Raw genomic sequence first — 121,144 nt, forward strand, 5'->3', positions numbered from 1 at the left:
TGAGAAGCTGCCTCAAAAAAAAAAAAAAAAATTAACCTCTTATTGCCACCATAAAAACGCAAATACAGATAAATAAATTAATAAATTTACCAGAAAATATGTATAAGTAGTTAGAAGAAAACTAGAATGTAAGATAAATGGTAACACTAAATAAGCCCTGCTTTTATAATTTCTCCTCCAATTGCTTAAAAATTACTAACATTAAATTTGCCTTTATTCATTTTATACAATGTCCAGTTCCTTACTTTCTAATCTAAGAAATATATTTATTATAGTCCATTTGATGATTTGGTTTGGTTAAAACTATCTCTGCCTAAGAATCCCCAAATCTTCATAAATTGGTGATTACAGTCACCTCATTCCAAGAAGCTTTAGTGTCATAGCTAGATCTTTCTGTCTTGACTAATTTAAAGTTTTAAATTCATTTATGACTATTTGGGATTAGGAAGTCATTACAGCCTATAAGGTTTTACTAGGGGGATCCCAGCTTTACCACTTCCTATGGCCTTGCCTCATTAAACATCATGTGTTTGACTAAGGCCACCTCCTAACATACCTACATGCCCCTCATCTGTGAGGCCCCATCCATGATCAGCAATCTGAAGACTGTAAGCCAGCCTAGGGAATCTTATATCTTGGCCATTACAAATTCTCAACTTGTGTGTTTACATGGTCATATTTATGAACAGTTATAGTCTAATCCTAGTAAGAATTCTAAAATCATAGGTCATTGCTCTCCCTACTTGGTTATCTTAGCACATCAAACCAGGAGGAATCCCACATGTGGATATACATCTTGCACATCACATGTCAGCTAAGTATCACATTAACATCACAATGTTATCATTGATTCAGTATTTTCTAATTTAGTTTAAATAAAACACACATAAGTGAACTAAATTTACATTTTTATAATCCAATAGATATTTCTGAAAACTATACAGATAATTGACACTCATAAACTATAAATAACTAAAAACACTATCTAGACTTAGTACAAAAAATTCAATGAATTTAAAAACAAGGCTAAATTTGACTATCATATATCACTTTATGAAATGCTTACATACCATTTTGCTTCCGTCATTTTCCCATTGCAAATGAAAGCTCTAACTCAGCTGCTTGGAGGCCAAACTATACCACACTCTGTATAATGAAAATCATAATTGTATATTCCTCTAGATGAAGAAAATATAGAGTATACAAAGAACAAAAAGAACAGAAGCAGTAAATGGCCTAATGAGACAGTAACTTCTGCTTCTAAGCAACAAACTATGAATGATCTACATGGATCTAGAGATTCCACATGCTGAGAAGCCAGACTGAGAAAGGATGTTAGGATTTGGTCGTGTGTGCGTGTGTGTGTGTGTGTGTGTGTGTGTGTGTGTGTGTAAGATTGTATATATATGAGATAGACTTACATTCATTGTACACACATATAGATCAAATCCAAAGCCCTCTGGACTTACAGAATGGAACCATTTCTTTCCACCAGGGACAAAAAAAAAAAGATGTTCACAGGGTCTTTTTCAAGAAAGGAGGAGGAAGAGGAGAAGAAGCAGCCTAGGACATAATAGTAAAGGTTAGCAATGGATTTTCTAGGCACAAAGTGCTATAAACATAGGCAGATGCTGCTTTCCATTCATAAAGCAAAATGGCCAGGCCAATACCTGGTTGCACTGGACCAGAAATTTCTAGCTATAAACACTACATGTGTTTTTAGTTATCATTTTACATATTATTTTTATTTGTGCATGCTCTTCAAAGGCTACAGAGCAGTGCGTGAGCACGGAGAGAGGACTGGACCATCTTTGTATGCTCGGTATCCATCGTGTCATGTGGTACATGTTGTATCCCATGGGTTTTCGGAGTTCCTTGCTCACATTCAACCTGATGGTACAGAAAGTGGAGGAGTCACGTGTCGTACTGCAGCTTAGAGCTTACAACCATAACTTTAAAATGCGATTTAAGTCAGTGACGTTCCCACTTTGCTTCCATTTCCCCCTAATTTTAACACAATCTACTCTCATAATTTCAATATGAGATATGAACGTAATCCCAATAAGTATGTCATTTTATATCATTTATCCTTCCCATCAGAGCTGTCTTCTTTAACAACTCTGTTTCCTTCTGGTTACCTAAAAGTTGCTTCAGCATGAGTAATTCTGTATAGTGCTATAGAGGATACTTAATTCATCATAAACTTCCAATTCTAAGTAGGAATAAAGAGGCTTGCAGCAGTCCAATCTTCTAGGTTTTTCAGTTCTTTGGTCATCCTGACTTCCCCATGATTGTTGCAGTTCTAATACTGAAAGTCCTATATTCCAAGAAATCCCTCAGTCCCAAGAAAACTTGGACAGTTGATCACTCCATGATAACAAGAAAACCCAGATAAAATATGTCTTTTTTAAAAAAAAAAAAAAAAGCAATAATCATGGGAGCAAGAAAGACCAAAGGAACTCAATTTCTGAAGTAAGCTAAGGATTTTCAGCTGCATTTTCCCAGAGAGGTCACAGGCTAAGAATTTTGGCTTGGTCCAAGCATGTAGCTGCAGCTGTGGCTCAGCACCCTGGCAGAGACTTTGGAGCTTTCGCATGGCTAGAGTGACAAACGTGGAGACAGAAAGAATCAAATGCATGGCTGGTTTACCCTTCAACTTGTTTGTCAGACGCTGAAGCTATGCAGAGGAAGGGACTAAAGAGCTAAGCAGAAAACCTCAGAGGAACAAAGTATAATTTAATGCAGACTCCAACAAGGAAGGAAGACAAGACCTGCCAGGGGTGGAAGCCCTGGAACTGACTGGAGGTGGAGCTGGAAGCTGGGAAGAGATGGTCATGCTCTGCAGTCACTCTTCTGAGAAAGCACTCTCCTGTGCTATCCTATCCCAGGCAATTTCCAGCTGTAAGCCTCTGTACCATCAAACAGAAGTTATGTACATGCAACATACAATAGCACTGAAGACACCTTTCATCCCATTCCAAAAAGGAAAAGAAATAGGAAAACAGCACAGAAGGATTAGCCCAAAGAAAGACCAAACGCGACCAACAAGGCAGACACTAACCATATAGCTCCAGGTCTCACAGTGGGGACAAATTGTGATGATATCATCTTGGCACCAAAGGACTTGGGCATCCCTACCCGTCAGCTTTGCTAGTTGAGCCCACAGGCTCCTCTCCAGGGCTGGCTCTGCTCATGGCTTGCAGCTTTTCTACCATGCCCTTCTTGTCAGTAACTTTCAAAATGTTCCTTTTCTGGCCAAATTGCTTGATTTTGAAAACTTTTTGTTCTGATTTGTATTTCTAATTCTCATTGTAAAGCTGACTACAAGCTGCCCACAAACCCTGATTGCTAGGATGTCTTGAAATTTCCTCTAGTAAAGCAGTCCATTACTTTTTAAATTTAGCCTCAAGATCTCAAGACATGGACAACATGTAGATAAATTCATTTCCAGAATATAAACTGAGGGGCCTCTATTCTGATTCCAAACAGAACATTTGTCCCCATCTGAAGACTCATGGGTGGAATCGTTACTGTCTGCATTTCTATCAGCTTCCACCAGAATCACCCATCAAGCTATGTTACAGCCACCTTGACTTTGTGTAGCCTGCTTCCCAGCTCCCTCCCCACTGAACTATTTTTTTTTTTTTCAGGGAGTAGAAATGACCCCACTTCTTAGGTAACAATTTTCTGTGTTAGCTACACTTTGGTAGTGCTGTGACAAAACTCCTGGCATAACCTAAAGGAGAAAAGGTGTTTTGATTAATTTATTTATTTGAGAGTGACAGACAAAGAAAGAGGCAGAGAAAAAGAATGGGTACACCATGGCCTCCAGCCACTGCAGATGAACTCCAGATGAGTGTGCTACCTTGTGCATCTGGCTAAGGTGGGTCCTGGGGAATTGAGCCTTGAACTGAGGTCCTTAGACTTCACAGGTAAGTGCTTAACTGCTAAGCCATCTCTCCGGCCTGAGAAAAGGTTTATTTTGGCTCACAGTTTCAGGGGGCTTAATCTAGGATAACTTGGTTCTGCACTCTGAGACAGAATATATGGTGGTTGGAAAGTATGGCAGAAGAAAGCTGTTCACTTCAGGTTGAATAGGAAGAAGAGAGAGACAGGAAGCAGCCAGGATTCATCCCTCTGTGACCTAGTTCCTCCAGCTAGAACTCACCCCCTAGATATCCCAGAACGTCACAAAATGAATGACTACATAAGCAGGAAACCAAATCTTGGGTTTTTTGTTTGTTTGTTTTTTGGTTTTTCAAAGTAGGGTTTCATTCTAGCCCCAGGATGACCTGGAATTCACTATGTAGTCTCAGGGTGGCCTTGAACTCACCATGATCCTCTTACCTCTGCCTCCAGAGTGCTGGGATTAAAGGCATGCGCCACCATGCCTGGCCAAAACTAAAACTTTTTTAACAGAAACCTATGGAGGATGTTTCACATTGAAACAAAGATTTTAAAGAAAAATTATTAAACTTCAGCAGTGATGAAAGTGAGGTCAATCCATTAAAAAAAAAAAATACCAAAATTCTACAAATGGCCTCCAATAACACAACCCAGCCACTGTGAGAGTTTCCACTCAAGGAGCAGAGCAAGTCCAGAGGATGGGCCACCCAGGGCCCTGAGACAGGAAGCTATAGCAGGAGCTGATGACTTTGATGTCGGCAGCAAAGGAACCTCTGCCTTTCCCAGATCGAGTAGCCTTTTCTAATGCGTAGGGGGCCATCTCTGGAGCAGCAGGCACAGTGCTCGAGATCTCAGGTCTAACGTCTCCCTCGAGCTCCCCAGTGGGTACCCTTTCCATACACGCACAGTGAAGTTCCTCACGCCCTGCTACTGCCCCAGCGTGGTCACCGGGATCACATCTGCCTGGACATCCCGAAGGATAAACTGTCTGCCCTGTGTGATGTCAGGACCATCTTTCTGTCTATCCAGAGCCTGCTAGGAGGACCAATCATTGAAAGTTCTTTGAACATACATGCTCCCAAGCTCTGGGAAAAAAAAAAACAAACAAACATACAATTAAGTACCTGCAAGATAACCTACTCAAAGCAGGTCTTCAGCCAAGAAGACCTCAGCTGTCCAAGCAATCATTGTGTTTTCATTCTGTTCTTCTTATACTGTTGATCTTCGCCTTGATTTTTGTATAAGGATCTGTGTCTTCAGCTGTGATGCTTTCTTTGTTGTTGTTGTTTGTTAGTTTGATTTCTGTTTTTCACATTAATTCTACTTGAGCTCTTCTACTGTATATTAAATAAATACATGTCAATAGTTTTTTAATTAAAAAATTACAATTCTAAATCTGTAGGCATTGACTAGAATAAATCAAAAATTTATGTACTATATTCACAATAGCCAGGAAATGGAACCGGCCTAGATGTCCCTCAACTGATGAATGGATAAGGAAGATGCGGCACTTTTATACAATGGAGTTCTACTCAGTGGTAAAGAAAAATGAAGTTATGGAAATTTGTAGGAAAATGGATGGATCTGGAAAGGATTAGACTAAGTGAGGTAACCCAGGCCCAGAAAACCAAATGTCACATGTTCTCTCTCATATGTGGATCATAGCTACAAATGACAGGACTCAACAGTGGACACTGCAAGCCTTATATTTGGCCAACCAGGCCAAATGAGCCAATGGGTGCAATAGTGGCATGTGTGTTATGGCTTTGAATGGAAGCTCATTCTGTGGGAGGGAATACATCCCTGATACTGAAAACCTACAACAGGGGTAGTCATGAGCCCTCGGGTTATAAAGTCTGCTGCTGTCTGGCAAATGTATATACTATGCTCACCAAACCTTCCAGTAAGCACTTCTCAATGTTCATACCCATATATTAATGCTGCTCTCACTTCTGGTTACAGAAACTTCTCTTTTCAGATGGCAGCAACCTTGGGATGACTCAGAAGGTACCATGGTGATGAGAAGATATGAAAGAGGAGTGCTCAGTACTGAAATATCTCTATAACAACTTCCAAGGCTCAGGGTTCATTGTGGAGGAGGTGGCAGAAAGAATGTAAGAGCCAAAGGAAGGGTAGGACTCCTTACAATGTGCTCCTCCAGACACAAAATGGCCTGGATATATATGACCTCACAGTGCCTGACACTACCTACCAAGACTGACATAATATGAGGAAAAGATGATGACATCAAAATAAAAGACAGACTGATTGAGAGGGGGAGGCAATATGATGGAGGGTGGAGTTTCAAAGGGGAAGGTGGGGGGAAGGAGTGAACTACCATGGGTATTGTTTATAATTATGGAAGTTGTCAATACAAAAAAATATTTTTAAAAATAAGAAAAACAGACATAGAGGGCTGGAGAGATGGCTTAGCAGTTAAAGTGCTTCCCTGCAAAGCCTAAGGACCCATGTTTGACTCTCCAGATTCAATATAAGCCAGACACACAAAGGTGAGGCAAGCACAAGGTTGCATATGCTCACTAGGTGACACAAGTGTATGGAGTTATATTGCAGTGGCTGAGGCCCTAGCATGCCAATTCTCTATCTCTCTTCTCTCTAACACACGCTCTCTCTCTAAAATAAAATAAAACATAAAAAATGTACATAGAAGCTGGGCATGTTGGCACACTCCTTTAATCTCAGCACTTGGGAGGCAGAGGTAGGAGGATTTCCAAGAGTTCAAGTCCACCCTGAAACTACATAGTGAATTCCAGGTCAGCCTGAGCTGCAGTGAGACCCTACCTCAAAAAAAAAAAAAAAAATAAGGATATAGAATAGCCCAAACATAGTGGAAGTGTTTTATACCTTTACTATTCAGAAATCCACTACTGAGAGAAGAGCTTAAAATTGCTCTCCCACCTTACTCTACCACCTCTACAAAAACAGAAAACTGAATCTGGTTGTCATGGGTAGGAAGAAGGTGAACACTGAGAAACACCCATCTGTGAGACACAAGCTAAAGACTGGAGCTGACGAGACTGTCACTTCCCTTATCACAAGTCTAGCACTGACTAGCAAACAAAAGTCTACAGCAAAAGAAAAAAATATACAAAAACAAAGCAAAAACATATACATATATATATGTGTGTGTATATATATATATACATATATATATATATGTATACACACACACACACACACACACACACACACACATACTGGGCGTGGTAGTGCACACATTAATCCCAGCACCCAGGAGGCAGAGGTAGGAGGATCGCCATGAGTTCGAGGCCATCCTGAGACTACATAGTGAATTCCAGGTCAGTACAGCAAGACTTTACCTGGAAATCTTCCCCCGCCCCCTCAAAAAAAGAAAGTCTACAGCTGAGGGATGGAGAGGAGAAGAGGAGAATTGAGAAGACAATATCCCTATAGGGCAAGTGTGCAAGAAAGAACGAAAGAAAAGCAGAGCAGGAAACATAGGCAAACACAACAGCTATATTTTCTGAAATTAATGAAAGACCCAAACCCCCATAAGTCTCAGAAAGCTTCTAATATGATGAGAAGGAAAAACCTTGATATAATTAGTAAAACTGCTGAAAACTAATACTATATGAGAATAATGTTCAAAGTATGATGGAAAGAAAACTATATTAGAAAACCCATCCATAGAGGGACCGAGACAGGATTTACATGATAATTCTTGTAGAAGCCACAAAATCCAGGAGAAAAAAAATCCTCTTAAGCCATGACTTTATGATAAATGACAATATCTGAAAAGAAAGACTAATTCATTTTCCAGAGAAAGAAAAACAGAATATCATTCCAGCTTACATGTAAGAACTACTAAAGAAAAATTTTCAGGGATAAAGAACATGAAACCAAATGGAAATATAGATCTAAAATTAGAACTAGAATGCTAGGAATTGCAGCGATGAGACAATTATGAACTTTTAATTTTTAGTCACTTTGAAAGGTAAAAGTCAACACAATAGTCCATAATGTATTTGAGATTTACAGTATGCATAGGAAAATGCTATGACAAGAATAAAATGGACGAGAGGGAAGTGAGGAAATCGCACTATTCTGAGATATTATGGGAAGTAGTATAAATCAATTTTCAGTGAATACTTTCTTGAACTTGTCGATAGTTAGTATTTAGAGTATGTAAGAATGGTATCAAATGGCACAAAAAAAAAAAAACAAACCAGGGCTCTTGAAACACAGAATTAGTCATGTCATTTGTGAGAACAATTTGCGACTTGGGCATTTATCCTAAAGGAATTATTAAGTGCTGGCAGGACCCACTTCTGTCACAGCCCTCCACAGCTTAGCCAAGGCTTGGCAACTAGTAAGAACAATTAAATGCTGTCATCAAGCATTCAAATCAGTTTTGATGTGATCAAGTCATAATTTCTCAATTTGCGTTTTAACTCTTAACTGGGATGCAAATATACTTTGAATGCTACAAAGAATTCTGACATCATAAATCTCAATATTTTGTTCACCAATACTTTTTAAATAATGTCAGAAGCTTTTCATTTCTGAAAAATATTTAGTAGATAGTAGTTCAGGTGGTACCCAAAGCTAATGTTTATTCCTCAATACATCTATTTATTAGGTTATCCACATGTATTAAATTCTTTTAAGTAGCAAAATAAGGAAGTGGAGTCAGAATAAAAATTAAATTCTACATGATCTTCTAAAAAACATTATATATATATATATATATATATATATATATATATGCTTATTTTTCACTTCTTGTGTGGTGCTGGGAATTAAATCCAGTATGCAAGCATACTAAAACTGGCTTCAAACTCATTAGCCTCCTGCCTCAGCCTCTCAAGGTCTGAGAACGCAGGAGGGTTCCACCACATCCATCTGGGCCCTTAGCAGCTTTGGTGTCCCATTAAGAAATCTTTGCCCACTCCAAGTGTTGCAGTCTGGTTCGCATTGCTGGTAGAAATCACCCAACCAAGAGCAGCTTCTGGGAAAAAGAGATTTATTTTGGCTTTCAGGCTCGAGGGGAAGCTCTACGATGGCAGGGGCCAGGGTGGACATCACCCCCTGGCCAACATAAGGTGGACCACAGCAACAGGAGGGTGTGCCAAACACTGGCAAGGGGAAACTGGCTATAAAGCCCATAAGCCTGCCCCCAACAATACACTCCATCCAGGAGGCATTAATTCCCAAATATCCATCAGCTGGGAACCTAGCATTCAGAACACCTAAGTTTATGGGGGACACCTGAATCAAAACACCACACCAAGCTATTAAAAAATACTCTCATGGTGGCATACACCTTTAATCCCAGCACTTGGGAGGCAGAGGTAGAAGGATCACCGTGAGTTCAAGGCCACCTTGAGACTCCATAGTGAATTCCAGGTCAGCCTGAGCTAGGGTGAGACCCTATCTTGAAAACAAGAGAAAACAAACATACTCTCCCACATTTTCTTCGGTAGCTTTCTTTCTTTTTTTTTTCTTTTCATATTATAGTCTGCAATTCATCATGCATAGATTGTGGGTGGTTTGAACTAGGAGGTAAAGTTTGTCTGTTAGTACATCTAACAAACCTGGCATGGTCTCCTAGAAATGCAGCTTTCTCATTGTAGTAGTACCATCTTTGTCACATGACAAATAAATGCGACGGTAAAACAGGTGAATAAAATTTGTTTCTTTCAGTTCCATTGTTCTACTTGCCCAACTACACTAACAGTACTTTATATCTTTATCACCATAGCTTTACATCTTGATATCTTGTAAGCTATGCTCTCTTTAAAACTGCTCTAGCTATTCTTGGCTCTTTTTTACTTAAATGTAAATTTTAGAATTAGGTTTGTAATGTCCACCTGAAAAATAAAATTGTTGGCTTTAAAAGTTTTTACTTTATTTATTTGCAATAGAGAGAGAGAGAGAGAATAGTCAAGAGAGGAAATGGGCATGCCAGGACCTCCAGCCAGTGCACAAAAACACCAGATGTATTCACCTCCTTGTGCATCTGGCTTATGTGGATACTGGGGAATTGAACCTTGGTCCTTAGGCTTTGCAGGCAAGCACCTTAGCCACTAAGCCATCTCACCATCCCAAATTGTTGGCTTTTAATCAAGCCTGTGTAGAATTTATATATCTGTAGTTTAATTTGGGAGAGTTGATTAACATCTTTACAGTCCAGGAATATAGTTTACCTTTCTATTTACTGAGATTAGAAATTTTCTCAACATTGTCTTCCACATACATTGCTAGTCCTAAGTGTTTAATATGATGCTAGCAGAAGGTGGACTGTTCAATTTTTTTGACACTAGTATCAAACAGAATTTATTTTACTTTTATACATCTGTGCCTGTGATAGAGTGAACGTTTTTGGATACTGACTGTATTATTTTCCTTATTCTATAACCTCATACGAAGCAATTTAAGGGAGACTTTAGTGTGGCTTAAGGTTTGAGAGAACACAGTCCATCACGGTGGGGAAGGCATGGTGGCAGGAAAATGACTGTCCTTGAGTAAGGAAGTAAACAATGGACAGGAAGTGGGACTTGGCTATAAAACCTCAAGGCCAGCTCCAAGTGACACACTTCCTCCAGCAAGGCTCCACCTCCTAAAGGTTCCACAGCCTTCTAGAACACCACACCAATTGAGGACCAAGTGTTCAAACAGATGCTGAACCTATACGGGACACTGCATATTCAAACCACATCACTGACCTATAGATAAAATGATAAATTTTCCCAATCCTAAGAGTGTACAAATGATTTTGGATTTTCTACATTAAACATGTCACTTGTAGATAATGACATTTACATCTCCTCTCCAATTCTTAAGACTTTGTGGCTTTCTTCCTCATTGTACTGAATAGGAGTTTCCATAAATTTTCTTAGACTGCTTCCTCATACTTCTTTCCCTAAATGTGAAACATTATGGTATTTATAATATCAGAGGAAGCTTTTAATAACTCACTATTGATGAGCTGGAGAAATGGCCCAGCAGCTGTGCAAGTGTAGGTAACTGAGTTTGGATCCCCACAACCCATGTAAAGCTAGATATCAAACTGAGTGCATCTGTAATTCCAGTGAACCTGTAGTGAGAAGGAAGCCAGAGACAGATGGACGGATCTCCCAAAAGCTTGCAGATCAGCTAGTGTGGCAGGGAAGAAATAGAGACCTGGACACCCAAAGTTGACTGTGCCGAAATAGCCATGGCAATTCTTCTGTAAATTATTTCCTCTTACACCTTGATTTTTGGATTTGTTTTTTTTTTTGAGGGGGGGGAGGTAGGATCTCTCTCTAACTGAGGCTGGCCTGTAATTCACTATATACTCTCAGCTGGCCTAGAATTCATAGTGATCCATATACCTCTGCCTCCTGAGTGTTGAGATTAAAGGCATGTGCTACCACACCTGGCTTATACCTTGATCTTTTTATCTGTTAGAAATTCCTGTTTAGGGTTGGAGAGATGGCTCAGCAGTTAAGACACCTGCCTGCTGCAAAGCCTAAGGATTCAGGTTCAATTCCCAAGTACTCACGGAAAGCCAGATGCATAAAGTGGTGCATGCATCTGCAGTCTGTTTGCAGCAGCTGGAGGCCCTGGCACACACACTTTCTCAGATAAGTAATTTTTAATTAAAAATATTAAATAAATGTATTTTTTAATTCCTATTTAATTAATTTCTAAGAGATCTTTGTGTGCAGGGTTAGAAAAAGGAAGCATATGTCTTTAAGTGTTTTATACACTGTCAGTATTAAGCTTGATGTCTGGTGATTTGAATCCTCTGGGCAGACTATGCAAGTCAGCTCATTTGAAATTACAATGTTTGTTTCTTGAAATGTGTCAACTACCAAAGGAACATTTTCAGAAAGACTGAAATAAAACTCTGCAAATGAGACAAATTCATAATAAAACTAAATTATAACTCTAGCCAAGAAATGCAAATTGATGGACCTATAAGCTCTTAATTTTTTTTTTTTATTTGAGAGCGACAGACACAGAGAGAAAGACAGATAGAGGGAGAGAGAGAGAATGGGCGCGCCAGGGCTTCCAGCCTCTGCAAACGAACTCCAGATGCGTGCGCCCCCTTGTGCATCTGGCTAACGTGGGACCTGGGGAACCGAACCTCAAACCACGGTCCTTAGGCTTCACAGGCAAGCGCTTAACCACTAAGCCATCTCTCCAGCCCAAGGTCTTAATTTTTAAAGTCATAAGCAAATCTTAAGTTTAATTTTAAGAGAAAATTCCTCAAAAAAATCAAAATAAGTAGCCTTTGTGACTCAAGCATCTTTTCCAATTCAGTAGTATTAAAACAAAAGCCTATGACACATAGGACTTTTATTCTTAGAACAGAAAAAAAAGAGGAAGAGAGGGAGAAGATGTAGGAATGAAGGAGGAAGAGGAAAAGAAAGAAAGAGAAGACAAGGGGGAGGAAGAAAAGGAAGAAGAGAGGAGGAAGAAAAAAAGGAAGGGGAGAGAGGGAAGATTTTTCTTCAGCTATTGGAAGCAAACCACTGAGAGAAAACTGATCCCATATTTCTCCTTCCCACCGTCAAGCCCAGTACATTTATACAGGAAGTCCCCTGAACCCTGAATTTGTACCAATGCCTGAAAGGCAACCCCAACACCTTCAAGAGGTAAAGCTAATCATTCTGCCACATGCTGTATATTTTTCCCACTTTTCTTAGGCAAATCCCATCTCTACTTTGAAGTTCAGAACAATGGTATCCATGTGCCTATTCATCCATCCTATATAGATGCATTTAGTGTATGCTGTGTGCCAAACACTGTGTTGGACCAAGGCTATAAATACTCCTACAGGTCAAAACCTAGTAAGAGAAGCAAATGACCACAAAAATCGGTAACTGCTGCTCTTGAAGGAGAAGAAAAGAAAGCTACTGAGAGAATGATCAGGATTTAATCAAGTCAAAAATGGGGGAAAGGGCTGCAGAGATGGCTTAGCAGTTAAGACGCTTGCCTGTGAAGCCTAAAGACCCATGTTCTACTCTCCAGATCCCGCATTAGCCAGATGCACAAAGGTGAGGCAAGCACAAGGTCGCACATGCCCACTAGATGGTGAAAGCGTCTGGAGTTAGATTGCAGAGGCTGAGGTCCTGGTGTGCCAATTCTGTCTCTCCTTCTGTTTCTGTCTCGCTCTCCCCCCCCCCCCCCCGCTCTCTCTCTTAAAAAAAAAATGGTGATAGATTCCAAAATGAGAATAGGAAGGGAGGGAGGGAAAGAGGGAAGAAGGAAGAGAGAGAGGAAGAGAGCGAGGGAGGAGCTTGGTTCTTACAAGGAAACTAAATTAAATGCAAGTGGGTGTACTGGATAGGGAGAAACAAAACAATAGGATGGAGGGCAGGTCCAGAGCACAGAGGTCTTGAGGACCATGCTGAGGACAGACACCTGGATACAATTTTAAAACTTCACTCCCTATCATGGTCATCCACTGTCTGAACACGCTCAACCTAGACACTTCTTCCACTTTAGCCCAAATCCTGGCATATCCAGGACAGCTCTACCTTCCAAGACTTTTGGACTCACCATGCTGGACTCCAGTGACCTTCCTCTTCACCTCAAGAAGGCTTCACTTCGCCTTGTTCTTGTCCCATATTACTTCACCTCTGAAAATCGTCCTGCACCCTCTCATTTTTGGATCATAAATTCTCATCAACCCCACGATCCCATTTTCTAACCTCTACCATATCTATCCTCTGAATTAAAAAGTGACCACAAAGTAACAAGTAAGACAAAATAAGGTCACATACAGGAAAAGTTATGTCTATTTTCTCACCACTCCCAAGATGTATAGGTTTCTGCACTTTTATGTAGACATTTAAACATCTGTGAACTCATACACAAATAGAAATAATTACAAAAATGAATCATACTGAACACATAATTTTTTTATTTTAACCTAAAAAATATGAATAAATCACAAGCCAATGGATAGATCAAACCCATTCTTTAAGTTGCTACACTGACCAAGCTTGTGGCTCAGCTCCAGAGAAACTTGCTGCTTGCCACCAGACCTGCTGACCCTAGAAAACCTTGAGAAGGGGCTTTTCAGGGAAGTGCTCCCAATTTTTGTAGTTGAGAAAGGCTGATTATAAATGAAAAAAAAGTCTGGGGGCAAAGAATTCCTCACCAAGCTCAGCAGATGCTAGCATGTCTCGGAGGCCTGAGAACGGAGGACCTCACACCACTCACCACTTGGCCCGCCACTGCGCAACAGATGGGTACAACAGGCTGCTAGCAGGCGTTGACGAAACCACAGCCATGAGCAGACCAGGAAAACTGAAACTCACTGATGAGGCTTGGAAAGAAGATGGCCGGCAGACAGAAATGAGATGCCTACCGCAGTAGAACCAATGGAAGAGACAGAAGAGAATTTTAATGAAAACATAATGGAATTACGTAACTAAAAAAAAAAGAGAAAGGGAAAGAAAGAAAGAGAGAGAGGGAGAGAGGGAGAGAGGGAGGGAGGGAGGGAAAGAAAGAAAGAAAGAAAGAAAGAAAGAAAGAAAGAAAGAAAGAAAGAAAGAAAGAAAGAAAGAAAGAAAGGAAGAAAGAAAGAAAGGGAAAGAAACTTTCAGGAACTAAATAAACACATCATGAGTTTTTAATTTAAAATCCAACATTTCAACAGAAAGACAAATTAGTACCCTTAAAAACTACATACTAGTGGTGGTCAGAAAAATCAGGTGGGGAAAAAACCCTGATAAGAAACCCAATGACAGATTTCCCCCTGATGAAAAAAGGCCAAATTATGTAGAGGTCAGATCCAGGAGACCAAATCAAGGCAGAAGAAAGTAACACAGGAAGGAATAATGGGGAAGAGGATGAAAACTTTTACAACTTAGTAAGGTGTTGAGGTGCTGAGTACTGTTGACCGAGAGGAGGGAAAATCCAGCCAACCTGTTAGAACCATGGGGAGACAGGCTTGCTGAGATGGAGGTGGGGACAGAAACAGTCCTGAGGGCCCCGGGGCACTGACTCTGGGGACTCGTGGGTGCTGATGCTCAGTGCTTCACAGGAGAACACTAAGCAGAGATTATTCTACGTTCCTCCAGGACCGGGCAAAGCCCTTGCTGTAGTGTATTACTGGGACATTGTGGCTTGTCTTTTCCTTCCACACTCTGTCTAGAGCCCCGCAAATGCCACTGTTTGAATGGCAAAGACGCAAATTGCTTTGATGAACATACAAAGTTAAAAGTGGGCAGGAGGGAAGCCATTCATAGGTGAGCGTAACCACTGCTGAAAGGAACCATTTGCTTGCTTATGGGCTGGATGTGAACAAAGAATGATCACAGATCCTAGGTATGGGGCTGCATGTCTCACACTTCCTGTGTGACTAGGGACAAGTCACTTCACCTCTAAATTCCTGTTTTCCTGGGAAGTGAGCGAGTCCACGCTCACACCTACAACAGGACAGTAGCAAACTGCTGCTGTCCAGCTGCAGCGACTGGAAACTGCGCTTCATATGGAGCGCTCATTTTCAGTCAGGAGACTTGAGTTCAGGTGCCAACTACGAACGAACCTGAGATCCCTCTGTGGCGCTGTGCTTCCCTGTCTAAACCAAGACCATGAGTATCTAGCTCCTTCGGCACCCGTCCCATCTACCATGACATCAACTGAGCACCCAGACCAAGGGCACTGCATAGGAACCGAGATACAAATAGGATGAAGTCAGGTTGGTCCTTGATCTGTATGCAGCTCACAGTGTAATGAAAAACTCCTTGGAGGCACTTCCTGAGACTTCCTCTGCCTTTGGAGAATGAAGAAAGCACCTCAAAAATCAAGTCTGTTTCTTAGTACAAGGATCAAGATGAAAACAAAAGGGTAGCACTGCATCTGGCAGCAATTGTTAAGCAAAAATAATAATAATACAGTTCCTGACATTCCATATTTTCTTGCTGAAAAAAAAAACACATGGCTGAGAAGCTGTCTCAGTGGTTAAAGAGTGCTTGCTTATATAAGCTGCCAGCCCAAGTGCAATTCCTCAGCACACACATAAAGCCAGATGCAAAGAGTGGCATGTGCCTGGCATTCGCAGCAGCAAGAGACCCTGGCATGTGCGTGTGCACAAGCGCACACACACACTCAAATAAACAAATATTCAAATGAGAGAAACATCACTGGATTTGGTGGTATACACTATTACTGCAGCATAAGGGAGATTGACTGAGGAGTATCAGAAGTTCAAGGTCACCCCAGGCTGCATAGCAAGACCTTGTCTCAAAAACAAATAGGGATATAAATGCATATAGGACAGGAGATATTTCTCAGGGATATAGTACTTATCCAGCACTTACAAGAGTCTATGTTTAAGCCCATTTTCCATCCTCATAAGAAAAACAGAAAGAAAAATACTATGAAGTAAGAACTGGGTATGGTGGTTCATGTACACCTGGAATTCCAGCAATGGCTGAGGCAGGAAGGTCATGAGTATAATGTTATCCTTGAAACAAAACAAAACAAAACAAAATATGAAGCTGATGGGTCAGGAGGAAGTGTGCCCCTGGAGGTGGGTGAGTAAGCAGTGAGTGCACAGCAGACTCCTATTTCTAATCAGAATACAGTCAAAGCACCCTGGAGAGACAGTCCTGTCTATAGGCTACGCTAGGTCTGGGCAGTATGCAACCTGCCTCGGTCTCGGTCAGTGATATGACTGTAATTGCTGCTATTATTATCTGTGGTATGAGGATTAAGCCTGAGACCTTATACATATTCAATCTAGGGCTCATCTATTATATCCAGCCCTTTTTTTCCCCCCTTTATTTTGAGAAAGGGTCTAAATTGACCAGGCTGGCCTTGAGCTCATTCTGCAGAGCAGGCAGATGTTTAACTTGGGATCCTACTGCCTCTGAATAGCTGGGATTATAACGCTTGTGCCACCACACACAGCTTAAGTGGCCTTTTAAGACTGAGTGCTCTTTTGAATGACTAGTTCCCGCATCACTATCAGGAGAAGCCACTTGACCCCTGTGGGCCTCCGTCCTCTTTCCAGTGATCCTAGCATGACACATAAGTGGAAGGCTACAGGCAACAGACACTTGGTCTCCCTTCTACTTCATCCCAACAATAAGAAACTTATCTGAAAGCCTTTTGTTGTGAGTCCTCATTTTATTCATCCTGTGCGAGTTGGCCAAAGGAAGGGTAGGACAAGAGTTTTCTTTTAATCCTTCAGGTAACTGAAGCTTCAGGATGCCTGTAGTAATAATACCAAATAATACCTAACACCAATGAACAAAGTGGATATGAATTCACAAAGAAACAATGCACGGCAACATGTTTCCATCTGTTACCATCAGCTATCACTTACTAGCTGCTGTGACTTAGTTTTTTAAGTTTAAAAATCTCATAGAGATGATAACAGCAACTCAGCATACCCCTGAAGCAATGTCAAGCATATAGAGACATTTGGTATCTTTAGAAAGTATATTATTATATGATTAAAATTAAATTTTGATACTTTTTATTTATACAGATCCATACTATACAAAAACTAAATACATTATTAAAAATCACGTACTTGGCCTATAACTGCCCTAAAATTATTACAAATTTACTTAGATGGTTTACAAAGAATGATTCTGACTTCTGTGTGTATCAAAGAAAAATATCCTAAAAACTACTTTACAAAGAAATTAAGCTAGAATTAAATTATTATCCAGCAAAAAAGGAATTCCAACATTCATCATATCTTAAAGTTATAAACAATAAATTATGTTTCAAACGCTTCACATGGAAATTTTAACACTATTACTTATAAATCATGAGGTACAGCAACAATCATCAATAAATAAAATCAATTCAATCATTTATCCAAACATTGTTACATAAGAAGTTTGAAGGAATTGTAAATAGTTCTTAATACTCTCATTTTGGTTCTCCGACTTCTCAAGATTATGTTGTATTTCTTTCAAACACATTTCTTGATGCTGTGCTTTCTAAATAAAGAGAAAGAAACAGATTACCAACAATGGTACTCCCATGAAAGACTCGGAATTGTACAATGTACATATACAACAATCAAATATATTATCTCTTCAAAGAGCTTTTAAATTTCTTTGAAGTTTTTAAAGGACTCCTCACATCTGATGTGTCCATTATTCACTTGTTTTACAGCTCTCCTTTCTTTATAAGTAGTAAACAAATGGATAGTTTATTATACTACACATTCACTTAGCCCTGAATTATCATATGTTACATGATTAACATGATAATCTTATGTAAAACTGTCATAATGAATTTCCATTACACTTGAAACCTGTTCATAACTAGTGTTGGCCATTTTTTTTTTTCCTGCCTAAAAATTCATGTTTTATCTCCTAAGACCTGTGCTCTTTAAAAAACTGACACAATTCTAGCTTTGGCAGTGAGAACACTTTTTTGTTTGAATCTTTTAAACAGAAAAAGAACTCTTACTTAACTAGGTATTATTTAAGGAAGAAGTGTAAAATGCCACACACTGATTTCCACCTCTCGGTTGCATATAAATTCTTAGGCAGACTGCGTTAGTATACCATCAGTGTCCAGCTAGAACCCAAGCACCCAAAGAACAGCGGGCTCCTCTGTGGCCCCCAGAGCAGGTGCTGGGTGAGAGAGAACCCCGGAGCCTGAGCTGCGCCCCCACCACACAGGAGGCAACGTGCAGTCACACAGTGCACACAGCGGGTCTCTGATGAGCACCAGTTCCACTCGACAGCTTGGAGAGAGAACACCATCATGCTCAGATTAGAGGGCAGAATGTCAAGTGTGAATGGACTTCACAGCAATAGAGATGAAACACTGTCATGGTTAGGCTGCTGAAGCCAGGCACCCACGCCACCCCCACTAGAGCACATGGGCCCAGAGCATGACCGGGCTGGAGGGAGGGCAGCTCCCTGTGGATGAAGTCAAAGTCAGTGAGGTTGGGCTCTGCATGTTTACAACTGAGTTGGGCTGAAGCATGTATACAAAATAAGTACTTAATTGCCTTCTGAACCATCTGTCCTCTGGAAGGCATCGAACACAGAAACTCATCCAGCTACTTCTGTTTATCTTAGAGCTAGATTTTTATTGGAGCAACGATTATCAATCTTAGCATCTGATCTTCCACCATTCATTTCCGCGGCTTTGGTGACATGCTAAGTGCACCACAGCAGCATGCAGCTGTCTTAGCTGTCTTTCTTGAAGGAGCCTCAAGTGCACAGAGCTGCCCACGTTTTACTACATCAGAAACTGAGTGAGCTTTCAAGCAGTTTACACAGCCAGACAACTGTGTTAATTTAAAAGTGATAAATCTTTCATTCTGATTAAATTCTCACGAAACTTTTGAAAGCAATAAAATAAAATCTTATGTCAAAATAATTAAACTTTTTAGTCATTTAGATTTTGAACTTTTAGACACTTGGGAATGAACAAAGTAGTTTTTATGATGTCCACCTCCTGGAAAAGTGAAGTGCCATTATTCTCTGTCATTGGCAAGTGCAGAGTTATTAAGTAATTTAATCACGACTAATGCTAGCTTCAAGAGTATCTTATGCCAACCGACGGCTTCATGAATATTCATGAAAAAGCATCAGAGGGCTAATTAAACACAACCAATTTGGTATTCTTATTTCCTGGCTTAGAGGCTCAAAGCATCTATCTCATATGCAAATTGACAGTGGTGAATTCTAACACCAAATTTAATCTTTCTAAACTAAAATATTCGTTATTTAAGACAGATTAAAAAGTCTGACTCATAAAGATTGTGTAAACTGCGTTTATCTTTAAAGGTTGAAAAATTCAAGTAAATAGAACTGAAAGATAATATGCTGATGCTGTCTGTAACTTTCATTAAGGAGCTATCACGTACGGGTACTATGCAGGGAAACGCCCAGGGAGGTTTGCAGGCAATGAGATGGTGCTACCTGAAAGGTAGGAGAGTGGCGCTTTGCATGATAACGACACTGCATTTTAGATTGTTCGTTATTTTTAGTAAGAGCAGTACAATAGCCTTGATTCACCTCAGTCTGTACTTTATTTAACTAAACTACATAGCATGAATGTTAAATGCTGATTTATGATTATACATGAAGCCACACTAATACTTACACTGTTCATTTTGCAAACAAGTTGGTTTTGTTCTTCATTTTTCTTTCTAAGCTCAGTTTCCAGATCTAATATTTTAATTTGCAAAGCCCTCTCTCTAGATGATATTTTCTCTATTTCTTCAGAAACCTGTAATTTTTATTAAGAGAATAAAATAACTAAATGTGCTTTCCTTAACATAAAATTTTAAGCCTTGATATACTACACTTCTTTTTTTCCACATAGATTGAAACAATTTAATTAGAAAATGATTAAAAGTATTCTATCTTGGGATGGGAATAAAGTTCAGTCATAAAGCACTAATCTAAAATGTGTGAGGCCCTAGCTTCAAACCCCAGTACCCCAAAGAGGAAAATGATATTCCTCTTGGCAGAAGCACATACAATATGAATGAGTATACGTATCTTTTCAGTAGACTCTCCAGTATTAACTTGAGATGGAGAAGGTGTGCACATTTTTACTGCTTTATGACTTGTGTGGATATTTTCCTAATAGCATATTTTTAAAGTTATTAAGTTCAATTGGTATTTTTGCCTATGTGTATGGCATTCATTTATATGTGTATCCATGTTTATATGTGTGTGGGCACATGTGCATGTGTGTGGTGTTATCTTTAGGAAGACTGTCATCTATTTGTGAGACAACATCTCCCATTGGCCAGTAGCTTACCAATTACGCTAGACTGGTTATCTGCTGAGGCCCAGGGATCCTCCTGTCTTTGCCTCCTCAGAGCTGGGATTATAAGTACATAATACCACCATGCCTGACATCTTCACACAGCTACTAGAGATCAAACATGGAACTTCATGCTTGTGAGGCAAATACTTTACCAACTAGGCAATCTCCCCAGCCACCCAACTGTCATGTTTAGCAGGTTTTATATTCACCACAGTATCAGGAGGAGTGGTAGAACACAGTAAGTTGGCAAGTTCTCACTAAATACCCGTGATATACTGGGATAGACAGAAGGCAGAACTGAGGCACATGCTGTGATGCAGCTAGACATGAACCCAAGAAGAGCTTGCATTCATTTGTTCACTTCCAATGCAACCTGAATGTGAACTTTCAGATTTCTCTGCTTGCTTAGTTTAGTAAGTCTAGTCTAGCTATTGTTCATCAAAGATGTGGAGATGTGGAAGTCCACTGGTGAGAATGTTGGGATGGAGCCACAGAAATGAAAGTGGGGGCTGACGTTATCCCAGGAGAAAGAATCTAGTGGGAAGGACTGACCTGTAGCCTACCACTAAGGACTTAGTTCTCTGTCATTCTAAAGAAACACTCTCTTCTGCATAAATACCAAAAGAAACTATGAGAGAGGGATGCTAGCAGGATAGAAGGCTGGAAGGGGAAATGGGAGGAGCCCTATGGACAAACATCCATGCACTTGACACTGCCCCTCAGTGTGGGTGAGCAAGGCAAAGACGGCTCTTGCTTACAGGCAGAATTACAGATGACCCTATATTCCACTGCAAGCACACATGCCTCTTGGGCCTCTGACCACTTTGGGGAAGAAACCTGATGGCATATGGCACTTTCACAGTCCACTTAGGCTGAACCCAAGTAAACCTGCCTCACATTCTATTCCCAAAAGTCCCTGTGGCTGAGGAATCTGTACATTTCTCCAATTGGCAACATATTATGTTAGCTTGCATTCCATGCTATGTCTCCTACAATCCATTTAAACTGGTTTCTCAGGCTGGAGAGATGGCTAAGCGCTTAAGCACTTGCCTGTGAAGCCTAAGGACCCCGGTTCAGGGCTCAATTCCCCAGGACCCACGTTAGCCAGATGCACAAGTGGGCGCACGCGTCTGGAGTTCGTTTGCAGTGGCTGGAAGCCCTGGTGCCCTGGTGCACCCATTCTCTCTCTCTCTCTCTCTCTCTCTCTCTCTGTCTGTCTCTTTCTCTGTCACTCTCAAATAAATAAATAAATAAAAATAAACAAAAAATTTAAAAAGAAAAAAAACTGTTTTCTCAGTGTTTAAGAATATCAAAAATCCATGTGTGACACTTGTGACCTAAGAGTCACATTTCAAAGATATCAGATTGTAACTTTTATGGAACTGACAATAATGAATTTGAAGAAGACAATGAGTAGAAGAAAAGTAAGAAGGAAAGATTAGAATTTAGTTTAAGACATGTTAATGTGACATGTCTACGTAAGTGGAGATGCCAACAACAAGCAGAATGCACAGGTCTGGATTTTAGGAGGAAGCGGCGTCCTCGGAGTAGAGACAATCATTTTCTAGCCTTACTCATCCTATGGAGGCTCGTTACCTTCATTTTACTGATTAAGAGTATCAATAAAGAAGCAGCTGGCTCCGTGATGTGTCAGCATTCAGATCTAGTTCCTGTTACTCCCCAAATCCCACCTTACATTTTGTCAAGATTAGGTTTTCAGACTCTCTCCTCAGATCTCCCTGGATCATTACTCCTCAAGATAAAGATAATCACCTCTTCTGCGGTCATCGAGCCCACCCTTGACCTATGACCACAGCTCCCTGTGGGAGACATCACTGCTACACTGAGGGTCCTGCTGAGGCCAGGCCTTTGCACCTTCACCTCCCAAGCAAAGCGCCGGGACAGAGAGGCATTAGGGTGGCTGGACGGTGACCTACCACAATGAACTAGAACTTCATCCTTGCACATATTCACATAAGGTAACAAATATTTGTCAAAAAGGAGTTGGACTCTACAGCTCACTGGATCCTATTCAGAACCACAATTTTTAATTATCTGCATATTCAACTGTTTTATAAGAGGGGTACATGTGTACAGGGGCTACACCTTCAAAGTGCTTACCGTCTTTGCCTTTTTCCTGCCACATCAACATTTATCTGGCTCTGTGTTTTGCTCCAGAGGAGAATTAGGTAAAGAATGAAAACGGAACGGCTCCCTCTACCCGGTCATCAGGAAACAAACAATAACTGTAGGCCTGGCAACATGAGACGACTTTCTGGCAAACTAGAAAGTTTCTAAATAGAGGCCCTCTGTACCTTGTGTCTTCCCTCTTCTAAGGCAGCTTCCAGTTGTCTGGCCAGCGCTGTGTACTCCGAAGACTTCTCCTTAAGCTTCAGGTTGCTCTGCCTCAGGCACTCCTCCTGCTCCGCCAGCTTCCTTTCAAGTTCCTTGTTCTCAGCGTCCATCTGGTCTAATTTTCTTTTACGCAGAGTGTATGTGTTATAAAGTTATAGGGTGGAGGGGGAAATGCAGTACCAATTTTTAGTCCATTTGATACTTACTGTTTTAGGTTTTCACACTTTAACTGAATTAGATAATTTTCCTCCTCAAGAGATAGCTTGGTCAGAAGCATATGATTTCCCTCAACCTAAGAAAAATGTTTGCTTGGTTATTTTCCTCATATTCAACTTCCAAGGAAATCTATATCTTAATTGATAGAATAACTTTAAGAGACAAGAAAATATGATTATGATTACTTCTACACAGAATGACAACAGAAAATGTTATACTGTAAAATAAATGTTCCCAAATTCCTGCTGAATTTTAAAAAATTATGTTGTCTGTGTTTGAAAATTTTTCTTGGGGGGTGGCAAGCATTTCTGAACAATATTTTAAAAGGACACTGATTTATTAAGCTAAAATTTAAAAATGTTAACTAATATTAATGTATCATTGGCTACTTGGGGTTTCTAATATTTTTTTACACTTCACTTAAAAACACTAATTGATAATTGACTATCTGTGAGGTTGTAGCTATAGGTTTTTAATCAAAGACACACCTGCCCAAGCCAAGACAAACATTCCTTCCACTGCTTCAAAGGCTGATTCAAATACCTTAAGAAGTTTAAATAATAAAACTATATCTCTTAAGTTCAACTAGTAATTTAAACTATGTATATAATGATGTTTTTCCAGAAAAATCTCTTTTCAGAAATCAAATTAACCAAAACTATCGCCTCCATGCATATAACAGGATGCACTTCAAAATGAAAATTCACATTTTATTTGGAAGGCAAAAAGGGAATTCTTCTTAAAATGTCCTGCAAGTAAACAAAATGTCATCACCCTTGTATATGCTCCTTTGAAGAAAAACAATTCAGCCTAAAAAAATCTATCAAGACTCTCCACATAGTAGGCACTGAGCTAGGCAGTGACTAGGAAATGACTAACAGGACATGTGGTACCTATACTGACGGACTGGTATATATTGAGAAAACAGACTGACAATAATCCAACTAAGCTTGATGTACAATTATAATTAAAGTACATTAATACATATGTAAATTATACTATTTGCCTTGCCATCAACAAACATATAAACACAGCTTTTCCTCTTTTCTTATAACATTACTACACTGTCATCCAATGTCTAAATAAAGATTTCCACGAATAACCTAAATTAGCAATTTTAATTACCAGTTTATCATCATAAAACACTAAAAGAGAGAGTCAGGCGTGGTGGCGCATGTCTTTAATCCCAGCACTAGGGATGCAGAGGTAGGACGACTGCCACGAGTTTGAGGCCACCCTGAGACTACATAGTGAATTCCAGGTCAGTTTGGGCTAGAGTGAGACCCTACCTTGAAAAAACAAAATAAAACACTGAAAGAGTAGCCTGCAAAAAAACATTATAGTATCTGCATGAAAATGCTATTTTCAGCTGACACAGATAGGGTGAAGAATCACCCCACATAAGTGCCCTCAGCTGATGAAATGACTCCCAACGTTCTTTGAACACATCTCGCAAGACGAGCAACTGGGGACACCTGGGCCCAAGGCTGCTGCGTGGTCGGCTCCCGGCCCGCGCACTCCTCCTCACAGCACTGCACTCCGCAGACACTCCCCAGGCCTCCCTGCAGCTGATGTCCAGGAGTGGGGGCACAGTTTTTTCAAGTGACACTCCTGAGGCCTCCATGCAGCTAATATCGAGGGGGAACAGGCTTCCGCTACCTTCTGACACTCCCAAGGCCTCCGTCCAGCTGACGTCAAGGAATGGGGGACGCAATCTATCTCCTGAGGCCTCCCTGCAGTTGATGCCAAGGAATGGCACACTTCCTCTTTCTCCTGACATTCCGGAGGCCTCTGTCCAGTTGATGTCGAGGAATGGCACACTTCCTCTATCTCTTGACATTCCCGAGGCCTCTGTCCAGTTGATGTCGAGGAATGGCACACTTCCTCTTTCTCCTGACATTCCGGAGGCCTCTGTCCAGTTGATGTCGAGGAATGGCACATTTCATCTTTCTCCTGACATTCCCAAGGCCTCTGTCCAGTTGATGTCGAGGCATGGCACATTTCCTCTTTCTCCTGACATTCCCAAGGCCTCTGTCCAGTTGATGTCAAGGAATGGCACATTTCCTCTTTCTCCTGACATTCCGGAGGCCTCTGTCCAGCTGACATCAGGGAATGGCGCACTTCCTCTACCTCCTTCAACTGAAACTCCATCTGGCCTCTCATCTGAGTTACAGCATGTGGGAAAATAAGTGCAAGGCCACACATTCAACATGAATATTTTTACTATATTAAAAGACATGCTTGTTATATAGTATTTTAGGTACAACAGATTAAAATAACATTTAAACAAGTAAATAAGAATGAGTATTAGATTCTGTTGAATGAAAACATATAAACCCAAAACAGTGGATCAGCCCTTGCTAATGAGTTTTCAGAAGTGCTGTCAAGGGAGTAAACCCAGTGGTATTTGCTGCAAGGAGCATGTTCGGCGCACTTAGGCGCCGTGCACAAGCAGATCTGCTAACGAACGTGGAGCGCTAGATGTCTGCAGCCCTTCTCAGCTGTACGGCAGGTGTCGCCTTCAGTCATCTGCACTTACCACACAGACGTTTAACTAAATTACAGCAGCTCTGCTTCACCCATCGTGGCCCCAATCAGTGTGGTTTACTGTGAATTACTCAAGGTAGCTACAATCAGGAGGTCTTATTTGTGGCTGTATTTGGTCATTGTTAACAAAAGAGAAAATCTCTTGGATTTCATCTACGTTTATTCGTTTGCTTCCTCGCTATAGCGAATTGTGGATATGTGACATGAAGCCATGCACTACCCGTTTAAAGAGCTAGCTAGAGGGTGATCTCCAGGTTCTTCCCAAGGAAAAATCAGGGGTGCTGCCCTGCCTGAGACAGGGATATTGCAGTGTCCATGCAACATCTGGCAGTCTAGAAGACCGAAAAAAATAAATAAATAAAACAGAGTCTGAGCATCTCCCCCCAATCAGATAAAAGCCCCTGGGAACTCTGGAGAGTCAAGCAGTAGAGAAGGAAAACCTGGTTCTGTAACCAGAAGATACTGTGAGCTCCCAGTAGCTGGAAAACATGGGCTCTTGCCCTTCCTCCTTTTCAACAGGTTTTTGAACTGGGTTTCAGTTTAGGGTTTTACTGGACTGTGAAAAGGAATGTCTCAGGAGAAATAGACCAAGAGACATGAAATGGTGTCTTCTCTGGTCCACTAAAAATAGGTGAAAAGTATCTCTAAGAAAGTAGCAAGCTGCTTATTTTACAGCCTGCTCTGGCTGGCCTCAACTTCCCAGTGATGCCTCACTCTTACTTCCCAATTCCAAGATAGCAGAGCAGCCCAACAACAGTAGCTATGATGATGCTCAGAAGCATCTCAGACCCATCAGCCAGGAGCCTCTATCCGAGGACTTCCACTGTGTCCTCACCAAAGCACTGTGAAGTCCAAACAGGAATGCATTTTCATCTAAAACTTAAGATATTCGTGAAAACATCATGCCTGCCAGCACTGGCCTCCTCCTTACTCTGTTGCAATAGGGTAAACAAAGAAATGATGAGGCTTTTTACTTAAGATATCACTTTTCTCCAAAAAACAAAAATATGCATTTACCAGAGAATATTTACTTTGCAATTTTTTTGAGACTCAAAAGATTTAAAATTAGAAAGAAGGTAACACTAGCTTGCATTTTATTGCTAATGCAACTCAGTGATTATCAGGTTTTTTTTTTCTTTTTTAAGTTAAATCTGCTCCTGTATCATAAATTTAAAAAACAAATCATGCTATTTGTCAAGTACTAAGAAAACAGTAAACAAAGCTTTCAAGCAAACAACATTTGGGGGGAGGGGACTCCTACAGAGACAAAACAAACCATCCCTGGATAAGGACTAGAGAAAAGGACAAATGAAAGAACTTGTATGGCAAAAATATGATTTTACTATTTTGATTTCATACTTACTTTCTCTGCCTTTTTATTTTTAATTAAATTATTTTCATGAAGCAAGTCTTCACATCTGCTTTTTACTGTTTTTGCTGCTTCTTGTAACTTTTGCACCTAAAAATAAGATATATTACTAAAGCACCACAAATTAGTTAATTATTAATATGAAATAAAAACTAAAAAATTGGATTTATAGCTACTTTACTTTGAATTTTTATTTTAAACAAATAATTTACTTCCCTGCTAAAAACTTTCAGCATGTTTATCTGATGTTATTCCTTCTTTCATATGGAACTGTTTAGTGCTCAGCTTCAATCCACAATCCTTGTGAGTTACCTGTCCTTTCCTATCAATACTTTTAGTCTTGCTCTGAAGACTACAGAAATCTTCATTTGCAGGTAAATGCCACTTTGAAAAATTAGCCTCTGGGGCTGGAGAGATGGTTCAGTGGTTATGCAAAGCCTAAGCGCTGGAGTTCTATTCCCCAGTACCCATGTAAAGCCAGATGCACATGGTGGGCACACGCATTCGGAGTTCGTTTGCACTAACTGGAGGCCCTAGCATGCCCATTATCTCGCTCCCCCTCTCTCCTCTCTCAAATAAATAATTTCATTTTTTAAAAAAGTAATTGGCTTCTGGTCCAAACCACCTTTCATTCCAATAATTTTCCCAACTAAGCAAAATCTATTCAAAACCTATGAGCACTTTATACAGTGACCCACCACTGAAATACATAATAATTTACTGTAACGCAGTAAATTTAGTCACAGCATGAACTTGAACAAGCAGATAGAAGGCCCAGGCAACTTTCAAAATAGCAGGCCCACAGACTCCACTCTAATTTCCCAGCTGCAGCCCATCGAGACGCTGCCCCTTCCTACACCTACACTTTGCATCAACTTAGGCTTTGGACCTCAGTGTGTCTGTCTTTCTCCTCACACCTGACCTGACCTGAACCTAGGGCCTCATAACTGCTTGACCTAGAATGTTCTACTGCTGAGTTACACTTCTAAACCATTGGTATTCTTTAATTCAAAGTCTCTTCCAGTAACATCCAGTTCTTTAATGACCAGTTTGTTTGACATCACTTAAGTGTCTATGTAAAATCTATCTTTTCGTGAATACTGGTCATATCCAAAACATACAGCTTATCTATGTCACCACTAAACATGCATTTTAATTTAGATATGATGTCACCTATTATTTTTATTTTTTTGTGAACTACTGTGAATTAGACTCCATTTATTAGAAAAGAGAACTGGGATTTAATGACCCTAAAAGACAGCCATCATTCCAAATCCACCCATATGCTAAACAACAAACAAACTAAGATTAGCAATATTATGCATTAATATTCACATCATACCTATGAAAATAATCTTGTATCTACTTGAGGATTATATCCACAAGGTGTTGTAGCATCAGAACGTAGCAGAACTATCTATTTATAAAGGAATCTGGGATCTTAGAAAACGTTTGTGCCATATTGTATCATGTCACAAAATAGCTCCACTTCCTCACTTCTACCTACTTAGATCAAAAGTCCAATGTCTTAAAGTATCTACAGATCTTCACAAATGTGAAAACAGAGGCAGTCACCTGGGTTTTATAGACTTCAATAAGGCTTTTCTGTCGTTTTTCTACTTCTTGTAATTCTAAGAGCTCATTTTCAACACAAACAACTTCATCCGTCAAAGCCTCAAGTGTATTCTAGAAAGAAACATGTGGCAGATTATACATGTCACTAGAACGCTATGAAGTGTGTTACAGAATTATTATTGAAAATTAACTCGATTATCAACAGTTGATAAAATATTTTTGATTATGTGATTTCTGACCTAAACTTGAGAACTTTTGAAAAGTAATAACTAATACTTATGAATAAGTTTACCAAACTTTCACAGGACATTTTTTTTTAACTTTTAACAACCGGCAGACCATCAAGGAAGGACGACTCCAGAAAATGGAAAGGAAGAGGAGCGCATTCCCAAAGAAGCAACGCAAGGATTTTCCAGAGGAAAAAGAGACAGGAGTCTTGGGACTTAAAAGACACACAAAGTACCCAGCAATGTAGACAAGAATATAACCGCACCTGAATATGAAATTTTAAAACTCCAAAGGAGGAATATTTTGAAAGACCATCAACTAAAAATTACACTACCATGGAATAAGAATCAGATTGGCAACAGATTTTCTCCATCAACAACTCTTGATAGTTAACGATAGCTGAGTGACGAGATACGTACGTAGCCCAATCACTCAAGACAAAATGAGGGCAATAACTGAGCATTTTTAGACATGGAACAACATTTTATGTGTCCTTCTTCCTATTTTCTGTTTTTTAAGGTTAGATTTTTTTTTTTTTTTTGAAGTTTTGCTCTAAGAAAATAAGGAACCACAAGAGAGATCATGTAGGATCCAGGAAACAGGAAAACCAAAATAGTAGCCCCAGGAAGTTCCAGAAGGACATCGGAAGACCAGCCCACTGAGGCTGACCTGGGAACACAGGGGTCTCAAACAGAAGTCATCTGGGAAAAACAGGCTCTCAGAGAACACAAACATGACAGAGTTTCAGGAAAAGCAAGGCTATCATAAGGACAGAGTACAATAAGCAGGGTATTTAGGAGGTCTAGGAAAAATGTTAAAGCTGGAAAAAAAAAAAAACCCATCATTTGTGTGGAGAAAGAACATTACACAGTCATTGCTGTTTACATAAATCTATAAAAACAGTACTTCCAGTTAAAGAACAAACTGTCCAGGTAGGTAGTTACCCTGTGCTTACGCCTATGATGGGAAGCTTCCCTAGAGATCCAGCAAGCAGGGGAGTAAAGGACAGTATAACCAAAAGTCACTTTGGTTTGCACCATCAAAAAAGCACCAACTGAATACAAAGTGCAGAAACACAACTAAATACACACCCCACAGAGGTACATAATTCCCAGAGGTACACGGGGCCCACAGAAGCACAGAGGACACGGTACCCACACCGACCTTGCTCACCCTCTTCTTTCTCTGGTTATGAGCCCTGTCCTAGACTGCTTAGTGCATACTGCCCGTATATGAATTTTATGTTCATAACAACTTTTCCTTCAACATTTTCCATCAAGATAGATTCATTTACTATAAAAAGGGGACAAAGTTATATAGTATATATTTTTTAATTAGAAATTCAACATACATTTTAGTTGTATTTATAGTAAGACTATTATTTTTACTAGTGCCCTACTAATTAGAAATTCAATATCAGTGTTTAATTTGGGTTAGAGAGATGGCTGAGCAATTAGGGCACTTGCCTGAAAAACCTAAGGACCTGAATTAGATCCCCCAGTTCCCACTTAAAACCAGATGAACAAAGTGGAACAAGCATCTGGAGTTGGTCTGCAGTGGCTGGAAACTCTGGCGTGCCCATTCTCTCTCTCTCTCCCTCCCTCCTTGCAATAAATTATATATACACACACATATAAGTTTTAGAAGTATTTAATTTGATAACAAAAATAGTGGTGTATGACTTAGAAATAAATTTGTAGGTAGCCATCAGAAGAACTAAAACAAAAACCTGTCTAGAAACTTAAAACTAACTCTTCAAATAACTGCAAATTAAAACCACAGATACCATTTCTGTCTGCCAAATTAGTGAATGTTAAAATAGCAGAAACATTTGACTTCAGTGCTGTTAGGTATGGGGGCTAATGGCAGTGTAGCTGATATAATATTTTTGAGGAAAAAAAAAGTAGCAAAGCATATCAAGAACTTTAAAATATTTATATTTTGGGCCAAGTAATTCAACATATGAGAATCTAAGCTAAAGAAAACAAACCAGCTGGGCGTGGTGGCGCATGCCTTTAATCCCAGCACTCGGGAGGCAGAGGTAGGAGGATTGCCATGAGTTCAAGGCCACCCTGAGATGACAGAGTTAATTCCAGGTCAGCCTGGACCAGAGTGAGACCCTACCTCAAAAAAGAAAGAAAAGAAAGAAAACAAACCAAATATAACTATGTATGAATAAATTTATCATAAAATTATTTATAAATGTTAAAAGATGAAAATAACCCAAAAAAAGAGGAAATATTATTTCAATTGCTGATACTTCTAAAGGGAGTAATAAAAAGGAGGCATATAATAAGCTTATATAGTAGATGCTACACTGTACTAACATTTTTCCATTTTAAAGTGAATGAGAGTCAGGCATACTTGCTCCCTCCTATAATCTCACTCCCCAAGTAGCGGAAGCATGAAGATTGTAGAAAGGTCAAGGCCAGCCTGGGCTATACATTAAGTTTCAGGCCAGCCTATACTCAGGGAGACCCTGTCTCAAATAAACCAATTAGCTAGCTAATTAACTGAATAAAGCAAGGGCTATCTTAAGGAAGTTGCATAATGTGGCTGTCTCTGGGGGTTCATGGAACTAATGGTTATTTTGTTCTTTTGTTTCTGTATTTCTAGTCTCCAAGTTTGCTAAGTGAGTATGCGCTCTTCCCTGGAAAGATAATATTAAATAATGGACAATAAGAAGTTTCATGAACTAGGTGCAATGAATAATCAGAGTTTTCAATAAAGAAAGCACAAAAAATTTCATCTTACTTGAAGTACTAAGAACTTAAAAATTTTCCTGAAGAAAAAAAACTAATACTGAATGTTAGTGCTAAGAAAAAAAAAAGGGAGGAAAGAGACATTGATTGGAACTTTCTTGACAAAATTAAATAATTATGCTAGTAGATGGTTACACTATTCCTCTTTCTCACTACAGCTGGGAAAGCAGACCTGTAGTATATGCTTTCACATGTGTCACTTAGATCACTACCATTTCATCAGCTCCTACCTCCATAACCAAGGGAAACAGGAGGATCAATTTCAAAACCCCTACTTCATATTAAATCTCCACATGGAACAAAACAGGCTTGAGCTTCATGAGCTGGGCCTTGCCCACTGATCTAAAGAAAACAAACTGACAACCACGGTGAGATATGTCACCAACCTTATAAATTGATTGAAAGTGCCCTTCAGACCTGAGCTGCTCTTTGTACATATACAGTAAACAAACTGTAGTTACTATACATTGTATTGCCTAACACTGCCTTTCCCACGATAATAACCAGAAGAAAGTTTGACTACCAGGAAAATATGCCAAAATCTACAATAGATAAAATTCTCAAGTATATAATGTCTAGAAATATAAAACAAGAAAAGTTTAGAAAAAGTAGATAAGCCAGGCATGGTGGCACACATCTTTAATCCCAGCACTTGGGAGGCAGAGGTAGGAGGATCTCGAAGAGTTCACAGCCACCCTGAGACTCCATAGTGAATTCCAGGACAGCCTGAGCTAGAGTAAGACCCTACCTCAACAACCCCCCAGAAAAGAAAAAAAAAAGTAGAAAATATTTGGATATCTCTCCAATTTTTTTCGGAGGTAATTTTTAAAAACAAAATTGCGAAATTTAAAGCTTGAAATGCCATCATTTGGTTAAAAATCATTTTCTTTGGTAATAATATTGAAAACGTCTACATTTTTCCCATAAATTCATAAACACAGTCCATGGCAATTTTTATCTAATATTTACATCAATTTAAACAGCCAGTAGTAAGATAATTATACTTGTTCCAAAAAGGAAATAAGTACATTTCTAATGCAGAAAAAAAAAAAAACTTTACTTTTTAAAAATAGATTAAGGTCATGGCAGTTCTTTTTAACATTATAGATGTTTTCTCTCCAGCACCAAGCAAATCATAATAACTTACCTTAATATACAGAATAAATGTATATCTCAAGTAATCCTATATTCAGTGACAAAATTAAACTTCTATGAACACAGTAAAATGATATTTTTATTTTATAAATTTTTCTGAAATGTACTCTATGTTAACAACATTATATTATGCTAATATATTCTTATTTTTCCTTTACATGCTACATTAAATTTATGGTTCACAATGACTCTTTTCTGTCTTCTCTTTCCTATCCTCCAGGTACATATTACAAAACTGGAAATTATGCCATCAGCTTTGCTCAAGTCCCAACTGGTCACATGTATCTCTGGTTGACTGAGAATTCAAGTTTCTTTTTTCTAAGAAAGTCTGAAAACCTCCTCCCCATCCCTTCTCTGAGACACATACAAACCAATCACCCCTTGGATTTGACTCAGTTGGAAAATTCTTTCTGGTTATAAAGCAGCCAAGAACATACTTTCTGGTTTCAAACAGACCAGGCCTGAGGTTAAACCCTATGGTAACCATGACACCTAGAAATAGTTTTACGCATTAAAGTTAATGTAATTTTGGATGAGTCACTTAACTGCTAAAATTAGAGAGTAAATAATTTTTTTAAGTTGAGACAAAGAGAGAGTTGTTCAACTTCACAAGCCTTAATTTTAAACATGTTTTTGCCTATATAACTATAAGCCTTAAATTTTACATACATACACACATAAATATGTGTGGATATATACATGTATACAGACAAACAAAATTATTTATTGTAACAATACTATACTATCTTGAGAAACATAAAGACAATGATATAAGAGCATTAACCAAACATGCTCCTTCTTCAGACTACTTCTAATATACCGACAAAGTTGTCATTACACCATTACAACAGACACAAGCGCATGCACACACACACACACACACACACACACATACACACACAAAATACCTTTAATTTTATATTCTCAAGATTCAGAGCTTCATTTTCAGATTCAAGTGAGTGAAGTTTTCTAAGAATTTCTTCACATGAATTTTTTCCATGGGTTTCCATTGTCTTCAGGTCTTCCAAAAGATTTGTGATTTGCCTTTATGAAATACATAAAATATTCATTTCTAAAGTGTCACACTGAAATTATTCTGGTAAGACGCAATATTTCAAATCGGAAAGGTACAAAAAGTTGACAACTCGTAGGACAAGGGAAACAGAAAGAGGTAACATAAAGAAACACATCTCACTTCTCACTCACGGGTATGCATGGCTACCTGTCTCTCCTATGCATAAACATGCACATACCATGCACATGCTTGGAGACCAGTTTAAAGAAAGATCAAAGTGAGGCAATGACTCCTAATCTTTGAAAGCGAACTGCATGTTAGTTTCCAATGAGTCAATTTAACAGGACATGCATCACACCCAGCAGGGTTCAGATACCATTACACAGGGAGTGGCAGGTTGAATTATGAGTGCTGCTCTCACTGCCAGCCAGAGAAGGGTCTTTATGGAGATGTCAGCAGACACCGAAGAGACTCGCAACTCACCAAAGTAGAAAGTGAGGAGCTGTTGAGAGCTCAGCACTAAAGGAGAACCCCTAATATGGCCTCTAAGGCTCAGGGAACACTGCAGAAGAAAATGCAGAAAGAATGCAAGAGCCATAGAGTGGGAAGGTATACTGTGAGGCTACTAGTGCAGTCATGAGCCCACAGTGGCTACCAGTACCCTCCCAAGCGCTGCATGGTCCGAGCTCATCAACATTTGACATGGAAAATGGAGGTGAACAAAAGCAATGAGACAAAACAAAAGAAGAACTATCTTGAAAGAGGAGAGTCCTCAGGATCAGGACACAAGAGAGAGAGAGAGAGGACAAAAGAGAATAATGGTATAGAAACATGGTCAAATTCCTGTTGTCCATATATTAAACTTCTCAATTTAAAAAAAGTTAACACAACAGAATATCTAGATGATAAAATATTTTAAAAATAGTGAGGACATATTATTGTTACTTTAACAACATTAAATCATGGCACAAAGTACATATTTTTTAACTCATCAATTTTCTGTTATGCATTTAAGTCCTTTGATGGCATAATAATTTTAGAATTTTCAAAGCATTTATGTATTACAAACTTTTCCTTATATAGTCTTGTTTCATTAATAAATATCATTTTCATATGAGATAAACTATTAACAATTTATTACAAATAATGTATGGCACATATTTAAATACAAAGTACTAATCCACAAGTTCAAAATTTTTTTTTAATATTTTTTCTTCATTTTTTATTTATTTATTTGAGAGCGACAGACATAGAGAGAAAGACAGATAGAGGGAGAGAGAGAGAATGGGAGCGCCAGGGCTTCCGGCCACTGCAAACCAACTCCAGACGCGTGCGCCCCCTTGTGCATCTGGCTAACGTGGGACCTGGGGAACCGAGCCTCGAACCGGGGTCCTTAGGCTTGACAGGCAAGCGCTTAATCGCTAAGCCATCTCTCCAGCCCAAGTTCAAAATTTTTAAATGGGATTATCAATGTACTTTTAAACAGTAATTATCTTTAGAGTAGAGTACGAAAATCTTACAGAATTATAAGTAGCAAAAATAAACCCTGCAGGTAGCACCTTTACCACACAAAGTCCAGAAGATCCCAAATAAAAATTATAAATTCTTACTTTTTCATTGTTTCAATCTGAACTTCCAACTCGGTTTTTTCTATTACAATTTTCTCATAATGATTTTTCCAGGTATTGGAAGCTGAAACTGTTTCAGACAACTTGGCTTCCTAAAAAAATACATAAAAATACATAAAGTACTCATCTTAAACCATAAAAATGTTTTGCTTTTTTTAAGACCCTAAACACAAATGTATTATAAGTAAGAAAACATATTTCCAATAAAGTATGAAATTTTTATTAAAGAAAATCTTATTGTATAGATTTGAAGCTAGAAATGTCTTAACCTTTAATAAAATACAGATGTTACTATTATTTTATATGCACACACTATCAGTGCCAACTTAACATATTAAAGGATGTTAAGACAACCATTTTGAGTAATATTTCATAATTAATTAAGATAATTTCCTGTTTATTGATTAGACTTTTCCTCTTTTCAATTAGGGAGTTTGTATGTAGACCTTCTATGTATGCAGAGAAACTACCTGCAATTCTATGACTCTATAGAGGTCAATAACTAATGCAGCCTTATTAATGTTTCTGGAGGCCACCGTGTCAGCCTTCAAACACCACTGCTGTCAGCAAGGAGAAGCGGCAGTGAGTAGTAGGCAAGTGAGTCTGAATGGGAGCTCCATGAAGAAGGGTCTTTGTTCTGCTCACTGCTCTTTCTAGGTCTTGAACAGTGCCCAGAGCAATCACTGCCAAGGACCCTGCAGATCCGCCCCAAGCTACAGCCACTGTGGCTTGGTCTACACCCTGCAGAAAAGCAAACCCATGGGACTGCAACAGGGCCACAAATCAGAAACCCAGAAACAGCCCTGACAGCAGTCACCAGCAGGCCTTTCTTGTTCTCACCACGCTTCATCTACTCCCTGAACCAAGGCCTATTGAACATCTTCTGTGTGGAAAATATTGCTTGATTTTCACAGAGATATTTTGTTATGTTGAGAAAAGATGAGTACCTTATTTTCATATATATATGTATGTATATGTATATATATATATGTATGTATGTATATATATATATGTATGTATGTATATGTATAATTTTAATATGAATTATGTATGAAATGGAGCATAACATAGATTATAAACTGAGAGTTTGTATTATAAGGTAATCTAAGATTCATATGAATTTAACCTATAAGAGAAATTTATATGTTAAATGTTATTGTTACCTATAATTCATAGGAAGGACCTAATTTAACTTGTGTAACATTCCTAGAATACAGACACTAGTTAATAATGAATTCACTTTTCTAAAGGCATCTTTTCTGAGGCTGTCTGACTTTTTTCTTTGCTTTGAAGAAATGGCTCATCTGAACTACAGAAGCAAATGTTTGCAATGTTCAAAGGAAATGGGAAAATTCTTCAGTGGGTAGAATGTAAAGGCATTTCCATCCTGGCCATGGACACTGAGTGTCAAGGTGAATTTTCCTCAAGACTTTCAAAATCTTCATTTCTTCTTTCACCTGTCCTCACACACTCAGACACAAAATGAAATGCCCTTCAGCCTTCCTTAAGCTGCAATGAAACTGCTTCTGAACTAGCAATTCCCAATGACCTCATGTACCCTTCTGGACCCACAGTCTCTTTAATCTCTGTAGTGTATCATGTATATGATATGTGTGAGAATCAAGTGAGAACTCAATAAAATGTCATCCTACTGAACTCTTCTGTGTTTCACACTTAAGACAGACTACAGGAGAAGGAAGAGGAGGGTTTAGAAGAGGAGGTAACATCAAACTACACTAAATGCCATGACAAGTTTAGACTGGCATGATTAGTTGCTGTAGAACTACTTCTTAGAGAGTGGCAACTGAATGATAACTGAATGGCTAAGGAAAGAGCTGGCTATGATGAACTGAAAGAACATGAAACCAAAGGCTGCAGCAAATCTATGAAACAGCCAGCTCCATCGAACACGCCGTGTAAGCCCACACTTCTCACAGACTCCCGACAACCACAGGAGATAAAATGTTCTTCTTTATAGATAAGCAAGCTGAAGCCTGCAGAGGCTGAATGCCTTCTGTGAAGTCGCAGCAGTGAGCTGAGGAGCCCGCCCAAGCAGACATGGGCATGATTATGCTGATTCAATGGCAAAACCTCAAGAATGTCCATGCCCCACTTAGCTTTTACCATTCAAAAATGGCTCCAGATATTCTGCCGTGTTTATCGACCTTTACTGCACAGATTCTCACTTTGCTTCTACAGTACAGATGGGTCGTTGCTTTAGAGCAAAGAGAAAAGGCAGCTCATGTTGAAGCTACCTGCTCATTGCTGACATCGAGCTCCCAACCAAAAGCAGCTGATGGGAGGAAAGGTTTTCTTGTTGGCTTGCACAGCTTCACGATGGCAGAGGAAGGATGATAGAGCACAGGGTAGACATCACCTCCATGCCCACATCAGGTGGGCAATAGCAGCGAGAGAGTGAGCCAGAGTCTAGCAAGGGGGAGCTGGTTGCAACACCCTCAAGCCTGCCCACAACACACGTCCCCCAGCAAGAACCCACCTACCAAATTTCCATCAGCTGGGACCAAGCATTCAGAACACATGAGTTTGTTGGGACAGTAAATGCAAACCACACAGGCCACTTCCAAAAATCTCCTTTAGGAAGGTGACTTCATTAACTAGTGTCTATATTCTAGAAATGTCACACAAGTACAGTCCTCCCTATGAATTATAGGCAACAATCACATACATAAATAATATACATATATTATATACATATATGCATATACATATATACATATATAAATATATAATATAATATATAAATATATAATATATACATATATACATATGTATATATTATATATACATATTTATATATGCATATATAAATTCCTCTTGAGTTTACAGTGCAACAGAAACTCTCAGTTTATATTCATACCCCATTTCATATTCTAATCTCTGACTAAATTTTTATGAATGTAAGTTAAATATGAGAGCCTTAAAACGTAACCCTCGAACCTGTAAAATATTCAGTTGTTTTGTTTATACTTATACAAGTCTGTTTTCATTTTCAAAAGCCTCTAATAATTCTATAAGCCTTACCATAAGTTCCTAAGAGGTGGGGTGCCAGTGAGACACTAAGAGCAATGAATAGTTGATTAGCTGGCATCTGAACAAAAATAATGATTTGTCAAAAACAACAAAGCACCAAGTTCATTGCTTCAACTCTGTATTATACCCAAAGATATCTTTCACATGTTTTGCTTACGTCAGCATATGGTTTTAAATGCATTACAGAGATGAAATGAAGTGAATTACTGAATAAAGTCATATGGTCTAATAACATAAATCAGCATTTCCCAAACTGATATTTCTCAGAACCATTTCCAAGAGCTGCTTTGTGGGTAAAAGAAGAGTTCTGTGGTTAAGTGTGGGAAATTCTTACTTCAATACCCTCATTACTCTGCATTTCAGAAAGCCTTCTCAGGGCCTTTAATATGCTAATGTTACTGTAACTTTCCAAGGGACAAGATGTAGGAAGCCTTACCCTTAGCTGGCCATAGAAGCTCTTTGTGTGGGTTGGTGGGACACACTTAACAGTTCCTTTCAGTAAAATCCCCAAAGAAATGTTGATATAAATTTAAAGTTTATAGCTTAAGTAACTTCAAAATAAAAGTCTAAAGCAAGAAATATGAGTAAGGTTTCCACAGTGTCAGTGGCAGGACTATTACTGTAAGTATGACATTAACTCCATAACTAAGAACTTAAAGTATAGCTTATGAAAAGAATGTGTGCACCCACCTGATGCCGAATTTGGGCAGTGAGGTGCTCAATGTCCCCAGTGCAATGCCGGAGCCTTTGCTTGTAAGCTCTGGATGCTTTCTTCAGAGCGGCAGTTTTTTGGCGACTCGCTTCCCTCATGGTCCCGGCCTCCTGCTTATTTGCTTTCAACTGCAAGTTCCATTTGGCTATTTTGATTTCTAAGCTCTAAAAACATGGTAAAAGCATATTACTTCAGAAGTCTGCTGTTTGTGTAAATACCATAAAAGCATGTATATCATCGTCCACACAGATTTTATCTAAAACAACCAATGGTAAAATTAATTTAAAAAAATCAGTATAAACCATGATTTTGCTAATGCTTCTTTGTAACAGGAAGAATACAAATGGAAAATATTTAATCCTACATATAATAAGGCTACCATTATGATTAAAGAGACTAATATGGTGATTATGGTAAAAAAAAAAAATACCAACTTCTTTAAGACTCCAGGGATAGGACAAAAAATATGGTCCACAGTACTTGTTTAAAAAGCATCAATGAGGGGACTTGGGAGATGGGTCAGTAGTTAAAGATGCTTACTTGCAAATCCTGACAGCCCAAGTTCAATTCCCCAGCCAGCCATATAAAGCTGGATGGACGTTCATTTGCAGCAGCAAGGGAACCTGGGATCCCCATACACACATATACATACACATTTTTGTGCAAATAAATAAATAGTTTTTAATAAAATAAATAAAAAGAATAAGCAAAGTGGAAATGATCCAAATCACAGGCCTTTAAAGCTTGGAAAGAACTGGCAGCTCACCAAAAGCATTATTGCTCCTCAATATAGACTTAAAGGTTGGTTGGAGAAGGTGTGATCAAGAGCTATAGGAAGGAAAGATGAGATATATAGACTTATTTAACAAGACTTAATGATGGCAATTAGGAGGCATGCCCTCGTATTTCATACAAAGATAAGGATAACAAAGGTATTGTTTTAGGGCAAGAAGATGGCTTAGTAGTTAAGCCTCTTGCCTGCAAAGCCAAACAACCCAGGTTTGATTCCCCAGGAGCCATATAAGCCAGATGCACAAAGGGGCGCATGCTTCCGGAGTTTGCCTGCAGCGGATGAAAGCCCTAGCACACCCATTCTCTAACTTCTTCTTTTTTCAAATGAATAAAATAACTTTTTAAAAGTACTGCTTTACCCAATTAGTGGTAAATTTATGAAAGCAGTGATTGACTTCAGGATCAAACATATTTTGATAAATTAATGACTATCATCCATACAAACTGCTAAAATGGGGGCTGGAAAGATTGCTCAGTGGTCACAGACCCTTGCTCTGCAAGCCCTTCCACCCGGAGTTCAGATCCGGGCAGCCTCATAAAGCTGAATGCAAAGCAGTGCCGCTTCTGTAACCCCACAAACCACAGAGCAGGCGATGCGAGTGAGAATTCTCACATTCATGGCAGCTAGTTTGGCCTTCCCAGAAACAAAACAAGAGAGATCCTGTTTCAAACAAGGCAGAAGGAAAGGACCAACACCAAAAGGCTGTCTTCTCACCTCCACATGAGTGCAGTAGCACACTCATGCCTACACACACACACATATACACACACTGATAACAATAATAGTAAATCTGCCAAAATGGCTCAAAAGATGTCAGAGGACAGGCTTGTAATCACTGAGTATGATGGCAGTAATTAGCATGACCAATTCCCTGACCTGGTGCTCAGTAACACAGTGAGGAGCAAAGTACTAGCCTAGGTAGCGAGATCTGATTTAGTGCAACAAGTCCTACATTTCCTTGTCAAATTAAGTAGTGGAGGATTAAGTATCTGAGAATATAAAGACATGCTTTGACACTTTAAAAACTATGTATATCACATTGAAAAGAATCTGAAATTATTACAGAATCTGACAGTAATTTTAATTAAAAACCAACATCAATGGAGTCACAAGACTGCAGAGATTGCTCAGTGGTTAAGGTGCTTGCTTGCAATGCCTAACAACCCGGGTTCGACTCCCCTGTACCCACATAAAGCCAGATGCACAAAGTGGTACACGCATCTGAAGTTTGTTTGCAGTAGCCAGAGGCCCTGGTGCACCCATAACCCCCCTCCTTGAAAATAAATAAATAAAAAGTAAAGTAAAAAAAGAGATTGAGAGAAGAAAAAAAAAAGATTGAGCTTTTTTACTTAATTTCTATGATCAAAAAAAAAACTATGCTCCTTAGCTTCCTCTAAAATTCAAATTTATGTCTATCTTTAAATCTTAACTCTTTGAGTAGGTAAAATAAGCAGCAGCAGACATTCTTTAAATGTCTTTAAAAATATATCTTAGGAATAAATGGAAAAAATTCCACAAAATACTATAATACCTAGGGGGGGAGCACTAGCAAAATATTAAATCCACATAAAAGGAACAGCTCACAGAAAATACAGTGTCATTCCTATAAAAAGCCACAAGGTGTCACCATCATACCACGAGTAGTTCATGTATTTAATTATAAACCTTTTCCCCATGAAAGGTGAAAAGTGGAACTGGGGCAGGAGGGAGGGAACAAGACTATAATTCAATAGGAGTATGACCAAGATGCAATATGTTCATACAATAAAGGTCTCAATTATCTAAATGGTTGTTTGCTTTTTACACATGAATACAAAAAAAAATCTGTTTAAGTGAAACTATATTTTCTCACTAGTTTTATCAAACCCACAATCTATTAACATGAATGTACTGATATTATTATATATGAAATTATTTTTATAGTTTCAAAATAAATCCTCAGTCATTTTCCAAATGAATGAACACATATTTAAGGTTGATTATTGGTCTTTTCTGATTTCCAAACATATATACTACCATGTAGACAATTATTTCTATATTTTCCAAAATTAGTATAACATAATTGCTACATAACAAAGATTTGAAAAAGAACTGGTTCTAAGTATCTTACGATGTCACAAACTGACTCAACAACATAAATGAATTTACTGTTTTTACTCTTAAAACACAAAACTTGTTAACTCTAAAGTCAAAGAAATACACTGTGGAGCTGCCCTTATTACGCATCGTGTACGTTGCTGAAGTGTCCGTATCAGCGGGGAGCAGAAGAGCGCGCAGGCTGCACGTCGGGACGGCCGCGGCCGAAGGAGCTTGCTCAGAGAATGAGTAGCTGCAACAGCTTCCCTGCAGTGTGAAGCTCGGAGCATTAGAACAGAACGTCATGGCCAAAGCTTTGGACTTTAGCCTTGTGTTCTTCCTCCAAATGGTGAAGGATATAAAAAGTGTTAAAATTACCTCCCTTAAAGCAATCAATATTTCATTTTAAAATTTTCAGCACCTTCCCAAGTGATATATGAAGACATGAGCACAATGCACTAGGCAGTCTGTGGTAGATGACCTGTGACAGATGGGTGAGATCACAGCACTGGCCTGGGCCGCCTGCTGTGCGGCAGCACACCCAGGCAACGGGCTGGGGACGTGTAGGAAAGGTGGCGAAAAGAGCAGGTACTGGGAACAAAGGGCAATTTACATCCTCTGTACACCTGCTCAAAGCCCTCAAGAAGCAGAAAAGGCTTTTGTCACGGAAGGGAAAACCACGACACCCACCTGAAGATGTTCCAAGCTGCTGACAACTGCTGAATCAGCACCATAAAGCAAACAGAATCTCACATTTAATGGGTTTGATTCTGAAGTCTCTAAAAGAGGGGGAGGGAACGCTGCTGCTTTCCTTTTGGCAAAAATAATGACGGGACCCAGTAGGTCCAGTCAGGTTGTGATAGAGGAATGTATACTCAAATTCTGACCTCAAAGTGACTATGACCAGGCCATATATTTCTTTTAACTAATTGTACTGTTAATTGTTAATTGTACTGTTAGAAAGGGAATCACTTAATAGTCTGAATAACAAAATGAGGTTAACTGATTTTTAAATTATCATGCCTTTAAAGAAAGAAATTTACAGACTGCTTGTTAAGTATCTGTGAAATACGTAATGTAAGTCTGTATAGATGAAGAAAAAAGACCAGAATAATATACGCTACAATGTTAACAATAATCTTGGTGTTTTCAAGCTGTTTTATCCTTATATTTTTTATATTTTATAAAAATGTCTACAATGAACATAAATTAACTATACTATGAGAAAGATTTTTAAAGGAATTCCATCTCCATAAAATCTTCTGGATTGATACTAAAAATACAATGCATTTTTACATTAGAATTGGGACCTAAATTTTTAGAAAGGCCAGAAACTTATTGTTAAGATCTACATTCAGTATATGTGTCCCATGAAAACACTAAAATTAAATGATTTTGCTATCACTGTATTCTACAAGAAGGGATACCTTTAGACTCTTTCATTAGTTCTATCACTTAAGTATCAAAACAAGTACTTATTACCTTTATATATTCTTTAAGCTGATTATTCTCAGCTTCCCTTTTTTGAATTTGGAGCTGTAGTCGATCATGTACTACTTTTACTGATTGAGAAAAACGGTTTGCTTTCAAAGCATTTTCCTATAACAGAGAAGAAAAAAGAAAATGTTACATGCCATACCCCCTCCATCTTTATCCCACATCAGACACAATACAAAATGCTGAAGAAGCAAAGTTTGATTTCTCAAACACTACTGCCCACAACTAATGGACTGAGTGTAAAGCTAAGAAGTTTTCTCTTGTCACATATTTTAATGAATAACTTTCTCCTTTAAAAACTTCCCATCTATCCCCCTAAATAAAACTGTAGATATATCCTAAAGGCTTTTACAAAGAAGATTGTTTAATTTCTCCCCAAATCCAAATACAAGTTTATGCCACATCTAATTTGTAGCGACTACGGCCACACAGCAAAAACCAAGCCCACTTGGTTATATATGCTATATTTATTTAATAGGTTAATACTGAAATACTTCAATCTGTCAAAAGAAGGATCTTATCATGTTAATTTCTGAAGATATGGGAATAAGATGAGAGAAAAGGAAGAGAATCAGTATTAAGAAAATATGAAGACCTTGCACAAAAGCTCAAAATTGTTTACCTTTTCATTGTGAAATAAACTTGAAAGTTCTTGGATATAGGTCTCCTTTTCAAGTAACTTCTGCTTAAGATTCTTCAGTAAACATAATATAAGAATTAGAAATTTTATAACTTGGAGGAATTTGCTAGCCAACTAAAAGCAAGCAATGTAAGAATAAGCAAAAATGTCAGAAAGAATAGATTCCAAGAGGAAAAAACTTACAGTGTTTTCACTTTCATTGTCAGTTAGATTCTTTAACAACATGCTGGGTAAATTGTCTCCTGCCTAGGGAGAGAGGATGTAGATTAGTGTTCACAACCACATCTCTCTACTAAGAAGGCGAAAGAACAAACATCACCCAAAGCTGCCCGTGGACAGCTACTATGCACAGGGCAGACTTCTCCTGAGGTGGGCACTGCTAAGATTTCCACTCAGTGCTTGACATCATTTTGTGGAATAGAAAAGTTGATATCATGAAGCTGAGGGTAGATCTCTGGTGACTAAAGGTCAAGAGGAGTAGCTGGGAGGGAATGTTGGTCATCAGAAATTCAATTTTAGAGGATCAAGAAGTCATGCTGTGCTACTTCAAAGGAGGGCAACTCTAGGCAATAATTTAATGTGCATTTCAAAAGGCAGAAGAAAGGACTTTGAAAAATTTCACTATAAAAATGATATATGAAGGGCTGGAGAAATGGCTTAGCGGTTAAGCGCTTGCCTGTGAAGCCTAAGGACCCCAGTTCGAGGCTCGGTTCCCCAGGTCCCACGTTAGCCAGATGCACAAGGGGGCGCACGCGTCTGGAGTTCGTTTGCAGAGGCTGGAAGCCCTGGCGCACCCATTCTTTCTCTCTCCCTCTATTTGTCTTTCTCTCTGTGTCTGTTGCTCTCAAATAAATAAATAAATAAATAAAAATGATATATGAAGAGATACTTATGTTTAGACGTTATACAATATATATATAAATGCACCAAAATGTTACAAAACCCCCACAATACATAAAATTTTTATGTTTTATATATCAGTTAATGTTTTTGTTTATTTTTATTTACTTATTTGAGAGAGACAGACAGACAGAGAAAGAGGCAGACAGATAGGAGAGAATGGGTACACCAGGGTCTCCAGCCACTGAAAACAAACTCTAGATGCATGTGCCACCGTCTACATCTGGCTTACATGGGTCCTGGAGAATCTAGCCTTGAACTGGGATCCTTAGGCTTCACAGGCACTTAACCAATAAGCCATCTGTCCAGCCCAATTGTTTTTCTTTTGAAAAGGAACACATGTGTAACTGATGTACCTAAGAGTTTAAGCCATATAAATTTATTTTTTAATAATTAGCTAAATAAAGTAAGCAAACAGTGAAAGATTTGGGACAGTAAATAACATACTTTTTACAAAACAATCTGTTTTTATGTCCTAAGAGTTTGTGAAACATAAAAAGTAGGAGTATAGTGATTAACATTTATACAAAAATTCAAAGTATTCTTCCATTTCAATACACCAATATTTTAATTTTCACACCTAAAGAAATAACATATACTTCAAGTGGGAAATCCCTCCTGACCAGTGTACAGTGTCGATGCGTTACCTGTTTGTAGTCTGTTTCCCTAAGGAGATGCTCTAAGGCTACTTTAACACGATTAAAAGTATCTAATTCTTTTGTTAATATTTCCTTCTGTTCAGAAATCTTCTTCAAATTAGATGCAAAAAGATTAACCTAACAAAATAAAAGAACCAGGGATACATTTGTAAACAAAATTTTATAAAAGAAATTATCAACGAATAATTTTTCTAGTATAGTACTAGTAAGACTTGCCAACTTTATCAACACTAAATAGGAGTTGATACATGGTACACCAAATTAAAATTAAGTAAAAATAAGGACTAAACTCCAAAAGTATTATGGTATTCTAATTAAAAGTTATGTAACATAATCTACTTATCCCCAAAGCAAACTTTTAAAAAAATTATTTATTTATTTATTGAAGAGAGACAGTATAGGTGTGTCAGGACCTCTAACCACTGCAAACAACTTGACATGTGCCACTTTGTGCAGCTGGCTTTACATAGGTATTGGGGAATCACACTCAGACTAGTAGCCTTTGCAAGCATGTGCCTTGAGCCACTACAGTATCTCCCCAACCCCTCTCCTAAAGCCAGCACTAATATACTGAAGGTGTAAAAGAGTTTTCTACTCCAAAAAGCTCTATGGAAAGCAGATACACTTCATCTCTCAGGAGATTTTAGTTTCAAATCCACTCTGGAGAAAAGCTCATTCTCTGGTTCAAGGCCAAGTAAGGTCAAATGTTTTCCAACTTGGCCTCTTATTGGGTACACAACTGAGATTGTCTCTTAGGAAAAGAATAACTTCAGTTAGTCACAGGAATAAAGACACTTATAAACCTCAATTTAAGTACTAAATACCCACATGTGGGCACCTCTACAAAGATTTAGATTTGAGACTTCAGTTAATATATTCTGAATATTGCAGTAGTTTCACATGTCACTAGCTATTTACAAGGCAAATAACTCACATTTTCTAAACTGATGTCTTCAACAGTGTTCTTAAATAATGGCAGAAGTAACTCCACAGAACAGGATGCCAACTCGGCCTCCTTCAGGGTTGCCTTCAGTCCAAGGTCTTCATTCAGCATGACCTGTTTAAGGCTAATTACAAATACACAAATAGAAGTTAAATCTGTCATATAAGCTGTTTATACTGTTTATACATATAAGCATATGTACATGACATTAGGCCAAATATCACAGGACTGTAGAGTACAAAATAATAAACTGTAAATATATGACAGTAACGTATAAGTAACTTGTCACTGAAAATGTATATATTTTTTCTATACTTGCACAGTTCTTCAATATATTCTATACACTGTAAAAGAAAACCTCTTGAATTGTTAAGATAGTTAAAACACAAAATCATGAAGAGTAGTGTTTGACCATGCTATGTTTAATAATTACTCACTATTCCCTTTTTGGTTTATAAAAATGAGTTGTGTGGACATGCACATATCTATTCCTTCTTTCTGTCCACCTTTACTTTTTCTTGCTCGTATCCCAAGCCTTCCCATGGAGTTCACTGTCCTTCACAAAAGCTTCCTCCAAGGAAATGGATCAGCTAAATGGAACACGAAATCTAACGCTTTCCAGGAGTCTAAAAACCCTTTATGTCCAACTTTTGAGTATACATTGCCACTTGGAACAGGACAGACAGTATCTGCCTTCTCAATTATGTTAACCTCAATGCCATCATGGATTATGTATGGTATTTTTCTCAGTTTTCAGTCATGATTCAGGACACTTGTCATAGCTTCCCTCAGCCACAAGGCAGTCTTGACCTGACTTTATCTATATACACCCAAAAATGTATGGAATAGAGTAGTCAAAACTCTTAAAACTAACTCAGGAATATAGATATAGCACTTTTTCTTTAGCTCCCAGGAACAAAGGGTCATGGAGTGTGACCAAGTAGTTGGTGAAGACGGCATGTTTAGTAGGATCATTCTGTGTTTTGGACATGTGCTGAAGGGAACAGGCCAAGTCTGCCTCTTGACTACAAGGTTTTCATTGAAAGATGTTCTTAAGAAACATCTCACCAATACCATTAACATCAAGGAGAGCTCTGAGTGAAAATAAGGTTCAAAAATGTTGAAATTCAGGGCCCTGGCAGGCCCATTTTCTCTCTCTCTCTCTCTCTCATAAATAAATAAATAAAAATAGTTTTTAAAATTTGAGTTTTTTCACTCACACTTTTATGTAATCACAAGCTATTTGAAATAGAATTCTATATAGGTTTTTCAATATTTATAAATAAAATTCCAAGTGAAAGACAGCATTGTGTGTTAAAATAAAGGACTAATATTATGAAAGATAAGTGACAAATGTGTCTCATTAAAAACCATAGGCAAAAGTCAACAGTTACAATAAAATATAATTTTCATTTATAAATATTAAAACTAAGAGCTGGAATTCACTATCCATGAGAATGATGGTATTTTAAGATTGTCACTGTGGGGATAATGATTCATGTTATGAATAAGCAAATTTCCTATTCTAAAGGAGTCAAATGTAAGTAGCATTTGTTATATGGTGATATAACAAGTAACAGTGTACTAGTACACATTAACTATTATTCCAACATTCCATATTATTTATACGTCATTTACTACAGTCAAAAATATTTACTAGCCAGGCATGGTGGTGCACGCCTTTAATTCCAGCACTTGGGAGGCAGAGGTAGGAGGATCACTGTGAGTCAAAGGCCACCCTAAGACTACATAGTGAATTCCAGGTCATCCTGAGCTAGAATGAGACCCTACCTTGAAAAACAAAACAAAAAAAATTACCATGCAAATTTTAATAGAATGGGTCTTCATTTTTAACTGTTCTCATTAAGATTCAAAACCTAAGGCAAGTATGATAACACACCTGTAATCTCAGAGCACAAGGCTAAGAAAAATAAAATCATGAGTTCAACACCAGCCTGGGATTCAGTGAGGTCCTGTCTCAAAAAAGCAAAACAAGAAGAGTTGATAAAATACTTGCCATGTGTGGTGGTTTGAACAGAATAGATGGCCCCCAATATATTCGGTTGTTTGTAGCTTGCATCTGCTGGCTACCTGGCTGGAGGCAATGTCACTGGGTGGATCTTAAGTTGTGGTTATGGGTTTCTGATTTCAATATAAAGATATGCAAAGTGTGCCTAGCTGGAGTTCCTTAAGTGCGCTGTGTGGCTTTTGGCTTTTGGCTTTTAGGCTTGTGCTTCTCTCTCTCCCTGCTTGGACCTGTGAAGGCAGGCTAGCTTCTTCTGACATTATGGAACTTCCCCTGGATCTGTAAGCTTCAATAAATATCCCTTCCTCCATAACTGTGCCTGGTCTGGAAGTTCATCTCAGCGAACCTGAAGCTGTCTGCTACACCATGCAAATAGGAGGACCTGAGATTGGATCCCTAGAAGCCATGTAAAAACTGGGTGCGGAGGTAGATGCAATCCCAGTACTGGGGAGGTGGAGACAAGGAGAGCTACACTGGCTCCATCAGCACCAGTTTCACTGAGAGACCATATTTCAAAACTTGTGAACAGCAATAGAGGAAGACACCTGACATTAACCTCAGGTTTCCACATGCACATGTGTACACACACACACACACACACACACACACACAGAGAGAGAGAGAGAGAGACTTTTCTAAATTCTGCTAAATGTGTACATTTGCAATCACACTAAATGTTTTAATGAATACTAAATTTATTCTTTTGTAGCGTCTCTGTATATGGATGCAAGTTTGTATATGTGCAGATATGTGTGCAGGAGTGTGTGTGTCTATATAAAGGATAGAGTACAACCTCAAGTGTTGCTCTTCTACCTTTGTTTGAGACAGGGTATCTGACGGGCCTGGAAAACTTGCTAAGTAGGCTGAACTCGCTGGCCAGATAGTCGCAGGAATGCATTTCTCTCCACCTCAACAGTGCTGGGAGTTCAAGCATGCACCACACCACCTAGTCTTTCACATGTTTCCAGGGATCCAGGTCAGGTCCTTATGCTTGCAAAATGAACACTTTACCAACTGATCTATCTCCCCAACCCTAGAAAAGAAACTTCTTGAAAAAATACTGCAAGTCAGGCATGATGGCTCAGGCTGATAATCCCAGTAATCGGGAGTTTGAGGTAAGAGGATTGCTGTGGGTACAAGGCCAGTTTGGGGTATAGAGTGAGTCCCAAGTCAGTCTGGGCTAGATTGAAACCTTACCTTAATAAATAAAAATATTTTTAAAAGAATACTAAGTTTTATTCAGATAAGGTACAAAAAGGCTATAGACATAACATGACACTCTGAAATCAGGGAACTAGAGTTCCCCTGATAATGAGAATACCTGCTGAGGTGATGTTCACTGGCACACTGTGGCAAATGTTCCCTCTTTGGGGAACTTTCAAGATGTGAAAAGAGTTCCTCTGAATGACTTCCATCTCTTCTAGGTTTCTCCATTAATGTAGTAAATTGCAGTGTAGGTCACTTCAGCAACAATTTCTCCACAGAAGCTAAAAGCTAGAAAACATTTTAGTTATTAATCTCACCATCTCAGTGTAGATTCTTTTTTTTCTGTCAGTACTCTGAGGTAATATAAAGATCCTAGTGATGTGTACAAACCATCTCCAACACAAAAAAATCAGAAATACAAATGCTGCTATAACATGCTATAGTAACTCAAAATAATATACAAATGTAATGTATTTGTATTAATTACTAATTCCCAAGTTTCTATAAGGCTTGCTATTTGTTTTCAACATAAAAATTAAGGAATAGAAATCATTATCAGTCCATCTGTTGAAGAATCACAATAAATCTATCCTCCAATAGGATTAGGAAATACAGAGACAAATCATGAGTTAGCTAACATTGGCTCTAGTCCATCAGGCATGTTGAGTTCAGAAACAGGTTATTTATGCATAAAACTATAGAAACTCAACATATCTTGTAAAGCACTGAGCAGTAATAACTTCAGAGAGAAGAGGCTATTATTTTTAAAACAGATCTGTCCCCGATCCATGCTCAGTCTAAAACATTCTTTGGTAATAATAAAAGAATAAATATAAGTCAGACGTGGAGGCGTATGCCTTTAATCCCAGCACTTGGGAGGCAGAGGTAGGAGGATCACCGTGAGTTCGAGGCCACCCTAACATGACATAGTGACTTCCAGGTCAGCCTGGACTAGAGTGAGATCCTACCTTGAAAAAAAAAAAATAGATAAATGACAGCGCTTCCAAACTTTACCAAGGGATCTGTTTTCAGTCAAGCCTGGAGATGCCATTTAAAAAAAAATGTGCATGCTTATGATTTCTTCAAAACTTTCCCATTTTAAGTAATGAGTTAGAGCCTTGGCAATTTTGAGGCTCTGTTTATAGAACTCTAATTATATTTGGTAAGGTGTCTCCCTATCTTCATTTACGCTTATATAAGATCAAAGGTTATTTTCAAGGAACATTGTTTTCATATATTTATGTTTTGGTTTTTATTTCTAAATTTAAAAGTACATTCTACTCAAGAATTTCCATTATTTAGGTAGATGTGAAGTTACACACTGAAAACCATTCACCGTGTTTAATACACAATTCATAAATCTCCCAAAGCATGTATAAAAAGATTCACTGACTTTGGTCTGAAGTTTCTATATACCACAGAGATGTATAACTAGTAGCTGAAATCCAAAAGGAACTACAAAATAACCTATAGCTGGCCTTAGATGGTCCTCTTGGATCTCTTGTTGCTGTATTACCCAACATCTATTATTATAGTAATGTAATACCTCAAGACATTTATAGACCAGAAGAATGTAAAATATGCAAGTACAAAAAATCTAAATAAAAACCAAACTAAGGGTAGAGAGGACTCTACTGTGTGTAACTCACAGCCAATCCATGGATTTACTTGGCTGTAATAGCTACAGGCTCTCAAACCCAGAGTTTATCTCTTTACTTGTCTTCATAGATTAGAGACTCAACAAAAAGGGCTTATTTATAGTTGAACTTAAACACTACAAGCCTTGCAAAATTAAGTAATAACTGGAACACATGTTAATCTTAGAGTTATTAATGGATGTAATAGATTGTTGCTATTTACTTATTCATCCTATGATTCACCATTTGGGGGATAAAATGAAAACTATATATTTAGAATAAAAACTTAAAGCAGGGGCTGGAAGAGAAGGCTCAGTGGTTAAAGCACTAACCTGCAGAGCCAAAGGACCCAGGTTCAATTCCCCAGTACCCACACAATCCAGATGCACAGGGTAGCCCCATACATCTGGAGTTCATTTGCAGTGTCTGGAGGCCCTGATGTGCCCATTTCTCTCTCTCTCTCTCCTTCTCCCTCTCCCTCTCTCATCCATCCATCTATCTATCTATCTATCTATCTCATAAATAAAAATAAATAAAATAAATTTTTAAAACAATGTAAGAGGATAGAGTTCTTCTACTTTGGGGAAATACTTCCTGAAGCAAGGTCCAATTTGGCATCAGTATTTTAAATGAATTCTTACACGGCTTTGTGGCCTATTGGCACCCATATACACTACTCTAATGTGTTTAATACAAGGCAAAAATACAAAGCAAAGTTGCTCAGTTTCATCACCTATAATTGTAACTGTCTTAAGTGGTAAACAATATTAACACATTGTAAAAATGAAGTTCTAATGATAACCTCTAGTGCAACATTCTAAAATGCTATCATTATTACAGATCGATCAAAACACAAGAGAACTGTGTGAACCTCCAATATTGTCATAGGAATTATCAATACTTTAATCTCCAAGATAAAGACTATTCACATGATTATGAGCACTTTATTACTATTTTTGTGTTGAGACAATTCTGTAGCCTTTCAAAACAGGTGTATGCTGAAGAAAAATGAAATACTTTTCTTTAGCATAAATGCCTGGCTTTATAATATGTGCTCTCATTTTAGTCAACCAAATGTATTAATGTACAAAAACCCAGATGTTTTACAATAAACTGCTTTCAATTACATGGAATATGTTGCCAGTTGACAAATGTGCTGTGTTTTTGTACAACTTGCTAGTGATGAAGCAAAGACACGTGTTCTGCACTTGTTTAATATCACGCTCTTAAAGATCAGTGACTTAAAATTCTCCACTGCCGAACCTCTTGTGTAGCGACACAGACGTTCACGGGGTGCTGATGTAGCCAGAATCGCTCTTCCATTCTCCATGCTGGCCAACAAGCACCCGGGAGAGGGCAGCTCGGGGACAGGGACCTCTGTGACTAGAGGAAAGGTCAGGCACTGCCATCACGTCAAGGGAACGAACCAGTATTAGACAAATTAATACTTGTTTAACAAACTCCAATCTCTCTAGAGAGAAAAACATACAAATGTTGCAGATTTTTGTTTTGCCAAAAACTAAAATTCTTTTTAAAAAATGTCATCGGCTTCAAACAAAAACACAAAGCTTCGTCTAAAAGCACTCCCCATGAAATACTCAACAAGGAACAAAAGTACATGCAGGAATTCTACTTTTCCTCAGAATATTCTGGAATGTAGCCAAACATTTACTAAAGAGGTGACTGTGTAGTTTTTTAGGCTCCATTCTTAAAAAAAAAAAAAAAATCATGGGAAACTTGTCACTAGACAAAGAGTAAAAATGATCTGAGAGGGAAAGTAACCAATTCAGTGAATAAGGAGGAATTAAAGGTTGAGCCCTAGCAGGACTACACAGGAGAAATGCTGACAGCAAGAGAAGCTGGTCTGTAACCACAGGAGATGTACTTTGGCCCAAGCTCCCCTTCTTTCCCAAACCACTGCCCTGATCCACAGCCCATCAAGAATCCTAAACAATCTAATAGAAATTTTAAAGGCAGATAATATAGAATCGATTGCTCCATTAAGTGCTCATATTCTAGTTTTCTTTTAAAGCTGATACTAATTCTGAGGCAAATATCATACCTGTCTCCTTCTAGCCTCAATAATTACCCAATACAATGGGCAGGACAGGCTAGCTTCTCAGATGTTTACATTTGAGGAACCAAACCATTTTCCCCCGTCAGGAAACTTTCGAAATGAAGAATACCATGTAGAGCTCAATCACTCATCACTATTTTTTTTTTTTTTGAGAGCTACAGACACAGAGAGAAAGACACATAGAGGGAGAGAGAGAGAATGGGCGCGCCAGGGCTTTCAGCCACTGCAAACGAACTCCAGACGCGTGCGCCCCCTTGTGCATCTGGCTAACGTGGGACCTGGGGAACCGAGCCTCGAACTGGGGTCCTTAGGCTTCACAGGCAAGAGCTTAACAGCTAAGCTCTCTCTCCAGCCCCACTCATCACTATTGCTGCCTCTGACAAAACAGTGACTGACATGTGGTGGTCTGAATATATGTCCCCCAAAGACTCAGGTGTTTTATTTTTAATATTATTTATTTGAGAGAGAGAGCCAGTGAGGGGCAGGCAGATGAGATCTGGGCATGACATGAACTGTAGCCACTGCAAACTCCTGACACATGTGCCACCCTGTGCATCTAGCTTTACATGAGTACTGGGGAATTGAACTTGAGTCCTTTGTCTTTGCAGGCAAGCACCTTAACTACTAAGCTATGTCTGCAGTCCAAACTTGCATGTTTTATTAAGTTTGTAACTTGGGCTTGCAGCCACCTGGCTGGAGGAGGTGTCACTGGGGGTTTGATCCTGGGGTCGAGCCCAAAGATGTGTCTGGGGGCAGATATAAATTCCAGCGCAAAGGCATGCAGAGAGGTTTGAGCGCTGGGGACCGTGCTTGCTGCAGGGCGGTGCTTGCTGCTTGTGGTGCTTGCTGGCTGTTTGGTGGTTTCTCTCTGTTTGGATCCACGGAAGCAGCTCCTTCCACCACTGGTGGAGCGTCCCCCGAATCTGCACGCCTGAGATAAATTCCCTCAGCCCACAAGCTGTGGCTGGTTTGGATGTTCATCCCTGCAACACGGAACGGATTACTATACCTTGGAAACAGCATTTCACAAAAAGCTTTAAAAGGTTGCTATTAAAATCCACAAATTCAGGTAAGAAAACCAAGGCATGGAATGGTTAAGATCTTATGTAAGATTACGAAGAATTTGTGGGATTCAGTTGTGAACTAAAAGACAAAGGAAGCTAAAATGTAAATAAGCATAAAAATCTACATAGCATTAAGTAACATACAAACTTGCCTGAATTCAGCCAGATTTTAATAGTGTTCATAATTTATTAGTACCATTTAATAACACTCCAATTTGTACTCAAAAGATGGAAGCTGTTTCCATAGAAGGAAATGAGGAATGAGTAAGGTAGAGCCGCAGGGAGACAGACCACCGACCTAAGAACACAGTGACAGACTACTAACATCCAAAGTACAAGAAGCTGTTCCAGGGAATTCACAACATACCACAAAAGCCTGTAGGACAGATAATAATGCCCACTGGCCCAATCCTGGAAAACAGCCCAGAGAACTGGGATCTCAGCTGGGTCCTACAGAAAAACTGTGCTCCTAACAAACAGAAGAAATGGCATTCTGGGTGCAGGTCCAACACTGGCAAGGGCAATCAAATACCACTCTCTCAATCTGCTGTAGAGCCTGAAAGGTCAACCTCAGAATAGAATGAAATGGAACAGTGGTCACTATGAGGCAGAGGAGGGGCTCCACCTCTCCCAGGCATTCTGGACTGGTATTAACATTGTTAAAATCACTGTTCAGGGGCTGGAGAGATGGCTTAGCAGTTAAGGTTCTTGCCTGTGAAGCCTAAAGGCCTATGTCTGACTCTCCAGGTCCCACATAAGCCAGATGCACAAGGTGACAAAGCGCACAAGGTTACACATGTGCACTCACTCTTGCTTTCTCACTTAAGTAAAAGCCAGTCTGTTGGCACACTGGACTGGTATTAAACATTGTTAAAAATCACTGTTCAGGTTAAATTTTTTTCACTTGTTTGTTGTTTGTTTGTTTGTTTACTGAGGGAAGGTCTCATGCTAGCTCAGGCTAACCTGGAATTCACTATGTAGTCTCAGGGTGGCCTCAAACTCTCAGTGATCCTCCTACCTCTGCCTCACCAGTGCTGGGATTAAAGGTGTGTACCACCACGCCCGGCCCAAGTTATATTCTTTGTTTTTTAAATATTTATTATTTAACACAGAGAGAGAATGAGAATGGACACACCAAAGCCCCCTGCTAAAGCAAACAAACTCCAGATGAATGTGCCACTTAGTGCAGCTGGCTTTACATGGGTACTGGGGAACCAAACCTGGGTTGTTGGACTTTGCAAACAGGTACCTTAACCTCTGAGCTATCTCTCCAGCCACTTAAGATATTATTATTAGCAGCTACTGAACTCTGTTGTTTCTTTGGTACCCTTGAGCAAAAAGACTGTCAGTCAAACAGTCCCCCTCCACCTGCACCAGCCATCTAGAACACTCCATGGTCACCTTGAAAAAACTACACATCACAGGTAGCTATCCTGACTTCTAAAGGTGTCTTCTCAGCCAGGGCGATTTCAAACAGTTTCTATCAGACCATCTGCCTTAATGAACTCAATGACTGAACATCCATATTTGCCTAGCCCAGAAGGGAAGAACTTCCCCTGGTGATCCAGCAAAGGGGCTGCTGTGAGGTGAGGTTATGATTGATGAAAACACAAAACTCCACTGGAATGTGAGGTATACTGTGATCCATGTGTACACAAACCTTTATGTGTATGTGAGAGAGCTGTGATTGGTCTGAACATCCCTGCTCCAGCTATGTAAGCAGGCTCTCAAGCTCACTTGGTAAGACGGCTGTGCTATCTCCCCAGGTTCAAAACATTATACTCAACAACCAGTGCAAAACTATCCTTTGCTGCACAGTGAAGTGAAAGCCATCACGAGCTACATCAGATCCTATCTCAATAAACAAATGTCTACTTTCACTAGGGCATAAGCAGCAGCAAAGACAGCAGTGTGGTAAAAATGGCAGAGGGCAGCTGAACAGCACTGGTAGCAAGAACAAACTGACTAGTCCACAGGCCATGCTGTGAAAGCAGCAAGGTAGCTGGCTGGCTGACACCTGAACAGTCTGACAGAGCAACCAGAGCAGGAAGAAGGGCAGCAGAACCACAGACAGGAAAGAAGACCAAGAGCTGAGGCTGGAGGAGAAAAAAAGCTATTAGAAGTTAACTGAACACAATGCAATCTTCCTGGCATACCCAGAGGCAACAAATCAAACAGGACCAGCCACCTGACAATTAACCAGCAACCACATTGGGCCTTGGTTTCCTCAGGATGCTCCTAACCTAGCCATAGGGATTATCACGGAATGAAGAAATGGCATTTAAAGGCCTATTTTATACGACAGGTTTTCTCACTAGGTAGGTCTTCTCTGTAAATTTTTCAATCTGTTTTTTTCTTTATAAATGACCATCTTAATACAACCGGCCATTCCTAAAATTATTTGCAGGCCTGAGTTGAATAGAACCAATTTTACAAAAACTTTTTGAGCTCTGTTTTGCAGAATCTTTACTAATCAAAATCAAGGTAATAATAAATCAAGTATTTTTAGCAAGAGATGGGAGGGGTGCAATTATGGGGCCCCAAGAGAAGCTTGCCCAGAGATATATGTTATTTCAAAACTCACACTAAATATCATTCATTTATATAGATCAATACATTCATATAGATCAATGAAGATAAACAAAGCCATTTTCTCATTATCTTGAGGTGCTTGTAAAACAAAAACTAACCTATTAATACACATCAGTTGCAGAATTAGCAGGAACAAAAAGCAAAACATGAATACCTAGTTGTTAAAACTCAACACATTTATACTGAAAGCCAAATTTTAAAAGCAGATAGGCTTCCTGAGGTTTATTCCTTCAATCATAACCAAGATAGTCTTAAAACTACTCCAAGAACCTCATTCACTCAAGTAATTGAAAACTACAAGGCAGCAAGTAAGAGGGGAAGTTAGGCTTCACTCCCAACACCAGCCAGGAGTTAGTTATGACTGCTGAATGAACAGGCACCTCACGCTAGCCATCTATATATTCTATGGCCCTTTATTGTCGTTTATCACGGCCACACTAAAGTGATGACTGTTACGCTCATTTTTCAGAGAATGCAACAGAAGGCCAGTAGGAAGGTTATAGTCCTTCTCAAGACCACACAGCTGCTAGGATTGAACGCACATTGACACCTAGCACCGCCCACGCTATGCCAATCACACACTGCAGGGGTGTCCGGTGAGGCTGCACCAGGATGGAATTCTGGACAAGGAATTATTTCCTGAGGCTACCCCACGAACTGAGATGCAATATGGTGGCGCTTAAGTGACGGTTTTAGGATTAAGCAACCTTTCTGGTCGGGAGAGGGACTCAAAGGCTGGGCTTCCGGCCCAAGCCCTCCTCGAGCTATGATCCCCCTGAAGGCCCAGGGACCAGACCCCTGGCAGGAGAACCAGCGAGGCCGCCATCCCCCTAAGAAAAGCAGACCGCCTGGGCATCTAGGGAAATCCCATTCCGGAAGGGCGCGGGAGAAGGGCTTCACTTCCGGGTCGCCTTCCCTCCCCTCTCTCCCAGGCCTCTAAGGGGTCGCCCGGGGCCATCGCCCAGGGGCGGCCACGCTTCCCGCACAGACCCCGCCCCCTCCCAGCAGGGGCGCTCGGCACGTCGCCGTGACGTCATCCGCGGCCGCCGCTACCTACAATGGCCGAGACGTCGGCGGAGTCTGCCTCTCGCCGTGCAGCTGCCCCGCCCGGGACCGGCTAGGAGGGAGCGGGAAGAGCCGGGCAGGCCAGTGGGCGGGAGGCGAGGGAGGCCCGATGTCGGGAGGTCAAGCGAGTCTCCCGAGCGGCCCGCGGTGGACGAAAGCGCCGGCCGAGATGCGAAGGCGCCGAGCGGGGCTGGTAACCGGAGAATGGCTTCTCTGGCAACGGTCGACGCGCCCCTTCCAGCGGCCGCCCGCGCAGCTGATTGGCCCGGGCTCGGGGACCCTAACGCGCCGCTGGCTGCTATTGGCGGGACTGGGAGTAGGAGGCGGGGCCTGAGAGCGCTTGCTTCTGCCTGGGTCTCTCTGGTGATTTGTGGGGGTTTTTTGGGTTTGTTTTTTTTTTTAACTTTTTTTTTTTTCCTTTGTGTGTAGCTACCTAACGACTTAACTGCCCTCGACGGACCGGGCAATAAAGACCAATTCCGAGTTTCATGCAGTTAGACTTTCTAACGGAAAATTTTGAAAAAATCTATAGCAACTTGATTGGAAAAAACTGTTTCGGGGCTGGAGAGATGGCTCAAAGGTTAAAGGTGCTGGCTTGCAAAGCTTAACGGGCTGGGTTCGATTTTCAAGTACCCAGTAAAGCCACATGCCCAGCATGTTTGGTATTGTTCACCTGCGACCTTTCCCTGGGCATCATGAGCTTTCCTGTTAAGGGAGAGCGATGGATAGTGTATTTGTCCTATGGGCAGCTGATAGGGTTTATAAACTGAACAAGCAAAACAAGGCATTATTTGGCACAGTTATCAAACTTCATCTACTGCCCCACTTTGATGTACCTATTATAAACTATAGCTAAAAAATTAATAGTGCATACATAAATGGTTTAACAATGCATATTTCTACCAAACTGTTGCTTTTACTAGAGAATACTCTATACGATTTCCGCAATGTCGTGTTCCCCTACACACACACACACACACGCACACGCACTCGTTGCTCACAAAGTTTACATGACTTAAAAATTTTTAATGTGAGGGCTAGAGAGATGGCTTAGCGGTTAAGTGCTTGACTATGAAGCCTAAGTACCCCGGTTCGAGGCTCCATTTCCCAGGACCCACGCTAGCCAGATGCACAAGGGAGCGCACGCGTCTGAAGTTGGTTTGCAGTGGCTGGAAGCCCTGGCGCGCCCATTCTCTCTACCTGCACCTCCCTCCCCCCTCTCAAATAAATAAAAACAAAAAAATTTTAAAAATGTTTTTAATGTGAGCTAGGACAAGTTTATTCAGTACTGACTTCACTGAAAACCCACTTAAAATGCCTGATGTGTGTGTCATCAGCCAGAGCTCAGGGGTTGGACAAAGGCGGATATCTGAGGCTCACTGGCCTACTTGGTGAGCTCCAGGCCAAGGAGAGAACCTGTCTCCCCAAAAGGTGGATTGCCGGACATGGTGGTGCATGCCTTTAATCCCAGAACTCACTTGGGAGTCAGAGATAGGAGGATTACCTTGAATTCAAGGCCAACCTGAGACTACATAATGAATTCCAGGTCATCTTGAGCTACAGCAAAATGAACCCCATCTCTCCAGTGAATATAACCAATTTTAAGATTTCATTTTAGAGCTAGGAATAAAGTAATACTGCTTATCCTTATATTTTATGCTAAAAAGTCTACCATCTAGGATATTAACATTTCTGCCACTGGCTAGGGAAAGTGATGCATGAGTAGAAATTTCTTCCTTAAAATTATATTATTGTTCAGCTCCAATTAGCTGTTAAAAAGGTTTTAAAAATGTAAGCAATTTTGGGATGGAGAGATGGCTTAGTGGCTAAGGCACTTGCCTGTGAAGCCTAAGAACGTGGGTTCATTTCCCAGTACCCACGTAACCCAGATGCACCAGGAGGTGCATGCATCTGGATTTTGTTTGCAGTGGCAAGAGACCCTGGCATGCCCTTTCTTTTTCTATCTGCTATCTGTCTGTCTGTCTGTCTCTCTCTCTCTCTCTCTCTCTCTCTCTCTCTCTCTCATAAAGAAAATATTTTTGAAGAGACTGTAAGCGATTTTAGTCTCCTAAAAATGTTGTGAGACTACAGAGAAAATAGATACATGTATTTTCTTGTATTATTTGAAAATACACTAATACATCCAGCAATTGATTTGTGAGGAAAAAAAAAAAGTTATTCGGGTAGGTAACTAACAATGCCTACTATGCTGGAGCCACACACTCCTGAGAAAAGCCATGTTAACATGGATTAATGTTTCTTCAACTCTTACTCTAGTTTAAATCTAGCTTCTTAAGCTGTGGGTCACCTAATTAAATGTGGTGGTCACAAAAGAAATTGGCAATAGTGAAAGGGTTCATGACCAAAATGAAAGGCTACATCACCAAAATTTGATTCAAAATCAAATGCATCTGAGATGTTTCTGGCAGTGCTTCTTGTGTTGTTTCCTATGACTTCAGTGCAGTCTTGACTCTGAAAAAGGTGCACACTCTGTACCATACATGCTGTCAAGCCAGGCAATGCCAGTGAATGCTGCCTGAAACTCCTCAGCTCAGAACCAGGGCTATTGCATTTGCACTATTAGAATTGTAGTGTTTTCACTGTACATACAAAATTTTCTGCTCTTACAGACATGATGGTTTAATTATGGAAAACAAAGGTTTTTTGAATAACTTCCTCCCATCATTCCTTTAGCATGTAAATATCAATTTTTTCATATTTTTGTTGTATTAAACAGTCACTATGTAAACTTGCCTCCATCTTTAGTAAATGGTAAAATCATATGCATACCAAAATAACCATTTTAAAATAAATTTCTGTATGAATTTATTATCAGCAAATGTTTAATTTATATGCCTATTTTATTTTCTTCTATACCCAGGTTACATAAAAATTATTTGGAAAATTTCTAGGAATCTCAGAGGAAAAAATCTCAAGCTCTGGTTTAAATCATATGTATGCTTAACTCTGGTTAAAATCACAACATGTGTAGACACTGAAGCACAGAGATGTTTAGTAACTTACATGAGGCCATGTGTGGTAGTTTGAATGTATGTCCCCATTACACTCAGGTGTTTTATTAAAGCTTGTAACTTGGGTCTCCTGCCATCTGGCTGGAGGGGGTGTTGTGTGGTTGGATCTGAATTCCAGCCTAAAGACTTGCTGAGCAGTCTGAGCTCTGGGTAGGTGGGGTGGGGAAGTGGTTCTGCTTGCTGCAGGTTCATTGCTTGCTGCTTGGCTATGCTTGCTTGCAGTGCTAGCTGGGGGTGGTTTCTCTTTGCTTGGATCTATAGACGTGGGCCAACCTCTTCTGCCATTATGGAACTTCCCCTGGATCTGTAAGCTTTAAATTAACTCTTACCCCCCATAAACTGTGTCTGATTTAGATGTTCCTCCTAGCAATATGGAGCTGTCTACAACACCATGCATCTAGTCAGAGGCAGAGATGCCATTTGCATCCAAATGGTTTAATTACACAGCTCAATCCCATAACCATTTAACCACTACTTTTACACAATTATGACTATACAAGATAAGCAAGTGAACGCATACTACTATAATTAAAAACAGAAATGATAGAAATTTTTGCCATATCCTTCTGAAATTTGAGTATTTTGACTTTATCTCCTTCCAATAATTAATCTATAGTGCATGATTCATTGTCATTATCTATGACAACTCATCCAAGAAGAGATACACATGAAAGTCATATGGTGATATTTAAAATAAATTATGACATTAAAAAATTATTGTTGGTTGAAAAAGAGAAAATGATCTTTGAAAAAAATTCAAAAATCTTGATCAGTTGAAAACTTACCTTTAAGACCCCAATATTTTTATAATATGACTTTTTGATCTTGAACAAGGTATAACACTTAGTGGGCTGATTTTTAAATTATTGACTTTTGAATAACTAGCATATTAAAGAATTTGGGTTTTTTTTCCTATTTATATGACTAGACAGAAATCCTACTCAAAATAGCCTTGTTACTTTCAAATAAAAAAGCTATAGTATGAAGGTATATGTTAATAGATTGTTTTAAATTGTCTATTTAGTTTTTGGAAAAGAAGCAGAGAAGGAAGTACTTACATAGAGATACAAAGACAGGGTTGGAGTGATGGCTTAGCGGTTAAGCGCTTGCCTGTGAAGCCTAAGGACCCGGGTTTGAAGCTTGATTCCCCAGGTCCCACGTTAGCCAGATGCACAAGGGGGCACATGCGTCTGGAGTTCGTTTGCAGTGGCTGGAGGCCCTTGTGCGCCCATTCTCCCCCTCCCCCCCCCCGTGTCTCTCTCTCAAATAAATAAAAATAAACAACAAAAAACGATACAAAGAGAGTTGCTGGTAATAAGGAATAAAATAAAAAAGAGAGATTTAAGGCAATCTTTACTGGAATTTTCAACCAAGCCACAGCCAAATTTCAAAATAATCACAGTGGTTGGTTATTTGTGAAACCAGAAAAAGGAAAAAGAAGGGAACAGAGAAAGGAAACCATGGCTGTTAGCTAATCAGAAGGAATAGACTTGGACTTAGATGTCACAAGAAAGGGAATAGCAAACAGTAAATATTTTCACTTTGAATCAAAAAGGAAGAAACAGAAATGGCTGGGGTACCCTGTTAACCAAGTGAGGCAGGAGAGAAAGATGGAGACCACTGAGGGGACACGAGAGAAAGAAGCCTTCCTCCTGGGAGCAAGTTTGCTTTTTCTGTTCACTGAGATTCGAGAAGATTCAACACGACTACTAAAGCAAAAGTTGCCTGCAGAGAAATGCATGTTTTCCAATAGACAACTGAGACCAGGATGTTAAAAACAGTTAATGTACTATACTCACATAGGGCCAGAATTTTTGTAGCCTTCAATTTTACTATATTGGCACACCACTCTCATCCCTAAATCTAAACAATATACTGCATTAAAACATCTAACAATTTCACATTCAAAAGGAAATAATTTACATAAGAACAATATATAAAATCAGCTCATGTGTCTCTCATATTTTGATTTTTCAAGGTAGGGTCACACTCTGGCCCAGGCTGATGTGGAATTCACTATGTAGTCTCAAGGTGGCCTCAAACTCATGGTGATCCTCCTACCTCTGCCTCCCTGGTGCTGGAATTAAAGGTGTGCACCACCATGCCTGGCTTTCCTTAATTTGTTATGTTTAAGTTTTAATCTTTGCTTAATATTTATACATTGTTATAAATTACATCCTTTTAGGAACATAACATAGAAAGTTAAGTATATAGACAAAGCTATGTATATAGTCATTGTAAAGATTCATTCCTAAGCATGGCTCTGGAGAAGCCCACACTCATGTTTTAAAATTATATATGGTCCTTTTCCTATATGATTTTGCCCAAATTCTTTTTTATATATTTATTTATTTGGGGGAGGGGGAGAGAATGGGTGCACCAGGGCCGCCAGTTTCGGCAAATGAATTCGAGATGCATGTGCCACAATGTGCATCTGGCTTTATGTGGGCAGTGGGGAACAGAACCTGGGCCCCTGGGCTTCACAGGTCAGAAAACTAGAAAGGAACTGTAAGGGTTTGGAGGAGAAGGGTGGACTTAAGGGGAGAGTATAGTGGATATGTAAGTTATGTAAGTAGAGAGGTAGAATACTGGGAGTGAGATGGTCTAAGTGTGGTTAGAGAAGGCCATGGAGGCGAGGAGAAAGTGGGAGGAGAGTTAATAAAAAATAAAGATATTATGAATAAATTGTATGGAAACCTTATTCACTAGCAAATAATATGTATTTTTAAAAGTTGGGGGGGCTGGAAAGATGGCTGTCTGCGAAGCCTAAGGAACCATGTTTGCTTCTCCAGATCCCACATAAGCCAGATGGACAAGGTGACATAAACATGCAAAGTTGCACATGCGCACAAGGTGGCGCACATGTCTGACGTTCAGTTACAGCAGCTGGAGGCCCTGGAGTGCCAATTCTCTCTCTCTTTCTGTCTCGCTTGCTTTCATTCTCTCTCATTACCAAAATAAAAAATAAAGGGGTTGAGGGCTGGAGAGATGGTTTAGCAGTTAACGTGCCTGCAAAGCCTAAGGACCCAGGTTTGATTCCCTAGGACCCACGTAAGCCAGATGCACAAGGTGGTGCATGCGATCCTCCTACCTCTGCCTCCAGAGTGTTGGGGTTAAAGGCATGCGCCACCACACCTGGCTCCTATCCTCACTTTTATTTAGAGAAGTTTTCCTTTCAGATGGTGGTGAACAATGGGGTCACTCTAAAATGACCAAAGTGCTGAGAAGTGACAATGGAGTGTTCAACACTGTGCGACGTCTCCATTACACCCTCCAAGTCTCAGGGACCATTGCAGAAGAGGTGTGAAGAATGTAAGAGCCTAAGGAAGGAGAGCAGTGCTTACAATGCTCACGTTCTGAAACACAGTGACCTTGACATTCATCACCTCACAATGGCTAATGCTTCCTACACAAGACCTGCATAATAGAAGGAAAAAATAATAATGTCAAAATTGGAAGACTAGTTGTAAAAGAAGGAGGGAGTCAGTGGAGAGGAGGTCTCAGGAGGGTACAAAAGGAAGGTGGTGAGACGGGATTATGGTTATAGTACATTGTCTATAGGTGCAGAAGTTTTCAATAAAAAGTTAACAATGAAAAAAGAAATGGATTTACTGTGAAGCAGGACCTTAATAATAGTTAAATTCATGATAGTTTCAAGAATCAATTTTAGTTCCAGGCAAGACTGGTCTACATAGTGAGACCCTCTCTCAAGAAGGAAAAAGACAGACAAAGAAGAAGAGTGAGGAGAAGAGAAAGGAGGGGGGCTAGGGAGATGGGGAGATGGCTTGTCAGTTAAGAAGTCTTGTGTGAGGGCCCTTGGGCTGGAGATCACCAAGTTTGATTTCCCAACCCACCTAAAAAAGCCGGAAGAGGCCATGCATGCCTTTAACTCCAGTGGGGGCAGGGGCTTGCTGACAAGAGCTCTGGGTACAGGGAGAGACCCCATCTCAATAAGAAAAGATTGGTTACCAGACAGTCTCCTCTGAACATGGGGCACACACACACACATACAGCACATACACTCTACACACACACACGTAAGAAAATAAATTTAAAAAGAAAATGATGAAATCAGCACCTATATATTTGTCTGTATATATTTGAACATGGTATGGTACTTTGCATTCTTTTGTTAAAGAACATCTAAATAATGAGCCACCATTAAAATGCAAAATTAATTCAATGTTTTTTGTTCTAAGCACTGAAAATACAGTTTCTACAGAAGGTAAAGATGTGTTTAGATGATATAGGAAACTAATCCCATTCACAATTACCTAAAAAGAATAAGCATCCAGGAATGATCTTTCCCAAGGAGGTGAAGGACCTCTACAATGAAAATGGTAAATCATTGAAGAAAGAAATTAAGTAAAACAAAAGATGAGATTTCCATACTCATGGATTGGCAGAATTAACATTGTGAAAATGCACATATTACCAAAAGTAATCTATAGTTTCCATGCAAGCACCATCAAAATTCTTTTTTTTTTTTTTTTTTTTTTTTTTTTTGGGAGGTTCAAGGTAGGGTTTCACTCTATCCTAGGCTGACTTGGAATTCACTATGTAATCTCAGGGTGGCCTCAAACACCGCATTCCTCCTACCACTGCCTCCAGAGTGCTGGGATTAAAGATGTGTGCCACCATGCCTGGTGGCCCTAAAACTTCCAATAGCATTCTTCAAAGAAATAGAAATCAAACCTAGCACAAATCCCCTAGATAGCCAACGTCATCCTGAGAAAAAAAAAAATGCTGAAAATATCACAGCACATCATAGCACAGCAATTTCTTTTCTTTTTTTTTTTTACATTCACAAATAGGTTTATTTCAGAAAGAAATCATACATTAAAAAGAGTTATAAGCAAGAGCCTGCATTCTCTTATGGAAGTAAATCTAGAAAAGTCAACAGTTATTAACATACAAATCCACATGATTAAAAAAGACAGTAACGGGTAAGGATAGAAGGGCTTCTCTTAGATCCAACCATAAAAATCATACTTTTTGTTGAAAAAATAAAGGTATCAGTCTTTAAGACAGCTTTTTAGCATGAGTTTGTGGTTCTACAGACTTTAAAATTACTCCATTCACAACCTGTCTTCAGGTCGACTGCATCACCCACATGCATCCGGGCAGGACTGAAACCAACCATCAGTTACATCTTGCAGCTAGACAGGATATCTTCCACTAATCTCTTGTAAACCCAGGCATCACCCTTAAGCCGCTGTCTTCTGATGCCCACCGCATCGGGTTTCTGAAGCTGGCACACTTCTAGTTCAAATTGCATTGTCACTTTGCCAAAGTCTGACTGTATTTGACACTTTAGTGTATAGCCCTTCTGTACAAAGTCAACATGCTTCTTTGGAAGAATAGACATTATTTCATTCAAGACTTGGTCAGGATTCATTAATTTGGTTGTAGTAACATTGTAGTGAAGCTTTCTCTTTCTTGGCCCATCTCTGGCAGAGCCCTTCCTCCTGCTCCTGGTAAGCACAATGATGACCTTATCCAGACCCCTTTCAAGGCTTCCAAACACCTTGGCTCCTTTTCTTCTAGCACAGCAATTTCAAGGTATACTATGGAATGGAATGGTCCTAGAAACACAGCTACATACCTACAGCAATCTCTTGCCAACAAAGGCATCATAAATACAAGAAAGGACAGCCTCTTTAGCAAGTGGTGCTGGACCAATTGGATATTCACATGAGGGAAACCCAAATTCACCATAGTCAAGTTATGGCAGGTGCCAATCAATGGATGACTAGATACAGAAATTGTGTTATAGGGCTGACGAGATTGCTCAGCAGGTAAGGCAGTTATGATTCTTGCCTGCCAAACCTAAGGACCAGAGTTCAATTCCCCAGGACCCCTGGAAGCCAGTGCATTTGCTTGGAGTTCATTTGCAGTGGTTGGAGACCCTGGTGCGTCCATTCTCTCTCTCTTTCTCTCTTCCTCTCTCTCAATCTCTCTCTCTCTCTAGCTCCCTGCAGACAAGTAAAATATAGAAAATCCTGGCTTCTCAAAAAAAAAGTAAAGAAAATGTGTTGTAAATAGTAAATGTGTTATAAAAAAATCCAGACTGAGAAATATAAATAACTTACATTTCTTCTTGTATGTGGAATCTAGAAAAGAAAATATGAAAGCAGAAAGAGGTCTACTAGGAAAATAGAAGAGTAATAAGAAAGAGGCAATTAAAAGAGGAAAATTGGACACAGTGGATATGATTATTATATGTGCATATAAAATATAATGGAATTATTTTGTAATTAATATATGCTAATAAAATGTCTTTTTTTTTAATGAAAAAGAGGGCACAGGCACCTCCAGTGTTAGGGCTGTAATGAAAAACATATATGCATATTCCCTAGAGTTTTTCAGATAAGATACACTAAATTTGACCCAAGGACCATGGCCACATAAATGCACTTCCAGGACATATTTTACATATTTTTCACACTGAATTTAGCACAAATTATTCATGTTGACCGTTTTGACTCATTACTTCTTTACAGGCAGTACTCACTAAGTAAAGATAATACTGAATGAATGAAATGAAAAAAATCCCTCATAACTCACATTTTATCTTTGGGTGGAGTAATAAAATTAAACAGCCTGCATGTAACATAAATTATATTGACATTAAAAATGTATGGGAGCCGGGCGTGGTGGCGCATGCCTTTAATCCTAGCACTCGGGAGGCAGAGGTAGGAGGATCGCCATGAGTTCAAGGCCACCCTGAGACTACAGAGTTAATTCCAGGTCAGCCTGGACCAGAGTGAGACCCTACCTCGAAAAACCAAAAAAAAAAAAAAAAAAAAGTATGGGAGCTTTCTAGATATGCAGAACATTGGTCTCACCTTGACCTAGAGTCAAAATCTGCATTTGAATGGATGATGATTTTTAGACAGTATACACTTTGAAAAGCAGTGGTTTAATACCTTTTGTTGATTGGAGAAAGAGAAGGCTGTATAGGTCAGTTCCCAGTGCTGAGGATCCAGATGCCGGCACTAGAACAGAAGGGGGAGCCCTAATCTAGGTGCATATCTTTCAGATGGTGGGTTGCCTGTGCACAGGACTAGCTGGAGGAATGAAGTATTAAAGACAGCAGAAATAGAGAAGAAAAAAGACAAAAGCAACCTACTACTCCTTCTTGGTGAGATTGGAGGGGAAAGAGAATATGGCCAAGCCCTGGATTCTCAGGGACATACTGAGATCAGGGTTGAGCAGTGAGCAGTCCAGCAGACAAGGGAGAAACAGCCAAGACCTTGTGCTGTCCCTGCAGACTGCTCTCAGTCCTTGGTTATTTTTCATATCTCAAAAAAATTTCCCCTATATTTCTGCTATCTCTTTTTTCCTTCTCTGAAAAATAATTAGTTATAATAAAATCTTCTGTCCATTTAATAATTGATGCCATTTTCCATCTTATACATAATAGATATAGCATTATTTTATAGAAAATAATTTTATGCCTGTTTGGAAAATGAGAAATATTTCAAGCCAAGCGTGGAGGCACATGCCTTTAATCCTAGCACTTGGGAGGCAGAGATAGGAGGATCACCATGAGTTCGAGGCCACCCAGAGATTACATAGTGAGTTCCAGGTCAGCCTGAGCTACAGTGAGACCCTCCCTCAAAAAAACAAAGGGCTGGAGAGATGGCTTAGCGGTTAAGCACTTGCCTGTGAAGCCTAAGGACCCCGGTTCGAGGCTCAGTTCCCCAGGTCCCACGTTAGCCAGATGCACAAGGGGGTGCACGCGTCTGGAGTTCGTTTGCAGTGGCTGGAAGCCCTGGCGTGCCCATTCTCTCTCTCTCTCTCTACCTGTCTTTCTCTCTGTGTCTGTCGCTCTCAAATAAATAAATAAAAAATTTTTAAAAAAAAGAAAAGAAAATGAGAAATATTTCATACTCTTCTTCCCATTGCCTTTAAGGGTTGTTTTTATTTTTTCTTTTTACATGTGTGTATGGGTTGTACATTCATATATGTATGCATGTTCATATGTATGTGAATGTATGCACATGTGTGGGTATTGGTGCACATGTGTGCATGCACATATTAGGCCAGAGGTTCATGTCAGGCAACTTCCTCAATTGCTATTACCTTATTTTTGGGAATAGAGTCACTGACTTAACCCAGCACTCATGAATTTAGCTGGACTGGCTGGCCAGTGACCCTCCTCGCCCCACCTCCCCAGCACTTGGTTTGTAGGAGCACGTCACTGTTCCGGCTTTTCAGGTGAGTGGTAGAGATCTGAGTTCAGGATATCATGCTTTCCCCATGAGCACTTTACAACTGAGCCATCTCTTCAGCCCCATCTGGATTGTTTTTAAAGTGGTTCTTATTTCCCATTCATTTTGGTGTGTGTGTGTGTGCGCGCGCGCGCCTGCCCAAAGCAACTTAATAAGTTATTGTCACAATGAATGAGTCAAAGAACGTGAGAGAAAATAATGCCATTAAGCAAATCAATCTCTTTATTTTAGAGACAAAACCCAACCCTGAAGAGTTTAATTGGTGTGATCAGAGTCCTGTAGACAATGAGTACGGCTCATCTCCTGCTTGGGACACACTACAGACACACACAGAGTGGATGATTGAGCCCATGACCTCAGTCTCAGCCTTCAACTCAAGACAAACTTTATTTAAATTATCCTCAGAAAAGTAGCTACCTTTACTGATGTTTAAACCCGTTTCCTCAGAAGGGGGATTCGCATGTTCCTGAGACTCATAAAAGAAGGCTTTGGAAATGGCAAATCACCAGGCAAACAATAGGGCTTGCTTCTGCGCCTGCCTCCCAGCTCTTGACCCTAGGAAGGTCTTCACAGGATTCTAAGGCAGTGTCTCTGTGTCTCATCAGAAACGTTGTGTTGCTCAATTTGGAATCTTTCATCACCAGGTCCTCAAGAAGTAGCTTTGAGATCCACTTGGTTTCCTAGCATGCTCAGTCGTGCCCCCGTTTCATCTCGCCCACCTTGTTCCCCATCTCCTCACTTTGGCTCATTTCATCATTATATAGGAGGTGATTCAACAACACAAATGGCTTCCCAGGCCCGGTGAAAACCATCTGTCCAGTTCAAGACTTTGCTACGGAATGTGCCATCTGGACCCTTGGAAAACTCTTAAATTCTGTTTAAATTATTAGGTTTTATAATTTGTCTCAGCTCTAATCTGATTTATTCATAAGCATTGCATGAACTAAAGTGGCCCATGAGCTTTCTAACCCAACCACACAGTGCTTGCTTTTCTAAATGGGATTGTTGAAAACAACACAAAAGGAGAGGATTCAAGGTTTTCTCCTCACTCCTCTACAGCTATCACGATGTCTTTGCTCGCGGCTCTGTACCAGCAGCCCCAGGCCAAGACGAGCAGGTCCTTCCAAGGCCAAACTGCAGACACAGACAGCAGACAAAGGTGGGCTGTAGAGTTTTCAGTTACTGAGACTGAATAACCTATTTTCTCAAAAGCAAATAAAGCCAGAACCAGTTCCTAGACTTTATATAACATTGAAATCAGCCCTTGAAAATTGCACTGCTAGTTTTCTTCCCTTTTATTTCTACATATCATAAACTCTAGGAACACAACCAATAAATGTTTCCTTTCTTTTGCATGAAAGGATAAATTGTTCATTTAGAGTCATATTTATCAGGAGATAGCATTGTGACTTTTAATCACTTGACCAAGCGAGGTTTTATTTTTTTTAATTTATTTATTTTTTCATTTTCTAAGTAGGGTCTCACTCTAGCCCAGGCTGACCTGGAACTCACTATGTAGTCTCAGGGTGACCTCGAACTCACGGCGGTCCTCCTACCTCTGCCTTCCAAGTGCTGAGATTAAAGGCATGCGCCACCATGCCCAGCTGAGTTCTTTTATTTTTCTTTCAATGTTTTAGTTTTGTCTCCAGTAAAGTCAGCTTGCTGAGAAGGCAGTGAGAACCTGTCCTCATCTGGCTGTCCCCAGGCCTCATTGCTGAAAGCAAAGCAAGTTCCAAAAGGGGGGTACAAAGACTCAGAAGTGGATGTAATTCCCAAGACATGGTCAGAAATAGTCACTGGGAATCTTGTACGGAACAGTTTATAAGACTAAAGTTCAGGGAAATGGCTGGACTGAGGATTTGTTCCAGAACCAAGGAGACAGAAGATAGATAAGAATAGATAAGAATGAACAGATATCACAGCTGGACTCTCAGCCTAGGTGAAGCCCAGCCCAGGTGTGTTCAGGGTCAACCCGGGTGAAACTGGACAAGATCGCTCACTGCTAGTGTTCTTTGTGAAGCTGCATGGACTCGGAGATCATGTCCTCAGTACCCATATGGACCCAAGGAGGTCGTCCTCAACTGTTGACAGAAAAGAGAGGCTGAATGTCAGTCCTCAGTTATCCCCTCATCCAGTAAACAACTTTCACAGACACACATGGTAACAAGAAACTCTTCCCTGATTGTTGGCAAAAATACTAATTGTATAGTATTGTTACAAGTTTAATTTTTGAATATGCTGATTTACTGCTGGGAATACTTTTTCTTAAAAGCCCAAGAGATTGACATAAAAAAATAATAATAAGTCCTCCAGGAAAGTTGAAATGAAGGGCTTTGTTCTGTTTGGTGAGTCACTTTCTTTTTTTTTTTTTTTAAATTTTTTTTGTTGTTTTTTTTCTTAATTTTTTATTTATTTGAGAGTGACAGCGACAGAGAATGGGCGCGCCAGGGCTTCCAGCCACTGCAAACGAACTCCAAACACGTGCGCCCCCTTGTGCATCTGGCTAACGTGGGTCCTGGGGAACCGAGCCTCGAACCAGGTTCCTTAGGCTTCATAGGCAAGTGCTTAACCGCTAAGCCATCTCTCCAGCCCTGATGAGTCACTTTCATGCAGTTCTCTGCAGTTGACTCACCATCCCTTGGAAGAAAACCCGTGCTGGGAATCAGCTTGGTAAGACCAGGCAACTGAAGTGATCTCTGAGCTGCAGGCGAGCTAGTTGGGCAGCCACCTGGTTGCCAGGGCCATTCCATTCTCCAACACACCCAGAGGAGCACCAAGACTCAAGAGCTGTGTGTCAGGAGGGAACCAAAGGGAAAGCTGTCCTGAACAGAAAGAGATGCCTTCTAAGAAACAGAGCTAGGGGAGAGATTTTCACACTGTGGTCCAGGGTGCCTTTGTGATCTAGTTCTGACTTCTCCTGAATCCATTCACCCAACAGGTATTTGTGGAGACATGATTGAGAGAACAGTATATGTTATACCCAGACTGTGGAGTCCCCAAAGACCACAAAGAGAGTCAGACACGTATGCAACAGCAAAGATCTTTATTTCCAGCTTAAGCTCGGGCTCCAGATTTTACCAACGCAGTGGGTCGGTCCCAGATGGTGCCTAGGAGGAGCTTTTATTAGGTTCAAAGAAAGAAAAGGGGAATCTTCAATGTAGCAGTTACATGATTGGTTGACATTTAGCAAGAGCATATATGTTGCAAGCTGATTGGTTACATAGTAGCTGAGAAATGTTAAGCAATCTTATCTATAGTCACAAGAGCCACAGGAACGTATAACATTTACTTGTTCCTTTTTGATTGGCCCTTTACAGGGATTATTTTGGGTACTGAGCAGTTTGTGGTTGTTTTTCCCAGTAACTGCGAAGTGCTGTGTCAGTACTTTGGGCCCTGCAGGGCAACAGAAACTTAGGCCTATTAATATAATTAAAGTCTGTCATGATGTTACTTTGGTTTGGGCTCTTCAGTAAGCAAAAGCAGACGTGTGCCCCTTGACTCATACAGATGTGGCCAGAGCTGACAATCAGTTATGCAATATAAGTGTTACTACATAACCGTAATCATGCTTCAAAGGAGAGATATTTGGTGCTATGAAAGAGGGGCATTTGAGTGAGAATCTAGGCCCATATCTGGAAGTTGAAAGAAAATCTGGTGAAAAGAATGGAGTGCTGATTCTAAGCAAGAGGGAAGGCAGGGGAGCACCCCTCAGTATTGCCCGGTGTTAGTTCCAGCACTTCACGCCCGGATGCTTGAGTTCTTCTGAAGTGGTCCTTGCTGTGGAGTCCCTGCCCTCATGGCACTCCGACTTATCCTTTTCAGCTCAGTTTAGGCAGAGAATCTTCCATGTAATTCTCTTGAGCCACATAGAGATGCACCCCAATGATTTCCGATCACCTCTGGAGCCTACCCATCTGTAACTTAGCATCTTCCACGTTAGATGCTGAGCTCCTCCTACAGGACTCCTGTGCTTCATCATATGCAACCTAGCCTCTTCCCTGTTAGGGTGTGAGCCCCTATGGACAGGGATGAACCTGTTCCTTGAGATACCCAGCACTTCCCTCAATGCATGAGCCAATTACCAAAAAATGGTTTTGTTTGTTTGTTTGTTTGTTTGTGAGCTACAGACAGAGAGGGAGAGAGAGAGAGAGAATGGGTGCATCAGGGCTTCCAGCCACTGCAAACGAACTCCAGACGTGTGCGCCCCCTTGTGCATCTGGCTAACGTGGGTCCTTGAGGAATCAAGCCTCGAACCGTGGTCCTTAGGCTTCACAGGCAAGCGCTTAACCGCTAAGCCATCTCTCCAGCCCACCAATAAATATTTTTGAGAAAGGGTTATGTATACCATGATGGTAGTAGTAACAGTGATAGTAATATTTATGTGTCACTTACTATATGCTAGGTACTTGTGATAGTTAGGTTTTGTGTCAACTTAATCTGTTTAGGAATTCACAGACATTCCTAGTAAGTGGGCCTCTGAGATTGCTTCCAGGAAAGATTAACTAAAGGAGTCCTTCACCCAGGGCAAGCCCTTTCCCCAGAGTAGGCGGGTCCCTCTCCGAGGGGGGCTTTATCCAAGGAAGCTCTGGGAAGGAAAGTATCCCCTCCTCCCACCTGGCTGCGGTACTGCTTTCTGCTTTCCAGCATGGACTAAAGAGCAACGTGGACCGAAGAGCAACGTGGACTGAAGTGCAGAGGCTCTCCAGGACGCCTCCAGGACTTCAGCTCCAGATTGGGACTACTGAGGCATCCAGACTCGGGCCTGAGCAGCTACCCAGTTCCTTGATTCTTGGGCTTGCAACTGCTATTGTTGCCCTGCTGTAAGCTAATCCAATAAATCCCCTTTTAATACAATTCATTCTATTGGCTCCTGACTAGTACAGGAGTATTGTAAGCACTAACTTCTATCAAACATCCCATAAGGTGGATATTCTTATTTCTCCATCTGATAAAAACTATTAAGCCTTGTTCCTGATCTGTGAAATGCAGAGGGTAATAATACTCCATGAAATTAAGATTGCAACAAGTAAGCTTTATGGTTTTATTATGAAATGTCACCCACAGTTCATGTGCTAAAGAACATGATGTAGTGAAAAACAATGTAATTGTTGTTATCTTAGTTCTATAATACTTTTATCAACATTAAAACTGTTTTTAGATTTTAAATATTATATTATATTTCATTTTTATTTATTTATTTGAGAGAGAAAGAGGGAGAGAGAGACAATGGTCACACCAGGGCCTCCAGTCACTGCAAATGAACTCCAGATGCATGTGCCCCCTTGTCCATCTGGCTAACATGGGTCCTGGGGAATTGAACCTGGGTCCTTTGGCTTTGCAGGCAAACTCCTTAACTGCCAAGCCATCCCTCCAGTCCTGGTTTTAGATTTTATTAGCCAATTTTGTCACCCATAAGTTAAGCACAATAAAACCCACCATCGTCTTTTCCTTCCCTACTGGCTAATTTATCATGGTTTTTCTGAGATTCTATATGTTTATTTGAAAAACAGTAATTAAAAAAATTATGCCTGTCTTAGGGAATTGACATTTAAATGACTTTGCTTGTAAACTCCAGAGCATTCTGTAATTATCAAGTACCGCGAGTTAGAGTTAGTCATGTGATGGTTCTGGGGTTATCTGTGAACTGAAGCAGGTCCTTGACCTCAGGGGAATATTGCTAGGAGAGAAAGCATTCTTTTTCATGGTCCAGGGAGAAAAGACAATGAGGCCAGGGGAAAGGCCTTGTGGCCTGTACAGCATCCAAATTTCTGGCTCTTGGCCCTCCCTGGGGGATATGTGATACCCTCACCCCAGCCATCAGCTAAGAGTTTGCCCAGACTGCCAGGCCCAGGGCTTTAGGGACAGGCGTGTGGGATGCTTTCCAAATCTTCAAATTAAACAGGCAAAGGAATCAGTCTTGCAATGTATAACCATGTCCTCAGTGCAGAAGGGAGGTGACGCTAAGCAAGGAGACACCGCGGGTCTTTGTGCTGCACTGGATTGACTTGAAGGCACCAATTTTCAGCAAGCCGGGGGCCCGGTTGCATTCAAGCTGCCTTTCTGTTACTTCTGTGTGTCTCCTGGGAAGATATAAAGTGAGTAGGGGCGGAAACGGTTTCTTGGCCAACTATGATTCAGGAAGAAGCCCAGTCTCAGAGCAGGCAAGTGCTGATACCCTTAGAGGGAAAAAACGTGCATAGGCAGGTCCCACTGGATCCACCTCAGGGTTTCAAAGAAGGCACCTCCTCCATCTTCCGAGCCCAGGAAGAAACCTCTGTTTCTACACTGGGCGCCTGGTGCAATGTGCCCATCTGACTCCCAGTGAGCTAACTGGAGTCTTCTCTCTAACAAACAGGCATGGGCAAAGAGGGACCTGTCTGCATACTGAAGTTTGTGGCATTACTGCTTACGCTAAGCCCAGAACTCCTATTCCTGGGAGCCGAAGTCCAGCTTCAAGATAATGGGTATGACGGCTTACTTGTTGCAATTAATCCTCGGGTACCTGAGAATCAAGACCTTATCCCAAGCATTAAGGTGAGTGGCGAGTGAGCGAGAAGCTGATAGAATTGTCCATCAGATCAGACCTATAACTCCTTTTTTGAAAAGCTAACCCAACTTGGTTTGAGTTTTAGCAGTAAAGAGAGCAGTATTTCTCACAAATAGACCCTCCTCCCACCCCTACCCCCCCCCATCCCTGTTAATTCATCTAACAGCGCATAGTCTCTGCTTACTGAAGGAACCCATTTTGTATGTCCTTGTTGGTTAGTGTTAATATTAAGGTTTGGTTGTTGCTATTATACATGACTGTTTAGAGGAGAATAGTTTAGAAAAATAACAGCTCATAATGGTGAAAGATGACTGGCTGTTTGATAAAGAGACCTGATCATGCTTAAAATCATCTTGCTGGGTCCCATGCTGATGGTGAGAATCCACACACAGAATGGACAAGAGTGTGTGTGGAGAACCAGAGAGCAAACTCTTCTCTTTGCCTAATGTCCTGGAAAGTATTTGAGCATTTTCATTTCGTTGTGACAAGGGAGGATCAGCTACTTTGTGGTGTTGCTTAAGTGAAAATAGTCTCCTCAAAGGTGTGGTCTTGAACCCGCCCGCAGGTGTGGCATAAGGATTTGTTCTGCAAAAGCTTTAAACCCTTTTATAAAAAGTAGAAAAATCACAAGGGCAAGTCCAGACACACAACTAGCGATTCAAACATTTCTTTCAGATTCCCATTTTATGCTTGTTGTTTTATGAAATGCTTAACTTTTCATGGGTTCCTTCAAAAATATTTGTGTTTTTTTAAATTTTTAATACATTTTTATTATTGACTTTACAATATGAACATATTGCATATTGTTTTTAGCACAATCAGGAAGATAAAGCAAGGGGATGTATAAGAGAGGAATGAGTTTTTCTTGTGTTTGGTTGTAGGAAATGATAACTGAAGCTTCTTTTTACTTATTCAATGCTACCAAGAGAAGAGTGTTTTTCAGAAATATACAGATTTTAATACCTGCCACCTGGAAAGCTCAGAATTATAGCAAAGCAAAACAAGAGTCATATGAAAAGGTAAGGATTCAAGATTTTGTCAGATGATATTAACTGAATTTGAGGGAGAGAAACTTTCAAAACATACTTTGTCATTGACATTAAAATACAGATAATACTATAGGGCAGAGCATTATTGACAAAGAACATGGACTTTACCCCGTCTGTTTAAAGTTATTATGTGTCCAAATATTTAAATAAAATATGTGGACATAAAATAAATGAGTATAATTATGCACTTAAAAATTAATTAAAGTGTGGCTTAGTGGTTAAGGCACTTGCCTGTGAAGCCTAAGGACCCACTTTTGATCTCTCTTCAGGTCCCATGTAAGGCAGTTCACAAAGGTGATGCAAACGCCAGGTCACACATGCCCACTAAGTGGCACAAGCATCTGGAGTTCAATTCCAGTGACTGAGGCCTTAGCACACCAATTCACTCTTGCTCTAAAAAAAAATAATAATGGGACTGCCAGCCATCTGACCTCCTAACTGTGCCGTGCAGCCCAGCGAAAGAAAGATAGATGCAGATCCTAAGGAGAGAACCAACCCATCATACCTCAAAAGGGCCCCAGCTGAAACTAAGAATAATTGGTGAAACAAGCAAGGGTGCTGTTCTCTTGGTGAACCAGATACCAGCACCAGGGTGAAGGAGATTGATACAGAAAACAATCAACTCCTACCGTATCAGATATCCAGAGACCCAGAGGCCCCCAACACCTCATCACTGAAGCAGACCAAAAATGAACCCAACATGGCTCAGGGAAATTTTGTGGAAGAGGGGGTGGAAAGAATGTCAGAGCCAATTGTTGGGTCATGATATGCAGAGACATTTCTCCTAGCCATAACTGTGGGCTAACTCCACAATGCATGACTCATATACCTCAACAAGGAGGGGCCAGGGGGAGGGGGTAGGTCATAGAGAAGCCTAACAATGGTACCAACTTGACTGTGTTCACTAAGTACAAAACTAATTAGTAAAAAAATTAATTAAATTAATAATAATAATTAAAAATAAAAATTTTAAAAATCAATAAGCAGAGCTTGATGTGGTAACATACACCTTTAATCCTAGCCCTTGGATGGTTGAAAAGAAAATAAAAAGCAAAATAAGCTGGGTATGGTGGAGCACACCTTTAATCTCAGCACTTGAGAGGCAGAGGTAGGAGGATCACCGTGAGTTCAAGGCCACCCTGAGACTCCATAGTGAATTCCAGGTTAGCCTGGGCTAGAGTGAAACCCTACCTCCAAAAAAAAAAAAAAAAAAAAAGCAAAAAAAAAATTGAAAGTAAAATGGGGTTGGCAATGTAGCTCTGCGTTCGAACACCAGCACTATATACAGCAAATGTGGTGGGGTATACCTTAACCCCAGCACTTGGCGGGTGGAGGAAGAAGCAGAAGGATATGAAGTTCAGTGTCGTTCTAGGAAACACTGCAAGTTCAAGCCCAGCCTGGGCTTAATGAGATCCTTTCTCAAAAGTAAAACAGGCAGTAAGCACAAACGTCATTGTCTGAGTCACTACATGGAGGATCTCTAGTCCATCCCACACAGGCTTCTCACTTGAGCTTTTAGGTGAGGAGTGAGAATCAGCTTCCTCTGGCTGTGCCTGAGCAGCGAAGTGACCGATTCCAACCATGATTATCTTCAGTGTGATTATCATCCTGCAGTCCACACGCATGTCTAGACAGAAACCCAGAGCCACTCATGTGTACAAAAACGTGCTGTCTTCTCAGGCTATAGTGCAAATTAGCAAAATTTGACTTTAGTTCAAATCCAAGACGCTGACTTAGAGGAAGAGATAGGGAGGGAGGAGGCCAGAAGGTTGTGGGTAGGAAGGAGGTGGCCTCCTTTTTTCTTTTCCTGCTCAAAAGTAATTTAACCTTGAAGGACTCTCATAAACTGCAGACCATGGCTGAATCTATGCTGGTTTGAATAGGTGCTAAATAAGTCTGGCAAGTGACTGCTGCTGTAAGTTACTCTGAACAAGAGCTCATCGTGTTTATGGGAATGGCCGGAGGGAGAAGCATTGAAAATAACTTACTCTGAGCTTCAACCATGCAGTGGGCTTGATATGTGTTATCACTCAGCTCCTCAGCATGGCAAAGTCATGTGGAACGGCTTTATTGCCTCCTTATTTGTGTCATTTGGTATAAAACTTTCTAAACATGTTAAGATTTTTTTTATTTTAGAAAGAGAGAGAGAGATAATTGGCTCAGCAAAGCCTCAGCCACTGCAGAGGAACTCCAGATGCTTGCGCCACCTAGTGGGCATGTACAACCATGCACTTGCCTCAGCTTTATGCGTCTGGCTTACATGGGACTTGGAGAGTTGAACATGGGTTCTTAGGCTTCGCAGGCAAGCGCCTTAACCACTAAGCCATTGCTCCAGCTTTTAAGATTGTTTTAATCCTTAGCTCTCCCTTTGAAGATACTCTCATAATCTCAAGAAGAAGTTCAGACACTCAAGGCTGGAGGAATGGCTTAGAGGTTAAGGCACTTGCCTGTGAAGCCTAAGGACCCAGGTTCAATTCTTCAGGTCCCAAGTAAGTCATGTGCCCATGGTGGCTACTGCATCTGGAGTTTGTTGGCAGTGACTAGAGGCCCTGGTGTGCTCATTCTCAATCTCCCTCTCACTGTCTCTAATAAATAAATTAATTAAATTAAATAAATCTTAAAAAAAGAAGTTCAGACACTCATAAGAGCACCTGTTTTTTCATTAGATGAACACATTTGAAAATGCTTGACATGAAGATAAGATAGATCGGGAACTATAATAAATTGGAGAAAGAATTAGTGTTTATTATGCTGTGGTTAAATGCCCTCAATTAAGATATTTACATACATTATTTAATTCTCCAAGATAGTGGCTGTCACCACAAATTAGGAAATTGAAATTCACTTAAGGTAAGGACTGCTCCAAGCAAACAACTAATAAATTACAAATCCACAACTTGGATATTGATTCAGCTTCAAAACTCATGCTATCTGCACTAGACTGGTAGGCAGTTTCTTCTTCTCTGTAAAGATTACACGAGTGACTTCGGCCTCCACTAGAATTCAGAAGTATCAGAAACACCTGACACAGAGGCAGGCTAACAAAGGCAGCAAGACTGGGGGTAGTGGCAGGGAGAAATGCAAGTAAAAGCTTGTGAAAAACAGTGACCATAAACCTGGATGCTATTTCCCGTAACCTCGTGTTCATTAAGCAAATTGAGTATCACACGGGCAGAGGCCTTGCTGGGCACTAGAGAGGTGAGCACCATCCAATGGCACAGCCTCCTGGGCCTTTTGGTTGCAGGCACTGCCTTGCAATGTTCTTGGCTTTCTAAAACTAAATGGGAATCATTATAGATGTAGCATATTCATTGGAAAGAAATCTAAAAATGTAGAAATATGTAAAGTAGAAATAAAATCATCTCTCCTCAGAGACACACATAACACATACACACACACAGACACACACAAACACCACAGTGCATATGGTAATAATGTACATAAATTTGACCATAATAGATCTGATTATTCCCAAGTCATCCCTCTTTATTTTTTTTTTTTTTTAGGCTAGGGTTTCACTGTGTAGCTTAAGCTGACCTGGAACATTCTATGTAGCTCAGGCTGCCTCTACAGTTTCCTCCTGCATGCTGGGATTATGGGAGGGTACCACCACAGCAGAATCTTCTTCTCTCTTTAATTTAATTTAATTTAATTTAATTTAATTTAATTTAATTTAATTTATTTCTAAGGTCAGGTCTCAGACAACATGCATCCTTTTCTAAAATCAAAAAAGAGAGAGAAACTATGTTATATGTAAGTTTGTTATATCTTGATGGTTATATCAATAAATATTTGATTTAGCTTTGGATTTATGATGCTGTGTTTCACCAATAATATCTGGATTGGCCAGACATATCTTTAATCCTAGCTCTCAGTAGACTGATGTAGGAGAATCATCATGTGTTAGAAGCCAACCTGGGGCTATGGAGTGAGTTTCACCCTATAGAGTAAGACCCTGCTTCAAAATAACAATAGAAGTGGTCAGGACACAAGATAAAACAAAATTTCCTTAGAATTGTTGTTTCCCAAGTGACTTGTTTATGAAAGTTAAAGAACAAAGCTGAAAAGAAATGTCTGTTGATGTAACAACCCACAGAAAGTAGACTAAAAAAGGCTGTATCTTTTCACAGTACTCTTAAAGGCTGTGTAAATACTCTTAAAAATCCGTTAAATATTTTCTTGCATTGTCTATTGTCAAGCAGTAGGCCAATGGTACAATAGATGATGTGTCTGATTACGCATTAGTGTTTTACAATATAATTTTACAGTGTAGTCTTTGAGAATATTGTGATCTGGACACTGGAAAGGTCAAAACAAGGATGTGAAGTTTCATGGAAATTTGTGGGTATATTCATAGATCCTTTTGAAAGCACCAAAGAATTTAGTTCATATTTAGCTATGAATATTTTCACCACTCAATACACAAGGCATTTTTTTCTTTGATACATTTTTAACCTGAGGCATAATTACATACAGTAAAATACAAAAATCTTAGATGTGCAGTTCAAATGGCTTTAAGTAATGTATATAAACATGTTACCAACCTCACAGTCAAGATACAGAGTACTACAATGCATTTGTTTTAATTTAGGCAAATGTCATTGTGACTGAGTGGAATGGGGTACATGGAGATGACCCATACACCCTACAACATAGAGAGTGTGGAAAAGAGGGAAAATACATTCATTTCACCCCTAACTTCCTACTGAGTGATGACTTAACAGCTGGATATGGATCACGAGGTAAGCTCAGCTAATCAAAAACTAGCCACTGGTCACTACGATATTTTGCTGTTGGTGTGGAAGGACTCAAAAAACGACCCCCAAATCCTGCCAAGGACTTCCCATTTGAGTGGAAGCCTGGCTATGTCCACAGACAAGGTGAGGGACAGTGAGCCAAGAAGGGCTATGTACCTGATTAGTGACCCAGGTAGGAATTGAATAATTTGTTGAAGGAATTTTGAGCACAAAGGAGATGGGAGTCAGGTTTGATACCACTTTGGTGTGGATGTGTGTACAAGCTTGCGTTCGGAGGTTAGCGGGCGACCTTGGACTTCTGTCCTCATCCTCCTCCTTGCTTGAAGTAGGCTCTGGTTGTTGACCGGTACATTTCCCAGGCCAGCTGGCCAGCAAGCTTCTGGGAGAGTCTCTTGTTTTCTCTAAACCCATCCTGACATCAACGGGAATAGTGGGAGGTCTATGAGTAAAGCTGAGGCCGCAGAGAACAGCAAGGGGTGCTTGAGGGGTACAGAGCAGAACACCTGACGATGGGGCAGAGACCAAGCAAGACAGGAGATGCTGCGATGGACACAGCAGCCAAGAAACGTCACGAGCAGCCAGAAACAATTCCCTGGTCAAGTTACCGATAAAGGTTCAAAGCACAGCAGACTTCTCAGGTGAATTTATACGCAAGGATGATCTGGCTCACTCAAGTCAAAGAGAGGAACTAGATATTGGAGGATAACTGGAAGAAGCCAAAGGACAAGGCCAGGAGTCTTGAGTATGGCTGGAGACAGTGACATGGAAGGACAGGAGACAGGAGTAAGAGCAATGAGGGTGAGGGGTTCCTTGAGTGGTAAACACTTTCTGTGTGATCCTATCCAGCTGCAAGTGCTGAGAAGAACTGCTGAGTTTAAAGAGAGAGAAATAGGGGCTGGGGAGATAGATGGCTGAGCAGCTCAAGCATTTGCTTACAAAGCCTGATGGCCTGGGTTCCATTCCCCAATACCCACATAAAGCCAGATGCACAAAGTGGCACATGCATCTGGAGTTTGTCTGCAGTGGCATCAGGCCCTGGCATGCCCATTCTCTCTCTCTCTCTCTCTCCCCAAATAAGTAAATATTGAAAGAGAGAGAAAGAGAAGTCTGAAGTACTAGAGAGTGAAAGGCAAGAGGTATGGGGGGAGGCCTTCAGGACAAGGAAAGGCCAGCGCAAAGGGAAGCCCCTGGTGTGCAGCGAGCAAGTGGTTGGCAAGGGGCCGTGGCCTGTCCTGCAGACAGCACGAGCATGGGTCCAGGGTGAGCTCCTGCAGCTCAGGAGGAAGGTCACGGCCACAGACCTGCGGACCCACGGTCAGCGCGCAAGACCTGAGGGACTCAGTAGGGGGAAAGCTCAGCCGATCTCAGGCTAACGCCCCCGTCTGCACTGTTATTTTTACAGCAGGGTTTTCCCAATAATGCTTTTACTTGTTACCCTATTTGAATATTGAGTAGATTTTGTTAGCCTTGGATAGCCAGCAGGAAGCAGGGCAAGGAACTACAGACTATATTTTATCAAGCTTTGTAAAAGTTTGGATTTGTTCTTCCTTCAGATAACCGCGAGGTATGCTCATTTCTGGTCTGTCCGGGCAGATGACTTCGTCAGTGCTTCTAAATTCCAGGCGTCAGCACAAGGGAACCCTCATGCTCAGCTGAGGCTCCTTTCCTCCCTTCCTTTGTCCCAAGATCCAAATGTTACGCAATGTGCCACAGCCTGAGTCATCTCAGCAGATACTTCCCGTTGTTCCCAGAACTTAAAATAATTCAGAAACAAAAATGTGTTCTTTGATGGGTGGGACCATCTGAAAAGCTGTTATGAGATCTGAGTTCTGAGCTGAACTTTGAAGAAAAGATTTAGAGAGAGTGAGATAACACTGTCAAGGATTTGGTGCCAGGGTAAGCGTTTCCAAGAGCTGGATTCAAAATAAACATTAAGGACTGGAGAGGTGGTTTAGTGATTAAGGCGCTTGCCTGCAAAGCCAAAGGACCCAGGTTCGAATCCCCAGAACCCACGTAAGCCAGCTGCACAAGGGGGCGCATGCGTCTGAAGTTCATTTGCAGTGGCTGGAGAGCCTGGCACTCCCATTCTCTCCCTCTCTCCTTCTCACTTCTCTCTGCCTCTTTCTTCTGTCAAATAAATAAATAAATAATATATACATGAAACAAGCATTAACATGGAGAATGAGGGATAAAGTAAAGAGAAGGAACAGCCTAGTGGGGGAGAGGGCCCCGCGATTACCTTTGCGATTCCTCCCTTCTTTCCTGAGTCCTAGCTTTGAGGCGGTTCTGCAGCTGGCAGAATTACCCACAAGAAAAAAGCAGGCATGCACACTTAGGCAGCACAGCCTGGAGACTGAGAAAGGTTTGTTTGCTTGCCCAGATACACTTCTTCCCTTTTCCCTAAATCCCAAACCTACAGACGGCCTGAAATTAAGTAGAAACTTGTTTTCAGCTTCATTGAGAAAGTGAGAGAATGGGGGACTAGGTCCTTGCTAGTTTCCAATTGTTTTACAAAGAGTAAATTGATGTTTTGCATCTACAAGACCAAACTTTTTTGCACCACCTTTTCTTTCTTTAAAAAAAAATGTGTTAGTTGGGCTGGAGAGATGGCTTAGCGGTTAAGCGCTTGCCTGTGAAGCCTAAGGACCCTGGTTCGAGGCTCGGTTTCCCAGGTCCCACGTTAGCCAGATGCACAAGGGGGCGCACGTGTATGGAGTTCGTTTGCAGAGGCTGGAAGCCCTGGCGCGCCCATTCTCTCTCTCTCCCTCTATCTGTCTTTCTCTCTGTGTCTGTCGCTCTCAAATAAATAAATAAATAAATAAATAAATTTTTTAAAAAATGTGTTAGTTATTTATGAGAGAGAAAGAGGCAGATAGGAAGAAAGAGGGAATGGATGTACCAGGGCCTCTAGCCACTGCAAATGAATTCCAGACGCATGCACCCCCTTGTGCCTCTGGCTTTATATGAGTACTGTGGACTGGAACCCAGGTCCTTAAGCTTTGCAGGAAAGCGCCTCAACTGCTGAGCCGTCTCTCCAGCCCCTCACACTGCCTTCGCTCTGATGATAATGAGAGGAAGTAGGAGGAGATGGGTGAAGAAAGTGAGAAAATTTGTGTTCATCTCTTTGAAACAAGTGTGTACACTTGAGTCAAATCATATCTTCATCGACGAGCAAGGCCCACTGCGAAGATTTTAGGAACATAAACAGCAAAAGCCCTCTCTTTCACAGGCAGGGCGTTCGTCCATGAATGGGCCCATCTCCGCTGGGGTGTGTTTGATGAATATAACTATGACAAACCTTTCTACATGAATGGACAAAATCAAATTCAAGTAACAAGGTCAGTACCTTTTTTCATTTAAAATTTGCTACTTATTTGACTCTTCGCATTAATAAACATACTGTATCTTCCAAAATATGCAAGAGAAAGGAGAAAGGATTTTAAATGTTTTTAGTACAAAGAAATAATAAGTGGCTGGGTGTGGTAGCATGTGCCTATAATCCCAGCACTAGGAAGGATTGAGCAAGCTGAAGGACAGTCTGGCATTTATAGTAAATTCCAGGCCAGCAGGGGCAAAATAACAAGACTCTTTCTCTCTCTCTCTCCAAATACATATGTTTCATGTTTTTGCTCTCTCCAAGAAAATTCAAGTAAGCATAAATATATATTCTTCCTCCCTTCTTTTAAAATAATTACATAATTATGTAAATGATTATATAATGGTTTTTTCAACTCACCCCCATTGTTGGACATATGCACTGATTGCCATCTTTTGTATTTACCAACAGCACTGAGGCTGTTACGGTTACGCATTTGCCATTTCTGATTTATGAAGGAGTGCCATAGATCTACTGAATTTTTCCAAGTCCAGAGGTGCCAAGCTGGTAACAGAACCCCTCCCATAGCAGCATTTGGGATTATTTGCTCAATAAGAAATTCTTTCAAAAATTATCATTACATGTTTGTTGCATGTTCATTTTCTTCTTGCCCTGATACCAGTGGACTTGAATGTGAAAGAGCTCTGCCTCAGGATGTTGCTACCCCTGCCTTTCCTTGAGCCTCCACAAGTTCTTCTGGGTTTCCTAGTATCATCTCCTACTTTTTGTTTTTGTTTTTATTTTGTTTTGTTTTGTTTTTTGAGGTATGATCTCACTGTGGCTCAAGCTGACCTGGATTTAACTATGTGGTCTCAGGGTGGCCTCGAACTCATGGCGATCCTCCTACCTCTGCCTCCTGAGTGCTAGGATTAAAGGTGTGTGCCACCACGCCCAGCTTGTTTTTATTTTTGAGGTAGGGTCTCACTCTCGCTCAGGCTGACCTGGAATTCACTATGTAGTCTCAGGGTGGCCTCGAACTCACGGCGATCCTCCTACCTCTGCCTCCCGAGTGCTGGGATCAAAGGCGTGCACCACCATGGCTGGCCTCATCTCCTTTGACCCCGTTTGGTTGCTAGTGTTCTTGCCAATATAAAACTCCTTCATCCATATCCAGGGCTTTAAACTAGAGTGCACTTCTAAATTAATGGTTTTCATAGAGCAATTTTACAATTATTCATAAATTTCAAACAAACTACAGTCCTCGAAAGATATTATTATAAAAGCTAATCAAGAAGAAACACAAGTATTTCTGAAACAGAACAGTTCCCCATTTCTCTTTCTATTTTTAGGTGTTCTTCCAACATCACAGGTGTTTTCATGTGTGAAAAGGGTCCTTGCCCCCAAGAAAACTGTATCATTAGCAAGCTTTTGAAAGAAGGATGCATATTTATCTACAACAGCACCCAAAAGGCAACTGGCTCAATAATGTTCATGCAAAGCTTATCCTCTGTAAGTATGTCCCTGGAATGACACCTCTCAATATAAGGTAGACTTATATGTTGTAAGTATGTACTGTAGGGCAATTAAGAGTTATTACATTGCAGGTTAGTAGAACTGAGAACTAATTTAGTCTTTATTCTACTAATAATAGGGCTGGAGGGATGGCTTAGCAATTAAGGTGTTTGCCTGCAAAGCCAAAGGATCCAGGTTTGATTCCCCAGGACCCACATTAGCCAGATGTACAAGGGGGCTCACATGTCTGGAGCTCGTTTGCAGTGGCTGGAGGCCTTGGTGTGCCCATTCTCCCTCTCTCTCTTCTCCTCCCTCCCTCCCTCCCTCCCTCCCTCCCTCCCTCCCTCTTTCTTTCTCAAATAAATAAATAAAAATAAAATAATAATTAATAATAAACTGGGTATTATGGCACATACCTTTAATCCCAGCACTCAGGAAGCTGAGGTAGTAGGATCACTGTGAGTTTGAGACCTTCCTGGGATACAGAGTAAGTTGTAGGTTCAAAATACACACACACAGAGAGAGAGAGAGAGAGAGAGAGAGAGAGAGAGAGAGAGAGAGAGAGAGAACTAATGCTTCCCTTCCAAATAGTAACAGATACAAATTAATTAAGGAAGTGTTAATCCACTTTCCAAGGAAAGTTGTATTAACCAGGGGACTCTGGAGACCAAGAAATCAATGACTGGGGTGGTGGTTTTCCTGTCTCCTTTCATAGGAAAATGTACCAGTTTCATGAATGAGATAGAGCAAATAACTGTAGTTCTCTCCTTTGAGGCATCAAACTGTTCCATGTTTTTTATTTTTATTTGTTTACTTTTTGGGTTTTTTTTTTTTTTTTTTTTTGAGATAGGGTCTCACTCTAGCCCAGGCTGACCTGGAATTTGCTATGTGGTCTCAGGGTGGTCTCGAACTCACGGTGATCCTCTTACTTCTGCCTCCTGAGTGCTGGGATTAAAGGTATGCACCACCATGCCTGGCTGCTCCACTTTTTTTTTTTTTTTTAAATATTGTTGTTTATTTATTTGCAAGCAGAGGGAAAGAGACAGAGAATGAGAGCATGGGCACACCAGGGCCTCCAGTCTATGCAAGCAAACTCCAGATATATGAACCACTTTATGCATCTGGCTTTACATGGGAACTGGGGAAGTCAAACCCAAGTCACTGGGCTTTGCAGGCAAGTGCCACTGCAAGCTCTCCAGCCGCCACTCCCTGTTTATTTGTTTGGTTGTTTGTTTTTCGAGGTAAAGTGTCACGCTAGTCCAGGCTGACCTGGAACTCACTATGTAGTCTCAGGGCGGCCTCGAACTCACAGCAATCCTCCTATCTCTGCCTCCCAAGTGCTGGGATTAAAGGCATGTGCCACCACGCCTGGCTCACTCCATGTTTTGACTGTATTTTCTAATTCTCTTTGTTTTGCTGTCTAGAACTTAAGGACAGGTAAGCTAAGTTAGGAGAGCGCACCAGTCCTGTCTTCTACATACTAACTGCCAAGAGACCAGTGCGGAAATCCAGAGTACCTGTTTTGTTTTGTTTTGATTTTTTTTTTTTTTTTTTTTTTTTTTTTGGTTTCTTGAGGTAGGATCTCACTCTAGCCCAGGCTGCTCTGGAATTCACTGTGTAGTCTCAGGCTGGCTTTGAACACTCAGCAATCCTCCTATCTCAGCCTCCTGAGTGTTAGGATTAAAAGTGTACACCACCACACCCAGCTAGAATGTCATTTTTTAAATTAATACCTTAAAAAATGCTCTCTATGAGGAGAACCATAAGAATACAAGAATGAGGGCTAGAGAAATGACTTTGTGGTTAAGGCACATGCCTACGAAGCCTAAGGACCCAGGTTTGATTCTCTGGGTCCTATGTAAGCCAGATGCACAAGGTGGCACGTGCTTCTGGAGTTTGTTTGCAGTGGCTAGAGGCCCTGGTGAGCCCATTCTCCCTCTCTCCCTCTCTGTCTCTCTCTCCTTCTGTCTCCAATAAATAAATTACTAAATAAAAATAAATAAATCATTAAAAAAACTCATAAAATTAAAAAAACAAGAATACAAGAGTGAACTCATATCTAACCAATTCATTTTCTCTATGAATGGCATAACACAAAATAGCCAAATCATCATCAGATCCCCATTGAAAGAGTGAGGATCAGAAAGGAGGGGTTGTTAATTCAGAGGGCTAAGGGAACCAGCCTGCATGGCTTAATTTCCTTATCCAACCTGACAAAACTAGCAGTTGCTTATCCCTGTACTGCCTTTGTGGCATTTCCTTTTTGTTCCATGGCTGGCTAAAACTGCCTGCATGTCATCTTTTCCACCTTCTGTAACATACCTTTGATGGACCCTTGCCCCCCTCCCCTTCCCTTCCTTCCCTTTCCTTTTTCCTATCATTTCCCTTCTTTTCCTATTTTATTCTTTCCTTTCCTATATGTTTTTCTTTCCTTTCTTTTCCTTTGGTTAACTTGTGCTAGTCAAGGTAAGAGTCACTTGTAACTTGAAGGTGAGTTTTCTTTTTCTATTTCTTACCTTATCCATTGTTTTTCCTTTATAAATTTCATATATAATGCCAGCCTTATTCCAAGTATTTGATTCATGATGTTTGTGACAAGGCGTAATCTTTGTAATCCTTTGAAACTTAATCAAGGTATCCAATCACAAAAATTTCATAATCACACAACCATAGTCATGAAATATAGGAAAAACAGAGCTAGACAAGGAACCACTGGTTCTGCTCCCATCTCCCCCCACACTCTACAAAACTGCAGATGGGAAGAGAGAATCTGGAAACTTCTTTCAGACTCTTAAGCTCCCACAGCTCTCCTCCCAGGAAGCATAGGCTCTTTGTAGGAAGAGAGCCGCTGGGAACAGATGGCCAGGCATTCCTTTGCACTGCAAGACATAACGTCCAGGGACATTGTCACATGGGTTTAATGTCATAAAACCAATTAGATCTGTATTTCCAAATGGGGAAAGGGTTTTCAGGAAGTATATTTAAGTTATTTTCTGCCTAAACTTCCTCTTACAGAGGTCAATATTTGAGCTACTGCAAGATATCTTGGCTTATCAGTAGAAAAGATACACTGGTCATTTAATAGGATTCCAAGGAATGGCCTGGCCAGGATAACATTTGGTAGGGTGTTTCCTTAAGACAACTTCATACTAAGAAAGGAGGGAGACTTTTAAAACTAAAGTGTACACGGTCTGCTCACTGTGTTCCCACGCAAATAAACTTTACGAGAGTTTGTTTTCATTGCCATCAGGCTGTTACTATTTCAAACAAAAGGTGTCAGGGTTTATTTGCAAATGGTGTCACTTTTAAATGAAAGTAGCGTATGAATAATTTCTGATTGCCTTTCTTTCAGCTCAGACTTTCTCTCACCTGCTTCCTGAGCATGGTAAGTATGTCTGGTCTAGAAAGGGTGCTTCCCTGATCTGACAGACTTGGTTTTTCTTCCAGGTGGTGGAATTCTGTAATGCAAGTACCCACAACCAGGAAGCTCCAAACCTTCAGAACCGGATGTGCAGCCTCCGAAGTACCTGGGATGTCATCAGAGACTCCCCTGACTTTAACCACAGGCTCCCCATCAAGGGGGTTGAGCTCCCACCTCCTCCCATATTCTCCCTCATTCAGCCTGGAGACAAAGTAGTCTGTCTGGTCCTGGATGTGTCCAGCCAGATGACACAGGTAACCTAAATGTTGGACCTAAGTGATCACAAGCCAGTCATACTTTTTCCTATCAGGATTTAACATTTTGTTCAGAATGTGGTGAGAGGGAGGGTGGAGAAAGCAAAGGTTTTGAATATTTTTCTTTATTTATTTGCAAAGAGAGAGAGAGAGAGAATGAATTAGCATGCCAGGGCCTCCAGCCACTATCATCATCATCAAACTCCAGACGATTGTGGTACCTTGTGCGCATGTGCAATCTTGCACACTTGTGTCACCTTGTGCATCTGGCTTACATGGGACCTGGAAAGTCAAACATGGGTTCTTAGGCTTCACAGGCAAGCACCTTAACTGCTGAACCATCTCTCCAGCCCCTCAGTTGTAGCATAATAGCCAATAAATGTATTATTATACCCACTTTGTAGACAAAATGTCCAGGCTAAGATGACCATATACCTTGGGGTGGCAACAGAACAGACACTGGTTCTACTGATCGTTGCTCTTCAAAAGCATCAAGTCCCTCTGCAGCATCTCCTTACTGGGAATGAATTTTAAAAGAAGCAGACACAAACATATTTTTTAATCAGTTTCACGGACTTTTTAATTTCTGAGTTAGAGAGAAACTGATTATGAACAACTTATTCTAAAGCACTTCTCTACCCCTAAGCATGCAGTTTTTGAGCATTCAAAAAAAAAAATTCTAGCACTACATCTCTGTAAAAATGTAAAAATCAAAAGGTTATAACACAATGTTTGTAAAGAATTAGCACATACCTTTTTATTTGAATTAGTTAGCCAGACATTTGCCTACCAATCAAATATCATTATTTTCCTTTTGTCCTTTGTGGGACACAGGCTGACAGACTCCTTCAACTGCAACAAGCAGCTGAATTTTACTTAATGGACATTGTTGAACTTCATACCTTTGTGGGCATTGTAAGTTTTAATAGTAAAGGAGAAATCAGAGCCCAGCTACACCAAATCAACAATAATGAGGACCGAAAGCTGCTGGCTTCATACCTCCCCACTGCCGTGCCAGACAAAGCACAAGCCAGTGCCTGTTCTGGGCTTAAGAAAGGATTTGAGGTATGTAGGATACATCACCATTCTTGCTTTCATCTTTGCTGAGCGATGTCTTTCAAACACTGGTGAACTGTTACATGTGGTCATAACAGCCTTGGCTATTAAGTAATGATGGGTCACCTTCAAAGTCAGAAACCATTTCTTGTTCACTCTTGCACTCCCTGTGCCTAGCAAGGTCACTGACATGCAATACGTGCTTTAAAAATTCTACAAGCATGGTGGCCCATGCCCATGATCCAAGTGCTCAAGTGGCTAACTGTGAGTCTGAGACCTGCCTGGGCTAGAGTGAAATACAGGTCAGTCTGGGCTGTAGTGAGATTCTATCTCAAAAAAGAAGAAGAAGAAGAAGAAGCTCCAAATAAATTCTTATTGAAAAAAAAATGGCCAAAAAAGCCTTAGCTGAGGTGCTTAAATATTATCTGAATCCATTTTAACTGTTCTATTTACTCTGAAACAATTCCAGCTGTGGCCCTTGCTATCCTTGGATCTTCAAGTCCAAATTAGCATATCTGGTCACATACCAGATTTCAAACACACAGGAATCAACTTAGACCAGACATATGTTTCAAGAATAACAAAATCTAAATCAGCATTGGAGATGCAACCATATGTGAAGCATCCAATAGCAAACAAGATGCCAACTACAATTGTTGCTGCTCATAATCAAGCGTAGAAGTTATTACATTTAATATAAGTATATTTTAGCTCCATAAATATACCTAAGCTTTCTACTGGAATTGCCTGATTTTAAAAATGAAAACTTGGGGTCTGGGGGAGTGTAGCTTATCACTTGTGAACCCCACAAACAAACCATGATGCTTAGGTTTTGTGTTCATTGATCTGGGGGATGGCTGGGCATTCATTATTTCAAAACATTCTCATCTAGTTCTAAGGTGTAGCCAATGCTGAGAACCACTGCTTGTAGCCCTCTTACTGGATACTGGCTCTCAGAGGCAAGACTCTCCTGCAGTGCACACCATCTCCCCTATGACAGACACTACCCTTAACTATGGACGTATGATGGTGACTCGAAGACATTTTTACAACTGGCGATGTGATGGGATAGGGAAGAGGATGGGCATGGAGAATAGGGTGCCAGGGGGCAACTTTAGAGAGAGGGGAATTGTGACTAACAGAATTCTGCTGAGTCAGGCAATTTGAACAGTTTTCTTTCCAAACGACTTGTGGTGTGCTGTATTCAGGTGGTTGAAAAGCTGAACGGAAAAGCTCACGGCTCGGTGATGATTGTAGTGAGTGGTGGAGCCAATGAGCCCATCAACGACTGCTTGCTCACAGCGCTAAGCAGCGGCTCCACCATTCATTCCATTGCCCTGGGTTCCTCTGTAGATGGAAAACTGGAGGAATTATCACAGCTGACAGGTAAAAAGTTTTCCTAAAAATATATCTTTTTGAGAACTTGCTTAACATTGACTCTTCCAAGGACAAGGATATAACTCAAATTATATGTCTTGACTTTAAAAAACTTGAAAAAGATTTTCTTAAAAATATAAACCATTGCTAAAATAGTCAAAAGATTTCTGCTTGAAATATCCAGGTTAGGCACATCCAGTGAAAATAATATTTTTAGCTTCTTTGCTTGGCAGCCTAAGAATATATATTTATGGAGCTAAAATATACTTTATATTAAATGTAATAACTTCTACACCAGGTACACACAACATTTTAGGCATCTAAAATATCTTGGTTTTGTTAAAAATAAGATACAGAATAATTTTACCTTATATTCCTTATATCCCATAAAAGTGGGTACACTGGACTTGCCATTGAAAGTTAAGATTTATTATTTTTAAAAATAATGTTCTCAGAATACAAATGTAAGTATAGCCGGGCGTGGTGGTGCACGCCTTTAATCCCAGCACTCGGGAGGCAGAGGTAGGAGGATCGCCGTGAGTTCAAGGCCACCCTGAGACTACAGAGTGAAGTCCAGGTCAGCCTGGACCAGAGTGAGACCCTACCTCGAAAAACCAAAATAAATTTAAAAAAAAATGTAAGTATAGAACAGTACACATGACAGCAATCAGTCTAGATCATTGAGAAATTCTGAATCCAAGACTACGTAGTCAGTATGTCCTAGTGCTTTTGCAGTGGGCGCCTGCTCTAGCGGCTGACGTAAGAGCAGTGCCTCGACGAAAGTATCCCTTTAAGGCCTCCTGCCACATGGTTATGTAGGACTTCATTCACAATCAGTCATGTTTAGCTCCTACTTCTCCCAGATTCACACTGTAATACAGAGTTTGTTGGAAAAAAGTATAACCTTTTTTTTTGTTACCTATTTTAAAAGTTAATGTTACAATCCTGTATTTCAGGAGGTTTAAAGTTCTTCATCCCAGATAACTCAAACTCCAACAGCATCATTGATGCTTTCAGTAGAATCTCTGCTGGAAATGGAGACATTTTTCAGCAAAGTCTTCAGGTCAGAATTTCTGCTATATTTATAGATGGGGAGGAGGAAGGGGAGTAGATAAGTTGTGCTAACTTTCTGGTTACTGTTTTTTTAAATACATAGTCTGTGTGGAAGAGTTCTGATGAGCTTCTTGGTACCACCAGAGCCAAGCTTCCATTGTACCTGGTATCCTTGCTTCTCACTTCCAGGAGAAATTTCTGTCATGTCTAACTCAGTTTTTTGAGGTCTATGAAAAAGTTCATTTCTTAATGGATCAAAATGAAGGTAGAGATGGGACGGTGATGAAAGTAAGGCTAGAAAAAAACAGAGATGGTGTAATTTCCATAATAACTTTCTACCAACCACATTTGTTTATATAAGGAGTATTAAGTATTTCATTATATCCTAACAGTTTCTAAATCTCCCTCTATTCTCTCTCTCCCTTCCCTCTTTGGTTTTTGAGATAGGGTTTTGTGTAGTCGAGCTTGGCCTTGAACTACTGATCCTCCTATCTCCACCACCAGAGTGCTTGCTTTACACACCTGGCTTTAGTTAGTATAACTTATTGACCTTTGTCTCAAAACCTTCCTCTAATCAAGCTATTGTTAAAGAGCTATTTCTTTTCATTATAAGTACCTTGAGCATAATTGCATAATGCTTGAATGGAATTTTATCTGCAATTTCCTCACAGATGGTGAGTGAACCTGCCAAGTTAATGATTTGATATAAACAATAAGCTCAGTAAATTATTGCTAGAAATATTTACCATAAGGATCATATATATATATATATATAGATAGATAGATAGATAGATAGATAGATAGATAGATAGATCATATATATATATATGATATATATATATCATATATATATACATATATATATACTCACACACACACACACACGCACACACTCACACAGTCAAGGCAATAATGCCAGTTCCATCATTAGAAGTACAATAAATGGCCCAAGACATATTGTAATCCCGAGCTCAAAGGTTAAAATGATAAAGAGAAGATTCAGCAAGTAGTATAAAAATAACATGAAAGGGGGTTTCTAATTTGACTGACAGACTTTTCAATAGAAACCCTACAGCCAGGAGAGATGTTTACAGTACTCACCAAAACAAGCCTTCAGAAATGAAAGAACAACACAGGCAATGAAAAACAACAAATGACACAATATGTTATTTCTACAAGAAATGCTTGCATAAGTTCCTCAAAAGTGATGTTAATAAGAAAAAATAGAAGGTATAAAACTCACTGGGAAGAGTAACTCCACAGACAGCTTCTGGATGCCATAATATTTTAAGTCTTCTTGTAACCACAAAACATAAGTTTGTAATAGACAAGCCAAAAATAATAATAAGGAAGAAATCAAGACACATATGTTCAGTGAATCATCCAAACTACACAGAAGACTGGCAAGAAAGAGCTATTACAAAACTAGAAAACAAGTCACACAATGGCTGCATGAGACCTTACCTATCAGTTATCTTAAATGTAAATAAACTAAATTTTTCAGCTAACAGTCACAGAGGAGTAAGTGGATAAAACCTAAGACCCAGTTATATGTTCCTAACAAGAAACTCGTCTCTCAGTACTCCCAGAGACTGAGGGTGAAGAAATGAGATTACATATCCAATACAAAATGGACTCCAAAAGAAAACAGGGGGTGTGCTTACATTAGATAAAGTAAATTTAAAAGCAGGAAAAAAGAGCCCAGAATAGTCACTATATAATGACAAATGGTCAATTCAGCAAGAGGAAATAGCAATTCTAAATACGCACACACCCAAACGTATAAGCAAATATTAATATATGTAAAGGGAGAGATACCCCCTCAAATAAGAGCAGGTGTATTAATATCCCACTTTCATTATCTAGATTAAGAAAATGATATAGTTCAAACAAATAAAATCAGAGATGATAAGGGAGCCATTGCAGCTGACACCACAGGAAGAAGCAATCATTAGAGATTGTTGTAGACAACTACATATGGAGTTTCACAATCTAGAGTAGATGGACAAATTCCTAGACACACATACCTTACCAAGACTGAATCATAAACAAAAACAAGGTCAATAAAAAGTAACACAATTCAATTAGTAATAAAACATCTTCCATCAAAGGAATTCTCAGGACTAGATGGCTTCACCTCTGAGATCTACCAAACACCTAGACAAGAACACTCACTCTAAGAGGTCAGTATTACTCCATATCACAAGAAGACAAGAGGGCTGGAGAGATGGCTTAGCGGTTAAGCGCTTGCCTGTGAAGCCTAAGGACCCCGGTTCGAGGCTCGGTTCCCCAGGTCCCACGTTAGCCAGATACACAAGGGGGCGCACGCGTCTGGAGTTCGTTTGCAGTGGCTGGAAGCCCTGGCACACCCATTCTCTCTTTCTCCTTCTATGTGTCTTTCTCTCTGTGTCTGTAGCTCTCAAATAAATAAATAAAAAATGAACAAAAAATATTTAAAAAAAAAAAGAAGACAAGAACACAACAAAAAAGGAGTTATAAATCATTAGTTTTGATGACTTTAAATCCAAACATCCTTGACAAGCATGATTACATGCTTGTAGTTCCAGAATTTGGGAGGTAGCGATGGGAAAGTTATGAGTTTAATGTCAATCTGTTCTACATAACAAGACCCTTTCTAAGAAAGAGAGAAAGAGAGATATAGAGAAAGAAAGAATAAAGCAAGCAAGAAAGGGACAGAAGAAGGGAGGAAGGATAAAAGAGAATGGAAGGCAGGGAGTAAGGGAGATATAGAAGGAGAGACAAAGAAAAGAAAGAAGGAAGGAATGGTAAAAAAGAAAGGGAAGGAAGGGAGGGAGTGAGGGAAGAAAGGAAGGAAAGGGAGAGAGAAGGAAAGTGAAAGGGAAAGAGAAGTCTGTGACAAAATATTAGCAGATGGGATTTACCCAAACTTGCAAAGATGTTCAAAATATGAAAATCAATAATCATGCTTCAAGAAGTCAACAGAATGAAAAGACCATATAATCATCTGAATGGAAAAGGCATTTGAGAAAATTCAACATCACTTCATGATAATTCAAAATAAATTGAGCACAGAAAGAACATACTTTATATATATATATATATATATATATATATATATATATATATATATATATATATATATATATATATATCCTATTGGCTTATTTGACAATCTAGAGATGAACAAATTCCTAGACACACTAAAGAGGATAGAAATATATGGAAAGATATTCATGTGTTCATGGATGAGAATATTAAAATGTTCATACTATTCAAAGTGATCTAAAAATTCCAGACAATCCCTAACAAAATAAAAGTAGCATTTCTAATTGATCTTCACAGAAGTAGAGAAATCATCCCTAAATGCTGGAATTAAAAATATGAACCACTACACCCAGCAACAAAGCTATAGTAATCAAGGCACTATGGCATTGTCATTAAAAAAAAAAAAAAGCAGGCTGGAGAGATGGCTTAGCGGTTAAGCGCCTGCCTGTGAAGCCTAAGGACCCCAGTTCAAGGCTCGGTTCCCCAGGTCCCATGTTAGCCAGATGCACAAGGGGGCACACGTGTCTGGAGTTCGTTTGCAGTGGCTGGAAGCCCTGGCGCGCCCATTCTCTCTCTCTCCCTCTATCTGTCTCTCTGTGTCTGTCGGCTCTCAAATAAAAAAATAAATAAAAAGTGAACAAAAAAAAATTTAAAAAAAAAAAGCAAAAGATATTGCTCAGGGATTACAGGCACCTGCCTGCAAAGCCTGCCAGCCCAGGTTAAATTCCCCCATACCCACATAAAACCTGTTGTGCAAAGTATCACATGCTTCTGGAGTTCATTTACAGGGGTAGGAGTTCCTAGGGCCCCATTTTTCATATTCTCTCTCTCTCCTCTGTCCACGAAAATAAATAAATTAATAATTAAAAGACAGACACATAAAATGATGGACAACAGCCCTGTGTGGTGGCACACGCCTTTAATCCCAACACCTCAGAGACTGAGGTAAGAGGTATGCTTCAAGTTTAAGGCCACCCTGAGAGTACATAGTACAGGTTAGACTGGGCTACAGTGAGACCCTACCTCAAAAAAACAAAAACACAATGGGCAGAGATAACTAGTTTAAAAATAAATTTATACATCTTTAGCCAACTGATTGAGGGAAGGACAGAGGAAGGGATTGAGACAGCCTCACTTTATAGCACAGGCTGGCTTAGAACTCACTATGTGCCCCAAGCTTGCCTCAAATTCTCAGTAATCCTCCTGCCTCTGCCTCTAAGAACTGAGATGATAGTCATGAACTACTACATATTTTGCACAAGGGGGCTGAGAAGGTGCACTTGAGAGAGTCTAGTCTTTCCAATCAATGGAGCTAGAAAGACTGGAGATTTCACATGCAAAAGAATGAAAGTAGACCCTTATCTCTCACCAATTACAAAAATCAAGCAAGTCAGAAAAATTAAGTGTTAAATGTAAAACCTGAACCCGTGAAACTACTAGAAAATGACAGTGGAAATATTTCAGGACTTCAGGATGGCAAGGGTATTTCTTTTACAAGACTCTAAGAGCACAGGAAACAAAAGCCAAAATAGGCAGATGTGATTACATCCACCTGACATGTTCCCGCTACGCAAAGGGAACAGTCAGCGAGTGCAGAGAGCACACGCATTGAAAAATGTCCGCAAACTACACTCTGATAAAGGGACCAGTGAGTGAGTGCAGAAACTTACACAGTGAGAAATACCTGCAAACTATATTATGGTAAAGGGACCAGTTGAAAAATATAGAGAACTCACACAGTGAGAACATACCTGCAAATTACACTCTGTTGAGGGGTTGATATTCACTATAGTCAAGAAACTCCAAAAGCACCATAGCCAAAAATAATGAGAAGAAAATACAGTATTCCAATTTTAAACATGAGCAATAGAAATAGAAAGAAGACATACAGAGGCCAACAGGTATATGAAAATATGCTTAATATCGTATATATATATATATATATATATATATATATATATATATATATATATATAATCCTTGTTATAGAGAATAGCTGTTTACAAAACCATGAAAGAGGGCATTGCTCAGGGGCAAAGCATTTGACTGCAAAACCATGAAAGAGCAAGGATGCTGGCAAGAAGGTGAGAAGGGAAGGAAACCCACACTGCCGGTGGGAATGTAAATTGATGCAGCCACTATGAAAAATAGAATGAAGGTTCCTCAAACAATGCAATTCTATTGAGCTGTAAAGCGATACAATCACAGCTGGGGAAATGGTTCAGTGGGTAAAGTACTTGCAGGAGGAGCGGGTTTTGGATTTCCAGCACCCATATAATATGAATGCCACATGAGCCTGCAGCCTGGCTGAAATCCATGTGCTTAGGAGGGAGAGACGGGGAGCCTCAAGTTGGAAAACTCGATGAGCTGAATCCACAAGCTTCGGGGTCAAGTGCGAGACTGTGCTTCAGTAAGTCATGTACAGAGCAACTGAGGAAGACACCAGATGCCAACCTCTGACCTCCACAGGCATGCGCATACACTTGTACCCACAACACACATACATGGACATGCATGCGTGCACATCACACACATGCACATGCCTAAAAACAAAAGAATAAAATCCTGTTATTTTCATCAAATTATGGAACTGGAGCTCATGATGCTGAGGTAAGACAGGTATAAAACTAGAGCTGGAGAGATAGCTTAGCAGTTAAGGCATTTTCCTGAAAAGCCAAAGGACCACAGCTCAACTCCCCAGGACCCACATAAGCCAGATGTTCAAGGAGCATGTGTCTTGGAGTTCGTTTCCAGTGTCTGGAGGCCCTAGTGCCCTCTCTCTCTCTTTCTCTCTCTCATAAATAAAACATATATATTTTTTAAAAAGATAGGTACAGAAATATAAACACCACATGATCTCACTTACATATGAAAAATATAAAATGCAGGTTCAACCTACATTACCAGAAGAAAATGAGAAACCAAACACATGAATGAGTAATGCAGCCTGGGGTGGTGATGCGCACCTCTAATCCCAGGAGGCTCAGGAATTCAAGATTAACTTGTGTTAGCTACATAGTCAATTTGAGGTCAGCTGGGCTACATGGGACCCTGTCTTCCCTGTCTTAACCTATCCATACCCCCCCAAAAAAGGAAAAAAATATCATATTTGTACATATTATACCAAAATATTTATAACTACTTACATAGTATATTCTGTTGCATTTTTTACTTTGGAATTTTATGTGACTATGATTTACATAACTTGTACATGTCAGAATGACATGATTTTCCTCTTGGCTTATTCCCTCTTGTCATTAAAGTAAATCAAAAGAGGAAATTACTATACACTCACTAAAAGCCTGCCATGTACGTATTCTCCTCAACAGCTGGAAAGTACCAGTGAAACTGTGGGGCCTCGTCACCAGCTGAACTGCACTGTGGCTCTGGATGACAGCGTGGGCAATGCCACGGTTTTTCTAGTCACGTGGCAGAACAGCAGTCCCCCCGAGATTGCATTATTTGATCCTAGTGGGAGAAAATACAACATGAGTGATTTTAGCATCGACCTGGCTGTCCAGACGGCCAGCCTTCGGATTCCTGGAACCGCTAAGGTAGGTGTGTGAGCTTGCCTATAATGAAACCAAATGCATGACTTTCAACTGAACGGTTCATCAAAGGCTTTATGTAAGAGAAAATTTTGCAAAGCTATATCAGCACATTCAAGTTATAAAGGTGTTTTGTGAGTTTAAAGGATTTAAGTTTAAAAGATTTAAATCTAAGTACTAAGACCTTTAAATATCAGTTAAAACCTTACTTCGCTAATTCCACTAGTAGCAGAAATAAGTTTTTCTAACCTATGTCTTTCTTTACATAATCCCATTCAGCTATACTTCCCATATGGGGAACAACTCTACAAAGAATTTATGATATCGTTAATGCAATGCCTGTGTTCTTGAGCACCTGCCATGCAGTAGGTTTTGTTGTAGGCACTGCAGAAGAAAATGCCCACGTTGGAGTCAGCACTGGGTACCACCAGAGCATACGCGACAGCAGAAAGGAGGAAGCTCACCAAAGGGCGGACACCATCATGGGAGCATGGGGGGCAAAGGGCCTGGAAGTGGATCTGACAGATAAAGCAGCGCACAGGAAGGCTTAGGGAAGAGGAAAGGAACAGGGCTGTTCGTGGAACTGCAGGTAGTTCAGCGAGGACCGGCTGGAGAGGAGCGGATCAGCTGCGCATAGAGGTGAAGGCAGGAAAGGAGGGATGAGACCCTGCAGAGAAACAGCAAGGGGTTTGCAGGAGGAAGGGGAGTGAGGGCTTGAATCCTTGATGGTACAAGGGGAGCGCTGGAGGCTCAAAGCACTCTGGCACTGTCTGAATTCAGTCTTATCACACACGGCTCCCGTCGTTGTTGGCAGCCTAAGATCCTGCCACCTTGCCTAGGCTCGTCTCAAGTCTCCCGTCTCCAGTCTCCCATCTCAAGCAGTCCTTCCACTTTAGGTGCCCAAGTTCCAAAGGGCTGGGGCTACAGGTGTACCATCTTTCGTGACTCATTCATTACCTGCCTAGTGCTGAGCTGGAAACCCTCCAAGCCACATTTCACCTCTGTCAGGTGGCCCTCGGAAGCATACATGTGCTAGACCTGTCTTTTGTTCCAAACTCTGGGGCAGTTTGGGGTCGAAATCCAGTATCCAGTCAGTGCAAGGCCCAGATGCATCTCTTACCTTTTCCAGCATGTCCAGTTCTCTGTCACATACTGACCTTTGAAACTTCACTGTGCTCTTTTCTATTTTTTTTTAATTTTTGTTTATTTTATTTATTTATTTGAGAGTGACAGAGAGAGAAAGAGGCAGAGAGAGAGAGAGAGAGAGAATGGGCATGCCAGTGCTTCCAGCCTCTGCAAACGAACTCCAGATGCGTGCGCCCCCTTGTGCATCTGGCTAACATGGGTCCTGGGGAACCGAGCCTCAAACCAGGGTTCTTAGGCTTCACAGGCAAGCGCTTAACCACTAAGCCATCTCTCCAGCCCCACTGTGATCTTTTCATACCTGTACACAAGGGCCAGGAATGCTGCATCTTCTTCCTCCCTTGCCTGATTCCTACATGTGGATTAGGTACCCACCCCATATCAAAACACCAAGTAGAATTTTCTGACATGGAGGCTCCTGGCACGTGTCCGATACTGGTGTTATGAGAGCTGACCCTGGGTCTGGGCTCAGATCTCACTAGGAAAGGGCGAAGTACACGGACGGCAGTGGCCTCCTCACCACACACTCGGACACTCACCTTGACTCACAGGGTTTCTTCTCATTCCTCCTGTTCTTCCCAGGTCGAATGAAGAAGGGCAGAGGAGACCTGGAAAAAAATAAGCATGGCTTAATTAAAAAGAAGTATTCTTCTACATGGAAATGCATCCTTTTTTTTTTAAAGACATTTAGCATGCTTCTACCCAGTGGCCTGAGTAGGCAAGAGAGTGATATTTTGCAGAATTTTTATAAATTTCTCTACATAGGTCTTGTACAATTCTGAACTGTTTCTTGATCCATAATAGTGTGTGTGTGTTGTTGTTTGAGGTCCCTAAGATTTGGGGAAAAGGAAGGAGAGGAATGCTATTGTTCTATTAGTTGGATGTGTCTACAGATATCAAAATGGTCATTTAATTTGGTATCACTTGCTCAGTTCTTAAAAGAAGTGAAAATATTTTACAGCCTTTTGAGTAAATATGATTAATATTTACAAGGTACTTTGAAGCTAGGCGCCATCACCACAATATTCTAAAACTAAGTCAAGGCCTCCCGAGTGCTGGGATTAAAGGTGTGCGCCACCACCTCTGGACTGGATGTCCCTCAACTGATGAGTGCATATTGAAGATATGGCACATTTATACAACGGAGTTCTACTCAGCGGCAAAGAAAAATGAAGTTATGAAATTTGCGGTAAAATGGATGCATCTGGAAAGGATTATACTAAGTGAGATGGCAGTGACCTTGGGATGACTCAGAAGGCATCATGGTGCTGGGAAGAAGTGACAGGAGTGCTCAGCACTGCAATATCTCTATCACACCTTTCAAGGCTCAGGGTCTATTGCAGAAGAGGTGGGGGAATGAACCTGGGCATGGCAGCACATGCCTTTAATCTCAGCACTCGGGACGATTGCCGTGAATTCAAGACCAGCCCAAGACTATATAGTAAGTCCAGGTCAGCCTGCACTAGAGTGAGACCCTACCTGGAAAAATAAACCAAAAAAGTCTAAAAAAAAAAACACCTGAGTGAAGATGCAGCCTTTTCCCCCTCCAAACAAAACTAGAGCATACCTACTTCCTTGAATACAATATAATTGAGTATAATAAAAGAGAACACTTACCTGGTGCTATATTTTTCCTAACATCGCTTTCTTGTGTTAGAAATATACAATATCAACAAAATAGGGGGGAAAACCCTAGAGGCTTAGATGTATGCTTTAAAATGAAGTATTGCTGTGGTTTTTCTTTTTCTTTTTCTTCACACTTGATGAAATACAAAACCTTTGTTCTGCAGCCTGGAAACTGGATTTATACTCTGAACAATACCCACCATGCTCCTCAAGCTGTGAAAGTGACCATGGCCTCTCGCGCCTCCAACCCCACGGTGCCTCCAGCCACTGTGGACGCCTTTGTTGAAAGGGACAGCACTTATTTTCCCCACCCGGTGACAGTTTATGCCATTGTGAGAAAAGGGTTGTATCCCATTCTTAATGCTACAGTCATGGCTACAGTCGAGCCAGAAGCTGGGGATTCTGTCATACTGAAGCTTTTGGATAATGGAGCAGGTAACATAGACTGTCATGGTGTCAGTCACATTCTCAAGTAGTGCTATGTTGAAGTTGCTTTTATGTTCATCTTATCTCTGAAGCTCCTTCAATTCAACTGCTTTTCTGTTCAGTATTATTGGGTTCTCAAATTATGACTCACATACTGGAGCAGTTAAGGCTAACTTGGGGGGAGTCTCCTTGTGGCTTCTCAGTGTGGCTGTGGCTGTGCATAATGGTGGAAGTCTACCTGACTCACTGGACTTGGCTTCCATGTGACCAGTGGCACTGGCCACTGTCATTAGATGAGTTCACACAGCAATGGGCTTATATGCTCATTTAAGTTTTGCCAGCTTCATTTGTTGAAATAATAGCACTACAAACCAGAACAGCCAATGAAAATGCAAGAGATAAAATTATAGATAATCTACTCCCCCCCCCCTTTTAAACATGGTTGTGAAGAAAAAAAAACTAGAAACACGGGAGGCATGATCCTAGACACTTCTCTGATGGCTTAATGCGAGGTTGTAATCCATCATTAGCAAAAAGAATATAATCCTCTTCATGTGGGTGATTTCATCCCCAAAAGACCAGGCTAGCGAGCTAGTGGAATCTGGATAGAGATTTCTCCACCCCTGAGCAGACAGCAGGAAGCCTTACTTCAAAGCTTTCATCCTGCACGTTCTAGTCCGGGGGTGTTTTGTTACACAGCTCGAGACTGGCCAAGAGCACAGAGGGACTCTTCCTGAGTAACTGATTTTGAGTTTAAAAACAAAATCCAAACCCTTTTTGTTCCTCCATCTTTTCCTGTTTTCTCTTCTGTTCTTTATCTAAATTAAACTCTCAGAATGGTAACAGACCACAAGGTCTGTGTTGGAAACCCCAGGTGTTTGATCTACTAGTAAAATTACATACGATTGTTCCATTGTTTCAGATTTAATTTGCTTTTCAAGGTACTCAAGTTTGGTGGCCTGCTGCTGCCTTGCCATGGGTATAATGAGTAACATTTGCAAAGCCAAGATTATTCAGGGGATTTTAGTTCAATCCCACTTCAGAGTAACACCAGAGAGGTCTTCTTGTTTTGCCTGTAGGAACAGAATCAAATGATCATCTCATGTTCTGATGACTTATGCATAACCCTACCTTTCTTACTTTTTATTTATTTTGTTAGTGAAAATCCAAAAATGCACTTTACAAAATGTTTCTCATTTCTTCCAGCCCGTGGATTGGTGCAGAAAATAAACCTTGCTCTGTCTGGGAAAATCAGCTGATTCGGCTCAATACGCTTTTGTTATTATTCCCTTTGAATCATTTAATTTGTTTGTTATTTAAATTTACAAGCTAAGGAAAGAAACACTGAAAAATACTGCTTAGTCATCATAGTGTAAATTTAGTACCTACTACTTAACATAGTCACATTTTTTCCGACTGCTTTTAGTAATGGAAATAGCACTTATCTGCTAAGTAAAATTAATAAGTAAAAATAAAATGTAAAATCTAAAACTTTAGAATTTACAATGTGCTTTCTCATGCATATTCAATCATAGCAACCTTGTAAGACAGTGTGTTGCATTTTATGGATGGGAAAATTGAGACTCAGAGGCATTGAGCTTCAAAGCTACCAAGCCGCAAATCCACAAATTAAAACCAAGCTCTAGAACCCCCAAGCCAGTGCCCTCTCTTTCTGCTTTAGTGATTAAAGGGGGTAGAAGTGATAGATATGATAGATAGAAATGATCACTGTGGTGACTATGTGAGGAAGACACTCCCCTAGGCAATTTCTCAACAAAGATAGAAAATGTTGTTAAGTCCCAAAGATAGAATATCTTGTTAGTCATTAAAGCATTAAATGTGAAGATTTGGTTTCTTTGCTATAGACACTTTTTTTTTTTTAATTTGCATGGATTAAATGCTTAGCCCTTACTTTATTTAACATGCTTCTACTTTCTCAGACTGAGGTCCCTGTCTCTGCAGTGGGTGGAGGGAGGTTTTTAGAGAACTTTAGAGATAACACAATGCTAAAATCAGGGCTGTGGGGAGGGGGCTCATGGGAGAACCGAAATGACCTGTAGTAGGATGTCCCTGTGAGGTGACCTGTCCTGCATGGTGGCTGTGACCTGCACTTGGACTAACATGGGCACCCCACTGTCTCTGAGGGGGTCTGGGCCTGTCTGCTCTCCAGACTGCACTGGTCTCTTGACTGGATCAGAATGAAAGGAATGAAATCCCGCATTGGCTCCAATTTCAGAATGCCCATGCAGCAAGGCACCGTGGAGGGGACCAAAACCTGTCTAACTGCAGGCCAAGGAGATCAGGGAACCACTTTGATTCTAGAATTCTCTACTAAGGATATTAACAAGTTCCATACTATTTCATCAACTACCAAGGTGTTTTTTTTTTGTTGTTGTTGTTTTTTTGTTGTTGTTGTTATTTTTTGGTTGTTGTGTCTATCAGAGCAGAGGCTCTTAATCAAGGGATTCAGGGTATTCATAAAGTCTCCAAATTGTATGAAATGTGTATACACGCATATGTATTTATTTCTTGGGGACAGAATAGCTTTTATTTCAAAAGGGCCTGTGGCAAACATTAGTTTGAGAATATGCTTAGTTTCCATAGAAAACTAGTATTTTTTTCAGTGATAGGAATAAAAGCTTTAAAGATAATCTTTGTTAATATCTTATTAATTTACTTATTTGAGAGAGGAGAAAGAGGCATGTAGAAAGAAAAAGTATGAGCACACCAGGGCTCCAGACACTGCAAACAAACTCCCGACTCATGCATCACCTTGTGCATCTGGCTTACATGGGTCCTGGGAAATTGAGCCTGGATCCTTTGGCTTTGTAGACAAGCGCATTAATAGCTAAGTAATATCTCCATCCCTAAAGATTTTTTTAATAAATGATTTTATTTTATTTTATTTATTTATGAGAGAGAACAAATAGGTATGCCAAGGCTTCCAGCCATTGCAAATGAACTCCAGACCCATGCACCACCTCGTGCATCTGGTACTGGGGAATCAAACCTGGGCTCTTGGCTTTGTAGACAAGTGCCTTAACCACTAAGCTATCTCTCCAGCCCCCTAAAGATGATTTTTAGCCATGTTTTATTAGAACTGTAGTGTGTATAAGACATTTGAAACTGGACATATTCAATATAACAAACCGATAATGACTCATCTTTAGAGAATAACTTTCCAGAGATTAGGGAATCACAAGAAGAAATTCTTTACCATCAGATTTTAAAACGTTTGATAATATCTAAAGTTGCTGTGACCACAATAATGTGTGGTAGAACAGAAATTAGAGGGGCAAAAATTTTAACATCTTTCTAGTATTAGCATTCAACTGTGATGACAACTGTTGACATTGAGTTTTTGTCTCACACAGGTGCTGATGTTATAAAAAATGATGGAGTTTACTCCAGGTATTTTTTCTCCTTTGCTGTAAATGGTAGATATAGCTTGACAGTGCATGTCCGTCACTCACCCAGCATAAGCACACTAGCCCACTCTGTCCCAGGAAGCCATGCTATATATGTGCCAGGTTACATAGCAAACGGTAAGAATCATTGGCACTGGGAATGTGAGTAATATCATTTCATGATGTATCAGTGATGAGTGTCTGGATATATGTCATAAAGAGAATGGGTGTGAGGGGAAGGAGGAGCAAATAGAGGGAGACAGAGAAAGAAGGGAGAAAGAGTGAAGAGACAGATGGAATTTCAAAACTATATTTAGCCTGTGAATGTAGTTCACTGTTCTTGCCTAACATGCATGAAGCCCTAGGTTCAATTCCTAGTATGATATATATGTATGCACTTGTATATATATATAGAGAGAGAGAAACCACAAATTATATATTGATTTAAGTATATATTTCTCTTTCTCTGGCTGTACATATATAGCAGATGATGTGTAATTCCCCTAGATTACACATGTTGTTATTTTAGCAATTATTCAGAATTCTGTCTTGTTATTGTCTAATCAGGTTACTACTAACAGATAAGTTCTGGTGCCCATATTTCCTTTATAGAGGTTTAAGCAAGAGAAAAAAGTTACTATCAGTTGAAAGCAGGGAACAAGTAGTCCAGATAATCTACACAAGAAGTTCCTGAGTATGTTTGAGCTTACAGGCAGCAGAGAGATTCTGAAGAGGCTCCATTTACCCTCAAGAAAAAAAGTGCCCAATAAATGTTTTAAATTTTTTGTTCACTTTTTATTTATTTATTTATTTAGTTGAGAGTGACAGAGAGAGAAAGAGGCAGATAGAGAGAAAGAGAGAGAGAATGGGCACACCAGGACCTCCAGTTACTGCAAACAAACTCTAGATGCATGCATCCCCTTGTGCTTCTGGCTTACATGGGTCCTGGGGAATCGAGCCTCAAACTGGGGTCCTTAGGCTTCACAGGCAAGTGCTTAACCGCTAAGCTATTCTCTAGCTGCACTAAGCCATTTTCCAGCCCCACGTTCTCTTTTTAAAAACTGCATTATTTTAGCTACTAATAATAGATAATATGAGCAAGGTAGCCTTTTTTAAAACTACTTCTTTTTATTTTATTTTATTTACTTATTAGAAAGAAAGAGAGGCAGATAGAGAGAATGGGCGTGCCAGGGCCTCTACCACTGTAAATGAGCTCCAGGCGCATGCAACACCTTATGCATCTGACTTATGTGGCTACTGGGGAATAGAACCTGGGTCCTTTGGCTTCACAGGCAACTGCCTTAACTGCTAAGCCATCTATCCAGCCCAAGGTAACCATTTTATAGGTGATCAGAAAGCCAGTGATAGAGAGGCCCAAGAAGAACATGGATTCCACCTCGCCTGCCCTGGCAGGACTGGAACCCACATTTGGTACAGTCTTATCCAAGATGGCTTCCAGCAGCAGCACCTCAGTAGCTCAGCACACCTGTGGCCTGGCCCCTACTGAGTCAGTCTCTTGAGTCCACCAAATCAATCCAATCTCTCCCTTACTCACCTGAATCTGATGATGAGAATCATCCTAAATGGATATTTGATCTATGTATATGGCCAGGCATGTGTGTGTAAGCCTTTTGAACACCCTTGGCACATGTGTGTAACTCTCTCTTGACTTTTCTACCTGTTTCAAGGTCCTCACTTCTTGGCTTCTGTGGTAAACTCTTTCCCAAGGTTAGGAGGATCTCTCAGTCTTGACTCTCTTTTCTAGCAAGGCTGAGAAGGGGAAAAATTTCCTTTTGCCTGAATGTTTTCCTGCTTGCTTTCCACACGTGCTTTGTTAGGGTGCATTACTGCTTTGCTATGTGTGACCCCTCTCTGAGCTCTGACCCCTCACTCTCTCTTGGTCTACATGTGTGACCTCTCAGCTCGGAGCCCCTTGCTCTCAGTCTTCTCTGACCTCCCATGTGACGAGGACTTTTTGGCTTAGGTTCTCCTGCTTTGTTTTCCGTGTGTGTGTGTGTGTGTGTGTGTGTGTGTGTGTGTGTGTGTGTGAAGTTCTCTCCACATGAGGGAGATTTTTCTCCTCCATCTTCCATCTATTCCTCAGCCAGGCTGGGAGGAGGGAAAACTTTTTGCTTGGGCTTCCTGCTTGCCTTCCCTCTGGATCCCAACTTTCCCTACAAACAAGCCTTATAATTCATAATTTATCCTTCTTGGAGTCTGTGTTTTCAATTCTTCCATAACGTGAACAAGGACCCAAAGTTCTGGTCTGGGGTTTCCTGCACTTTTATGGAATCTAATACCTCCCTGAACTTAATAAATCTTACATCAGGAGCCATGGGTAAAGTAAACAGTTAGAATTGCATCATGTTGTCATGTCTCCCAAATGTGTCAACATCATTTCTAGTTATTTTTATTTTTAAAAGTCTATGCCTTTTACCTGACAATGCTCACTGTGTAGCCCAGGGTGGTCTCAAATTCATGATCCTCCTGCCTCTACCTCCCAAGTACTGGGATTACAGGCATGTGCTGTCATGTCTCAGTCTTTTAAAAATACAGATTCTCTAATAACGACATTGATGTTTAAAGGCAGATGACCAATCACCTGTATTATTCTATCACATGCTTCTGTGTGGTTTTTGTTCTATATGAACTTGCCACAAGCTGACAGTGGCACTATAGTGGATTTGCATCTCCTGGTTTTTGCTCTGTTGCTGAGTGCACCATTATCTTAATTCTCTCATATTTATATTTATGATAATTTCCATTTCTTCAAAACTCATGTGAATTGATAGTTTTGTTACATGAATGTGATCTTGCATCTAGACGTAATACTTTGTTTTTAATTGTTTTAATTTGTTTTAGTAGCTAACAATTTTTCATTTAGACCTAACAGATTTGTTTGTACCTAACAGATGTAGAAACTTGGGATACCAAGCGAAAGACTTGATTCTTATCAAGTAGTTTAGAGACTACTGATAGGTTTGAATATCATCCAAATAAGATGCAAATATCAGCATCTAGTGTACAGGGAGATAAGAACCTTCCCATAGTGGAAATCACAGAACTCACTTCACCATCTCATCCTAGGATAACAGCCTGAAACACAGCCTTCATAGGAAAGCATCAGCTGCCCTGTGTTCACTCCACCAAACCCCAGACAGCAACACCAGCCCCCTCCCCTCCCTCCGCCTCTTGCCTGCCTCACTTCTCAACCTTTAGGAAACAGTTAATTGTTGCTTCCTTGATACCATTCTAAATTATGTACCTGAGTTATTTTCTTTTGGCACACTCTGCTTTTTGCCTTCATATACTAATCACAGTTTATAAATGTGTATTTATTAATATGAGTAATATGATTATACATTTCATGAGTGTAGCACATGCCCTTAATGAATACTTGTGGGGTAAATGAGTGGATGAATGGATGATTATTGAATAAATAAACTGAGCTATCTTAAAAATTGAGGTTGTGTAAAAGTTTAAACTGTCTCAATGATCTGTCAGGAAGAAGCTACCGCGAAGGTTTGTAGTTTGTTATTTAGGATATTCTTTTCCTTGTTTTCCAGATAATGTTCAGATGAATGCTCCAAAAAAGTCAGGGCACAGGCTTGAGGAGAAACAGCAGTGGGGCTTCAGCCGAGTGTGCTCTGGGGGTTCCTTTACAGTGTCGGGAGTTCCAGCCAGCCCCCATCATGACATGTTTCCACCATGCAAAATCAGTGACCTGGAAGCTGTCAGAGTGGAAGAGGAAGTGGTCCTGTCGTGGACAGCTCCTGGAGCTGACTTTGATCAGGGCCAGGGTAGGTTGGCTGGATTCATCAGCTATTTTTCCACAAGACAATATTCCTATTAACTGTGTCAAGCGTTGGCTTCGAGGGCTAGCCCTGGAAATGCTCAGAGGGTTGTCAGACAACACTCCACTCTGCTGACAATGCCTTAATCCGGGGATGCAGGCATGAGTGTGAGCCGTCTGAGTATTTGTGAAGAGACCTTGGTAGTCTCACCGGGACTCTTCACATGGGAATCCTGATTGGACATAACCACTGTACGTTAAGGTGGTCTGTTGAGCAGAGACAGGTTCTGCATTACAGGACACAGCTTCTGAATATTAGAAGGGTCTCGTTTTCTGAAAGTTGGCCAGTAAACATTCATGTATAAACTTACAGGTCAAGTTTAGGGGACTGTTTTCCATGATTCATGCAAACCCTGGCATACTTTCCCGTTCCGCTTCTGACAACCATATCGGTTCCAGCAGTGGGAGCAGTCCCTTAGCTCAGGTCTTCCCAGCCCTTGCTTGGGTAGACATCGATCAGCACCTCCTTGTACCGACCCTTTTCAAGGCCTTGGATGACTTTCAGGCTTCCACTGACACCATCTCTTCTCACACTTTTACTCGGTTGTCATAACGCCATGTACCAGAGAAATCTTTAACCTTCTCACTTCTGTGTATTCTTTTTTCATCTTCTGTCAAATACCTACATATACTTTGACCTTTTTTTTTTTTCTTTTTAGTCATTTTCTCACAAATACAATTGCATCTTGGTTATCGAGCCATTCTAGTATTTTTATATCTGGGAGTGTTGGTCATTCATTTTCTTTTTTAAACTTATATGGCCTATTTCATTAGTTATTTTCCATATAAACTTTATATTAAGCTTCACTACTTAAAGCAAGAATTAGAAGCAGTTTAAATAAAATAACAGAGAATGTAAATGATCACAGGGGAAATGGCATCTTGATTATGTTGTATCTTGTTTTCCCCAGGTATTAGTGTGACTCTGCATGTAGCATTTTGGAGTGAGGCATTTATTTTTCCTGTTATTTCTGGACATTTTGATTTTCTATGGCTATTCTCACTAGATTTTTCTAATGAACTAGAAAACTTACTCAAAGCAATATAACCTTCCTATTTATGTTTTGAATTTCAGCTACAAGCTATGAAATAAGAATGAGCAGAAGTCTACAGCATATTCAAAATGACTTCAGCAGTGCCATCTTAGTGAACACATCAGAACTAAGTCCTCAGCAAGCTGGTACCAGAGAGAAGTTTACGTTCTCACCCAAACTCATCACAAGCAGACCTGAACATCAACCTGATGGAGAAATGCAAGAAAACCACAGAATTTATGTGGCCATTACAGCAATGGATGAGAATTCCCTAAAGTCAGCTGTGTCAAACATTGCCCTAGTATCTCTGTTTATTCCCCCAAACTCTGCTCCTACACCCAGCAGAGATCATCTTATTCTAAAAGGAGTTTTAACAGCATTGAGTTTGATAGGAATAGTTTGCCTTATTATTGTTGCAATACATTGTACTTTAGACAGGAAAAAGAGAATGTTAAAGAAAGAGAATGGGAGAAAATTACTATGAGAAAATGTACACAGTACTTTTCTTCTTAGATATAAGACTCATAGCCTTTCACTTGGGGAAAACAAAAACATGCCAACAAAGTGAAATTAATATCCACACAACATTCAAATGCATTGGGTTTTTGTATAGTGCAGCATAGTTTTTACAAATTAAATAAACTAAAGAAATCTTTTATAACCCTCATTTTGGTGGTGACAGGTTAGAAAACCCTTAGGCTGCAGTGATGGAAATAAAAATTATTCTTAAGGGTCATATCCTTAAAGGCAAAAGCAAGGGCAAGGTTGAATCAGAGCTGAGAAAAGCTTTTTACTGAAGTAGAAAAATGGTTTCCCATACAGAAATGAGCATTGAGTATGAGTTTTGCAGTATAACTGTCTATATGAAGCAATTGTTTTGTTACTCTGGTTAATTTTTCTTTCATCCTTATCTGTACAGAGCAGGTTGCTTGTTTATAACTGGCGATCAGCTGTGTTTTATATGTGATGCCCTTGTTGTAAAGTTCTCTATCTCTTGCCATTTGGTTAGATACACTACAGATCAAATCCAAGCACTAATGCTCAGAGATGTTTACTCACTGTAAGAGGTAGCCTTAAAATGTTGTTATTGTCCTTGGGCCTTGTGCTTCCTAACAAAGATCTACTGAGTTTAATGGGAATAAGTTTTTATTCCCATTAAAACAGCTTTCTGTGAGGCTGGGGAGATGGATCAGCAGTAAATGGCACTTATTTGCAAAGTCTCTGGCCAAAGTCCAATTCCCTAGCCACCTACATAAAGCTATACATGCAAAGAGCAGTGTGTAAGCATCTGCTACTCTGCTTTCAGTGGCAAGAGACCGTGGCACATGTGCACGCGCGCACACACACACACACAGGCAAATAAATACGTTTAAAAACAACTTCTTAAGTCATTGCTTGGGGAATAACTGAATTAAAATGGTCACAGCTCTCCTAAGACTTTAAATAAAATATGAAAGACATTGTTCTATGTTTATTTTAATACATAGACCCTATAGTTTTATTCAAGTTCAAACAAAGGGGAGGTCATGTGGGGAGAGACTAGCCTTTAAAAATAACTAGTAAGTTTTGACCTGTGTTTTATTTTGTGTTTTGTTATCTTTTAATATTTTTATTTATTTATTTGAGAAAGAGAGAAAGAAAGAGGCAGAGAGAGGGAGACACATGCACCACCTTGTCCTGGGGCATCAAACCTGGGTCCATTGGCCTCGCAGGCAAGCTCCTTAACCACAAAGTCTTATCTCCAGCCCTTATTTTTGTTTAATTTTTTGTTTAACATTTTTATTTATTTAAGTTCTGATCTCTGGATAAATAAGAATCTAGAATCCTTTCTCCATCAAGGACAGGGAAAGAGGAAACACAGTTAACAAGGAAATTAAAAAAGTCACCTCTCATCTAATTTTTCTTCAACTCATTTTTAAAAATTACTGGAAAATACCATCATTTGGGTTTTACATTAAAGTATACAAAACTTTATTGAATAGACATAAATAATAAGTTATATGAGGTCTTGGCTCCTGAAACAAGGAAGAAAGAAAATTCTGTGGGCTGCAGAGATTGCTTAGTGGTTAAAGCTGCAAAAGCCTGCAAAGCCAAAGGACCCAGGTGTGATTCCCCAGGACCCATGTAAGCCAGATTCACAAGGTGGCATATGTGTCTTGAGTTCGTTTGCACTATCTGGAGGCCCTGGAGTGCCCATTCTTTTCTATCTATCATCTATCTATCTATCTATCTATCTATCTATCTATCTATCTATCTATCTATCTATCTTTGTCCCTCTTTACCTCTCATGTAAATAAATAAATAAATGAAATTCTGGCTTGCTTGAGGTGGCGGGAAGGGAATTGTGGGGAGCTGGGAAAGATAAAAAGAGAAAGCATGAAGCCCCCAGGAGTTTCAGTGTTGGGGAGAAAACAGCCAGCAAATCTCTGTCTCAGCTGCCTCCCTGAAGCGGATGCTGTAGTCCTGTCTGCCCTGTCACCACGTAATCTGCATGCATGCATGGATGCATGGATGCATGGATGCATGCATGGATGGATGGATGGATGGATGGGACTTCAAAAACAAGGTCAACAAAAGCAATAATCCCAGCCTGCTGACACTGATGACAAGATTAGAAATGGAGGTAAGATAATTTGCTAGAAAATCATGGCTACAGCAGTAACAAACAGCAGAGCTAGAATCCAGAACAAGAGACCCTGTTCCAGATGAGGTGGACAGGTGAGGACTGACCCGAACATTGTTCTCGGACCTCCACATATGTACTGTGGTCTGGGCGCACCTACACTCACATGAACATATGCACACATATGTTCATACACTAACAAATGAAAAAAAGAAAAACTTCAGATAAAAGCCAGGCATGGTTCACATTAAGAACTTGTGGCCAGCCACTACAAGCAAGGCCCTATGTCAAAACCAAATCAAACAAAAACAAAACCATGGGTAAATGGCCTGAGCAGAGAGCTTCAAAAGAACACACACATGCACATATCCAAAAAGCATATGAAAAAAAAAATACTTAGCTTTGGTAATCATCAGGGAATATACATCAAAAGCATACTGAGACATCAGTTTATACCTGGTTGAATGACCAGTATTTAAAAGACCAAAGATAACTACTTCTCATAAGCATATGGAATAAAGGAAATGCTTACACTGTTAATAGTATAAATTTGCACAGCTGTGTCTGTCACTTTTGCCTCGCTGGGATAAAATGTTTGACACACGAATTTAAAAGGAGGCAAGGTTTATTTTAGCTCACAGTTTCAGAGGTTTTAGTCTGTTGCCCTTGGCTCCATTGATTCCGAGCCTATGGTTAAGCAGAACATCATGGCAGCAGGAATGTGCAGCAGAAGCTACTCAGCATATAGTGGGTATGAAAGAGAGAGAGGGAGGGAGAACGAGAGAGAGAGAGATAGCCCAGGGACATGCTCCCAGTAACCTATTTCTTTTAACTAGTTCCCACCTCCTACAGTTTTCAGAACCTCTCAAAATTGCCCCACCATCTGAAGGACCAAGCCTTCAAAACATGCCCCCTTGGGAAGGGGACACTACATCCAAGCAATAGCTCCACATAATCCAACAATCCCACTACCGGATATAGGTACAAAGGAAATGAAGTCAGTTTGTTTAAGAGTGATCTTCACAGACCTGGGTAAATATGGTTATTCACAAGTAGCCAAGATATAGAATCAACCCAAGTCTGTGAACACATGGGCACAAGCAATGTGGTACCTATATACAATGGAATACTGTAGCCACTGAAAAGTGAAAACCTGTAGCTTGTGACTCCATAGAGAACATCATGTTACATGAAGTAAACCAAGTACAGGATGACAAATACTGTACAACCTCATTCGCAAGCAAAATCTAAACTACTGACCTCTAATGGTAGTAAAGATGTTGGGTAGTTGGAGGGTAGGTAGAAATGGGAAGATGCTGGCCAGAGGATATATAATTATAGGTAGGTAGGAGGAGTACTTAAAAAAAATCCAGAAGATGGGCTGGAGAGATGGCTTAGCGGTTAAGCTCTTGCCTGTGAAGCCTAAAGACCCTGGCTCGAGGCTCGATTCCCCAGCACCCACGTTAGCCAGATGCACAAGGGAGCGCATGTGTCTGGAATTCATCTGCAGTGGCTGGAAGCCCTGGCATGCCCATTCTCTCTCTATATATCTGTTTTCTCTGTCTGTCGCTCTCCAATAAATAAATAAATAAATAAACCAAAAAAAATTAAAAAAAGAAATCCAGAAGAGTCAAATGCATAGATGCAGAAAGTAGGTAAGTGACTTCCTGGGGTCTGGGCTTTGGAGAAGAGGGTAGCAAAAGAACAGAAACAAATTAGGAATGACTCAATGGCTATGGACGTCCTTTATGGGGTGATGAAAATGTTCTATAACTGATTGTAGTGTTGTCTGAACAACTCCGAATAAATTAAAATCATTGGATCTTATAATTTAAATGCGTAAAATTGTATGATATGTGAATATTTCAATAAAGCTATCTTTAAAAAGAAAAGGTCACCTGATGAAAAATAAAGGCAAGTGTATGTAAATGTAGACGGATGTTACATTATATGTTATCCGTGAATGAAAATCCAAGGGAGTAGAGGTACACAGGAAGTCAGGGGAGTAGTGTGTTCTGAAATTAGCTAATTATATCATAGGAAGTTGAAACAGTAAAGATCACACACACACAGAGAGAGAGAGAGAGAGAGAAAGAAAAAGAGAGAGAGAGAGAAACAAATATGAGACTTAGAGAAACAGGTCACAAAATACTTAATGATAGAGAAACATCCAAGGATATAGTTAACCAAGATGGAGAGGACTACAGCTTGTCCCTAAAGGCCAAAAGCAATGTCTCCATCATAAATCCCACCTAGATTGTGCAGCCCTTATCAGCGACATGGTTCCTAGGATGGGTGCAGATGGACCCAGATGGTAGCAATCTAATTTCCCTCTCCGAGCTCCAGTCTGTTCTGAGTCTAATGGAAAAGGCTGCTTTGCAAGAACAACTGAAGTGAGAGAAGAAAGGAGGAGGCTATCCAGAACAGTGGGCAACTGCTTTGGATCTCCCTGGTTCGGTGAGGCAGAAGTTACATAAATGAACAAAACTCCTATGTGAATAACTTTTAAGATGGCATGATCATACTTTACACCTGAAAGAAAAAGCAACAGATGAAGAAGAGAGTGAAACAGAAGAGTAAAGAAAAAGAAAGACTGAAAAATAGAGAAGACAGGATGATGATTTTTATGTTAATATGTCAGGTGTCCAAAGTGATGGTCTTCAGCCCAATGTTTTTATTTTTATTCAAAATTTTATTTAAATAATACAAAGAATCCAGAGCTGGAGAGATGTCTCAGCAATTAATGAACTTGCTTGCAAAGTCTGATGGCCTGGGTTTAATTCCCCAGGGCCCACATAAAGCCAGATGTACAAAGTGGTATATGCTTCTCGAGTTAGTTTGCAGCAGCCTTGGCATGCCTACTCTCTTTCTCTCTCTATCTTTTCTCTCTTTCTATCCCTCAATCTCTTCCTCTTGCTTCCTCTCTCCCTTTCTCTCCTTGCAAATACATAAAATTTTTCAAAAAATAACATTATCAAAAGCATAGTAAAGCCAGGCATGGTGGCACACGCCTTTAATCCCAGCACTCGGAAGGTAGAGGTAGGAGGATTGCCGTGAGTTTGAGGCCATCGTGAATTCCCTGAGACTCCATAGTGAATTCCAGGTAAGCCTGGGCTAGAGTGAGACCCTACCTTGAAAAAAAAAGTATAGTAGATTTAAAAGTAAGAGATATTAAAATAAATACTAAGTAGGCTTAAATATTTCTTTATTAATACACATTTGGGTAATTCAATTTCTTGCTAATATAAAGTAGGCTTTATGAGACAATGTTATGCATATAATTTCATAAGCATGTGTTCATTTCTCCCCATACATGGGATCATGTCCGCTCAGTAGATTTGGAAGTCAAGTTCCTAGAAGAAAGATTGCTGTTTAAAGCTACACATAACATTTTAATGAATATCGCTCTTCCAAACATTTGTGCCATTTTTCTATCCCTTTATTAATCTTTGAGTGTTCCTATGAATATACTGGCATTACTAAAGGGAATAATGAAATGAGGGAGGTAGGAGCTGAAAATTGAATATTAAAACATTCATGCCTTGGGCATTCTTAACTGATGACATCTAATGTGAAGCTCTAGCTTTACCTTGTTGACGCCTCTCCTGTCTATCCCTCCAAAGTTAAGCACTCAGTAAATAAGGGAATGAGGATTGTAAAGACACTTTGTTATTGAATGAATTGCAGATGCCAGGCATTGGGCTAGCTGTGTTATGTTTGTTTACTTTTAAACTTTTTTTTTTTTTTTTGGTTTTTTGAGGTAGGGTCTCACTCTAATACTGGCTGACCTGGAATTCACTCTGTAGTCTCAGGTGGCCTCAAACTCACGGCGACCCTCCTACCTCTGCCTCCCAAATGCTGAGATTAAAGGCTTGCACCACCACACCCAGCTACTTTTAAACTTTTTAATTTTCAAAAATACCAGTATATTATAGTCAATATAAAAGACATAATAAAAGAGGAATTGTTAGAAATAGGAAAGATATATTGTAATAGTGGTTATATAATAGTCTTAAATCTGTATGTGCATGAAATAGCATAGCTTTATATATATATATATATATATATATATATATATATATATATATATGTATATGTATATGTATATATATATATATAGATATATACACACACATATATATATATATACACACACAGACATTTTATATATAGCAAAACTTGACAGAAATGGAAGGAGAGAAGGAGGAAGCAAGGAAGGGGAAGTATAGGGAGGGAGGATGAGAAAGAGGAAAGGAGGCAAGAATATAGACAAACCCACAGTGATCACTGTTTTGTTTTTCCCTGACACATCTCAGTAACTAAAAGAACAAGCAAACAAATTGATAGGAATTAGAGAATCTGTGAGCAGTGTGATTAACTGTCTTAGCCTAATTGGAAAATATAGAAAATTATACTCAACAATTGCAGAATATTTATTTCTCTAATTCACATGGACGATTTTGACAAAATGGGCCACAAGCTGAAGCAAAATTCAAGTGTCAACAAATTTCAAAGGATTTAATCCCCAAGTATGTTTTCTTACTATAATGGGATTGAATTAGAAATCAATAAAAATTCAACAAGACAAGTCCCAAATGTCTGGAAATTAGGCAGCACACCTCCATCTCACTCATACACGAAAAGAAAAAAAAAATACACAGTGAAAATTAGAAAATATGTGGAACAAAGGACTGGGGCAATGGCTCGGTTAAGAGTGTTCGCTGCACAAGCCTGAGGACATGAATTCAATCCTATGCACTTTTGTAACCCCAGAGCTGAGGGTAGCAAACACAGAATTTTTTATGTTTATTATTACTATTAACAAGATGTTTCATATGGATACATTATGTGTTGGTGCCCTCTCTCTTTTCCCTCGTCCCTGCCCCCATTCCACTGGGGACACTCCTCAATAGGGGTGCAGGGATTCCCTGTGGGGTTGTCAGTTATGCATTGTGGGAGTAGTAATAAGGTTTGGGGGGGAGGGGATGCCTCTGGGCATGATGTCTCAAGCTGTGGCTCTTACAATCTTTCCACCTCTTCTGCAAAATTCCCTGAGCCTTGGTGGGGGAGTATTAAGTCTACTTCAGCGATGAGCTCTTAGAAGCCTCTCTGCTTTGGGAGGTGTTGAGTGTCCGCAGGGTCTGTCTCCTTCACCCTGGCGCTGATTATCAGGCTCAGCATGGAAGCAGCTTGCTTGCTTGTCTCCCAATTCCTCTGTGCTTTCAGCTGTGGCTTGGCTGAAGTGTGAGGAGTAGTTTATCTCCTCCAGTATCACTACTTTCTGAAAAAGAAGAACAGATTCTCCATCGGACAGTGAAGTCAGAATTGTTTAAATTGAATAAGAATTATTAACCTGGCGATAATTTGATGTATGGAACCCCTCTTTCAGTCAAAGACTAGTGAGAGCTTGACACTGGAGAATTTAATCTTTGTCTCCATAGGATTCTGATCTGGTTTCCGATTCCAGATAAGGGTTCCTTTACACTGAACAGATCTCTTAACCAATCAGAAAGCTATTGGTTACCCACCGAGACTGTGTGCCACTATTGCACTGGTGTGTACATCCTGTCAGGGTGTTTGCTTCTCAGTGGCTTAGACCTCTGTTGCTCAGACTGTTGAACATTTTCCCCCAGTAGCTCATGTAGCACTTTTCAGCACTAGACGGTTTGTCTGGGGACTGGCTTTCTTCTGACTTCCAGCTGGGTCTCTCCATGCTCTGTGTCAGCAGCATATGGTATCTTTAGCAATCGGGTCTTATCTTTTGCCTCAGGTGGGTAATCAGTACTTTGACAGAAAGCTGTCTTGATTTGGGGACCTCATATGTCTCTCCAATCAACAGCTCAGTGTGGGTAGCAACCAATCGCTGGTACTGGGAGTTATAGGCCAGAGACAGAAAAAAAATTTCTTTTAAACTTAGGCTTCATCCCACCCTCACCAGGGACCTACTTTTCAGATGCTCCCCACTTATTCCCCTTGAGGGTTTTTATCTTTTAGGCTATCTCCAAGGATAAAGGCTTCTATGGTATCAGTTCATTTTGGATTTACTTTTGTGTTGTTTTCCCCCTTCCTTTTCTTCCCCTCCCCAAACCCTTCCATCCCTGTTGTTTGGGCCTTGAGTTGCCTATCAAGTATGTCAGTCAGCAACTCCAGGTCCAGATTAGCAGATAAGTGACAACATGTGGCATTTGTCTTTCTGTGATTATGTGAGTTCGCTGAGTATGATTTGTTCCAAGTCTGTCCATTTTTCTACATATTTCATTGTATCACTTTTTCTTATTGCTGAGTAGAATTCCATTTGTAAATGTACCACAACTTCATTATCCATTCATCCAATGATGGGCATCTGGGTTGATTCCAGTTCTTAACTATAATGAATTGAGCAGCCATAAACATGGTTGAGCAAATA

General features: G+C 40.1%; 2 protein-coding genes across 8 annotated transcripts; one reads left to right on the forward strand and one right to left on the reverse strand.

Moving 5' to 3' along the window:
- Positions 1–16,999: 16,999 nt before the first annotated feature.
- Odf2l (outer dense fiber of sperm tails 2 like) lies at positions 17,000–58,671 on the reverse strand. 7 transcript variants are annotated; one of them, XM_045138684.1, is made up of 17 exons: positions 58,433–58,670; positions 50,121–50,293; positions 46,765–46,897; positions 45,819–45,947; positions 44,455–44,517; positions 44,254–44,325; positions 43,617–43,733; positions 39,244–39,429; positions 35,485–35,594; positions 33,768–33,903; positions 28,715–28,825; positions 27,134–27,229; positions 24,883–25,386; positions 23,214–23,299; positions 22,968–23,130; positions 19,978–20,103; positions 17,000–17,846 (listed from the first exon to the last, which is right to left on the reverse strand). In XM_045138684.1, exons 2-17 carry the CDS (start codon positions 50,231–50,233, stop codon positions 17,718–17,720), a joined length of 2,274 nt encoding a protein of 757 aa, XP_044994619.1. In that variant the 5' UTR covers positions 50,234–50,293; positions 58,433–58,670; the 3' UTR covers positions 17,000–17,717. The 7 variants fall into 7 exon arrangements, with proteins under 7 accessions (XP_044994619.1, XP_044994620.1, XP_044994624.1 ...); XM_045138685.1 differs by lacking the exon at positions 44,254–44,325 and having other exon boundaries at positions 58,433–58,671; XM_045138689.1 differs by lacking the exon at positions 24,883–25,386 and having other exon boundaries at positions 58,433–58,671.
- Clca2 (chloride channel accessory 2) lies at positions 58,142–112,599 on the forward strand. The gene is made up of 16 exons (XM_045138683.1): positions 58,142–58,221; positions 58,308–58,756; positions 76,065–76,243; positions 77,138–77,275; positions 81,897–82,047; positions 85,292–85,400; positions 86,728–86,887; positions 90,338–90,565; positions 91,400–91,630; positions 92,830–93,007; positions 93,955–94,061; positions 100,408–100,632; positions 103,560–103,830; positions 107,196–107,366; positions 110,795–111,028; positions 112,157–112,599. The coding sequence occupies exons 1-16, from the start codon at positions 58,142–58,144 to the stop codon at positions 112,597–112,599; spliced, it is 3,354 nt and encodes a 1,117-aa protein (XP_044994618.1).
- The last annotated feature ends 8,545 nt before the right edge of the window (positions 112,600–121,144 follow it).

Source organism: Jaculus jaculus, chromosome 19 (assembly GCF_020740685.1).
Source record: "Jaculus jaculus isolate mJacJac1 chromosome 19, mJacJac1.mat.Y.cur, whole genome shotgun sequence".
Classification (NCBI taxonomy): Eukaryota; Metazoa; Chordata; class Mammalia; order Rodentia; family Dipodidae; genus Jaculus; species Jaculus jaculus.

What these genes read in the sequence shown, in the direction of transcription:
- Clca2 (XM_045138683.1), top strand. Translation starts at nt 58,142, where the DNA reads ATGATCCCCCTGAAGGCCCAGGGACCAGACCCCTGGCAGGAGAACCAG. An exon ending in TTTTTCAGCAAAGTCTTCAG is followed by an intron (nt 94,062 to 100,407) that starts GTCAGAATTTCT and finishes TCTCCTCAACAG; the next exon opens with CTGGAAAGTACCAGTGAAAC. An exon ending in GCTTTTGGATAATGGAGCAG is followed by an intron (nt 103,831 to 107,195) that starts GTAACATAGACT and finishes TGTCTCACACAG; the next exon opens with GTGCTGATGTTATAAAAAAT.
- Odf2l (XM_045138684.1), bottom strand. Translation starts at nt 50,233, where the DNA reads ATGGAGAAACCTAGAAGAGATGGAAGTCATTCAGAGGAACTCTTTTCA. An exon ending in GGGAAACAGACTACAAACAG is followed by an intron (nt 44,518 to 45,818) that starts GTAACGCATCGA and finishes CTCTCTCCCTAG; the next exon opens with GCAGGAGACAATTTACCCAG. An exon ending in CAGATTGAAACAATGAAAAA is followed by an intron (nt 33,904 to 35,484) that starts GTAAGAATTTAT and finishes TATTTCATAAAG; the next exon opens with GCAAATCACAAATCTTTTGG.